Source organism: Pongo abelii, chromosome 1 (genome assembly GCF_028885655.2).
Source record: "Pongo abelii isolate AG06213 chromosome 1, NHGRI_mPonAbe1-v2.0_pri, whole genome shotgun sequence".
Taxonomy (NCBI): Eukaryota; Metazoa; Chordata; class Mammalia; order Primates; family Hominidae; genus Pongo; species Pongo abelii.
Window position 1 is genome coordinate 109,435,585 of NC_071985.2, and position 144,179 is coordinate 109,579,763.

Sequence of the window (144,179 nt, forward strand, 5' to 3'; positions counted from 1 at the left end):
AATGACTACTGGGTACATAAAGAAATTAAGGCAGAAATAAAGATGCTCTTTGAAACCAATGAGAACAAAGACACAACATACCAGAATCTCTGGGACACATTCAAAGCAGTATTTAGAGGGAAATTTGTAACACTAAATGCCCACAAGAGAAAGCAGGAAAGATCTAAAATTGACACCCTAACATCACAATTAAAAGAACTAGAGAAGCAAGAGCAAACACATTCAAAAGCTAGCAGAAGGCAAGAAATAACTAAGATCAGAGCAGAACTGAAGGAAATACACACACAAAAAAAACCCTCAAAAAACCAATGAATCCAGGAGCAGTTTTTTTGAAAAGATCAACAAAATTGATAGACCGCTAGCAAGATGAATAAAGAAGAAAAAAGAGGTGAATCAAATAGATGCAATAAAAAATGATAAAGGGGATATCATCACCAATTCCACAGAAATACAAACTACCATCAGAGAATACTGTAAACACCTCTATGCAATAAACTAGAAAATGTAGAAGAAATGGATAAATTCCTTGACACATACACCCGCCCAAGACTAAACCAGGAAGAAGTTGAATCTCTGAATAGACCAATAACAGGCTCTGCAATTGAGGCAATAATTAATAGCTTACCAACCAAAAAAAGTCCAGGACAAGACGGATTCACAGCTGAATTCTACCAGAGCTACAAGGAGGAGATGGTACCATTCCTTCTGAAACTATTCCAATCAACAGAAAAAGAGGGAATCCTCCCTAACTTATTTTATGAGGCCAGCATCATCCTGATACGAAAGCTGGGCGAGGCACAACAAAAAAAAGAGAATTTTAGACCAATATCCCCCATGAACATCGATGCAAAAATCCTCAATAAAATACTGGCAAACTGAATCTGGCAGCACATCAAAAAGCTTATCCACCATGATCAAGTGGGCTTCATCCCTGGGATGCAAGGCAGGTTCAACACATGAAAATCAATAAACATAATCCAGCATATAAACAGAACCAATGACAAAAACCATATGATTATCTCAATAGATGCAGAAAAGGCCTTTGACAAAATTCAAAAACTCTTCATGCTAAAAACTCTCAATACATTAGGTATTGATGGGATGTATCTCAAAATAATAAGAGCTATCTATGACAAACCCACCACCAATATCATACTGCAATAGCAAAAACTGGAAGCATTCCCTTTGAAAACTGGCACAAGACAGGGATGCCCTCTCTCACCACTCCTATTCAACATAGTGTTGGAAGTTCTGGCCAGGGCAATCAGGCGGGAGAAGGAAATAAAGGGTATTCAATTAGGAAAAGAGGAAGTCAAATTGTCCCTGTTTGCAGATGACATGATTGTATATTTAGAAGACCCCATCATCTCAGCCCAAAATCTCCTTAAGCTGATAAGCAACTTCAGCAAAGTCTCAGGATACAAAATCAATGTGGAAAAACCACAAGCATTCTTATACACCAATAACAGACAAACAGAGAGCCAAATCATGAGTGAACTCCCATTCACAATTGCTTCAAAGATAATAAAATACATAGGAATCCAACTTACAAGGGACGTGAAGGACCTCTTCAAGGAGAACTACAAACCACTGCTCAATTAAATAAAAGAGGATACAAACAAATGGAAGAACATTCCATGCTCTTGGGTACGAAGAATCAATATCGTGAAAATGGCCCTCCTGCCCAAGGTAATTTATAGATTCAATGCCATCCCCATCAAGTTACCAATGACTTTCTTTACAGAATTGGAGAAAACTACTTTAAAGTTCACATGGAACCAAAAAAGAGCCCGCATTACCAAGTCAATCCTAAGTCAAAAGAACAAAGCAGGATGCATCACGCTACCTGACTTCAAACTATACTACAAGGCTGCAATAACCAAAACAGCATGGTACTGGTACCAAAACAGAGATATAGACCAATGGAACAGAACAGAGCCCTCAGAAATAATGCCGCATATCTACAACTATCTGATCTTTGAAAAACCTGACAAAAACAAGAAATTGGGAATTGATTCCCTATTTAACAAATGGTGCTGGGAAAACTGGCTAACCATATGTAGAAAGCTGAAACTGGATCCCTTCCTTCCACCTTATACAAAAATTAATTCAAGATGGATTAAAGACTTAAATGTTAGACCTAAAACCATAAAAACCCTAGAAGAAAACCTTGGCAATACCATTCAGGACATAGGCATGGCAAGGACTTCATGTCTAAAACACTAAAAGCAATGGCAACAAAAGACAAAATTGACAAATGGGATCTAATTAAACTAAAGAGCTTCTGCACTGCAAAAGAAACTACCATCAGAGTGAACAGGCAACCTACAAAATGGGAGAAAATTTTTGCAATCTACTCATCTGACAAAGGGCTAATATCCAGAATCTACAAAGAACTCAAACAAATTTTCAAGAAAAAAACAAACAACCCCATCAAAAAGTGGGTGGAGGATATGAACAGACACTTCTCGAAAGAAGACATTTATGCAGCCAAAAGACACATGAAAAAATGCTCATCATCACTGGCCATCAGAGAAATGCAAATCAAAACCACAATGCGATACCTTCTCACAGCAGTTAGAATGGCGATCATTAAAAAGTCAGGAAACAACAGGTGCTGGAGATGATGTGGAGAAATAGGAACACTTTTACACTGTCAGTGGGACTGCAAACTAGTTCAACCATCGTGGAAGTCAGTGTGGTGATTCCTCAGGGATCTAGAACTAGAAATACCATTTGACCTGGCAATCTCATTACTGGGTATATACCCAAAGGATTATAAATCATGTTGCTATAAAGACACATGCACACATATGTTTATTGTGGCACTATTCACAATAGCAAAGACTTGGAACCAAGCAAATGTCCAACAATGATAGACTGGATTAAGAATATGTGGCACATATACACCATGGATATTATGCAGCCCTAAAAAATGATGAGTTCATGTCTTTGTAGGGACATGGATGAAGCTGGAAACCATCATTCTCAGCAAACTATTGCAAGGACATAAAACCAAACAGGACTTGTTCTCATTCATAGGTGGGAACTGAACAATGAGAACAGATGGACACAGGAAGGGGAACATCACACACTGGGGCCTGTTGTGGGTTGGGGGGAGGGGGGAGGGATAGCATTAGGAGATATACCTATTGTTAAATGACGAGTTAATGGGTGCAGCACACCAACATGTCACATGTATACATATGCAACTAACATGCACGTTGTGCACATGTACTCTAAAACTTAAAGTATAATAAAAAAATGGAAAAATATTTTCATTTAAATAATAATAAGAAAGCATAATATATTAAAATTTATAGGATTCCACTAAAACATTCCTTAGAGGGAAATTTATGACATTAAATGAATATGTGTTCTTGATGAGTATTGATGCAAAAATCCTCCACAAAATGTTGGTGAACCAAATCCAGCAGCACATAATAAAGCTGATACACCACAACCAACTCAGCTTTATCCCTAGGATGCAAGGCTGGTTCAACATACCCCAATCAATAAATGTGATTCATGACATAGAGATAACTAAAGACAGAAATCACATTTTAATCCCAATAGATGCAGAAAAGGCTTTCAATAAAATTCAACACCTCTTCAAAAAAAAAGAGAAAGAATTAGTGAACTCAAAGTTAAGAAAACAACAGACTTGAACAATGCTACAGGCCAAATTTACCTCACAGATGTGTAATAAACATTCCTCTCACTAGTAGCAGAATATGCATTCTTCTCAAGTAAACCGGGAATATTCTACAGGATATGTCACATATTAGGTCACAAAGCAAGTTTTAACAAACTTAAGAAGGTTGAAATTAAACCAAGTATCTTTTCTGAGCACCATGAAATTCAACTACATACTATAAATGGTAATAAAATAAATGGGACACACACAAAAATGAAGTTATCCAATGCTCTTGAGTTGGAAGAATTAATAGTGTTAACTTGTCCATACTACCCAAAATGTTCAACAGATTCAATGCAATCCCCATCAAAATTCCAGCTGAATTAATTATATTTCTTTACTGAAGTTAAAACAGAAATATAGATCGATGGAACAGAATAGACAGCCCAGAAATAAAATCATGCATCTACAACCAACCGATCTTCAAAAACGGTGCCAAGAATACACAATGGGGTAAAACAGTCTCTTCCACAAATAGTGTTAGGAAAACCAGATGCTCACATGCAGAAGAATAAATTGGACTCTCATCTCACACCATATATAAAAATCACCTCAAAATAAAGACTTAAATGTAAGACCCCAGACTGTAAAACTCTTAGTACACATAGGGGGAAAACTTCTGGATGTTGGTCTTGACAATGATTTCCTGTATATGACAAAAGCCCAGGCAATAACAACAAAAATGAACAAGTGAAACTCCTTTAGACTAAATACCTTCTGTATAGCAAAAGAACCAATCAACAGAGTGAAAAGGCAGCCTATAGAATGGGTTAAAATATTTTCAAACCACATATCCAATAATGGATTAATCTCCAAATATATAAGGAACTTCTACAACTCATTATCAAAAAATAATTTTTAATGGGCAAAGGATTTGAATAGACATTTCTCCAAAGATGACATACAAATGGCCAAAAAATATATAAAAAAGCATTCAAACTGAGCTCAGTGGCTCACACCAATAATCCAACACTTTGGAAAGCGGAGGTGAGAGGATCACTTGAGCCCACGAGTTCGAGACCAGTCTGGGCAACACAGTGAGACCCTATCTCCACAAAACACTTAAAAATTAGCCAAGCATGGTGGTACATGCCTGTAGTCCCAGTTACCCAGGAGGCTGAGGCAGGAGTATCACTCGAGTCCAGGAGATTGAGGCTGCAGCAAGCTGTGTTTGTACCACTATACTCCAGCTGGGTGGCACAGTGAGACCCTGTCTCAAAAAAAAAAAAAAAAAAAATTCAACATCACTAGTCATCAGAGAAATGTCAATCACCTCACACCTTTAGGATGACTCTTAAAAAACAAGTGCTGTTGAGGATGTGGAAAAGCTTGAACTCTTATACACTGTTGATGGGAATAGTTGAGGCAGCCACTATGGAAAGCAATATGGAGGTTCCTCACAAGAGTAAAAATAGAACAACTATGTGATCCAGCAATCCCACCTCTGGGTATATATCCAATAGAATTAAAATCAGGAACTCAAAGGAATTTCTGCATTCTTATGTTCACTGCAGCATTATTAGCAACACCCAAGATTTCAAAACAATCTAAATGTCCCTCAATAGATGAATGGATAAAGAAAATGTGATATATACATACAATGAAATATTATTTATCTCTTAAAAAAATTCTACCATACGTAAGAACATGGATAAACCTGAAAGATATTGTGCTAAGTGAGTTAGCCAGAACAAATGCTGTATGATGCCACTTATCTGAGCTATCTAACATTAAGTCAATCTCATAGAAAGTAAAATGGTTGTCACTAGGAGCTGGGGGAAGGGTAAATGGGAGGTTGTTGACCAAAGGGTATAAAGTTTCACTTATGTAAGACAAATAAGGTGAGACTCGGTCTCTACAAAATATTGTAAAAATTAGCCAGATGTGGTGGCATGCACCTGTGCTCCAAACTACTCAGGAGGCTGAAGTGGGAGGATTGCTTAAGCCTGGGAGATTGAGCCTGCAGTGAGTTGTGTTCACTCCACTGCACTCCAGCCTGGGCAACAGAGCAAGACCCTGTCTCAAAAAAAAAAAAAAAAGAGAGATCTGGTGTACAACATTGTGCCTATACATTTGTTAAGAAGGTAAATCTCAAGTTCAGGGTTTCTGCCACAATAAAAAAAATTACTAAAAATTAAAAATAAACTTTGGTTTCTCTTTAGATAAACATACTTATGTTTATGTTTTAAATTACCATATTTTATATTTAAGCTAAAGGTTGTTTGCCCCAATTCAGGAGACTTCAGAACATAAAGCAGAATTAGAGTATCATTTGATAATTGTTTTCAGAATCTCAAAAGTTTTAGAAGCATAACATTTTTTCACTGCACAGAATTTTAATGCTTTCAGCACTACATGCCTCAGCAAAGCACACAGGCTGGCTCATGGTACTATCAGACAGGTGTCTGTCTCACTCATAAACATGTGCTGCTGAATGTTATCTCTAGCCACAAACTGTCTCTTGCCACTGCAAATCATTGTGAACCTTGATTAAACACTCTTATCTCCTGCACCACATTTTAGCTACTATAATGGCTCCAGATCACCTATTTACAGAAAGAAATATGTGAGTAAATGTAGTTATTATAGGGAGGTGACATGAATATGAATATTTACTCTGGTGTTTTGTGTGTACAGATATTTTTTAGTAAGTGTGAAAGGTTTTGATTCATACTTGAAAATGTACTTATTTCCAAAATAAAATAACCTTTTTTTCCCACTATAAAGCGGCTATTGTAGCTATGGCTAGATATAATGAGAGATTTAATATATATAATTTCTTTCTCTTATGTAGCTACAGTAACACAAAACAAAGATTCTTCTCAAATGACCTTTATCAAGTTTATACATAAATATTGTCAATCATTCAATGATGAAAGGACATTTTAAAACCTGTACTGTCATTTAAATAGAAATAAGAAAGACTTTTTTTTTTTTTTTCTTGCAAGGACTATCTGGTAAGACATCTGAGCACATGGGCTTGTAACTGACTCTGTACTTTGCTTTTATGCCAATAGTTTGAGCTGATAGTTTAGGTTGATTTTCTACCTAAAGCAAGAATAAAAAAGTTAAAAAAAGTCCACATTCTTTTCTAATACTAATCATTTAATGCTTAGACTAATGAATTGATTCAAACATTTTAAAATATTTTGTTTTGAAAAAATTACAGATTCATAGAAAGTTGCAAAGATATTACAGAGAGGTCTCATTTTCACCTAATTCAGTTTCTCCCCATACTTATATCTTAAGTAATTATAGTACAATATCAAAAGAAGGAAATTGACATTGGTTATAATGTATATGTATTAGTTCTATGTCTTTTATCACATTTGCAGACTCACACAACCACCAAGATACAAAACTAACCCATTCCCACAAAGATCTCCCTATTATTACCTCTTTATAGTCACATCTACTCCCACTTCCCTGCTCCCCCAGCATTCCTAACCCATGGTAACCACTAATTTGTTTTCCATCTCAGTAATTTTGTCCTTTCAAGGACATCGCATCGATGTACTCAGATCTTTTGACATGGGCTTTTTCTTCACTTGGCATAACGTCCTTGAAATCCATCCAAATTGTTGCATGTATCAACAATTCATTCCTCTTTATTATGGAGCAATATTCCATGATATGGATGTACCACAGTTTGTTTAAATATCCTCCTACTTTAAGAAATTTTGTTTACTTATAGCTTTAAGCTTTTATAACTAAAGCCATTATGAACAACCATGTACAATTCTTTGTGTGGACCTAAGTTTTCATTCCTCTGAGATAAATGCCCAGGAATGAGATTTATTGGCCATATAAGTATATGTTTATTCCTTTAAGAAACTGCTGCGGCTGGGTGCAGTGGCTTACGCCTGTAATCTCAGTACTTTGGGAGGCCGAGGTGGGTGGATCACCTGAGAGCAGGAGTTCGAGACCAGCCTGGCCAACATGGTGAACTCCATCTCTACTAAAAATACAAAAATTAGTCAGGCATGGTGGCAGGTGCCTGTAATCCCCGCTACTAGGGAGGCTGAGGTAGCAGAATCACCTGAACCAGGGAGGCAGAGGTTGCAATGAGCCGAGATTGCACCACTGCACTTCAGCCTGGTTGAAAAAGCAAGACTCTGACTCAAAAATAAATTAAGAAAAAAAAAGAAAAAGAAAAAGAAACTGCTGCACTACTTTTCAGAGTGTCTGTACATTTCTTCAAGCGATGTATGAGAGAGATAATTCCTGTGTATGCTTACCAACATTTGGTATTGTCAGTAGTTTTAAGCTATTCTCATATGTATGTAGTGATACTGATTGTGGTCTTCATTTGCAGTTTTTAATCACTAGTGATGAACATTTTTGCATGTGCTTATTTGTCATCTATATATCCTCTTTGGCCTGCTCATGTCTCTTGCTCATTTTCTAGCTAGAATTTTTGTTTTGTTGTTATTGTTGAGTTTTGAGACTTCTTTAAATATTCTAAATGAATCATCTGTAAGATATACGGTTCCCAAATATTTTCTCCCAGTGTGTAGATTGTCTTTTCATCCTCTTAACAAGGTCCTTCAGAGTAAGTTTTAAATTTTGATGAAGTGTCGTTTACCAATTCTGTTTTTATGGCTTTTTTGAAGTCAAGCACTCTTTATCAAGCCCTAGAGCTTAAAGATTTTATTTTTCTTCTGAAAGATTTATAGGACTTTTTATCCTACCACTTTTTAAATCATAATTTTAAAAACCATAAAATTTGCCATGGTTAAGATGAACTGTTTTCAAGTGTACTGTTTAGTAATGTTAAGTATATTTGCATTGTTGTGAAACAGATCTCCAGAACATTTTCTTGCAGAACTTAAACTCTATACCCATTAACCAATTACTCTTCTTCCCTCCCCCATCCCCTAGTTACCATTATTCTACTTTATATTTCTATAAATTTGATGACTTTAGATATTTCATATAAGTGGAACCATACAGATTTTTTTGTGACTCGCTTATTTCACCAAGCATAGTGTCCTGCAGGTTCATCCATGTTGTAGCATGTGACAGGATTCCCTCCACTTTAAAGACTGAATAATGTTCCATTGTATGAATATACCACATTTTGCTTATCCACTCATCTGTCAATGACATTTGGACATTTGCATTGCTTCCACCTCTTGGCTTTGTGAGAAGTGCTTCTATAAACATGGGTGGAACAGGTTTATAGTTTGCTTTATAATTAAATCTATAATCCAGTTTGAGATGATTTTTGGCTAACGTGTGAGATTTAAGGTGAGGGTCATCTTTCTGGATATACAATTTTTCCAGCAACATTTGTTGAAAAGACTCTTTGGCCATACTTGCGTGGAACTATTTCTGGTTTCTTTTTCTATTTCATTGATCTGTTTTTCTATCCTTCAGCTAGTACCACACAGTCTTGATTAAGGTAGTTACATAATAACTCTTAAAATAAGATGAAGTGATTTCTCCAACTTCATTTCTATTTTTCAAAAATTGTTTCAGCTCTTCTATTTCCTTTTCCTTTCCCAATAAATTTTAAAATAACTTTAGTTTTGTCTTTAAAAATTCTTGCTAAGATTTTTATAATAATTGCATAAAATATGTGTATTACCTTGGGAAGAAATGACATTTTTACTCTGTTGAGTGTTCCAATCCATGAACACTGGATGTCTATTTATTTAAACCTTCTTTCTTTCATGACTGTTTTGTAGTTTACATCATAGCAGTCCTGTACATATTTTGTTAGATTTCCACCTAAGTACTTCAGTTTTTTAAAAAGATTATAAGTAGTATTGTATTCTTAATTTTAGTTTCCACAGGGCCATTGCTTTCATGTAGGAATACAATTAATTTTGTATGTTTTACTTGGAACTTTTGGTGTCGCTGAACTCATCCGTTCTGGGAGTATTTTTATAGGTCCCTTATTTTTTTTGTAGACCATTGTGGCATCTGCAAGTAGGGACAGCTTTATATTTTCCTTTCTAATTGATATCTTTTATTTCCTTTTCTTACCCTATTGAGCTTCCTAGAACTTCCTGTAATATGTTGACTAGCAGTGGGACTGGGAAACACCACTGCAGTGTTCTCATCTTAAGAGGAAAGCATTCTACTTTCACCACTAAGTAAGATATTAGCTATAAGATTTTTGTAAATTTTCTTCATCAAGTTGAGGGTGTTTCTTTTCCTTATTTTCTGGGCTTTTTATCATAAATGAGTGTCAAATTTTGTCAAATGCTTATTTTGCCTCAATTGATATGACAGTGTGATTTATCTCCTTTACATTGGTAATATGGTGAATTACAATAATTGTTTTGAAATATTGGACCAATTTTACATCTCTAGGATGAACTCCAAATGGGCATTATGTATAACTGTTTATGTATTGCTGAATGCTATTTTCTAATAATTCATAAATGATTTTTGCCGTATATTCATGAGAGATATTAGTTAATAGTTTTCTTCATTTTGTACTTTTATTTGGGTATAAAAGTAATATTGGTTTCATAAAATGATTTGCAAAATGTTTCCCCCTTTCATTTTCTGGAAGAAATTGTGCAGATCTTGTGTTATTTCTTTTTTAAATGTTTAATGGTATTCTCCTGTGAACCGATCTGGACTCAGATATTTCTTTTTTAGTAGTTTTTAAATGATGAATTTAATTTCCTTAATAGTTGTAGAGATATGCAATTATCTTTTGCATACTGAATGATCCTTGGTAGTTTATGTGGTAATTGTATAGCCCATTTCATCTAAATTGTCAAATTTATGTGTGTAGAGTTGTTCATACCATTTCTTTATTATCCTTTTGATATCTATAGGGTCTATAATTATATTGCCTATTTCATTTCTGATATTGGTAATTTGTCTCTCTCTGTCTCTTTTTTTGCTCTGTCAGTTTTGTTGGAGCTTTGCCAATTTTATTGTTATTTCTAAAGAACCATCTTTTTGTTTCATTGATTTTCCCTGCTGTTTGTGTATTTAATTTCATTGACTTCTGCTCTTATATTCATAATTCTCTTCCTCTAGCTTGCTTTGGATTTTTGTTCTTCATTTGCTAGTTTTTTGGTGTGGGAGCTTAGGTGGATTTGAGGCTCTTTCTCTTTTTTAACATAAGAATTTAACACTATAAATGTCAGCACTGCTTTAGCTGCATGCCCAAATTTTTGATGTGTTAAATTTTCATTTTCTTTCTGTCCCATTTACTTTTAAAATTTCCCCTAAGACTTCATCCTTGACTCAAGAGTTATTTACAGGTGTTTCTTTTAACACCCAAGTGTGGATATATTTCTGTTATCTCTATTACTAATGTATAGTTTGATTCCATTTTTGTCAGACAACATACTCTATGATTTCAATTCTTTTATATTTTTTGGTGTTAAAGTCCAGGATATAGTCTAGCTTGGTAAATGTTCTATATATATGTGTGTATTCTGCTGTTTTTAGTATTCTAAACATATAAATTGGATGATGTTCATTGATGGTGTTGTTTTATATACTTGCTCTGTTCCTGTCTAGTTGTTCTAACAGTTGTTGGAAGAGGCTTGTTGATGTCTCCAAACATAATTGTAAATTTGTCTATTATTTCAGTTCTATCAGTTTTTGCTGATAGTCTACCACATATTTTGTAACTCTATTGTTTAGTCTATATTTTCTTGGTGGGTTCTTTTATTATTATGTAATGTCCCTTTTTGTTCCTGGTAATTTTCTTTGCTCTGACATCCATTTTATCAGATATCAATATAGTCACTCTTGCTTGCTTTTGATTAATGCTTATATGGCAAATACATTTCCATCCTTTTACATTCAACCTACCTATATTGTTCCATTTGAACTGAGTTTCTTGTAGGCAGCATACAGTAGGGTTCTTTTTCATCCACTCTAACAATCTCTGTCTTATTGGTATAAGAAGCCTATTTAGATTTAGTGTAATTATTAATTTATTAGAACCTAAGTCTACCATTACTTTTATTTTCCATTTCTTCTGTTTTTCCTGTTTTCCCTTCATTCCTGTGAGTTGCTAGAACTATTTTTAGAATTCCATTTTGATTTATCCATAGTAATTTCATTATATTTCTTTTATAGCTTTCTTAGTGGTTGTTCTGGGTATTATATAACTGATTATGTAACTTTAAATATAGTTTGTTACAATTTATTGATATTAAAATTTTACCAATTTGAGTGAAGCTTAAAAACCTTACCTACTTTTATGTCCCTTTATCTTGCTCCTTTATAAGTATCTTCAATACATCCTTTACATTTACATTACATTGAGAACCAGATCAGTGTTGTAACTTCTGCTTTAATAGTTAAAAATTATAGAGAAAAATCAAGGAAAGAATGTCTACTATATTTGATGCTTCTACTCCCTCAAGAAAATGTTATTTCTCCCTTCCTGATGTTCCCCAAATCCTTCTTTTATGATTCCCTGCCTCTTTGAAGAACCTTCTTTAACCATTCTTTTAAGGTAGGTCTGCCAGTTTCTTAGTTGTTTTCATTAAGGATATCCTGATTTCTATTTCATTATACAGAGATTCTTTCATCAGATATAGAACTTTGGACTGCCTACTCTACTTTTCTAGGAGCATTTGGAAAATGTGATACTTCTTTTGTCTTCCATAGTTTCTGATGTGAAATCCACTGTCATTCATTTGGTTTTCCCCAGTAGGTGAGGTGTTGTTTCTCTATCTCCGCTTTTAAGGTTCTCTGTCTTTAGTTTTCACAATTTTGATTATGATGTGTTTTGACCTGGATTTCATTCAGTTTATTCTGTTTGGGGTTTGCTCAGTTTCTTCAATGTGTAGGTTAATGGCATTTGTTAAAGTTGGGGAAATTTTCAGTCATTATTACTTTGAATATCTTTTCAGCCCAACATTTTAACCTCTCCTTCTGCAATACCAATCATACAAATGGTATATATCATTTGTTACAAGTCTCACAGGGCCTGAGGCTCTGTGCATTTTGCATTTTTTTTCCAGTCTATATTACCTCTGTTATTCAGAATGGATAATCTTTATTTTCTTTATTTCTTACATCATCTATTTGTTTTCTGTCACTTTCTATTTGCTGAGGTTATTTTTCATTTGTTCCTAGCTGCTCATGATGCATTTTGATGATGGCTGCTTTAAATAATTGTTAGATAATTCTAACATTTGATTCATTTTGGTTTTGGCATCTATTGGTTTTTTTCTTAATCAAGTTGAGAATTTCATGACTCTTGGTATGTTTTTTATTGAAACCTAATATTTTAGATATTATGAGATTCTAGATCTTATCTAAATCAGTTTAGTAGACCTCCTCTGACACCACATTACTGGGGAAAGAGATACTCACTTCACCTTATTACTGTCAGGTAGAGTTAGAAATCTAAATTCCTCATTTTGCCTCCATTAAAAATCCAGGGTAAGAGGGGTACCTGGTTCCTCCACATCCAGAGTGGGAGTTCAGGCTTCTTAATAGGAATGAAAGGGGTTCCTTATCACCAGTTCAGGTGACAGTCTTGGCTCCCAGCTCCCTACTTGGGGAGCCTTTGCTGCTGGAGGTGGAGGTGGGGCCACAGTAGCTGTGTAAGTCAGAATCTTTTACTGTTTGTTTTATAAGACCTAATGTTGTTAGCTGTGCTTACCAGGAGGAGTGGGGGAAAGCATATCTACTCGATCTTTCCAGAAGTTGATCTCCCAATAATTGTTTTCTAATGCAGTCACCAAAAAAACACAATTACTCACTTCCTTTAAACTGGCCTCACATGCTTTAGAACACAAACACTTATTTACCAGTCATTAATCATTTTAGCATATAATTATTTCAAATAAGAGTCAAATAAAATACAAAGTGAAATATTGTATATTCCCCCTAATATTTTTTCCCCTTAACTGTTAGAAACATTAAAATGCCCTACTTGGAATATTGATTCTCTTTTGTAGTAGTAGACATGTTCATAGAATATAAATTTTGAAATATTTTGCAAGCATTTGTGCTGAATCAACCTAAACTAACATGGTAAAATTATTTAAAAAAAAAATTACCCAGAACAGCGGGAGTCTGGCAATATGGCCAAATAGGAAGAGCTTTGGTCTGCAGCTCCCAACGAGATTGATGCAGAAGGTGGGTGATTTCTGCATTTCCAACTGAGTAACATGGTTCATCTCATTGGGACTGGTTGGACTGTGTTTGTATCCCAAGAAGGGCGAGGTGAAGCAGCGTGGGGCATCACCTCACCTGGGAAGTGCAAGGTGTCGAGGAACCCCCTCTCCTAGCCAAGGGAAGCCATTAAGGACTGTACTGAGCACTCTGGCCCAGATACTGCACTATTACCACAGTCTTCGCAACCCGCAGACCAGGAGATTACCTCCGGTGCCTACACCACCAGGGCCCCTGGGTTTCCAACACAAAACTGGGTGGCTGTTTGGGCAGACACCGAGCTAGCCGCAGGAGTTTATTTCTCATACCCCAGTGGCACCTGGAAAGCCAGCAAGACAGAACCGTCCACTCCACTGGCAAGGGAGCTGAAGCCAGGGAGCCAAGTCCTCTGGCTCGGCGAGTCCCACTCCCACGGAGCCCAGCAAGCTAAGATCCACTGGCTTGAAAGTCTCGCGGGCAGCACAACACAAGAGTCTGAGCTCGACCTGGGACACTGGAGCTTGGTGGGGGGAGGGGCATCCACCATTGCTGAGGCTTGAGTAGGCAGTTTTCCCTCACAGTGTAAACAAAGCCACCAGGAAATTCAAACTGGGTGGAGCCCACCGCAGCTCAGCAAGTCCTCTGAGGCCAGACTGCATCCTCTACATTCCCTCTCTGAAAAAAAGGCAGCAGCCCCAGTCAGCGTCTTATAGATAAAACCCCCACCTCCCTGGGACAGAGCAACTCTGGGAAGGGGCAGTTGCAGGCGCAGCTTCAGCTGACTTAAACGTCCCTGCCTGCTAGCTCTGAAGAGAGCAGCAGATCTACCAACAAAGTGTTCAACCTCTGATAAGGGACAGACTGCCTCCTGATTGGGAGACACTTCCCGGTAGGGGCCGACAGACACCTCATACAGGAGAGCTCTGGCTGGTATCTGGTGGGTGCCCCTCTGGGACGAAGCTTCCAAAGGAAGGAACAGTTAGCAATCTTTGCTTTTCTGCAGCCTCCAACGGTGATACCCAGGCAAACAGTGTCTGGAGTGGACCTTGAGCAAACTCCAGCAGACCTGCCGCAGAGGGGCCTGACTGTTAGAAGGAAAACTAACAAACAGAAAGGAATAGTATTAACATCAACAAAAAGGACGTCCACTCAGAGACACCATCCGAAGGTCACCGACTTCAAAGACCAAAGGTAGATAAAATCCGGGAAGGACAAAAAGGCTGAATATTCCAAAAATCTGAATGCCTCTTCTCCTTCAAAGGATAATAACTCCTCACCAGCAAAGGAACAAAACTGGATGAAGACTGAGTTTGACGAATTAGTAGAAGTAGGTTTCAGAAGGTGAGTAATAACAAACTCCTCCGAGCTAAAGGAGCATGTTCTAACCCAATGCAAGGAAGCTAAGAACCTTGAAAAAAGGCTAGATGAATTGTTAACTAAAATAAACAGTTTAGAGAAGAACATAAATGACCTGAAGGAGATGAAAAACACAGCATGAGAACTTCGTGGAGCATACACAAGTATCAGTAGCCAAATCAATCAAGTGGAAGAAAGGATAACAGAAATTGAAGATCAATTCAATGAAATAAAGTGAGAAGACAAGATTAAACACACTGAAAAGAACAAAGCCTCCAAGAAATATGGGACTATGTGAAAAGACCAAATCTACGTTTGATTGTTGTACCTGAAAGTGATGGGGAGAATGGAACCAAGTTAGAAAATACTCTTCAGGATATTATCCAGGAGAACTTCCCCAACCTAGAAAGACAGGTCAACATTAAAATTCAGGAAATACACAGAACACCACAAAGATAATCCTCGAGAAGAGCAACTCCAAGACCCATACTCATCAGATTTACCAAGGTTGAAATGAAGGAAAAAATATTAAGGCCAGCAGAGAGAAAGGTTGGGCTACCCACAAAGGGAAGCCCATCACACTAACAGCAGATCTCTCAGCAGAAACCCTACAAGCCAGAAGAGAGTGGGGGCCAATATTCAACATTCTTAAAGAAAAGAATTTTCGACCCAGAATTTCATATCCAGCCAAACTAAGCTTCATAAGTGAAGGAGAAATAAAATCATTTACAGACAAGCAAATGCTGAGAGATTTTGTCACCACCAGGCCTGCCTTACAAGAGCTCCTGAAGGAAGCACTAAACATGGAAAGGAACACCTGATACCAGCCACTGGAAAAACATACCAAATTGTAAAGACCACCGATGCTATGAAGAAACTGCATCAACTAACAGGCAAAATAACCAGCTAGCATCATAATGGCAGGATCAAATTGACACATAACAATATTAACCTTCAATGTAAATGGGCTAAATGCCCCAATTAAAAGACACAGACTGACAAACTGGATAAAGAGTCAAGACTCATTGGTGTGCTGTATTCAGGAGAGTTATCTCACATGCAGAGACACACATAGGCTCAAAATCAAGGGATGGAGGAATATTTACCATGCAAATGGAAAGCAAAAAAAAAAAAAAAAGCAGGGGTTGCAATCCTAGTCTCGATAAAACAGACTTTAAACCAACAAAGATCAAAAGAGGCAAAGAAGGGCACTACATAATGGTAAAGGGATCAATGCAACAAGAAAAGCTAACTATCCTAAATATATATCCTAAATATATATGCACCCAATACAGGGGAATTCAGATTCATAAACCAAGTTCTTAGAGACCTACAAAGAGACTTAGACTCCCACACAATAATAGTGGGAGACTTTAACACCCTACTGTCAATATCAGACAGATCAATGAGACAGAAAATTAACAAGGATATCCAGGACTTGAACCAAGCTCTGGACCAAGCTGACCTAATAGATATCTACAAAACTCTCCACTCAAATCAACAGAGTATACATTCTTCTCAGCACTACATTGCAATTATTCTAAAACTGACCACGTAATTGGAAGTTAAACATTCCTCAGCCAATACCTAAGAACGGAAATCATAACAGTCTCTCAGACCACAGTGCAATCAAACTAGAACTCAGGATTTAGAAACTCACTCAAAACTCCACAATTACATGGACACTGTACAACCTACTCCTGAATGAGTACTGGGTAAATAACAAAATGAAGGCAGAAATAAATATGTTCTTTGAAACCAGTGAGAACAAAGACACAACGTACCAGAATCTCTGGGACACATTTAAAGCAGTGTGGAGAGGGAAATTTATAGCACTAAATGCCCACGAGAGAAAGCAGGAAAGATCTGAAATCAACACCCTAACATCACAATGAAAAGAACTAGAGAACCAAGAGCAAACAAATTCAAAAGCTAGAAGAAGATGAGAAATAACCAAGATCAGAGCAGAACTGAAGGAGAGACATGAAAAACCCTTCAAAAAAATCAATGAATTCAGGAGCTGGTTTTTTGAAAAGGTCAACAAAATTGATAGACCGCTAGCAAGACTAATAAAGAAGAAGAGAGAAGAATCAAATAGATGCAATAGAAAATGATAAAGGGGAAACCACCACCAATCCCAAAGAAATACAAGCTACCATCAGAGCATATTATACACACCTCTATGCAAATAAAGCAGAAAATCTAGAAGAAATGGATAAATTCCGGGACACATACGCCCTCCCAAGACTAAATCAGGAAGAAGTTGAATCCCCGAATAGACCAGTGACAAGTTCTGAAATTGAGGCAGCAATTAATAGCCTACCAACCAAAAAAAGCCCAGGACCAAACAGATTCACAGCCAAATTCTACCAGAGGTACAAAGAGGAACTGATACCATTCCTTCTGAAACTATTCCAAACAATAGAAAAGAAGGAATCCTCCCTAACTCATTTTATGAGACCAGCACAATCCTGATACCAAAACCTGGCAAAGACAAAACAAAAAAGAGAATTTCAGGCCAATATCCCCGATGAACATCTATGCGAAAATCCTTGATAAAATACTGACAAACCGAATCCAGCAGCACATCAAAAAGCTTATCCACCATCAAGTCAGCTTTATCCCTGGGATGCAAGGCTGGTTCAACATATGAAAATCAATAAACAAAATCCATCACATAAACAGAATCAATGACAAAAACCACATGATTATCTCAATAGATGCAGAAAAGGTCTTCAACAAAATTCAACACTGCTTCATGCTAAAAACTCTCAATAAACTAGGTACTGATGGAACATATCTCCAAATAATAAGAGCTATTTATGATAAACCCACAGCCAAGATCATACTGAATAGGCAAAAACTGGAAGCATTCCCTTTGAAAACTGGCACAAGAAAAGAATGCCCTCTCATCACTCCTATTCAAAACAGTATTGGAAGATCTGGCCAGGGCAATCAGGCAAGAGAAAGAAAAAAAGGGTATTCAATTAGGAAAAGAGGAAGTCAAATTGTCTCTGTTTGCAGATTACATGATTGTATATTTAGAAAGCCCCATTGTCTCAGCCCAAAATCTCCTTAAGCTGATAAGCAACTTCAGCAAAGGCTGAGGATACAAAGTCAATGTGCAAAAATCACAAGCATTCCTATACACTAATAACAGACAAACAGAGAGCCAAATCATGAGTGAACTCCCATTCACAGTTGCTACAAAGGGAATGAAATACCTAGGAATCCAACTTACAAGGGATGTGAAGGACCTCTTCAAGGAGAACTACAAACCACTGCTCAAGGAAATAAGGAGGACACAAACAAATGGAAAAATATTCCACGCTCATGGATAGGAAGAATCAATATTGTGAAAATGGCCATACTGCCCAAAGTAATTTATAGATTCAATGCTGTCCCCATCAAGCTACCATTGACTTTCTCACAGAATTGGAAAAAAACTACTTTAAATTTCATATGGAATCAAAAAAGAGCCCACATAGCCAAGCCAGTCCTAAGCAAAAAGAACAAAGCTGGAGGCATCATGCTACTTGACTTCAAACTATACTACAAGGCTACAGTAACCAAAACAGCATGGTACTGGTACCAAAACAGAGATATAGACCAATGGAACAGAACAGAGGCCTCAGAAATAATGCCACGTATCTACAGTCATCAGATCTTTGACAAACCTGACAAAAACAAGAAATGGGGAAAGGATTCCCTATTTTATAAATGGTGTTGGGAAAACTGTCTAGCCATAAGCAGAAAGCTGAAACTGGATCCCTTCCTTACACCTCACACAAAAATTAATTCAAGATGGATTAAAGACTTAAATGTTAGACCTAAAGCCATCAAAGCCCTAGAAGAAAACCTAGGCAATACCATTCAGGACATAGGCATAGGCAAAGATTTCATGACTAAAACACCAAAAGCAATGGCAACAAAAGCCAAAATTGACAAATGGGATCTAATTAAACTAAAGAGCTTCTGCACAGCAAAAGAAACTATCATCAGAGTGAACAGGCAACCTACAGCACGGGAGAAAATTTTTGCAATCTATCTATCTGGCAAAGGGCTAATATCCAGAATCCACAAAGAATTTCAACAAATTTACAAGAAAAAAAACAACCCCATCAAAAAGTGGGCAAAGGATATGAACAGACACTTCTGAAAAGAAGACATTTATGCAGCCAAAAGACACATGAAAAAATGCGGATCATCACTGGCCATCAGAGAAATGCAAATCAAAACCACAATGAGATACCACCTCACGCCAGTTAGAATGGCAATCATTAAAAAGTCAGAAAACAACAGGTGCTGGAGAGGATGTGGAGAAATAGGAACACTTTTACACTGTTGGTGGGACTGCAAACTAGTTCAACCATCGTGGAAGTCAGTGTGGCGATTCCTCAGGGATCTAGAACTAGAAATACCATTTGACCCGGCAATCTCATTACTGGGTATATACCCAAAGGATTATAAATCATTCTACTATAAAGACACATGCACATGTATGTTTATTGTGACACTGTTCAGAATAACAAAGACTTGGAACCAACCCAAATGCCCAATGATAGACTGGATAAAGAAAATGTGGCACATACACACCATAGAATACTATACAGCCATAAAAATGGATGAGTTTATATCTTTGCAGGGGCATGGATGACACTGGAAACCATCATTCTCAGCAAACTATCACAAGAACAGAAAACCAAACACCGGCATGTTTTCACCCACAAGTGGGAACTGAACAATGAGAACATACAGACACAGGGAGGGGAATATCACACACCAGGGCCTGTTGCAGGGTGGGAGCTAGGGGACGGATAGCATTAGGAGAAATACCCAACGTATATGATAGGTTGATGGGTGCAGCAAACCACCATGGCACCTATGCCATGTGTATACATGCCATGTATACATGCATAGGTATACACCTATGCCATGTGTATACCTATGCAACAAACCTGCACGTTTTGCACATGTACCCCAGAACTTAAAATATAATGAAAAAAATTTAACCAGAACAACAAGAAAATTTGTTCTCTGCATCATTTTGACTTAAAATATCTATTTTTATGAAGTTCATTACTGCCTTTTAAATTGTTCAAATATATTTTGAGACACTGAAAATTCCTTTCTGAAAGACTTCTGGTTTGATGTGTTAAACTAGAGTCCCAGCTCTAGGTGCACTTTTTCACTGGGCTTGAGAAGGGCATATTGTTCAACATGATTTAAATTACTTGTGAGTACACACAAAGAAAAAAAAAAAAACTAGTGTTTTCTGTTTAGTGCCTTTATATTCTCTTTTAAACCACTATTAAAAATAAAAAGCATGACAATGTTTTCCAATACTTAATTTTTTAATTCACAAAGTACTATTTTATTCAATTTAATTGCATATTAGATGTATCTTTTGAGTTACATGCAACAGAAAATGTTTTTTAAACATTCCTATATAGACATTTTCTGTGCTATTTACACAGTACAGAAAGCCCTCAATGAGAATTTAGGCACATATGCTTACAAAGGAAAGCATTATAATTATTAGAAAGTATGTCAAAATAAATCCATGATCCTTGATTTAAATAAAACTAAAGATTATGATCATATTTCTTTAATCGTACAAAGACAGTTAATAAAATGCTACAGTTATAAACATTATGTGCTATGATTGTGCAGCATTAAATAGTATTAAGTTACATATGTAATAAATCTAACATTGTGCTACATTATTTTCTAAATTAAAAATTAAATAGCAAAATCAGTTTTTATAAACAAAGTTTTTGAACATAATAAGCCAACACATAAAAATAATATACATAGTTGTTGCAGGTTAGTCATGTGATTAAAAGTAATTTTGACAATGTTATTCATGAATTATTTTCACTGACTTCACAAGCAAATTTTATTGCAAAAGCAAAATCACGCATTCATGAGTCACTGAGAATCACACAGACATTATTATTATGACACATGAATCAGAAGATATGCAAGTCCAAAGAATTCTCCAGTGCATTCCATAGGCCAGCAAAAACATGACTTTCTTTGCCAGCTTCTCTTACAATTTGTGAATCATACTTTTGAATGCCAATAAATCTCAACCTATTAGATGCTTTTGGAAATTAATAAAACTTTAAGCTTACTAAACTGTCTCATTATAGGCAGTTTATAGTGAGACTCACCTGACATTTACTTAAAATGGCTATTTCCCTATGTTTACTAAAAATGGCTATTTCCCTGAAAGTTGATTTTTTTAAATTTTATTATTATTAGACTTTAAGTTTTAAGGTACATGTGCACAATGTGCAGGTTAGTTACATATGTATACATATTTATCATTTACTTGTTGCAGATGCTACTGCTGTGTCTATGGCAGAGTATCCATAATGTACTTAAATTCTCTCTGCAGGCTAAATGTACGACCAGAGAGTATTTTCTGCCTGTTGTCCTGGGGAAATCATAAATAGCACCTTCTTTCACTTTCAGTGGTTGGATGATGAATTTTATGGCCACCCTCCCAATTTATAAGTAAAATTACAAAAAAAAAAAACAAAAAAAAAGAAAGAGTGCTAAGGCAAATAAATGTGTCTTGATTCCCCAGCACCACTATAGGGATACAAGAGTGGCAAAGCATGGGTTCCATAAAAATTCCATGGAATTGATGATATAACTGACCAGTTGAAAGGAATAAAATTGATATTAAAAAATACAGATTATAGATAATAGCCTCATTTTCTAAGAAGCATGTAATTTGCAGGCCAAAGCTGTTCAACATAGTGGTTAATCCTAGGTTCTTCAGGAGGACTTCACGAATGTGAATCTCAGCTCTAAACACTTATAGGCAGGGTGACTTTAGGCAGCTTACCTAATCTCTCTAAGCTGGAGTTTCCTCATCTATAAAAAAGTAGATATTAACTGTTTTTATAGCATAGGACCATTGTGTAGATTAAACGAACAAAAGATGTCAAAGCATTTTGCACAGTGCCCATCATATGCCACGCACTCAATGTCAGTTATTATTATCCTTAGTGAAGCAGAATTCAGTTGGTAAACAGGGCATGTAACTGACCTTCTGGATACAGTGCAGATACATTCCTAAGTATCATTCGAAAGAAAGGCCCATAGTTCCATTTTCTTTTTCTCAATACTAGAGTAGGATAAATTCATGGTTAATTAATAAAAATCGAAATAGACATTACATAAATCTGTATAACTTAAGATTCTAAAATAATTGAGTCATTCTTCCATTTTTCATTCATTCATTCAGTATTTATTCAGAATATAGTACAAGTAGGTCACTTTGCCTTTAATTAATACTGCAACACATACTTGAACTTATTTCCACCTACAGATGAACAACACTAATGAGGAATAAGTCACCAATTCTTTGCATAAATTTGTTCGATTAGACAAAATGAAAGAAATGCTTTCAGTGATCAAAACTAAACTATGAAACTGTGAAAATAATTATACCTTTTAAGATTAAATTTTGAATTGGATCTGAGATATTCTGAAGTATGCTGGCAGGGGAAAGTGGAATGAGGTTAGTGGAGTGAACACAAACATCAACTCTCTACCATATGATGTAAAGGAATACAATCGCTAAATTTTGGGGGGAACAGATACAGGGTCTTCCTCTGTCTCCCGGCCTGAAGTGCAGTGGCAATCATAGCTCAGTGCAGCATCAAACTCCTGGGCTCAAGTAATCCTCCCGCCTCAGCCACCCAAGTAGCTGGAGCTACAGGCAAGTACCACGCCTGGCTAATTTCTTTTTTATTTTTTGTAGAGACAGAGTCTTACTATGTTGAGACCAGCCCAGGCTGGTCTCAAGTTCCTATCCTCATGTGATCCATCCTCCTTGGCCTCCCAAAGTTCTGAGATTATAGGTGTGAGCCACCATGCCTGGCCTAAAATTCTTTACATTTAAAAATCAATGCATTTTCTTATTAGAATAAAGGATAAAAATAAGGTTTGCATTTGTACTGTCCATGAAACACGAAGAACAAGGGAAATTTAAATAAGTTGAAAGCAACATAATCTGTGTAATAGTTTAGTAATAGTCTAGGAATTAGAACTCGTTTTGCTCACAAGACGCTAATTCATTATTACAGAAAATATGACTGGACCTTTATACTATTCTATGTGTTTTTCAAAGTAAAACAAGCAAATACTGAAGTTATAAAAGCTTATTTTTCTTTATTAGAATATTTTTTTTCAATTCTGATTTGTCACAATTTAGATTGTTTTTCTAAGAATAAGTAGAAATTTACAAAATTTAATTTTTATTTATACATTCATCCATTCAATACACATTTCAAGACATCTGTATTGCACCCTTTCAGTGGTAGTTACAGGACAAAGAAAATAATCCAAGAGAGAGACCAACAAATGTATATTTATAACACAGAATAATAAACACAAATAAATGTGGAGTTACTTAAGCATGTAAGATGGTACCTGCTCTACTAGGTATGGGGGCTTCTCTAAGACACAAGATCAGATTAAAGTCTTGAAAGATAATCTGGGGTTAGTCAAGCAGGTAGAAGTGTGAAGAGCACTTTCTGAGCGGAATCTCCATGTACCAAGTCTAGTTCAAGAGACTGGATAGAGATTAGCAATTTGGAGAATGCAATATTAAGAAATGGCAAAGGTAAGCCTACAGAGATTCCAAAGTTGCATAGTGAGGTTTGTGTTTGAGAAAGTGGACTCAGGCAGCCATGCAAAAGAGGGATTAATAGAAAAGGAGACTGAGGTAGGAAAATCAAGGCATTAGCTGTTGCAGCTGGTGTGGGCAGAGTTGGGGAGGCAATGGGGTGGATTCATGAGCTATTAAAAAGGTCAAAGGAGCAGGGATTCATGACCCATAAGTATTAATTAATACAGAAGAAGAAAATATCAGAATGAGTTCTAGACCGGGGCCTGAGCAGCTAGATGTTGGGATAATAGCAAAAAGACTGCAAAAGGAGAAGATTTACACTTTGGCAAAAAATGTGTATGAAAGTATCTGGGAATTTTATGCCATCATTAAATCTACTTATTATGCTGAAAATCCTTGTTAGCTGGAAAGACTAAGAGAATTCCCCAAGGTGCCTAATATATAAACTTGGAGTAGTTTTCCTACTTCAGCTTTTATGTGGCTTATTATTTGCAGTCAATTTATAGTTGGTCAGTATTAGTTAATCCATTTATCATCTCTATAAGATTGGTTAATGGAAGCAGATTAAAATCCAACAGTGGTAATTTTCTAGAAGTCCTCTAGAGAGACTACAAAAAGCCAAAAATCAACTTTAATTTTTGAGCACTTTTCCTATTTGAGGTTACTGAAATAAATTGTCTTTGCTAGAAAAAAATAAACAGTATTGCCAATTAAAAATTCAATTTACTATAGAAATATTTCTGATTATTTTACCTTTGGGAAGCAATGCTTCTTGCTTGAAAATTGTATCAGCCTCAATGGTTAGTGGTGGTAAAATGGAAGAATGCATACTGCACATGGGCTACACATTTGTTTCCTTGTGTTCTATATTCCCAGTCACAAATATATTGCTTTGAATTGTATTTAATCAAACAGCAGATTTGACTAATATTTCCCTGAATTCAAATAGTTTAGATTAATTAAGCTAACTGATTGGTTATCTACCATTATATAGATATTACCCAAGTAATGTTGTCAAAATAATAATTAATTAAACTAAAATAAATGTATGGCCCTGAGACCAGAATAAAATGAAAACCAAGAATAAAATAAAGTTTGCCATTACTGGGATGTATTCAAGTTCAGCAAACTTATATGTGTAGTTAAGATGCTTTACAACAAAATATTGCATTTTGTTATAGCAACAAAGTATTGAGCAGCTTCCAAGTCACTACCTTATGTGTATTATTCATACTAGTAATACTGGTAAACATTAGCAATATAATTTTCACTACCAAAATTTTATTATATTTTTCTTAGCCAATACATGGAGCACATTTTTATAAAGTATTTCTTTTCAAATAATTGAATTCCTCTTCCCCAACCTTTAAATCCCCTAGTCGCCAAGAATCTTGGGTTCCACACCACCACTTTTTCCTTCTGTTCTTAAACTTGTTGCCCTATGAGCAGTGGGACACTGCACCCACCAGCTCCAAGGACACATCATGGTCATTTACGTTATCTAGTATCCTGTGGCATGATTTTAGTATTTCATTCAAGCACTGACAACTTTTCATGTCGATTCAGATTTTATAAGATTTGATTACAGTGAGTTTATAAAATATTTCAGTTATATATGCAATAGAAACGAAGTATCCTATTTTTGAAGGTAAGCCTAAGGCATTCACAGCAATAAAAAAGAAGTACTTTAGTACTTCTGGACTTCAGTCAAGGGAATTATTATTGTAAAGCACTAATAATGCAGGTTTAGATATTTAACCAGCCATGGATACCAGGAAGCCAGGTGTTAAATCAAAGACAACAGGAAACCATGAGCCACAAAAGCATCAGTATAGCAGTGTTTTAAGTATTACAACTATACAGACCTGCACCCCAAAACATAAACAATGGTGTACCTTATGAAGTTCAAAACCCTACTTAAAGACTAAGAAGCACTTTAGCCTGGTGGGGAAAGCAGTGGTTATGAGTGGAATAAAGACTGGAAAATTTGCTTTTGTAGTGCAGAGCTTTAGAGCAAGCACAGTTTTATTTATCTGCCTTAAACCAATATTTCCGGATAAAAGGTATGTTTTTACTAGTGGAGATTGTAGAATAACTATCATTAGCAAAGGCAGAAAGTATTCATTTCAACTTAGTAAAGACGTATTTTTTCACTATCACAGAAAGATGACCTTTACATAAAAATTGTTACATATACTTCCATAGATACTAATAGTAAGCATGATTTTTTTAAAAAATAACTTTCTAAGACAAATGACAAAGGCTTTTTCATGAATTCTTTGGTTATAAACAGGTTTTGAGTGATTTTTGTTCTATGAAATATTAAGTGATTCTGCTGGTATCTGTTCTGTGTGTCCTTTGAAGACCAGAATATAATTAATTTTATTCTGGTCTAACATATTTATTCTGATTTACATTGCTTTTATGTAACATAATTACAGAAAGAAAATATACCTTTAGATCTGAGATAGCATACATCGTTGATGAAGCTCCTGCTGAGCATGTTGCATAAGCTTTTCATCCTTCTAAAACTAAAAACTCAGAGGCTCTTAACAGGAAGGATAAACAAAGCTGAAATATGAACTCTGTATATCTTCCAATGATTCTTGACATGATGTTTTGTATTCACTGGCCCAGAGACTCCTGAGTTAAATAAAGCATAATCAAATATAATTAGTATGTTCTGGTTATTTTACAGTAACTTACTATCACTTTAGCAAAGCAAAAAATACTGGGAAGCGAGGGATCCAATCTACTGCCAAAACAAAGAGCTCCTACTGTAATGTTGATGAACTAAAAATTTTGAATCTAATCAGCAAAGAAAGTTAGCTTATATGCATAAGTTTACACCCCCAAATATATGGGAGTATATGAAACTAAAATAACAGAAAATCCAGAAAATTTGAGAGGAAAACAAATAAAACTACATGAAAAACTGTAAAAGAAACTAGTCCATGGTGATAAAATAAAATATGTAGTCCATGGTGATAAAATAAAATAAGATAAAATAAAATCTTTTGCACAAAAGATTTACTTCTAGATTGGTTGCTATGTGTCCTCTGGTGGAAAAGGAAAGTATTTATTTTTGTATAACTATACTGTATATTTTCCCCTATAATAGTGTAAACAAGCATATTTGAGCACATCATAAATGACCAGATCTTCTATGGAACTAAAAAAAAGTAACTGATTAATAGATAGCCTATGTATATTGAATTTTACCTTTTATTTGGAATATCATTCAGAAGTAACTTACATTTTTTCTATGCCTGGGGACATTATTTTCTATACCATTGCTATCATCTGATTTCCTGTATAGAAAACAAAAAAGAAAATTACTAAATGCTTATATTATATAAAATTAAATCAGAACATCACTGATATGGCTATCAGGTTAAAATGTAAAATGTCAATACAGACAGAATTCTTTCTTCCTAAAAATGTTTTACTTATAATGTTGAATTTATTTTTATGGCATTGCTTGAAGAGGAGCTGTTACCACAAATGATAGTGACAAAGGCTTGTTGATTTTATGCACAGGGAGAATTGCTTCTCCCCAAGCATAAGTGAGGACTTGGGTGTAAAGACCATAACTTATGTGTGGTTTTGGAAACATGCAAGCTAATAGCCAATTAGGAGGTCAGCCAACATGTGTGATATTGGTGCTATACATTTGTATGCTTATTACACTGAAATAGAGGTTAACAATGGTTCTTTTTCCACCCAAAGTTTATCAGAGCAGGACTACAAATGTGGGCCTCAGATTCTAAAGATTGACGAAAACTAAAATAACCAGTATGCATAATGAATACCTTGCCCTTCAAGGTCTTGGGGGCAGGCTTCAATTATCACATCATAATGCATATCATAAGACAGTGTTACTTATAATTAACTGATAATATTTTCTAAAAAAAAGAAATCCCACCTGAGTGCTTTTTTCTTTTGTGTGTACTCTTCAAAAGCAGAATAATGGTCACTAAGAAAACACCTCAGCAACTATTGCAAGAAATGGTTTGAGGGGCACCAAAAAGCTCATTGTTCTGAATGAGTTCAAGTGCCCTTGATATTTGTATACAATCTAAAGATAGTGAAATAACCTAAAGAAAAACTAAACACCTTCAGTGATCCTTATGGTGCTGTACAAGATGAGCAAAATGATGTACATTAACCTAATTTTCAGAAAAATAATTCATCTTTTACACTATAGATTGAATCCATTTTACACTGTTCAGAAGTAATGGTCCATTCCACACTGTTCTGGCACCATCCGTTCAGAGTGTGTTTTAAATCAGAATGCAACTTCCAAATGTGAGCTCAGAGGAATGGTTAGAGACAGTGGGAGGCAGAGCTCGGAGAATAGAGGAATCCGAGCAAGGTTCTGTTTTCAAATATGTCAATGACTGTCACGTTTGTTATATGATGCTAAGAACAAGAAAAAGGCCAATACATGGAAATAGGAAAGATTAGAAGTTCAAATCAACATAAATAAGACGTCTACATTCTCCAGAAAGAGAAGGGATTCCCTTGGGAGAGATACAATTCCCTTCCAACTATGGGAGTCTGTGATTCTAAGACAACACTGCTTTTCTCTATCTGGTGTTATAGGATTTCTGATGTAGTTATTTTGTGCCCTTAACTTGGAAGCTCATATCATATTGTTTTATTTTACCAGCCTATGTGAACAGAGTGAACATGATTATTTGAATAATGTCTACAAACATCTAAATGACAACTGTCTGCTCCACTCCCGCTATCCGTGCCTATAACACTCACTCCATAGAGCTCCTGTTGGCTGATAAACTCTAAGTGCCATTTTGTGTTAGTTATACTTGCTCAGGCCTTCCACTTCTCAGGTTTCTTGCAGCAACTTTAATCTAGCCTCGTTTTCCTGGCCCCCAGCCCTTGGCTCTATTGCTCAGGCTTTAATCCCAGTCTTAGACACCTCTGTCACTAGCCTCCATACTCAGTTCTCTGGCTTGGAGGAATTCGGAACTCGCATCTTTGCCAAACTAAATTACATCCCTGGTGATTTTATTTCCAGACCTCCTCATGCTTAACTCTAAACAAAGGCTGTGTAAGAGAACCTGTGACACAATTTGTGTTCTCTGAATAATAACTAATAGAATTCTAGGCCAGTGATTTTCAACAGACAGAGGATCAAAACCATTTGTAGATGTTTTCAAGAAATACAGATGCCACAGACCCAACCCAAGAGGTTCTGATCCAGGAGATTCAGCAAGGTCTGAGCAACTGTATTTTTAAAGAGACACTTAAGTGATCAAAAATTGCCAGGCTTGATAACTACTGCTTTAAAAAAATAATATTAAATACTTCCTGATGGTTACTGCACACCTTCTGTGCACCATAACCTATGCTATGCATTTACACATATATAATATTCATTCCATCCAACAACCTCATATGGTGAGTGCTATTATTAAATCCATTTTGTAGAGAAGAAAGCTGAAGTACAGAGAAGTGCAGGTAGTAAGTGATGAAGAAGAATTCTCACGCAGGCAGGCAGACTTGGAATGCCACTTTCCACCGCCACGTGGACATATACAGAAAATACTCCTCTGCCTTTTTTCCCCCAACTGCAAACATTTCATTCAATTTTATATTTCCCCGTATTTCACTCAAGTGAAAATTAATCTGTAAAAAATAATACTTACAGCTGTTCAATCTGCTCAAATTCTTTCCCCTCATCTGTGTAACAAAGGAAGAATTTGACTATGAAGTTGGTTTGTCATTTTTATGGAACATATATGCTCAATTAAACCTCCTTCCTAAGTAAGAAAGTACTATGCTGTTTCTCTTGTTTGGAATGAAGGAGAGACATGCTACCTTAAACACCTACACCTCCTTTATCTGCACTACAGACCTTATCTGCATTTCTGATCAAACATAGTTTAGTGGCCTGATATTTTCAAAAACATGACTGCTTAGTTTGTCATTATTTAAATAATTAAAAATTTAGTATAAAATCAGGAAAGAATACAGGATGTAAGGTCAATTTTCTCAAGGATTACTGCTTTATCAACCTGTAACCCATCAGGCACAGGCTGCAAAAATAGGAAATGACAGGATGGTCTCTCTTTAATGAGAACTCTGGAATGGTTAATAAAATTTTTTTTAAATGATAATCTAAGTGAAAGAAAAATTATTTCTTTGAGACTTTTTATATTAAGCTATCATAGATTTTCCTAATATTCCAGTGCCAGAATACCTACCACCTAATTGGTACTTAGGTACCAGTAGCACCAAAAAAAAAGGTGGGGGCTTGGGGGGGGTGGGGAAGAGAAAGAAAAAAGGCATTTTTAATACTAAGTTTTTTCAGGAATTGAAACAGGAAGACCATTGGTATGTTTCCAGCTCACTGTCACCATTGTTGTAAACCTAAATACTGTTCCAAATAAGAAAATGAAGATTTTCCCCAAAAATCCTAAAGTCATTGCAATGTATCAAATCATAATCCATATCATAAGTAAATTATACTTATAATTAACTGATAATACTTTCTAAAAAAAAAAAAACAACAAAAAAAAGAAATCCCACCTGAGTGCTTCTTTTTCTTTTGTGTGTACTTTTCACAAAGCAGAATGGTGGCCACTACAAGAACCACCTCAGCCACTATTGCAAGAAATGGTTTCAGGGGCACCAAATAGCTCAGCACCACAAGCTCAATGTGTTCTTCACTCTCGCCTAATTGGAATAGTGCATGGCACCAGTAAGATCCTCCATCTTCCTCCAAAAGTTGTGTTATCTTCAGCTTTGTTTCATTAGCATATGTTCCATTGATCACATATTTATTCATTTGAACACCAACAGGAACCTAATATGAGGAGATATTAAAATCCATTCCAATCATAGTACATAAAAGATACATGATATAGTTTTTCAGTGAAAGCTATTAGATAATGCCAACAACATTGCTTACTAGAGAAAGGCATATTAAAATTTGTGAGAGGTTATCTATAACAGACTTAAGTCTTATCAGAGTTTGATCTCCCAGGGAGCAAACAAAGAAAAAAATGTATACATTGCTATAAGGACTTAGCACTGAATGTTTAAAACTACAAAGAAGCAAATAGGTCATCATGGCTAAGTATTATAGAAGAATTAAAAACAGAAAAATCCCAGTCATCTGAGTCTCACATTCCTATCCTTGCCTAGTGCTTTAGTCAAAGTACTTTTTCCTTCACAAGCACAGGCACATATTCAAACAACTACCACCCTGGAAGCTACTATTTCTGATCATTTCTATAAAGGAAAATCGCTCACTCAGACAACGTGATTTCCCCAGGCTAGAAATGAAGATGAAACTTTCAGGCCTTTGGAGCTGATGTAGATAGAATGGAGGGCACCCTCTGTGAGCCTCGGATCCGAAGTGAACTGCACACCTTCCGTCTTTTCATATCTGAATTTCTTTCTCTCAGATAAGCTGGCTTCTAAGATTTGCAGGGTTTTCCACAGCCTCACAAGGTGCCATACTAAGCTATTTGGGGCTGTTTTATTTAATCTATTTAAATTAAATTTTATTCCCAAGCCATTTGATGCTTTCCCTGCTCCATCACTCAACCGCACTATTCAATAAATGCTAATCTGCATACAAATATTCTCAGAGCTTATCCAAGGAAGAACTATCTGTGAGTATATTATTTGTGCAAAAAAAAAATTACAGCAACCTGGCACCATGTGCACAACACTGCCTGGAATGTTTGGTACCGATTGGTCAGAGCTAATCAATCAATTTTAATAAGTACCCAGCTGATTCTGATGCACATGGTTGGTCTACATTTTGAAAAGGCATTTCTGCTCAAGTTTTGACCTGCGCCCTGTTCCCCAAACTTTTCTCACACCCTAATACAACTCATGCTTAGAGTCCAATTAAGAGGCTAATGACTAGTATAGCAATGGACAAAAGCACCAGTACGTCTAAAATGACATTTTCAACATCTGATATAATTAGATGAAGTCTAATGTTTTTCACGTATTGTTGTACCACATACACATCAATAAATAAAGCTGTGTATTTCAAATACCACAGTTGACATTTGTTTTTACAAAATTATACTTTTTAAAAAAAAATTACATATACACAATGATTGCCTTTCCTCATCATCCATCAGAAGACAAGCAGGAGTAGGAATGGCTTCAGTCTGCATCTATGGGATTTGGTTGGAACTATTTCATTGAAAAACTAACCTGTTAGCACAGAGTAAGTCACATTCCCTTCTGAGTCATCTGTCATCCTTCAATAGTCTATAATAACGCCAATTTTGTCTAAGAAGGAATTTAATATTTCATTGTAACATCTACACTGTCTCATATGTTCCTTCTACAATTATAGCTTGCCTTTAACAGGACTTTAATTGTAATGCTTATTAGTGCCAGGGCAAAGGAAAGGTGTCTCCTAAAGGACAATATCCTAAATTTTCCTGCCATTAGAGGCTATTTGGGGAAAAGAAAGGAAATCAGGAATTATTTATAAAATACTCATGTTTTTCTTAATATCAGCTATTTGAATAGCGATTTCTCTTAGTAAAAAAGCAATTAAAAGTATTGGCTTCTCTCAGGTAGCTTGAAAAAGCCAATGACACTTACTGATAGAACCTAAGAGGTAAGATTAAGTTACAAAGTTTTCATTATTTTCTCAAATAGTGCCATTATTTTGCATTCTATCACAGATGTTTCAGGAGACAGAAGCCCAAAAAGGTGTCTAGCATTTTTTCTATTACTTTCATGGAATGATTTTTAAAAAGAGTATTTTCTAATGGGGTTATTTCTAAACTAGGAAACTATACACAAAATGTAATTTCTTTTCAAAGAATGTAATTAAATTGTTAAACCTAAAAAACAAAGTACCAGCTAATGAAACGTTAAGAGTATCTTCATATGTATAATGTAAACATGCCAAAAACCATCAAATGACAACTCCGTTTGTCACTGCTCTTTCTTTTTTTTTTTTCATTTGAATTAGTGTTATTTAATGAAATTCTTCTTGGTTTTATTTAATTTTGATATATCATTTATTCATTTGGTTATTCAGCAAATTTTGTTGAGCATATACTATATGCTAGGCACCTTTCTGTGCATGGGGATTGCAATTTTAAACAAAACAAAAATTTTTCACTGCCCTCATAAACATTCTAGTAGTTGATGTGGGAAGGTAGATAATCAATTAGACACAGTAAATGAAATTTAAAAGTATACTTATCAAGTAACAATTCCTTGGAGAAACGAAAAATGCAGAGCATAGTAATGGTCTTGAGGTATGTGGCTGGAACAAGGTTGCTCTTTAAATGGTGTTGTCAAAGTCAGACTTTACAAAAGGGTGAGATTTGAGCAAAGACTTGAAGCAGTGGGAGTGTATGGAGGGGACAAAGGGGCCAGGTGGCTTTCTGCACTGCTCTTTCTTTATGAACATAAGCTAAACAACAAGATAACAAAAGTATAAATCATCTTAGGAATGCTGAGTCTGTTACAATCTTGTTATTTATTAAATAAATGTTTTTTGTTGTTGTTTTCTTCAAATCAAGGAACTATCTTACCTTTACACTCCCATTACTTCTGTACCAGGTCCAATTTAAAGGAAAACAATTTTGACATTTACATGTCAAGACAGTAGAATCCCCTACGTAAGAGATCAATGGCTTGTTTTTCCCATGAAGTTCAGGGACTGAGAATAAAATAGAGAAATGTATGTTACTGAAAGAATTTAGGTAAAGGAAATGTATTAAATGTGCAGATATTGTCTCCTTTCATTTTTTCATTACTTTACATACTTTCAGTTATATATAAATGAAGCTAATTTATAGTAGTTAGGGTGTAGTTAGTAGTAATAATAATAGTAGATAGATTCAATATAATTGTCTCCAATGTATAGAAATGGAAGGTCTTCTATTATTGAGCCAAACAACAAAAGTATTGTTCCTTTTTGGATAAGTTACATGTTTTGGGTAAGAAAGAGCCTTCATGTTTTCAAACCCCTGTTCTTTCTTCCCGTCTACTAAGCTACCTTAGAGTAATTATTTTCTTCAAAGTTTTGACCTCAGGTAGCATTTGAGTGAGAAGATAAAATTTCCAGGATAGGAAATCTTTAGTTGATACTAATTTATGAAAAGCCAGCAAAGAGTTAGAGAAAGTGGGAACAAGGAACAAAGGAAAATTAACAGAAAGAGAACAGCGTAAGAAAGAAAATAAGATTTAAAAATGCTTTTATGCGGTTTTGTAAAAAATATATATATACTAATATCCATTATGATAAATTTCCTAGTCAAGGAAGTTTGAAGTAGATTCCATTAGAAACAGAATACAAATAGGCACTGAATTTCGAAAAAAAAAAATAAGTTTTAAGGATGTAAATAACTTGGTAAAGAATATTAAAAGATAAGAGCATAAACAGTACAATGAAAAGCCTACATGGTGCAATCAGTTCCTTCTGATTGACCTTGAAGGATGTATTATAGAAGGTACACTTACACTGAACATGTAGACTCATCAACTAAGATTATTTTGTTAATTTTTTTCTTTTACTTTTTTGAATTTTAGCAGGTTTTTTGCTTCTTTTGGTTTTATGTGTCTGTGTGTGTGCACATGCATGTATTTGTATGTTTACTTTTTTCATTTATATGTTTAGTTTGCCAGTAGGGAAAGAATGGATGAAATCATGTCAACTAAAGACCTGCAGATAAGCAGAGATCGGAGCTTGGCTAAAATAGGGAATCTTTGCTGAAGCCACAAGGTTTCCTACAACCTGAGAGGAAGAGCAGCCACACTTCCTGAGTTCCATCTGAAGAGGCACAAGATGCATTAGCGCATTACTAGGGCAATGACCTCTACAGCCCTGTTAGGCTCACCTTAAAACAAACGCTGCTTTGGAGTGCAGGCTTTGCATTAGACACTAAGTAGTTAAGGACACAGTTTCCGCTTTCCCAGGTTGTTTATCTCTCAGAGATCCCATTTCTCAATCTCTACACGTTTCTTTCTGGCAATTGAGTCATGCTTTAGCAGGAAAATATGTGTTGAAATAGGTTCAAAATACCAAAATTTACCCACAGGCTAAGAATAAAATGTGGAAGAAAGGTAATTCTTGGGGAAAAACCTGGCAGAATATACACTGCTTTTCAGTATTCCTCGAAGAGCCCCCTGCTTGGGAAGCATACTGGAAGCTGCAAGGGGCTTTTCAAGAAAGTTGAGTATTCTATGAGATTTGATGAGGAACACATGACTATGTTATTGAACCATCCCAACTAAATATTAAGATCAGGCTGTAAATTGCAGGTAGCTGACAATGACTGAGTGATAACATGGAAAAGCTGAAACCAAAATTCTGTTTTCTTGCCGTCTCTTCAGTTTTCTTGATTATCCCCTAGACTAACGACTAAAATACCACAAACCATGCTTTTGTTCTGCTATATGTGGCTAATAACAGCAGTGTGGATTTAAATTTCAAAATGCACTATGTTCAGGGAACATGACATTTGTTTGAACTATTCTGGGGTTTGGGGCCACAGCTTATATTTGGAAATATTTATTAATATAAGGACAGTGCGACAGTATTCTAATGTGCCCTGTTGACCTTTTAAAGACTTTGCATAAAGTAGGATGCATAAGAGTGCTAGGGTTGGAATAAACCAGGTTTGGAGGTGGTGAAATTGCTGATTCAGGCTAGTTTCTAGGAAGATGGGGTTTGGATATACCCAGTGAACGTAACAGCTCTCTGCAGTTGTAAAATTGGAGACTATATTTGTATATTCATGAACTAGAACAAATTGGCCTGAATGTCATACTGGTTCAAAGACTTTTAGGTATCACCAAATTAGGAAAAAAGATTACGCCATGTAGTAAAAGAATGCTAACTATACTTCAACACTGGGATCCAGGGCTGAAGTCCCAGCTGATTCTATTATGCTACCTTTCCATACTTTGAATTTTTAGATACTTCCAGGGGAAGACAGATATTTGAGCTATGACAGGCTTCACTACATTTGGTAGTATCAAAATCTCATCATGACTTCCAAAAAGTTCTTGTTCTTTACCAATTAAATTTCTTCATACTTTCTACTAAGAGATTTTAACATTGATAAATATTATGGAAGCTTTCAGCAACCACTCAGAATATTTGATCCACTACTGAGAAACACTATAGACCATCACTCTTCTTTCTCTTTCTCGGGTGGCAAGTTATCAGCAATGCATTAGCAGTCACAAACTTCCAGTGTACACTTTTGCTGTCTCCTCTGTCCTGGCATCAACAGTGAAACACATAAAGTCATCAGGTTTTTGTGCATTGAACTGATCAGTAATCTTGAGGGCCTTTTACAACCTTGTAGTAGTAAATCAACCAGCACCCATAAAGACAGCAGCAGGGACTTTGCTGATGAATTGTTCTGAAGACTCAGGCTCATGCACTATAGGTGGCTCATGTAGTAAATGGCAGAAAAACTTATCTTTGGCTCAATTTAAAATAGAGAATAAAACAGGCTTTTCATCTACATGCAGTTGTAAGTATTCTAAGAAAAGATAATTATTATTCTTAGGAAAAACCATTAAGTAAACCATATGGAGAAATAATATAATAGGACATTTATAAAAACATACACCATTTTATAAGCCTTTCAGACCTATTAAATAACTATAATATGAATAATGTACAGATGTCTTTAAATACTACTCAAGTAAAATTATTTCTCTAAGCAATATTCAATTTAGATGAATTATAGAGAATTTTTATTTTACCAAGGAAGATTTGAAAGGACCCAACTTATTAATTTTATAAATATCTTCAAGATATAATACATACTTAAAAGTTACGTTAATGTTAAATGGGCATTAAAAACAAATTAGCTAACCTAAACTGCTTCAAGTCAACTAGAAAAGAAAAAAAAGGAAGTATTCAGTGATTCTTTGCTTTCCTTAAAGCCCTGATTTAAATCCTAGGCCTTGGGTCAATGCTGCTGACACCAGCCAAAATCAGCTTAGTTATCTCAAAACAGCTGGAGAATCAAGAGGCCTTCCGTGTAAATACTTGCTATTCAGTGTATCGGTATATTGAAAAGTAAAATGCTCATTAATCTTCACATTAGACACAAGAATGATCACTTCCACATAATGATGTAAGTAATTATCAAAACTAATGAGAAAAAATGTGTTATCTTCAATACTGAAAGCAGGTATTACTAGTATGTATTGTCAGAGCACAATGTCTTAGGAAAAAAAAAAAAAAAGAAAACAGTGTTTAAAGTTGAATATCTTGGGAGCATTTTAAGTCACAAGATTCTGTGAGCATTTCCTCAGAATTTGTAGGCCTTCTTTACATATTTTTTAAAAACTCAATAAAACATGTTCACTGAAATTTTGTGTGTTTAATATTTTTTGCTCATTGGGAAGAAAAAGAAAGAGAAAGGGAGGAAAAAAGGAAGAAAGAGGAAGGAAGGGAAGGAAGGAAATGAACTCAAAAGGTGGGAGGGAAGAAAGGACAGAAAAAAGGAAAGGAAAAGAGAGATTAAGGAAAGAGGAGGGGAAAGGCAGATGGGGCAGGGGAGGGAAAAATGAAATGCGGAAGGAAAAGGAAACTGAAAGGAAATGTATATGGTGTTATCTAGTCCTTCACTAAGTTAAAGTCAAATGGAGGGAAAAAAGAAAGAATATACATGACTAAAATAATCAAAGAATTATACTAGTTTCTGCTTTTGGAGAGACGAAGATATATAAATACAAGAACTTATTATATTCACCACACTGGAACAATTACAAAGCCATAAAAATAAAATGACTGTGAGTGCAGAAGGGATGCAATGAGGGACAAAGGAGTGAACCATTAGATCATGGCAATGGTGAAGCAAGCCGTTCTGCTATTGATGGAGCCTTGAGAATAGCATCCACATTCTGTCACAGCAGACAGTCGGGCTTTAGGAATTTTAGGAAAAGTTACAATTTTCATGTTTCCTAGGAAATTAGTGCAAAGCAGAGTCCAACATAGTTAATATGGCAACAGATTGCATTTCCCAAATACCAGGATGATATTACGGTTCACTAATCACCACAAAATACTGGGTTTTTCATAATGATAATTATCTAACTCTAACAACTAGTCTTTATTATGAGATTGAAACCTCTTGAGTTTTGGTTTAATGATGGTAACAGTAAAATATTTTAATTCGTTGGTTTCCAAGGAAAAGAAATGTGGATGATATTCTGGAGCTTGTATATATTTTTAAACCTCCTTTCTTTGTGAGATAAAAAGTAGGCAACCCTTTGTGCATCTCCATATTATTTTTAAGTTTTATGGATCCTAAAATCCCATGTCCTGGAGCTATGGATATAGAACATCAACCCACACTCTCAGAGGCTGGGACCACAATAACTTAGAAATGTGAAGGACTATTATAAAAGCTATGAATTTAGAGGGATAAATAAAGAAATTCAGGCAACTGATATAATTCACTAATAATGTGGTAGGCTGGCCTTTTGAACTAAAACCTGTGCTTTAAATTGAGGAATAGAAGCAGGAAGGAAGTGGACTTGGGGGATACAAGACCATTTTCAAGGCTGCCTCTTGTGGCTCTGGAAAGCATATGACTTTCTTTCAGCTATATTATGTTTATTACTGTAAAAATAATTTAAAAATTACAGGATTGAGAAATCTAAGAACATAATGCTGAAGTTATTAACTATTCCTCAAGTTATTAATACTGACCTTTGAAATTAAATGTTCCCCTTCGTTCTTTTTCCTCTCGAAAGAAACAAGAATAACTTCCCATTTGTTTGCTATTAATGATGGTGAACCTAAAGATAATTCAAGTTATTAATATAGGCTTAGTTCTCAAAACCTTCTTAATGAAAATGAAAAGAGTCATTAATCAAAATTTAAAAAGAGAAATAATTCTGTAAATATGCAAATTAGAATATTAGCATAACATTCAAGTGGCTGCAGAGCAAACAATGCTCAGTCAGCAAAAGTATTTAGAATTAAGCTACTTTTGGTGAGCAAGGTAGGTTAAAATTTGTATACTCACCTGTATTGGGTATACAAGGTGCTTCCTGTTGCACTGACAAGATAATTATTCTCAAGTTGTTCACCAACTTTTTTCCAAGTCACATTTACGGCATTCAAATCCCCAGATGTTGTGAACTGGCATGTGAGATTTACATCAGAAGGCCTTTCTAAAGTGATATTTTTTTCTATTGGCATACTAGAATGTTCTATTAGCACAAAAGAGGACAAAATGTGAAAGTTATATTCAGAGGAATCTAATATATAAAACCTTTTAAATTATTAACAGTAGTGTTTTATTGACAATTTCTTAATGTAACATTCATTTGAAGAATTATTCCTCTATCAACATAGATGGTTCCCTTTCTTATTCCCTTTTATATGCACACCTAAAGAAAAGTTTTGATCCAACATTAACACAATTAAAAAAAAACTTAAAGCTGTGATAGTTATCTCCTTAAGCTCTGTACTGAGCAGAATATAGGGTAGAGAGTACCCTATAACATGTGCCGTATGCTCTGACAGTGTAAAAACAGCACAACTGTAAATACACACACTCATGGGTGAGAATGGAATGCCTGTTTCAATAATTTTGAGTAATCATGTTGTTGGCAGTTATTATGAGAATGTTTTGTGTGTAACATGGATTTGAGTGATATATTCTAACCATTCCTAGTCTTCTTCAGAACCTGTAGGGACCGGATGTAGACATAGGTACAGGACAGAGAATTTAAATAAGCATCCAGTAGTTCTGAATTTTAACTGAATTTCAGTATCAGTATGAATTCATGAGGTGTTTATCTTTTTTTTTTGACTTTCAAAATAGATATTTATTTTGGATTGATTGATTACCATAAGAACACTTAACATTAGACCTTCCCTCTTAGCAAATTTTTTAAACTTGTACCTAAAAAGTAGTCTGAAAGGTTCTCAATTTCTCTTCCCATCTACAGATGGGAAGAGAAGGAGCTAACCCTTAGAGAAGCTTTAGGGAAGTTGAGGTGTTTATCTTGAAAACAATACACACACACACACCACACACACACACACACACACACACACACACTGAAGGGGTCCAGAATATGCCAGGATAGCATACAAATTATTTTGAGCAGAAGGCATTTGAGTTCCTAAAATAGCTACTCTAAAAGCAGAGCCTTTCAAAGGAACTCCAAAAAACCTCCACTGTCATAAATCCCCTCCCTAGGAGCAATAGGGAGAATGGACTCTTATCACTGAAGATGAGAAATCTTCACACCATACCTAAACAGACACTGTCACAAAACTATCATATCTTCCACCTGTTACCTAAAGGGCTCATTTATCTTTCCTAAAACTCATTTTGTTTTTCCATAAGCAGCCTTTCTCCTCCTCTCCTTACCCTACTAAGATGGTATATAAGCCCCCACTTTTAACTGCCCCTTTGAGCTACATGTTTTTCTAACTTTTGTCCATACATGATTAAATAGGCTTTTTGTTTTGCTAATTCATCTCTTGTCAGTTTAATTCACTGAGCCTGAAATTGTCGAGAATTGTAGAGAAAAGGTTCCTCCCTGACAGTCTGGCAAGGAATATGGAATGGTTAGGACTCCCCACCCTTCCACTCCAACCCCACTTTCAAAGCCTGAGATTTCAGGACCTCTGACCCAGAAGGTAGGTATGAGCTTTTTTTGCTTGCAGTCTGAAAAGTTTTGCCTATTTTATTTCATTAATGTCTTGGTATTTTATGGCATAATTAACATGTTAGTATTATTTTTAAAAGCTACATATCTTTTTATCTCTGTTCTTTTTAAAAAACAGATTTTCTTTCTTGGACTTTCATTCTTTCACATGCACTTCTTTTTTTTATTATACTTTAAGTTTTAGGGTACATGTGCACAACGTGCCGGTTTGTGCAAGGGTGCACTAGAGCAAGAGCAGTAAGAGCCTCTACTTGTCTTTTCTTTCTTCAGTTTAACCCTCAGTTTCCCAACCACTAACTCTCTAACAATACACACACACACACACACACACACACACACACATACTTAAGGAAAACACAAAAAAGTTAACTTTAATTTTGAACAGTGGCAAATAAAGAAAAAATATTAAGCATGTACCTTGTTTGTCCTACACTAACTGTATCACTGGCTAACCAAACAGTAGAGAAAGTAAACGTTCTCTTTATAGAAAAATTCCAGCAAATGAATAAAAAAGAAATCATACAAATATACCATAATGATGCTGCAACCCCTAGTAAATCACGGATCTAGGCATTTTGCATCAACTGCTGCAATAATTTCAAAAACAGAATTATGTCTCTCTTGAGGAAGAATACCCCACTACCTAGGATATAGTCTTGTCAAAAAAGGTGCTGGAGGAGGTTCTTGAAACTGGTTAAGTCTCTGGATCCAATTCCCAGTTTACAGGAAATACAGATTATGGAAGAACACATTAACCTACATTTCATGAAAATAATCAACAAAATCCAGATTCTGGGAAAATTCTACAAAATAAATGATCTGTTTTTTTGTTTTTCTTTCTTTTTTTTTTTTTTTTTTTTTTTGAGATGGAGTTTCATTCTTGTTGCCCAGGCTGGAGTGCAATGGTGCTGTCTCAGCTCAGCTCACTGCAACCTCTACCTCCCGGATTCAAGAGATTCTCCTGTCTCAGCCTCCCAAGTAGCTGGGATTACAGGCGCCTGCCACCATGCCTGGCTAATTTTTTTGTATTTTTAGCAGAGATGGGGTTTCACCATGTTGGCCAGGCTAGTCTCAAACTCCTGACCTCAGGTAATCTGCCTGCCTCAGCCTCCCAAAGTGCTGAGATTACAGGCATGAGCCACCGCACCTGGCCTGGTTTTTTCAATAGATAAATTTTAAGAGGGAGAGAGATGTCTTTGTATTGGACGTCAGTTGCTATGTTTGGGGCACCTGAAGATTATAAGATACTCAAAAAATACCATTAAAAGAAAAGCAAAACTGAACTGTAATATTTAGGGATGCATATCTGGGTAATAAAACAATATAGAAAAGCCAGAAAGTGACTGCATAAAAATCAGAATAGTGGTAATTACTCTTAAGGGGAAGAGAAGGAGTTGTGTTTGGAAGATGGCAGTGCATCATATAAACAAATTTCTCAAGCTCTTCTCATTCTCAATAATGGTATAGTACGATTAAATGTAGAATGCAGAGCCAAAATGTAGAAAGAAAAATAATATAACTCAAATAAAATGGTCAGGTGCATTGGTTCATGCCTGTAATCCCAGTAATTTGGGAGGCTGAGGTGTGTGGGATTGCTTGAGCACAGGTGTTCTAGACCAGCCTGGGCAACATGGTGAGACCTTGTCTCTACAAAAAAAAAAAAAAAAAAATGAAAAAATTAGCCAGGCTTGGTAGTGCATGCCTGTGGTCCCATCTAGTCGTAGGCAGAGATGGGAGGATCTCTTGAGCCCGAGAGTTGAGGCTGCAGTGAGCTAAGGTGGCACCACTGCACTCCAGGCAGGGTGATAAAGCAGGGCCCAGTCTCAGGAAAAAAAAAAAATTCTATCACTTTTAATTACATTTGAAACTTTACAAAATGCTTCCATAAGCAAGGACCAGATGCAAGGTTTGCAGATAGTGAAGTACAGCTCGTGCAAAGTGCTTTGTGAGCACATGCTTGAAATAACTGCTGGTATAATTGCAAAATTGCTGAATTGAATTTAATGCTCAAAAAGAAAAATAACATTTGATGCCTCTAGAATACATATATTGCCAGAGACTACAGTTCCCTTTACTGTGCTCTATTTCACTATCCTAGCATATTTTAAACATTTTGCTAGCCACACCAAATTATTCCAACTACCTTTTAAATGTTGGTGCCCATCAGGATTTTGCTCTCTGGTCTCTTTACTTCTCAATTTGGCACACCTTTGTTGGATTCAACTATTAACTCTAATGCTCTTTACTGCAAAATTAGAACCTCCACTGAAGTCTTTTTTTTTTATTTTACAGCTCCAGGTGTCTACGGAACATCTAAATCTGGATATCCCATGGAAACTTCAAACTCAAAATATCCAAGAGAGATCCATTAATATTCCCTTGCGCTGACCTGTAACACTGAATCACATGCAGTAGTATTTAGCTGATTCTACCGCTAAAATGTCAAAAAAAAATTGCCCAGTTTTATCCAACCCTCCTATTATTGGCCTTCATTATCTTTCACCAAGACCAGGCAAATTACCTAATTTCTCTTGGCCAGCTTCTCTTGCTCCAACCAAAGCAAAACTCAAATTGTTTAACTGCCTTGATTCTATACCTTGCATTTGCAAATCAAAGTATCTTTGTATTAGACATCAGTTTCCTTATTTGTAAGGTGGGACAATAATATTTCATGAGATTGTAAAAAGTTCTATCATAAGAAACGCTAACAGTAATATAATATAGCAATTAATAAATGCCCACTTATTCTCACCATTATCTCACTGGGGAATATCATAAAAACTATCATATATGGTGCTAAGGGTTATATGTTGATTAAATCATTTAATTTTCACAACAGCTTTATGAAGTAAGTATCGGTGTTACAATTCCAACTTTAGAGATGAGGCAAAGAGAGGCTATCTTGTCTAAGATCACACATCAAGACAAAGGCAGCACTGAATCTCAGATTAGGTATGCCTGAGTCCAGATTGTGATAACCAACAGAATATACCAACTCTGAAACATATTAAATTCTCATTACAATGGAATTAACTTCATCACCTTCAAACTGTTGAACCAAGATTTTAAATAAAAGAAAATATTAATAGAAGATTAAACAAATGTACAGTGTAGCTATATACCAATGTGAATGTAATGATTAATGAACAGTGCAATCAAAATATTTTAAAAATACACATTTTCAACTAAACATAGTTTTACATAACTTGAAATGCAACACAGTTTTTCTTAATGGTAGGCCATCCTCCAAGCCCTAATGGTTGTCTCACTGTTTCCTATAATATTATGCAGGTGCTTCTGCAGTTTGCTGCGCTTCTGCAGTTTGCTTTCCTTCCTGTCAAGAAATCACAGCATCAAAAACATGCAAAAAGCTCTACCTTTTTACATATTTTGTGGTTAGCCAACAAACTAATGTGAGCTCAGTCAACAATGTTTCAACCTCCTTAATACTGCACAACTGCAATGCATTTTTGCCGCCTTAGAGGGCTGCAAAAACATACATGACATCTGCATTTCTAAAACGAAAACAATTTGTTGTTTCTGAAACATATATTTAAGACTGTTCTTAAAACCATATAGTAATTTATACCTGTCTAAATAATTTCTTATTTTCATAGACAACATTTTTAAAGTATATGGGCCTTTCAGCAATTTGCAGTCTTCAGAGAAATGACATTTAGATTTTCTTGGGTCTACTCAGGACCCAATCTTGTAAACCATTTCACTAGAAATAAAAGTCTGTTTTGTTCTTTATTAAGAAAAAGAAAATATGGAAGAAGTCAATTAAAATTTATTGCATAGGATAGTGTTTCCAAACATGCTTTAAAGACAGAAAGTCTTACTAAAAACAGTTAAGTGAACTGTGACATATATGACGGATTAGGTGGGACAACTCTGATAGAAGCCAAGATAGAAAATACAGAGCCCTATCAGCCTGACTTTTCATTATTCATAATGAGATAGGAGGTGGAATGTGACTCTGGACCAGATTGAAAACTGACAGAAACAAGGAAGAGGCAACCAAAGCTCCTCTCCATAAGACACACCCACCAGCACCATGACAGTTTACCATTGCCATGGCTACACCCAGAAGTTACCATCCCTTTCCATGGCAATGATCCAGAAGTTGCCTTCTGTTTTCTAAAAATTTCTGAATAGCCTGCCCTTAATTTGCACATAATTAAAAGTAGTATAAACATGGCTGCAGAATTGCCCCTGAGCTGCTACTCTTGACACACTGCCCAGGGGGTACCCCTGCTCTGAAGGAGAAGTCACAGAGCTGTAACACCCCTGCCTCAATAAAGCTGATTTTTCTACCACCAGCTCGCTCTTGAATTCTTTCCTGAGCCAACCTTCTCAGGCTAAACCCCACTGTTGGGATTCAACTGCCCTGTAACAATTTCACCATAAAGGTCAATAAAGCTTCATGATGCAACCCAAAATGTCTATTAAACATCCAGAATCCTTACAGAAACAGAAGGCCACACTAACATGAGGCCAACACCCCTATGTAAAAATGATACAATGGATCTTATTTTTATCATTAATGTTATGCGTCTTAAATATATGGGGTTAACTTATGAATAAGAATTCTCAAAGTTTATATCCAAAATTTATAAAACATAATACTATTCCCTTGATTTACTTCTCTCCCAAATAAGTCTCACATTGATTGAAGAATCATGATAGTTTATTAAGTGATCCTATCAACAAGTTATTTACATGCCATCTGATTAGTGCCACACCAATGTGATACAGCCTAAAACACATGTGCTTCCTGAATCCCATAAACTTAAAATGTGAAATCACCAATGTGCACAGAGAAACCTGAAATTATATAAACCCAACTTGAGTAAAATGTAGTACATATACACTTTGATACACTTTTTTATATGTATATAAAATCTCCAAGTAATCCCTGGAGACTCCCTCAAGACCTATGAACTATGTTATATGAGCTGAGCCTATTTTCAAACTTTTAGAATTTTTTTTTTTACACAGACAACCTCAAAAGAGAGAGAAATACTAGAAAACATGAATGGCTTCTACACAAATGAAGCCAGGTTTTCCAAAATAATTCATCAAAGATTTGGCAATATTTTGGAAAACGTGTTAAAATTATTTAAGAGGAGATGCTAGTTGAATTTCACTAAACAAAGCTTCTATCAGTCACTGTTTTCCTCCACTTCAATTAGTAACAGAAATTAAGGCATGTAATGGTTATTTCTCTACTTTCTAAATTGATTTAACATCATTTCAAAGAAAAAAACAATTCTATTTGAATTCCAGAATTGCATGTCTCTTGTTTCAATAATGTAGTATTTAATTTGAGACAATAACATTGGGTAACAATCCAATAATTAAATATATTTTTCTACAGCATAGAGAACAACACTGCAACTATTGTTTACATCAGTTACAGGAAAACTATAGTAAATGGTTACATTGTTTTAGTAACCAAATACATTTGTTGCCATTGTTTCCAAATAATTAACATGAAGTTAATCCAACACTATAGTGGGGACCACTGATCATATTTTTGGACAACCAGAATCCGAATACCCTTCCCATCCGTGTAAGGTTTGGTGATAGGCAAAGTACTCACTCACTGCGGAAACCTAAGAACAGATATTTCTTCTCTCCACCCAGCTGAGCACTAGGGTTTGGCCATTGTAATTATAACCTTCTACTCATGGCTTTAAAGTTAGTGGGAGGGAGTTAGGGACCTAGGCAGAACTGAAAATTAATCACAACAGCAATGGCAAGTGTCTAGCAGTGACTGTGACTCATTATTCTTTCACTCACTCATTTAACACTTATTTATGGAACACCTACCACATGCTTTTCATTTATCCACTCGTTCAACAATTTTACTAAAAATATATTACGTGCCTTTATTCTAGGCCCTAGTATCAAGAGTCCAGTGCCCACAGAAATATCTTAAGCAGACTCTTCCAGTAATCCTTGCTGTCTGTCATCCTGAGGTCCTTGGCATTGCCAGAACTTGATTTCCAGTTTTCTTATCAATTCTGCTAGCAAAAATCCTTTATTCAACAAATTATTTCCTGCTTAACTGGCTATAGACTGTTTCTGGGCTTGAGATCATTAACCTAATCCATATACACCTATCAAGATTTACACTAGATACTTCATCCATGCACTCCTTCCATTTGATTAAAATTACATAGCACTGATGTCACTTGGCAGCTCACAAATATCTAGAACATATGATAATATTTGGTCCCCAGAATAAATTCTGCAAAGTGGTAATCACAGTACCAGTTCAGTACATCTGAACGACAATACCTGAGGTTACACAGAGGACAAGATCCAGGCTGAGGTAGCAGTCCAGGACTCAGATCAGCCAGTCCCTGGCCCTGTATGCTCCCCTCCATGGCAAGTCCTGCCCTTTTGTTCTTGTAGCTATAAATCACACTTTAGTATTTTTTCCATCTCTTCTACATTTACAAATCAAAATCATCTCAAGCCATAACAACTTGCCTCCGATCTTTATATCTAATTTCTGCCTTCCTTACCCCGACAAAAAGCTTTCATTTATTTTGAACCATTTTGCACATATCCACTTCAATATAATGGAAGAAAGGAACAGCAAATGACAATGTCATATCATTTGATTCCCCAGTACAAGAACCATTTAAATTTTGAAATGGATTATTCTAATGGATTTCAAAATTATTTTAGTAGCAGAATTGTTTCAGAAATAAATCAGAGGAAAACTTAAGCAGAATCCCCACCTACACCACCTACACACACACACACACACACACACACACACACACACACAGAGATAACTGTATAAAACTGATAAAAAAAATGTTGCTACAATTAGTGAAGACTGGAGAGGGTGTGGAAAGCATTCAAGATTGGCCTCTTCATCTCTTCATCTTCTTTCCCCATCATGGTTACATCGCATGGAACAAAGGATTTAAAAGTGACACATGCACACGTATGTTCATTGCAGCACTATTCACAACAGCAAAGACATAGAATTAACCCAAATGCCCATCAATGATAGACTGGATAAAGAAAATGTGGTGCATATACACCATGGAATACCATGCAGCCACAAAAAGGAACAAGATCATGTCCTTTGCAAGGACATGGACAAAGCTGGAAGCCATTATCCTCAGCAAACTAACACAGGAACAGAAAACCAAATACCGCATGTTCCCACTTATAAGTGGGAGCTGAACAATAAGAACACATGGACACAGGGAGCGGAACAACACACATTGGGGCCTGTTGAGGGAGGGCAGGGGGTGCAGAGCATTAGGGAAAAGAGCTCATGCATGCTGGGCTTACTGCCTAAGTGATGGTTTGATAGGTGCAGCAAACCACCATGGCACACGTTTACCTATGTAACAAACCTGCACATCCTGCACATGTACCCCAGAATTTAAAAAATAAAATACAATAAAAGTAACTGGATTTCATCAAAGGAGAGGTAAACATCAGCCTCAGTACACACCAGATCAAGATAAGGGCTCAGAAATACCTAATGTAAACTGAAAAGCACGGCCTGCTACCTTGGTAATGAATTTCTCTAAACTGCAGGTGTCTACACCCTGATGCCAGTCCTTGATATTTAGTCTTACAATGGTTTATGTCTCATGGTATCAACTTCTAAGGTGCTAGCCATGCAGACACTCAGGGACGCAGTACATACATTTTGTATACACCCCAAGTGACTGACTGTCTCAGGTCGCATGCCTCCTTTGCAGAAAGGGCTCCTCTAACCTTACAACACTGCTAACAACAGACTCTCTCTATCACACTTCCTTTATATACTTCCTAGCATTTGGCACTGTCCAGTTTCGCCTTTCATATTAATTTGTTTACTTACTTATTCATTGCCTTTCCCACTGAAACATATACTGTATGACATGGGGGAAGGAGGGCAGAAAGGGAAGTCTGCCACATTCACCACTGTAAACCAGGCTTTCAATAAATTTTTGTTGAAGTGGTTGTAGCTCCTGGAATATAGTACTTAAAACACGAATCACTTCTTTAGACAGATAAGGCACCTTATCTGACTGCCTTAGACTGAAAATTGAAGCATATTAAAATTCTGCCTCATGATTTATATGAGGAATTCTAGGCAGAAAGTACTTTACGGAATATGCAAGAAATGCATAAGAAGTTCTTGTCTCACACAGTTGACTCATCAATTGGCCAAAACAAATTTGTTTAGTACTTTTATATGCTATATGTGATACAGAGGGGATTTAAAAATTACTAATCTAGCAGGGGACATAAAACTCAAACATAAATAACTACAATTAACTACAACAGATACTCTAAATCAAATGAGATCTAAATCACAGATGGAAATACAATAGTATAAAAACATTAGTTTTCCCCAAAATAAATCTACAGAGTCCGTGAAGAATCAGTCAAATTCCAAAAGTACTTTTTATAGAACCCAATTTTAAGAAGTGCAGCCATCAAAAAGTGGGCGAAGGATATGAACAGACACTTCTCAAAAGAAGACATTTATGCAGCCAAAAGACACATGAAAAAATGCTCATCATCACTGGCCATCAGAGAAATGCAAATCAAAACCACAATGAGATACCATCTCACATCAGTTAGAATGGCGATCATTAAAAAGTCAGGAAACAACAGGTGCTGGAGAAGATGTGGAGAAATAGGAACACTTTTCCACTGTTGGTGGGACTGCAAACTAGTTCAACCATTGTGGAAGACAGTGTGGCGATTTCTCAGGGATCTAGAACTAGAAATACCATTTGACCCAGCCATCCCATTACTGGGTATATACCCAAAAGACTATAAATCATGCTGCTATAATGACACATGCACACATATGTTTATTGTGGCACTATTCACAATAGCAAAGACTTGGAACCAACCCAAATGTCTATCAGTGATAGACTGGATTAAGAAAATGTGGCACATATACACCATGGAATACTATGCAGCCATAAAAAAGGATGAGTTCACATCCTTTGTAGGGACATGGATGAAGCTGGAAACCATCATTCTCAGCAAACTATCGCAAGGACAAAAAACCAAACACCGCATATTCTCACTCATAGGTGGGAATTGAACAATGAGAACACATGGACACAGGAAGGGGAACATCACACACCAGGGACTGTTGTGGGCGGGGAGACGGGGGAGGGATAGCATTGGGAGATACACCTAATGTTAAATGACGAGTTAATGGGTGCAGCACACCAACATGGCACATGTATACATATGTAACAAACTTGCACGTTGTGCACATGTACCCTAAAACTTACAGTATAATAAAAAAAAAAAAGAAGTGCATGTGAAAGAATGAAAGTCCAAGAAAGAAAATCTGTTTTTCTAAAAAGAACAGAGATAAAAAGATATGTTTTTAAAAATAATACTAACGTGTTAATTATGCCATAAAATACCAAGAAATTAATGAAATAAAATAGGCAGAACTTTTCAGACTGCAAGCAAAAATCTATTAGTGGATCAGGAAATCAATTTAATAGTTATCACCAGATTTGTTTTTTAATAGATTGGAGTAAAAGAGAAATTATCAGAGTATAACAAGCCTATTAGGTTTAGGTGTAGGTGTTATCCGATGAATATTTTGTTTCATATGTGTGTAAACATGCAGTTGGTACATCAAGTTACAAAGTAAAATGTACTTTTTACTTTGGGAAGTACTTTAATAACTTGGTAAAACAACGTAACAGTAGAGAAACAGAACAGAGTATGGGAAATGAAATATGATTAGAGTGCTATTTCAAAGCTATCAGGAAAAGGAGAATGATTCAGTTAAGAGCATTGAGACGCTGGCTAACAGTACAAAATAATAACCATAAAATTAGTTCCTTCTCACATACAAAACATAAAACTATATCATAAATGGGTTAAAAAGTGAAAGGTGGTAAAGTATGCAAATAATAGGAGGAAACATATAATGAAACTTCTTCACAATTAAAAAACACCACATAAAAGTTTAAAGTGGGAAAAAATATTCGCAACTTCTATAAAAAGTAAAAATTCAGTATCCAAAGTTTCTGCCTACCTCATTTAAATTAATTCAAAAAATAAAATATAAGCCTAGTATGTGGGTCAGGGGAAGGGGCCAACTGTCAAGATGTTTTGAAGGCCAATCTGGAAGTATATATTAAAATAAAGATGTGCATAATTTCTAACTGAGCAATTCTACTTTGTGGTATTTATCACAGAGAAACATTCACAATTATGCCCAGAGAGATATATGTAGGGTGTCCCTTGCTACATGGTTTATAAAAAAAATATATTAGCCAACTAGGGTACATTAGGAAAAAAATGTCTAAGTAAGCTGGTGTATTTATACTGTGCATATAAGTTAAAAAAAAAAAGCTACATTCATATGCAATATGACTAGATCTCCAAAAGCTAATGTTGAATGACAAAAAACTAATTTTCAGAACAATACATATGGACTAATACCACTAAAACTAAAGAATACAAACAATACTACATAGTTTTTTATGGATGCACACATACACACACACACACACACACACACACACACACAGAGCATGGGAAAAAACACATTGAACAGAGTATACCACTGGAAAAGAGGAGAGAGAAGAGAGATAGAAATGGTGGGTAATTCAATGAGACTTGAACCTCATCAGTCAAGTTTTTTATTTCACCTCCTGAAGTTCTATTTGGATATTTTTTGAACCTGCTTTGTCTTTTTAAAAAATAGTATAATACTCATTCTCATGTTTTTAATATTTCTTTTATTTCTCTACCTAGTATTTCTCTGGAATGTCTAATCCTACTGCTCCTTAGCTCTGTTAGGGACTGTGTGTTTGTTTTTTATATTTTTGTTTTGTGACATGTTGAGACATGTAACAGCAGGGATTATGTCACCAGGATGGACAATGCATTCTTCCACAGAGGGTTTTTCATTGTTTTCCTGTGGAAGTACTACCTGCCACGGTCATTTTTGTGTTATTTCTCAGCTTGGAGGCTCCTGTACAGTATAATGCAGGTAATGTAAATTTGCAATTTAAACTGTGTTGAGGACAGGCCCACGTCTTTAAATAATAAGGGAAATATTTGGGGGTTTGGAGGTTTTCTTTAAAAAAATTATTTTTATTCATATTATTTTTAATTGGCAGATAACACTGGGAATCTTTTGGTTTAAATGCCTAACAAAACTTTAAAAGAAAGAAGCCAACTTGTCATCTTGTGCTGTCGGCTGATTTTCTTCCCTAAATCAAACCTTTCCCTACATTTACAGCCTAGGAAGGATAGTTTTCTGCAGGTTTTCAGTTCCAACTCTCCTCCTTGCATGAACTCAAGGCCTTCTTTTTTATATTTTTGTAGCTCTTAAAACTCAAATATCTTGGCAACAAACACAGGAAACCTAACACAATATCAGTTAACGGGTTTCATGCCCTGATCACCAATTTTGATCAGTAGAAACCTCTTCACTTTTGTGTACATAGCTATATATTTAAAAGAACGTTTACTGTATTTTAGATATTCGTAGGTGTGGCAGGAGGGTTTTCAGATTTTCTAATTTACTCTAATGCTGAAAATAATGTTTTAATATTTTCAAAACGGAAATCATTTTTACTTACAGAATTAAAAATTAACAAAAATACAGTAAATACATATGAGAGAAGCAGGAACATATGTGCTTCTCTGATACGTGCTTTATTGAAGATGGGATCTTGGCTCCATTCTTAAAGAGAGGAAGGATTTGAACACCAGTAGGAGGGAGGGAAGAGACAGGTCCCACTTACAGAGTGTGAGGTCCTGTTCCTGTGATTCAGCACCATCACCTAACTTTATGGTGAGATTCTTTACTAAATGTTAATCACAAGTTTATTAAATCATGTGTATTCCCACGATATGGGGATGGGAAACATGTGCAGGACTCTCATTTTTAATGTATAGAACAGTGGGGATAATTTTCAAATGGGGAAAATTTTGCCTCCGAGGGAATGTTTAGACAATATCTGGAGACATAGCCAGCTGTCATAACTTAGCAAGTGTTACTCACATCTAGTGGGTAATGGCTAGGAATGCTGTTAAACAACCTACAATTCTGTAGACAACCTTCTACAACCAAGAATCATCCAGCCCCAAACATCAATATCTCTGTTAATAAACACAAAAACAAAAACAAAAAAAACTGATATAGAACAAAAGTTGATCACAGCCACTGCCACTTGTGGTGCTATGGGTAGATCCCTCTTCAATCTTCGCTTTCTCTGACTCTCTACGAATGTTAGGTCTCAATTTTTTTCTCTGTACATCAACAGTCTACATACCAAGTTTGATGAGTGCCTCTGAAAAATATCATAACATTTGCAGCATTGGAGTCATGCTAGAATCTTTTCTGCAATAAAGTATTTTCACTTCTTTTCTTCTTCTCAATCTTCTCAATCACCTGCCCCTAGAATCTGAGTGGTCCTAACCTACACCTCTTGCTGGCCGAGATTTAGACAATGTGGTTGTTTTTCCTTATCTTGACTAATCTTCCCGAATCTTACATTGTGCCTTAATTTGCACATCTGCACCTCTAATGTCTGCTTATATTATCTCCTTGGCTCACAAGGACCTTGCGGGACAGCTGCTCACATCTCAACATGTAAATAAAATGTGCCATTGGGTCAACACAGGAGAGCTGATTCCAATGTTAACAAGTTGGTCAAGGAAACTGTCAGCTGTTTACTTTTATTTCAGTCTCTTCCATTAAACTATAACACACCGATTGAGAACTAAACGCTAATATGCAGAGACGAAAAAACAAAAATAAAAATATATTGTGGTAATACAAACAATACAATGAATTCCAAATACTATGGACATTGGAAAATTAAGTATAGTGATATAAAAATAATCCATTATCAAAAGATCTGTTTTAAAACCCCTGAGAACAGAAAAAATACTTTTAGTTTCAGTCAATTACTTTCACAAATTATGATTAAGCAAGTGCAATTTCTTTTTTTCTGTGGGGCAGGGGAGATGGACTCTTGCTCTGTCACCCAGGCTGGAGTGTGATGGCACAATCTCGGCTCACTGCAACCTCCACCTTCCCGGTTCAAGCGATTCTCCTGCCTCAGCCTCCCAGGTAGAAGGGAATACAGGTGCCCGCCACCACACTTGGCTAATTTTTGTATTTTTGGTAGAGACGGGGTTTCACTATGTTGGCCAGGTTGGTCTCGAACTCCTGGCTTCAGGTGATCCACCTGCCTCGGCCTCCCAAAGTGCTGGGATTGCAGGCAGCAAATGCAACTTCTAAAACAATAGCTTTATTACTAAATAAACCTAGAAATAGCAATAAACCTAGAAAACAGTTTTATTTGCATAGTTTAGTACATCATTTCAAAACTAATGTCATTCTTCTTAAAATAAATATAATTGATTTAGTAATGCTGTTAAAAGAAACAAGTAACTGGGCATTATGCCCAGAAAGAAAGGCTGCAAAGCACAATGGTTAATAGCACAGACTGGGCACCAAGCTGCCTGCATTTAAAACCATAAGCTCCAACTCAGGAACTGTGATCCTGGTCAGTTCACTTCATCTCTTTGTGCCTCTCTTTCCTCACCTGCAAATTACAAATAGTAACAGTACCCACCTCACTGAGCTGTTATAAGAATTAAGTTATTCAGAAATACAAACATGGTACATAGTCAACATCGAGTTTGTTAAGTAAATAATTAGCAATATTTTAAAAATATTAAATAAGTAAGCTTTTATGAATCAAAGGCCATGTTTTCATTCTCCTAGGCACAAGAATCCATATGTTTTCCAGTCTCAAGAATCTTTGGATAAGTACGTATGTCAAGAGCCAGACCAAAATCTTTCTGGTCCAAAATTTACAATTAACGTATTGTATTTGAATCTCTCTACAAGACACATTTTATCCTAACAGACAGATTAACTTCGACAATGGCCAGAGGGAAAGAGAAAATAATAAGTAACAACATAGAAATGTTATAAGTATTGTTTATAGACAGCAATGAATAATGATAAAATCAATATTGATACATATCAATGTTATGAAAATATGAAAACACTCCATTTACAAATAGTAGGTTAAAAATCTTAACAGCAGTAAGAAGAAAGTCTATGGTTCATAAGGTAAAAATTGATAATCAGGAATTGGAGTTATCTTGTCATATTCAACTAAATTAGAGTCCAGAGACCCAGTAAAAAAGAAAAAAAAAAAAACTTGGGACACAAAGCACCTGCCTGGGGCTAATACTGCAAGCTAGCTGCTGAAATGACCTGGTATAACTTTAAGACCAGTTTTACCTAGCAGCTTCTGAAACAAACTGCCATGACTCTAAGACTAATTTACCCACCACCATCACTCATCAGTCAGAGCTTGTCAGCTCCCAAAAACTTTGCTAGTGCTAATGAGTTTTCTTCCAAAACAATATATAACATTTCTCTCTAATAAAACCTCTAAGCTTCTCGTTTTTCAGTCATACTGAAGACCATTCCACTCTCTGTGTATGCCCTGAACTCCAATTCTGTTCTACCAAATAAAACATTTTGTTTAGAGATTCATCTCGATATTTTTATTTTACATTGCCACTAAAAATTATAAATATATCTTCAAATTTAAATTCTGTAGTTCAGTAAAGGTAGTTTCTAAGACCAAACTTTTCGATGGGAAGGAACTAGAGCAACAACCTATATGGAAATCTAACCATTCAGTGCCCAACTCTGAGATCTAATGTTTCTAAATTAATGTCAAATCTTTTCTTTTGTCAAAAACAAATCCAAAGTTAAATGAAGACACTATTATTATTATTATTTGACAGAGTCTCACTCTGTCCCCCAGGCTGGAGTGCAGTGGCTCACTGAAACCTCCAACTCCCGGGTTCAAGCGACTCTCCTGCCTCAGCCTCCCAAGTAGCTGGGACTACAGGTGTCCACCACCACGCCCAGCTAATTTTTGTATTTGTAGTAGAGACAGAGTTTTGCCATGTTGGCCAGGCTGGTCTTGAACTCCTGACCTCAAGTGATCCACCCACCTTGGCCTCTCAAAGTGCTGGGATTACAGATGTGAGCCACCCTGCCCAGACTGAAGACATTATTTTTAAAAAGACTATTGCAATAGAGAAAAAGCTCCAAACTTAAGATCTGCAAGCATCCCAAAAGTAAACAGAAAAGGCTATTTTTTAATATGAAGAGGGATAAGCAGTAAAGCAGGAACTTTTTTAGGGAAACTGGGCAAATGACAGAGTATACACAGACAGCACGATCAGGCTGCAGTCAGCCAATTCTCAAGATGTTCATTTTAATGCTTGCTCAGACTTAGGGTAAGCCACGTTTCAGGGGTCTGTAAGGAAGAAAAAAGACAGACTAAAGTTTAATCAAGCCAAGGCAGAGGTAAGTAATGGATAATTGCAAACAATTAGTCTCTTTATAACAGTGGGAATATGGCTTTAAATAGCACTATTTAGAATGAAAGAATAGGAGTTAAATGCTCCAAAGAGGTTAAGTAAATAACCAGCCTGATAACAATTAAAAAGTCCATTTTTTGCTCCTGCCCTGAGCATTGACTGTTTCATTTCCAGGCCCCAGCTGTACTGGTTGAGTAAGCGGTGCCCTGCTGCCAACATTGCCAGGCTGGTTAAAGAATGTGCAAATTGCTTTCTCACATGAGTCTCTTAAAGAAACATTTCATCTTAACAGAGGCAACCAACAACTAGAACTTGCAAAAAGTAAAAGAACATAGGAAAGTTATAATAATTATTTTTTAAAAGAATGAACTCCATACATTGGAATGGGGACATTTGGGAACAAACAAAAGCTGCACAAAGTCACAAAAATGCTCCCCCAAAAAGCTCAATGCAAACATTCCATTGTTATCAGATTGGGAAACACACAGCTGCGTGCGCACACACACACACACACACACACACCTTCTATTTATATTAAACAGAAATAGAGAAACAGTTCATAAGACTAGAGGACAGTTAAACACTAGATGTGTATTTGGAAAAACCTAACTATTGATTTAATAATAGGTTGTGATGTTTTGAATTCTAATTATACAATTTTAATATTGTTCCTAAAACAGATTAATGACTCTTAGGAATTTAAAAGACTAAGATTACTTTGGAAACATGGAATCCAAAACTGTGAAAGAAAAAGCAGAGAAAGCAGGGCTGGGTTTAATTTTGGAGTTCCTTGCTTGCTTCTCCTTAGCACAGTGACTCATTTGATATCATCTTTAATTTCTCTGGCTAAAGGTTTTCCAACAGATATACAAATTCTCTTCTCGACCTAGAGTTATGTAATGGATGTACCAGCAGGAACTAATGAAAACATAAGAGTATCTGTAAATCAAAATTGATTCTCCCTTTTCTCAGGTATCCGTTTTCTGGGGAGCCATTCTTAGCCTTAGCATGTCTGGAATATTTTCCTCCTTTGTGTGCCCCCAGTTAAACGTCCTCACCACATTAGATTCCCAGCACACTACTAGTATGTTTTCCCACCGGGCCAGGAACAGGGATTACCACTTCACAAAGCAAAGAGCAGTAGCTTTGTTTAAGAAAAATTGCTTAAACCCTTTTTTTGGAATTGCATTATTTGAAACATGATACATTTACCAGTCAGTGATATGTTATGACTCTCCAAGGAAAAGTTATTTGCCATCATTTCTTCTCTGAGAGGTGGACTTGTAAAAGGCGAATCTATAAGAGAAAGAACACGTGATTACACATTCTTACCAAGAGTAAATGACTATGTAAAAATTACTTTGAAACAGCTAAAACCCTGTTGTGAACTATTAATAAAAAACTGCTTTCAGGAAGCTCAAAGTCTTATATACTTCAAAGACATTTAGAGATATATTAGGCTATTAAATGTGAAAAATATTCGGATTTTTTTTCTTTTTTAACCTAAAAATCCCTACTGACTTACATCAGATGGCTTTTTTTAAATAACGCCTTCCATTTTTATTCTACTATTATAGTTTCTTTACAAAACATAAATAAACTGAAGATGCCAAGGAATTAGATGAGAGAGCCAGAAAATGGAAAGACATGAAGGGGCAGAGAGAGAAGATCAAAGAAGAGCAACAGGCAGACCTTAATAAAGGGAATTAAAAAAACAAAATAGATCGCATTGGGCACCAGGGAACAGAGAAGATAAAATGGCTGACGGGCCACTTTGGGTTGCTATTTGTTTTCTAGCTACGGTTACCAAGAGGCATGCCCTATATCACCTGACTTTCAGCTTCCTCTGCCTCTGTCACTTCTCTCTCCTTTTGAAAACTTTCATTAAAGAAACAAGGTTTCTATTTCCACCTCTCTCACTCTCCTCGAAGTTACTTTGTTTATTTTATTTATTTATTTATTTATTTTTGAGACGGAATCTCACTCTGTTGCCCAGGCTGGAGTGCAGTAGCATGGTCTCGGATCTCTGCAACCTCCGCCTCCCCAGTTCAAGCGATTCTCCTGCCTCAGCCTCCCGAGTAGCTGGGACTACAGGCGCCCGCCACCACGCCCAGCTAATTTTTGTATTTTTAGTAGAGATGGGGTTTCACCATATTGGCCAGGATGGTCTCCATCTCTTAACCTTGTGATCTGCCCGCCTAGGCCTCCCAAAGTACTGGGATTACAGGCGTAAGCCACCGCGCCCAGCCGACGACATGGCCTACTGTTCCTTTTATTTTAGAGTACCAGACCTTAACTTCCAGGAAACTACTCAAATATATCAAAAAAGTCAGAGAAGGGGGAAAAAAGGCTTATTATTGTAAACTTGGCTGCACTATTTAAATTAAATCCCATTCAATTTAAATGAAACCTGAGCCATTTTTATTACGCTTTTTAAAAATAATCTGCTTAGAAAGTTATTTCTAGTACAAGATTAGATTTCCAGTTTTTTCATTTTCTTATATGTATGAAAAATGTTATCAAAGTTAGTGATCACTTTTGTTACTTTAGCTTTAGAACATTGCTTTTACAATATTGCCTAATAAAATAACGTACCTAGCAAAACCTAACTCTCCAATAGGCTGTGTTCCTAAGGTTTAATCACTTCTAAAACAGCTTTGGAAGTTTAATGCACTTTTTAAACCACCAGGGCACACGTATACCTATGTAACAAACCTGCACATTCTGTATATGTATCTCAGAACTTATAATAATTTTTAAAAAAAGAAAAAAAGTGGCCAGGCGCGGTGGCTCACGCTTGTAATCCCAGCACTTTGGGAGGCCGAGGTGGGTGGGTCATCAGGTGAGGAGATCGAGACCACGGTGAAACCCCGTCTCTACTAAAAATACAAAAAAAAATTAGCTGGGCGCGATGGCGGGCGCCTGTAGTCCCAGCTACTCAGGAGGCTGAGGCAGGAGAATGGCGTGAAGCCGGGAGGCGGAGCTTGCAGTGAGCCAAGATGGCGCCACTGCACTCCAGCCTGGACCACACAGCACGACTCCGTCTCAAAAAAAAAAAAAAAGTCCCTAAATAACATATTAAATCAGACTACCCTCTCACAATGATTATATAGGAAAAGATGTCCTGAGTTTCTCACCTGGCTATCAAGTATACAAAACCTTTCCTCCAGTCACATCTAGTATTCATTCATTTATTCACTCATTTATTCATATTCATACCCATATTCTCCCATTCTCCCTCTCCTCCCATCACCCTCCTTCTCTGTCTTCTCCCCCTTTTCTCTCTTCCTCTTCCCTCCCACCCTCCCCAACTCTCTCTTTCTCTGTCTCTCTCTCTCACACACACACACACACACACACAAACACACATATACACACTGCTTAAAAGAAAGGCTCCCATAAATGTTATTTTCCTAATGAAAATTCCTTGTTTCTATTCTTGGGGCTAGCATACTTAGAGGCTAAAGACAAAATATTTCAGGAAGATCAAGGTAGATGCTATTCACTTATGGACAGGAAGCCAGGCGGGGGTGGATGAGAAGGAAACAGCTATTCTACTATATCATCTGTTCTGTGAAGCCTGCAAAACGTAAGCTTTGATATCTTTGCTTTCCTCCCCAGGGATACCCCTCTGTACAGCAGAATACAATCTTAAGGGTTCTTATTATACTCTTTATCCCTGAAACAAGCCCATAACCTTTTTGAGATTTCCAGCATCATTTATTATTATGGTTCACAGTATCAGTAACAATAAGAGTGACATAAACTAAAGAAAAAATGCTTTCTGTCATTCTTATTCCTATTCCACTTAAGTAAGTGAATATACACAGTATCTGATGCACACTTGGTACTGATGGGGAATATGAAGCTGGGCAAACTTGGTCCTTAAGGGGTTATATGGATCATAATAGTAGGGGTTTGGGCCCACAATTTGAAATTGAGAGTCATTAAAATTCGAGCAGCACCCATTAATGCATAGTATTGATTATAACTAGCCAGTATATTTTATACAAATTGGCACATGAGATAGAGTGTGAAGCCTGAGCCTGGAGGTGGAAGGACGGTGAAGATAATTCCAGGAAGATGAGCTCCAATGCTGGGGCTATTCTCCCTTACCGATCACTAGGATTTGTCTTGGATGAGCTCAACAGGGACCTGTGTCAGAACAAGGAGAGAAAATGAGTCTAAGTTTGGCTTTGGCAGAATCTAAGCTGATGACAGTCGAAGGATAGGAAAGGAAGGAAACACCAAGTTTCCAGAGGTAGGGAAGGCTGGGTATTTCCAGAATATACTAGCTGTTGAGGCCATTTCCAATTGCTGGCTCACATATTAAAAATACAATCAGACATCCATAAACCAAACACCACCAGTACCTTAACTTCATATTCCCTTTAAGGCATTAATCTTGATCAAGCTTCAGGTTCCACTGAAAAAGCCCCAAGTGCAAAAGAACACATATAACTGCTGTGTGGCTTTTGCCTTGGGAAAAGTCCCTTAAAGAGGCAATATACAGAAATGCCTTAAGTGGAAAAGCAGGACAGCCTACAAAAGGTATTAGGACAGTAAAAGAAGTTCTTTGTTTAGGCAAGATATTTTTTAACCAAAAAAAGTGAATGTAAACCTTATTGCTTTTAGTTGGAGGACAGCTGGCAGGAGGCTGATTCAGCTAACATTGGAGTTTAAAGGAAATTGGCAGGAGACTCAGGCAGATGTGGTTTGAATACTTCCCTAAAAGGATTAGGCTGAGTCACAAAAAGAAGTATAAAATGAAGAGGAAGGAATTTGGGGTCTTAATCCAAATTCTGTCACTAACTGTTACTTAGGGTTTCCAAACGCCATATGCCCAGCTCAGTGCTTTGAAAATATGTCTCCACTGTAAACCTCATCTGATAGGGAAAAAAATGAGGATAAGAAAAGTTGTATAAATATGAGTGATGATGCCAAAATCATAACATGCATTTCTCAAGTTATCAAACTCACCCTTTCTTAATCATTGCTGGAAAATTTCCATATAGCATTCTATATGCTATATGGAAGAGACAAAAATATCAACATGAAAGAGTAACATCAAATAGTTGCTCAAGAGATTAAAAGACTTTTTTCTCTCTTTGCAGGGCAGATGAGGCATGAGACTACTGCATCAAAGAATTGAGTAACATCTTAATTTTCACCTGTTATAATTTTCTGTGAAATAGCAAAATGGCCTCTACTTAAATGTTTTTCACATATTATATTTTAAAATATGTGTTGCTAGAAGGGCTTATAATTTATTCTATTAACACTTTCAAGTGAAATAAACATGCTATAATTCTACTTAAAGGTATTAAGGTAACATTTTCACATATTTCATTTTGAGGGCTTCATTTAATTGAAGTACGTTGGGAAGAAAAATAAGTAACACTAGAAAACTGCATTGGGTCTTAAGATTTGCTTCTTTAAATCAGGAAATAAATGCAACTACATCTCTGATTAAGAATAAACATTCTCTCTAAAGCCCCCAAAATCCCTTTATTATATGTTAAAATCTTGGAAGGGTCTGAACTTCATTAAGAAAAAAGTGTAAGAAGCAACTACTATTAAAATAAATATTATTCTTTTATCTTTCTCATCTCTATACTGATTGCTATCAACATGCAGTACTTAATAAATCTTGATTTTAACATTCTGATATACAGCATTATAAATGTGCAACCCAATTACAGAAACACTGATATGAATGAATATTATATATTATTCATAAAATAGAGATTTGGAAATAAGAATATATTTCTTCATGGAAGCAATATTATATATAACCATGTGATCCCATGCCAAATTGTAAAGGCCACTTAAGCCATGATAATGGTTAAACCTTATCTTTAAAATACCTAATTACTAAGTAAAATACTGATTATACACAACACATGGAGAATTATGGGTTTTAGGAACGGAGTAGCCTTATCCCCCGTCCATAAATGCAGCAGAAGGAGGAAAATGGAAATAAGGCATCTCTGAGTCCTGGAAATTATACTCCAGAGAGATTCATCCAAAAAAGAAGAAAAACAAGGGGGAAAAAAAAAAAAAAAAGCTTGTCAAAAAATTCTAGTTATCGGGGCCAGGCGTGGTGGCTCACGCTTCTAATGTCAGCACTTTGGGAGGCTGAGGCGGGCAGATCATGAGGTCAGGAGCTCGAGACCAGCCTGGCCAGCATGGTGAAACCCCATCTCTACTAAAAATACAAAAAAATTAGCCAGGCATGGTGGCATGTGCATGTGGTCCCAGCTACTTGGGAGGCTGAGACAGGAGAATTGCTTGAACCCAGCAGTCGGAGGTTGCAGTGAGCTGAGATCACATCACTGCACTCCAGCCTGGATGACAGAGTGAGACTCCATCTCAAAAAAAAAAAAAAAAAAAAAAAAAACTATAGTAATCCTGATGTGAACATTTATAAGTCAGACTTTCTAAGTCACGGACAGATAATACTCCACATAGAGAACTCTTGAGCTCTTGATATTTTCTGCATAGTATGGAAGCTATTGGACAAGAAGCCTTTACAGACAAGGTTTTTTTTTAAGGCTTACTGACAAGCACAATGTACACTTTTACCAGTCTTGCAAAACTATTTTAAAAACCAGATGGTATAGGAATGGAAATAAATCGATCTTTTTAAAAAAATATAATTTTGGCAATAATATACATTTCAAAGGGCAACATAAAAATTCTGTTTCAAATCACCTCTACATGGGTCACTAAGATAATTTAACAGTAACTTATGCCAAATAAAAACTTATTAAAAAATAAAACCCCAAAAGTTAATAACTAAGATTTCTATTCTTTCTAAAGGCTATAGATGTGTTAAATGTTTCAATTGTTAGTCTATTCGATAAGAGTTGGGATTTTGTTCAGTGGCTCTCAACTGAGGGTAGTTTTGCCTCACAGGAGACATTTGGCAATGTCTGAAAGCATTTTGCTTGTCACAATTGGGGGATGATTACTACATTTATTTAGTAGGTTATATAAGTTTCCATAACAAATTACCACAAATTAGGTGTCATAACAAATGACTACAAATTTGGTGGCAAAAACAACAGAAGTGTATTCTTTCACAGTTCTGGAGGCCAGGAGTCTGAAATCAAGGTGTTGGCAGGGCCTTCCTCCTCTGAACTCTCGAGTGAAGAATCCTTCCTTGCCTCTGCCTAGCATCTGGGAGTTGCTGGCAACCTTGGCATTCCTTGGCTGGTGGTAGCTGCATTAGTCCAACACCTGCCTCTGTCTTCACATGATCATCTTCCCTCTGTATATGTCTCTGTCTCTATGTTCAAACCTGCCTCCCTTTTTTTTTTTTTTTTTTATAAAGACCACAGTCATTAGGTTTAGGGCTTACTCTAATTTAGTATGACCTTATTTTTTAGTTCATTACATCTGCAAAGACCCTACTCCCAAATAAGGTCACTTTAACAGGTACCAGAGATCAGGGATTAAACATATCTTTTTGGGGTGTACAATTCACCCACCACATATGTAGAGGCCAGGGATACTGCTAAACATTTTAGGATAACAGCTTGCCACGAAAAAGAATTATCCAGTGGAAAATGCCAATAGTACCAAAGCTGAAAACCTTGATTTTGAACAGATACATTGGCAACCCTGATTCTTCAATGTGATGATTCTTAATAATCTTCCAATGGCCCTGTGGCCCTAAATTCCTGTTCTGCATAGTTTAGGTGCAGACATTTTTAAAGTGTGAACATTTTTTTCCACCCTTCCCTCCCAAGAACACCCTCCTGCCAGGTGCCTATTTTGAGGACTTTTTATGAAGAAAAACCACATGCTGGATGGACGCTGAAATGCAAACCAGGAAAACAGTTATAGCTATTAGCTATCTCATTGCTTTTGGCTAAGTTACAAAAGCACTTTGGGCTTCAAGATCAATCAAACGAGGTATCTAAATTCCCTTTCAGGTTCTCAGAAGTATATAATTGTAAGGCTATTAAAAGTTTCTGGTTTGGGATTAGGGACACATTAGTACAATAACCTCAATAACTTCAAAAATGCCAGGAAAAATGTTATTTTCAAAGAAAAGAATAACAACTCTTTAAAGGTAACATTCATTATTTCTATTCTAACATTATTTGAGATATTCTATGTTTAAATAGCGGCAATTTTTATTAGGAGTAGAGCTTATTTTTAGCAAAGTGTTGTGAGGTTTGTTCTCCTACATCAGCATGTATGTGATAAGTTGTTAATTTCTAACGTTCACCTTATATTGTGCAATATGCGAGACCAGCTGTACAAAGTTAACGTCAAAAGATTACACTTTAGAACGAATAGCCTCAACACATGTGATTTGTTTCTGTTGGAGGGCATATACACCTTTGGAAAATGATACCTAAGAACCTTAATAGATTTCTCAACTATTGTTTTAGTTTAATGCCTATGTAAACTGAAGCTTTCTCAGGTAAACTAATTCTTTTTGTTTCTTTTCAAACAATCTCAAAGTAGCAGAAACATTTCAAGAACAGAACATTTTCTCCTCTGAACCATGTGAGAGTAAGTTTCTGACCTGATGTTTCATGCCCCACTAAAACATTACTATCTATTTCCTACAAAGGACATTCCCCATACCATCCCAGTACAGCCATTAAAATAAAGAAATGAATATATACAAAGCACCATCTCATCCCCATACCCCATCTAAGTTTCAAAAAAAAGTCCCTATAACGCACTTGGTAGCAAAATGTTCCAGCTCAGAATCACCCATTGCCATTGGCTGTCACTTCTCTCTAATGTGGCTTCACTCTGGAACTGTGACAGTCTCTTCTGACTTTTCCATAACCTTGACACGTTTTAAAATTCCAAGACAGTTCTGCTGTAATATGATTATATTTGAGGTAGGCACCTTTGGCAGGAACATCACAGAAGTGATGCTGTGCTCTTCTCACCAGATCGCCTCAGATGGCACACCATTTTTTGGTCTTTGATCATTTGATCAAAGTGCTGCCTGCCAAGCTTCTCCACTATAAAGTTACTCTTTTCCCCTTGATATTAATAAGCATATTCTGAAGAGTTACTTTGAATCTTTAGTACTTTGTACCCCATCAAAGTTTTCATTGATTCATTTTTTAATTTGCATCAGTTAGTACTCATGAATCCTCATATTATTAAATGGATTACAATCCACTAATATTATTATTTATTTTGATGCTCAGTTTTGTCCCAGATTTGTCCAGTGGGAACCCCTTCAGGTTGGTTCCTGTATCTTTTTGACATGACTCATTATCCTTTGAGCACTCCATTGCTTTCTGGCACAAGATGTTCTAGGCTTATCTGCTACTTTCCCACACTAGCCCTGAAATCAGCCATTTCTCCAAGAAGCCTTGGTTACTATTAGTAAAGAATGGTATTTAGAATCCAAGATCTGGGTGCTAAGTATACTCATCACTACTGGAAATCACTGCTAAGAATACATGTGCACATATTCGTATACACATACAACTTATAATGTATATCATATATATTTATGTATATGATACGCATATGTATTCATCATACATATATTTACACATATACTTGTTTAAATCTATATACCTATATAGACATAGGTAAAGAAATAGGGATTTAATGTCATGGATTCCCATGGATGCTGCCAACTGCAATCCAACACCACAGGGTTCATTCTACTTTTTCTCTATTTTTATTTCATTCTTCTCTAGTGAAAAACCTAGATCCTATTATCTTTCCTAGATTTAATTATTTGATCAGTCACCCTGTATATTGCTAAACTCTCATTGCCACTGCCACATCTGTCCCCACAGAGATGTCTCCTTACCCACTCAGGCTCCAACCTCCATCGCTGGTCTGACCTTCCTACATGCTTTCCTCCACATCTTGTTTGGGATCAAACATCACCCATCTGCTGCTCCTGTACAAAAGCCTTGTTAACTTGCTCAACTCTGGGACCCTGTGTCAAGCTGCCCGCTGCAGGAGCACCCATTCAATGTGCTCAGGCCCTAACACTCCACACCAGGCTGCCCTCTTGCCTGGATGCCATCCTTACCAGGGTCAGCCTCAGATATCCTGATCTGGGCCCCTTGGGCTCCACCCACTTAGTGAGGATGTCTCCTTGCTCTTCCCCACCAAATAACTATAGGATCTATGGAGGGAAAGATGAGAGGGAGGAGGGAAGGGAATGAGGGTGACAGAAGATGAGGAAGAGTCAGTTGCCCTAATTCTTAACAAATGTTCTAAACATATAATTTTTTGTGATGATAAATTTAGAGTAAACATGTTCATGCATCACAAACATCAATATCAAAGGCAGGCTTAGGCTGGGCACAGTAGCTCTTGCCTATAATCCCAACACTTTGGAAGGCCGAGGCAGGAAGATCGCTTGAGCCTAGGAGCTCAAGGCCAGCCTAGGCAACGTAATGAAACCATATCTCTACAAAAAATACAAAAATTGGAACTGTACGGGGAGGAGCCAGATGGCTGAATAGGAACAGCTCCGGTCTACAGCTCCCAGCGTGAGTGACGGAGAAGACGGGTGATTTCTGCATTTCCAGCTGAGGTACCGGGTTCATCTCACTAGGGAGTGCCAGACAGTGGGCGTAGGACAGTAGGTGCAGCGCATCCTGTGCTAGCCGAAGCAGGGCAAGGCATTGCCTCACTCGGGAACTGCAAGGGGTCAGGGAGTTCTCTTTCCTGGTCAAGGAGAGCGGTGACAGACGGCACCTGGAAAATCGGGCCACTCCCACCCAAATACTGCGCTTTTCCGATGGGCTTAGGAAACCGCACACCAGGAGATTATAGCCCGCACCTGGCTCGGAGGGTCCTACGCCCACAGAGTCTCGCTGATTGCTAGCACAGCAGTCTGAGATCAAACTGCAAGGTGGCAGCGAGGCTGGGGGAGGGGCGCCCGCCATTGCCCAGGCTTGCTTAGGTAAACAAAGCAGCCTGGAAGCTCGAACTGGGTGGAGCCCACCACAACTCATGGAGACCTGCCTGCCTCTGAAGGCTCCACTTCTGGGGGCAGGGCACAGACAAACAAAAAGACAGCAGTAACCTCTGCAGACTTAAATGTCCCTGTCTGACAGGTTTGAGGAGAGCAGTGGTTCTCCCAGCACGCAGCTGGAGATCTGAGAACAGGCAGACTGCCTCCTCAAGTGGGTCCCTGACCTCTGACCCCTGAGCAGCCTAACTGGGAGGCACCCCCCAGTAGGGGCAGACTGACACCTCACACGGCCGGGTACTCCTCTGAGACAAAACTTCCAGAGGAACAATCAGACAGCAGCATTCGCGGATCACGAAAATCCATGGTTCTGCAGACACTACTGCTGATACCCAGGCAAACAGGGTCTGGAGTGGACCTCTAGCAAACTCCAACAGACCTGCAGCTGAGGGTCCTGTCTGTTAGAAGGAAAACTAACAAACACAAAGGACATCCACACCAAAAACCCATCTGTACATCACCATCATCAAAGACCAAAAGTAGATAAAACCACAAAGATGGGGAAAAAACAGAGCAGAAAAACTGGAAACTCTAAAAAGCAGAGCACCTCTCCTCCTCCAAAGGAACGCAGCTCCTCACCAGCAACGGAACAAAGCTGGACGGAGAATGACTTTGACGAGTTGAGAGAAGAAGGCTTCAGACGATCAAACTACTCGAAGCTACAGGAGGAAATTCAAACCAAAGGCAAAGAAGTTGAAAACTTTGAAAAAAATTTAGACAAAAGTATAACTAGAATAACCAATACAGAGAAGTGCTTAAAGGAGCTGATGGAGCTGAAAGCCAAGGCTCAAGAACTACATGAAGAATTCAGAAGCCTCAGGAGCCGATGCAATCAACTGGAAGAAAGGGTATCAATGATGGAAGATTAAATGAATGAAATGAAGTGAGAAGGGAAGTTTAGAGAAAAAAGAATAAAAAGAAACGAACAAGGCCTCCAAGAAATATGGGACTATGTGGAAACACCAAATCTACGTCTGATTGGTGTACCTGAAAATGACGGGGAGAATGGAACCAAGTTGGAAAACACTCTGCAGGATATTATCCAGGAGAACTTCCCCAATCTAGCAAGGCAAGCCAATGTTCAGATTCAGGAAATACAGAGAACACCACAAAGATACTCCTCGAGAAGAGCAACTCCAAGACACATAATTGTCAGATTCTCACCAAAGTTGAAATGAAGGAAAAAATGTTAAGGGCAACCAGAGAGAAAGGTCAGGTTAACCACAAAGGGACGCCCATCAGACTAACAGGGGATCTCTCAGCAGAAACCCTACAAGACAGAAGAGAGTGGGGGCCAATATTCAACATTCTTAAAGAAAAGAATTTTCAACCCAGAATTTAATATCCAGACAAACTAAGCTTCATAAGTGAAGGAGAAATAAAATACTTTACAGACAAGCAAATGCTGAGAGATTTTGTCACCACCAGGCCTGCCCTAAAAGAGCTCCTGAAGGAAGCGCTAAACATGGAAAGGCACAACCGGTACCAGCTGCTGCAAAATCATGTCAAAATGTAAAGACCATTGAGACTAGGAAGAAACTGCATCAACTAACGAGCAAAATAACCAGCTAACATCATAATGACAGGATCAAATTCACACATAACAATATTAACTTTAAATGTAAATGGACTAAATGCTCCAATTAAAAGACACAGACTGGCAAATTGGATAGAGTCAAGACCCATCAGTGTGCTGTATTCAGGAAACCCATCTCACGTGCAGAGACACACATAGGCTCAAAATAAAAAGATGGAGGAAGATCTACCAAGCAAATGGAAAGCAAAAAAAGGCAGGGGTTGCAATCCTAGTCTCTGATAAAATAGACTTTAAACCAACAAAGTTCAAAAGAGACAAAGAAGGCCATTACATGATGGTAAAGGGATCAATTCAACAAGAAGAGCTAACTATCCTAAATATATATGCACCCAATACAGGAGCACCCAGATTCATAAAGTCCTGAGTGACCTACAAAGAGACTTAGACTCCCACAGAATAATAATGGGAGACTTTCACACCCCACTGTCAACATTAGATCAACGAAACAGAAAGTTAACAAGGATACCCAGGAATTGAACTATGCTCTGCAACAAGTGGACCTAATAGACATCTACAGAACTCTCCACCCCAAATCAACAGATTATACATTTTTTTCAGCACCACACCACACCTATTCCAAAATTGAACACATAGTTGGAAGTAAAGCTCTCCTCAATAAATGTAAAAGAACAGAAATTATAACAAACTGTCTCTCAGACCACAGTGCAATCAAACTAGAACTCAGGATTAAGAAACTCACTCAAAACTGCTCAACTACATAGAAACTGAACAACTTGCTCCTGAATGACTACTGGGTACATAACGAAATGAAGGCAGAAATAAAGATGTTCTTTGAAACCAACGAGAACCAAGACACAACATACCAGAATCTCTGGGACACATTCAAAGCAGTGTGTAGAGGGAAATTTATAGCACTAAATGCCCACAAGAGAAAGCAGGAAAGATCCAAAATTGACACCCTAACATCACAATTAAAAGAAATAGAAAAGCAAGAGCAAACACATTCAAAAGCTAGCAGAAGGCAAGAAATAACTAAGATCAGAGCAGAATTGAAGGAAATAGAGACAAAAAAAACCCTTCAAAAAATTAATGAATCCAGGAGCTGGTTTTTTGAAAGGATCAACAAAATTGATAGACCGCTAGCAAGACTAATAAAGAAAAAAAGAGAGAAGAATCAAATAGATGCAATACAAAATGATAAAGGGGATATCACCACCGATCCCACAGAAATACAAACTACCATCAGAGAATATTACAAATACCTCTATGCAAATAAACTAGAAAATCTAGAAGAAATGGATAAATTCCTGGACATACACTCCCCCAAGACTAAACCAGGAAGAAGTTGAATCTCTGAATAGACCAATAACAGGAGCTGAAATTGTGGCAATAATCAATAGCTTACCAACCAAAAAGAGTCCAGGACCAGATAGATTCACAGCCGAATTCTACCAGAGGTACAAGGAGGAACTGCTACCATTCCTTCTGAAACTATTCCAATCAATAGAAAAAGAAGGAATCCTCCCTAACTCATTTTATGAGGCCAGCATCATCCTGATAACAAAGCCTGGGAGAGACACAACTAAAAAAGAGAATTTTAGACCAATATCCTTGATGAACATTGATGCAAAAATCCTCAATAAAATACTGGCAAACCGAATCCAGCAGCACATCAAAAAGCTTGTCCACTATGATCAAGTGGGCTTCATCCTTGGGATGCAAGGCTGGTTCAATATACGCAAATCAATAAATGTAATCCAGCATATAAACAGAACCAAAGACAAAAACCACATGATTATCTCAATAGATGCAGAAAAGGCCTTTAACAAAATTCAACATCCCTTCATGCTAAAAACTCTCAATAAATTAGGTATTGATGGGAAGTATCTCAAAATAATGAGAGCTATTTATGACAAACCCACAGCCAATATCATATTGAATGGGCAAAAACGGAAGCATTCCCTTTGAAAACTGGCACAAGACAGGGATGCCCTCTCTCACCACTCCTATTCAACATAGTGTTGGAAGTTCTGGCCAGGGCAATTAGGCAGGAGAAGGAAATAAAGGGCATTCAATTAGGAAAAGAGGAAGTCAAATTGTCCCTATTTGCAGACGACATGATTGTATATCTGGAAAACCCCATTGTCTCAGCCCAAAATCTCCTTAAGCTGATAAGCAACTTCAGTAAAGTCTCAGGATACAAAATCAATGTACAAAAATCACAAGCATTCTTATACACCAATAACAGACAAAGAGCCAAATCATGATGAACTCCCATTCACAATTGCTTCAAAGAAAATAAAATACTTCAGAATCCAACTTACAAGGGACGTGAAGGACTTCTTCAAGGAGAACTACAAACCACTGCTCAATGAAATAAAAGAGGATACAAACAAATGGAAGAACATTCCATGCTCACGTGTAGGAAGAATCAATATCGTGAAAATGGCCATACTGCCCAAGGTAATTTATAGATTCAATGCCATCCCCATCAAGCTACCAATGACTTTCTTCACAGAATTGGAAAAAACTACTTTAAAGTTCATATGGAACCAAAAAAGAGCCCGCATCGCCAAGTCAATCCTAAGCCAAAAGAACAAAGCTGGAGGCATCACACTACCTGACTTCAAACTATACTACAAGGCTACAGTAACCAAAACAGCATGGTACTGGTACCAAAACAGAGATATTGACCAATGGAACAGAACAGAGCCCTCAGAAATAACACCACATATCTACAACTATCTGATGTTTGACAAACCTGAGAAAAACAAGAAATGGGGAAAGGATTCCCTATTTAATAAATGGTGCTGGGAAAACTGGCTAGTCATATGTCGAAAGCTGAAACTGGATCCCTTCCTTACACCTTTTACAAAAATTAATTCAAGATGGATTAAAGACTTAAACGTTAGACCTAAAACCATAAAAACCCTAGAAGAAAACCTAGGCATTACCATTCAGGACATAGGCATGGGCAAGGACTTCATGTCTAAAACACCAAAAGCAATGGCAACAAAAGCCAAAATTGACAAATGGGATCTAATTAAACTAAAGAGCTTCTGCACTGCAAAAGAAACTACCATCAGAGTGAACAGGCAACCTACAAAATGGGAGAAAATTTTCGCAACCTACTCATCTGACAAAGAGCTAATATCCGGAATCTAGAAAGAACTCAAACAAATTTACAAGAAAAAAACAAACAACCCCATCAAAAAGTGGGCAAAGGATATGAACAGACACTTCTCAAAAGAAGACATTTATGCAGCCAAAAGACACATGAAAAAATGCTCACCATCACTGGCCATCAGAGAAATGCAAATCAAAACCACAATGAGATGCCATCTCACACCAGTTAGAATGGTGATCATTAAAACGTCAGGAAACAACAGGTGCTGGAGAGGATGTGGAGAAACAGGAACACTTTTCCACTGTTGGTGGGACTGTAAACTAGTTCAACCACTGTGGAAGTCAGTGTGGCGATTCCTCAGGGATCTAGAACTAGAAATACCATTTGACCCAGCCATCCCATTACTGGGTATATACCCAAAGGACTATAAATCATGCTGCTATAAAGACACATGCACATGTATGTTTATTGTGGCACTATTCACAATAGGAAAGACTTGGAACCAACCCAAATGTCCAACAATGATAGACTGGATTAAGAAAATGTGGCACATATACACCATGGAATACTATGCGGCCATAAAAAATGATGAGCTCATGTCCTTTGTTGGGACATGGATGAAATTGGAAATCATCATTCTCAGTAAACTATCGCAAGGACAAAAAACGAAACACCGCATGTTCTCACTCATAGATGGGAATTGAACAATGAGAACACATGGACACAGGAAGGGGAACATCACACTCTGGGGACTGTTGTGGGGTGGGGGGAGGGGAGAGGGATAGCATTAGGAGATATACCTAATGCTAAATGGTGAGTTAATGGGTGCAGCACACCAGCATGGCACATGTATACGTATGTAACTAACATGCACATTGTGCACATGTACCCTAAAACTTAAAGTATAATAATAAAAAAAAAACGTGGAAATTAAAAAAAAAAAAGAAAAAAATACAAAAATTAGCAGTGTGTGGTGGCATATGCCTGTAGTCCCAGCCATGTAGGAGGCTGAAGTGGGAGGATCCTTTGAGTCCAGAAGGTCAAGGCTGTAGTGAGCCATGAGTGTGCCTTGGTACTCCAGCCTGAATGACAGAGTGAGACCCTGTCTCAAAAATTAAATGAATGAATGAATGAATGAATAAATGAATAAATAAAGGTAGGCTTATGGTTAATCTGTTCCCTTTAAACAGATTTTGGTCTTTGATCATTTGATCAAAGTGCTGTCTGCCAAGCTTCTCCACCATAAAGTTACTCTTTTTCCCTTGATATTAATAAGCACATTCTGAAGAGTTACTTTGAATCTTTAATACTTTGTATCCCATCAAACTTTTCATTGACTCCTTTTTTAATTTACATCAGTTGGTACTCATGAATTCCCATATTATTAAATGAGTTGCAATCCACTAATATTATTATCTATTTGATGCTCAATTTGTCCCAGATTTGTCCAGTGGGAACCCCTTTAAATGTCCTTAAAGGTAAAAACTGCTAGCATGTTCTACTGAGATATGGGCTAACAATGTCAGACATATGTGGGTGCTTGAATAATATTTGCTTCAAAAATATTTATTACTAGAAAGCTGCTGTGTTTGGGGTGAGGGGTTAGTAGGGAAGGGGGTTCATAAGCAAAAGCCACATCCTCTGGAACTTAAAAGGATCATTTAAAATGATTCTATTGCAAACATTTTTCAAAAGATAAACATGACCCATTTCTCCAATTTGCACCATGTAATAGTAACAATATTTAAATATTCCCACTGATGTATCCTTTACAAAGATATATTACATGTCTTATTTAATCAAAAAACCTTAGAAAAGTCCCTGTACCTAATTTTATTCCAGGACTCAAACTGTGTCAGCATGTCATTCAGTGCAAATCAGACATTTAGATGCATAGGCTATGCTGTCAGTAGTTCTGAACTTTCACAGACATTTCCAATTAGCTCGGAGGACAACTGGATACTGTGTTTAAGAAAACAGGTACTGGATGGACCAATGCCAAATTTCCTGCTCTGCTGCTTAAGTATGTGTACTTGGGCAATTACTTAACCTAAGCCCCTATTTCTTCATCTTGAGCCCAGAAAGTCAAGGCTGCAGTGAGCCGTGAACGTGCCTCTGCCCTCCAGCCTGAGCGAAAGAGTGAGAATCCCCCAGGAGTACAGAGATCCTCAGAACTGCAATAATCTGAGATGAATTTTGAAAGGTGAATCAGGGATAGAAGAATTGGGGATACCCAGAACGGAGAAAAATGTCCTGGACAATTCTATTTTTTTTCAGCTGGAACTAAAAAAAAATGCTAACTCATAGGGCTATACATTTATAACTATTCTTATTATTAAAATTTGACTCAAAGTCTTAGGTTAACAGAAAACCTATGTCCAAGTGTGTAGGTCTATACATCTAGGTAAACAATATCCAGTAAACCTCACAATATCCTTTTGCAAAGAGAAAACTGAATTTTGCAGAGATCAATACCAAATCTAGAAAACAAGCTGAGAGTGCCTGACAATTTTTAATTCTGGCTTAAATTCGATGCTAACTTCATAACTTTTGTCTTGTACATTGTTCCACAATTTTAGCTTAAGTGGAGCTAAAAGGACAGAACTTATACCATATACATAGAGGGACATCGCCTCCCCCATTCATCTTATTGATTTACACCTTCATTTATTCTACTTTCATTTGTTTTCTCTTTTTTTTCTCTCTCTTTAGAGATCTTCTCTGCATATCAACTTAACCCTGATGCCTATGGAATAAGTATTTACCTAACAGTGCACTCTCTAGGCCATATCATTTTAAAGCTGTGGTTTTTAACCAGCTCAAAATCACATTTAAAGCTACATGGGGAGCTGATAAAACTTCTTAATGCCCACACTGAATCCCAAGCCAAATGAACCAGAGTTTTGTAGGGAAAGATCCAGGTATCAGGATTTTTCAAGCTCTCTGGTGATTCTGACATACAGTCAAGTAAAGAATCAAAGTTCTACAATGAATCCAGAATGCACCAGTTCTCAGAACTGCAATACTCTGAGGTGAACCAGGGATAGAAGAATTGGAGATACCCAGAAGGGGGAAAAATGAACTGGGCAATTCTGTTTCTTTTTCTTTTTTTTTTTTTTTTTTTTTTTGAGACAGTTTTGCGCTGTCACCCAGGCTGGAGCTTACTGGCACCATCACCATCATAGCTCACTGCAGCCTCAAACTTTGGGCTGAAGCAATCTTTCTGCCTTGGCATCCCAAGCACCTGGGACTACAGGTGTACATCACCACAACCACACTTTTAAAATTTTTTTTTTAATAAAGAAGGGACCTTGCTGTGTTGCCCAGGGTGGTCTTGAACTCCTGGATTCCAGCCATCCTCCCACCTCAGCATCCCAAAGTGCTGGGATTACAGGCCTGGACAATTCTTTATAAGTGGTATTATGGAAAAGAGATGTGGCACAAGGAAATTTAGAACTGAAGCAACCCAAGATGTTCTGTCCAAGTTGTTAACAACTAGACCTTTTAAAAGGCATTTATAAAAATTAATAGTCTTACCTTTTGATTATCCTTTTTTCTCTATGGTGTGTTACAAAAATTCCACATATTACAAGCCCATGAAAATAAATTCCCATGAAAGTTTGAAAACTTTTTGCAGAATAATATCCCAATTTTAGTTACTGGTGGCCAATATTTACCAGCTTGAGAGGTGGTGTTTTATTACCCTTACTGGCTGCTAACATTTATGACACAGAAACTTGCAATAGGTTGGATGGAATCCTTTCAATATGAAAAGTAATTATAAACAGGTGAAGGTAAAATAGCAACTTTCGTGTTGGCTTTGGTAATGTTTTGCATGTAATCCCTCTGTCAAAGTGTCTTAAACAATAAAACAACAAGCAAAAATCACACACACACACACACACACACGCACACACACATTTTGTTTTCAAAGACCACGGTGTAAAATGAAGATACACACACGTTATCCTTTAAGTTGTGGATCTTTGGTTGGCTAGTTGGTTATGATGATTTTTCCCCCACTCAGCTCTAAGAAAACATCCTCGGCAAAGTGAGGTGGCTCACGCCTGTAATCCCAGCACTTTGCGAGGCCGAAGCGGGCGGATCACCTGAGGTTGGCAGTTCAAGACCGGACTGACCAATGTGGAGAAACCCCGTCTCTACTAAAAATATAAAATTAGCCGGGCATGGTGGCGCATGCTTGTAATCCCAGCTACTCTGGAGGCTGAGAGAGAAGAATCGCTTGAACCCGGGAGGAGGACGTTGCAGTGAGCCGAGATCACGCCATTGCACTCCAGCCTGGGCAACAAGAGCAAACTCCGTCTCAAAAAGAAAAAAGAAAAAAAAAAATTCCTCAAAGCCAACCCACCTGCCAAGAGGAGGGAAGGAGCTGATACTCGAGCCTCACTCTCGAATCAAGAAAAGGGAGTAGGCCTTGGGGAAATGTGGCTTTCAAAATTCATGCCACATTTGCACAAGCCAAATCGCTATCTGGTCCCTGCATCCACCCACACACCCCACTGCCGTCTTCCTAGGAAAAACCAGACTCTGCCCTGTTACCTACGCGCCCGACTCGCGGGGCGCTGTTTGTTCAAGACTCGCCCCAAAGAGCTCAAGAGCGCGAGCCGCACCAGTTCCAGGGTTCAGCTTAGGTGACACAAACGTAGCCAATGGGAGGCCGCCGCCGACTCTCACCACCCGCCCTCACCAGCATCCCCGCGCCTCTCCCCGCCACCCCTGCCCGGCGCGCCGGCGATGCCCTCTGCCCGCGGGGACCCAAGCCTCGCGCGCCCTCCGCCCTCCCTACCCTGGCCCCTGTACCCATCACACCTGGGGCACTGCCGTCAGCCGAGCTTGGGCGCGCGGCGGCGACAAGGCACCAGACGAGGAGGAGCAGCCGGGGCGTAGGCGCCCTCGCCCCCAGCAGGCCGGGGAGGGCGCGCATGGCGCCAGAGGGTCCGCCTCGGTCCTCGTGGAGACTGCTCCCTCAGCTCGCCGCCGCGGGTGTCCGGAGTCCCTGCGCACACTCGCAGATGGCCCGGCACCCGCAGCCAGTGCCGCGGGCAGGACGCTGAAGAAAAGGCGGAATGGGAGGGGCCCGGCCGCCTTGCCCTACTCCCCCGAGACGCTCTTACCGCGCCCGGCCTTCCATCAATTATGCAGCACTCAGCCGGCTGCTGGCCTTCCCGGATGTGCGGTGCTGCTCCTGGCTGCAGCCTCTCCGGCCTCCGCCCTCTCGGCTCTAGCAGGTCGGGAGAGAGCTTGGGCAGGTGATGTCTAGCCCATCTCGTGGGGAGAGGTTGAAACTCTCCCTGCAGACTGGCCTTTGCACTTCATCTGAGGCAGGTTTCACTAATTTGCGTTGATGGGACAGATGAGAGACACTTTCCTCCTCCCCGACCCCGGACAGCTTTGGGCTGTCTTATGAGGGAGGCTTATTTTTGCACAGGTGTAAGGTTTTATCTAGCTGCCAGACAACTTGTACTAATCTTTCTTTGCTTTGCCTGCCAATCACACACACCCTCTCTTCTAGCCTCTGAAGGCTTAACTGATTTTCTACGGAGGAAGGTTTCAGAGTCCCAAGGCCCCATACCGTATCTGATTTTACTTTATTTTTGTTTGTTAAGCCTAACAGCTTCTGAGGAGCCACGTAGAGTTCAAGAAGCAAAAGCTACTGAGAGTAGATGCTACGTAAACTGCACAAGACGTTGACCTTTGTTAAATCCGATCACTGTTTAAGATAATGCTATCTCTTACCCACAAGGCTGTAGCTTGGAATATTCAGTGCTCTGAACCAAATTAAATAAATTAGTGCTTTATCCGGGAGGGGAGGAGAAATCTATGTTGTAACATTGAAACACATTGATTTGATTTCTCTCCAAGATGTTATAACGCATTAAAAGATATTTTAAATATTTTTCACGAGCTTTGTTTCCTCTCCCTTTATTTTTTGAAGTTCAGCTTTCACATTCGTAAATTCAAAATATATCAGCGTTAAAAAAAAAAAAAGATTGGAAATAACATGAGACAAATTTTGAAAATTGAACTATTTCACAAAATCTATGCTTATTCCAGGCAGGAATGGTTAATTTGTAATTGGTACGTATTACTAAAACATGTCCGTTTTTGTTTTAGTATTATATGCGCAAAACTTTGGAAACAGAATGTAGATTCTTCAAATTGGCAGTGAGAGAATATGAATAATACAATTCATTCAACAATATTATCTACCAGGTGCCAGTCATTGTGTTCAAAAGAGGCTAGATAGGCACACATGCACAAATGCATGCATGCACACATATACACACACACACACAAATTAGACAACTGTTTATCTGTGAATAACAAATCTCAGAAAAGCCTCTTCTCAGAAAATTATGGTCATAATGATTAAAATCTTTTGAATGAAACTTTAAAAGATGCCTTCAAGGACTAAATTTTATGCACTGTTGACCCTCTGAGGGCATTGACTGGGCTTGCTAAACCCAAATTGCCTAATCAATGGCTGCTACATCACGCCTCTTTCTTTCTACCCTGCATCTGGACTCAGGACTAACTGCACACATTTCCCTATAATTAGGTAGAGTGTCAACAGTAAGCACTTCTCACATCAAACTAAACTCTCATTGACTTTTCCCAGTTAGTCTCATAAAATCCTTAGACACAGTATTCACCCTTCTTCAAATGAGCTGAACTTACTTAAAGAAACATTTTTATCAGTTGAATCAGCCTATTTATGACCAGAAAAACTTACTTGCCCAAGTTGATGCTGATCCCCACTGTTGCTTTTGCTGTTAGAACAAAAAAGTTGAGAAAGAAATATAATTCTCATTTTGCTAAGAATTTTGAAAGTCTTTTCATCATTGTTCCTGTTCTGTATTTAGATATTTGATATTTCCAGCCTTATGCACATCCCACTTTTTCAAATGCTCCATATCCTTTAAAACCAGCTTATCAACTGCCTTCCCTATATAACTTTTTCTGACCTTTCTGGTCCAAATTGACCTTTTCCTCCTTGGTGAAATAAATATTGCAACAAGCACTTTGATACTCACATCATCGTGAAGTGTATAAAGGGGGAATAAGGGTCCTTTGTTTTCTCCGCTTGAGTTGGGTGGGCTCTGTGACTCCCCTAACCTACTGAATATTGCTGAAGAGATATTGTGTGGGCTGGCCAGGCGTGGTGGCTCGCACCTGTAATTCCGGCACTTTGGGAGGCTGAGGCAGGCAGATGACAAGGTCAGGAGCTCGAGACCAGCCTGGCCAATATGGTGAAACCCCACCTCTACTAAAAATGCAAAAAAAAAAAAAAAAATTAACTGGGCGTGGTGGCACATGCCTGTAATCCCAGCTACTTGGGAAGCTAAGGCAGGAGAATTGCTTGAACCCAGGAGGCAGAGCTTGTGGTAAGCCAAGATCGCGCCACTGCATTCCAGCCAGGGCAACAGAGCAAGACTCTGTCTCAAAAAAAAAAAAAAAAAAAAAAAAAAAAAACAGAGAGAGAGAGAGATTGTGTGGGCTTTCTGTTCCAGACCACAAGAGCTTCCACTTCCTTTCTCTTGGAGACCTTGCTCATAGAAGACAGCTGCCTGGTGAAAAGTACTACAGTATTATCCTGAGACTGCTACACTATGAGAAACCCAAACACCATGGAGGACCCCGTAAAAATAAAGTCAGGTCAAGTAAAAAAGGAATATGCAGGTTATCATACATACAAAAGAACAGTTCACAAACCGGAAGACTTCAAATCAAAAGTAGTAAGAAACTTGACATGTAAGTTACAGTGCAGCTTATAAAGCATCAGTGAGGAAGTGCATTGACCTCTATTGTGACTGGCTATTAAAAACTTATATTCCTTTTTGGGCAAGTAGAGCTGTATAAGCTTATTTGTCTGTAACAAATTGGTTCAATTTCATCATACTAGCAAGAAAGGGAAGCTTAACTTTTGTTAATGGTTAGAAATTGCATTTCAGGGAAATCAGGATAGCTTAAATTTTGGTTATGTGGCTATGAGTGGTTAACCTAAGGATATACTGTGGCCTCCATTTTGATTATACTTTAACAAATCCCCCATACAGGACCTTAAATCATTGTTGAATGTTTCCTTTGCTGTGCAGAAGCTTTTTAGCCTGATTCAATCCCATTTGTCTATTCTTTCTTGGTTGCCTGTGCTTTAGAGGTCTTACACAAAATATTATTGCTCAGACTAATGTCCTGGAACACTTCCCCAAAGTTTTCATCTAATTGTTTTATAGTCATAGTTCCAGGTCTTAGATTTAAACCTTTAATCCATTTTAATTTTATTTTTGTGTATGGTGAGATATAGGGGTCTAGTTTCATCCTTCTACATGTAATTACCCAGTTATCCCAGCACCATTTATTAAACAGACACTCCTTTTCCTGTTGTATGCTCTTGGTGCTGTTGTTGAAGATGAGTTGGCTGTCAATGCATCAGTTTATGTCTGGGTTCTCTATTCTGTTTCATTGGTCTATGTGTCTGTTTTCTTGCCAGTTCTAGGCTAATTTGGTTACTATACCCTTTTTTTAAATGTTTAATTTTTGTTTGAAGTTCCAGGGTACATGTGCAGAATATGCAGGTTTCTTTCATAGGTAAATATGTGCCATGGTGGTTTGCTTCACAGATCATCCCATCATCTAGGTATTAAGCCCAGCATGCATTAGCTATTCTTCCTGATGCTCTCCTTCCTGCAACACCCCACCCCCAACAGGCCCAGTATGTGTCCATGTGGTCTCATCATTCAGCTCATTCAGATGAGAATATGTGGTGTTTGGTTTTCTGTCCCTGCATTGGTTTGCTGAGGGTAACAGCTTCCAGCTCCGTCTATGTCCCTACAAAGGATATGATCTTTTTCCTTTTTATGGCTGCGTAGTATTCCATGGTGTATATGTACAACATTTTCTTTATCCAGGCTACCATTGGTGGGCATTTGGATAGATTCCATGTCTTTACTATTGTGAATAGTTGGTTATTATATCTTTGCAGTAAATTTTGAAGCCAGGTAATGTGATGCCTCCAGCTTTTTTTTTTTCTTTTTTTGCTCAGAATTGCTTTGGGTCTTCAGGGTCTTTGTGGTTTCATATAAATTTTAGCATTTGTCCTATTTCTGTGAAGAATGGCATTGGTCTTTTAATAAGGATTGCATTAAATCTGTAAATTGCTTTGGATAGTATTGTTATTTTAGCAATATTAATTCTTCCAATCCATGACATAGAATATCCTTATTTAAATGATTTGTTCAATTACTTTAATCAGTTTTTTATACTTATATTTGTATAGACCTATCAGTGTTGGTGCATAGATGTATATAATGGTTACATTTTCTTGCTGAATTGACCTTTTAATCATTATGTAGTAAACTTCTTTAACCCTTTTTACAATCTTTGATTTGTAGTCTATTTCCTCTAATATAAGTATAGTTACTCCCCACTCTTTTTTAGTTTCCAGTTGCATGCAATATCTTTTTTCACCCCTTCACTTTCAGTCTATCTATATGTTTAGAGGTGAAGTGGGTTTCTTATAGGCAGCATGTAGTTAGGTATTGTTTCTTTATCCATTCAGCCACCCTGTGCCTTTTAATTGGAGAATTGAGTCCATGTAAATCCAGTGTTATTACTGATAAGTAGGGAATTGCTACTGCCATTATGTTGCTTGTTTTCTGGTATTTTGAAACTCCTCCCTTCCTTTCTTCTTTTCTGACTCTCTTCTTTTGTGGTTAAGTGATTTTCTGTGGTAGTATGTTTTGATTTGCTGCTTTTTAATTTTTGTGAATCTATTATAGGTTTTTGCATTATGGTTACTATGAGGTTTACAAAAAACATCTTGTAGATATAACAAGTTATTTTAAAGAGATGACAATTTATCTTAGACCACAAAGAATAGAAACAAATAAAGAAAAAACAAAACTTCCACATTTTAACTTCATTTCTCTCTCATTTTGAATTTTAATTGACTTTACATATTTTTATATTACCTATCTCTTAACAGGTTTCTATAGCTATGATTGTTTTTTATAGATTTGCTTTTTGAGGCTTCATATTAGATTTATAAATGGTTTGCACACTACAATTATAGTATCAGAGTATTCTGAGTTTGTGTCCAGAATTTATTCCTTCTGGTGGGCTCTTGGTCTCACTGACTTCAAGAATGAAGCTGCAGACCTCGTGGTGAGGGTTACAGCCCTTAAAGGTGGCACATACGGAGTTTGTTCCTTCTGGTGGGTTCATGGTCTCACTGACTTCAGGAATGAAGCCACAGACCCTCGTGGTGTTACAGCTCATAAAGGTAGTGTGGACCCAAAGAGTGAGCAGCAGCAAGATTTATTATGAAGAATGAAAGAATAAAGCTTCCACAGCGTGGAAGGAGACCCAAGCAGGTTGCCACTACTGGCTCTAGTGGCCAGCTTTTATTCCCTTATTTGGCCCCACCCATGTCCTGCTGATTGGCCCATTTTACAGAGTGCTGATTGGTCCATTTTACAGAGTGCTAATTGGTCCATTTTACAGAGTGCTGATTGGTCCATTTTTACAGAATGCTGACTGGTGCATTTACATTCCTCTAGCTAGACACAGAGCACTGATTGGTGCATTTACAATCCTCTACCTAGACAGAAAAGTTCTCCAAGTCTCCACCTGACCCAGAAGCCCAGCTGGCTTCACCTGTCAATCCCCCCTCCAAATAGGACACCCCAACTGCTGTGGGAATTGGGCGATGACCACCTTAGCTACTTCCTGCTGGATAGGGGCAAAGAAGGGGCCTTGCAGTGGTAGTGTCCTCCAGAGGGGAACTCTCTAGGCCAGACAAAGGGCCAGTGAGTTGATCCAGGGTCCTCAGTAGAAGTTGTTAGTTGACCTCATTTAGGGTTCCATTTGTAAGACCTCTATAGCTTGATGGCATCCATCCTGGAGGAAACAAATTTGACAAGGAGGTTAAAAACCCAGGGCCCGAAGGTAAGTAATAGCAAGATGGCTGAAACAGGACCTAGAAATGGGAGAAGCCATGTTGCCCAACTCCAGAGGTTGGTATAAGAGTTTGAAAGGCGTTGTCTGATTTCAGAAGCCTTTTCCTGTAAATGCCAGGCAGCATCTTCTACTATCTCTGACTGATTAGTGTAAAAACAACAGTCTTCCCCTAAGAAAGTGCAGAGTCTTCCTTTCTCAGCAGTGAGGAGGTCTAGGCCTTGGCGGTTTTGGAGAGTCACTGCTACCAGAGTCTGTTTGGGATTGTAGAGTAAGGATAGATTTTGTTATTTTTTCTGAACTGTCTGAGAAATCCTTTGAGACTGTGTGGTAGTAGGATAATACATGTTACACTGTTAACTTTTAGCAAACTTTACTATTGTTGAAAACCTTGTAAGTTTGGGATTTCAATTATCCTTTGCCATTAATAAGACCTCGTTCAGTCCATATTAATTTAGAATTTGTATAGATGGCTCCTTCCTGATTCTGTAAGTACTTTAAGGTTTGGCTGAGTGCAAACAACTGGCATGTTTGAGCAGACCAGTTATTAGGCAATTTTCCTAAATCTGCTTCTACAAGGTTTTCCTTATCACTTACTGAATACCCATTGTGTCTTTTTCCCTTAATCACCTGGGAGGAACCATCTGTCATCCAGTCCTGAAGGGAGTACTTCCTAGGTCTGATCGGACCTTTGTACCATAATTAAGATTTAGATCCCCTGTTAGGAAACCTGCTGGGTTAAGGATTTTTGATAGGAAGGCTACAGTTTTGATAGGAAGGCTATAGGTTTTCAGTGACCTCAGTGTTTTTGGGCTACACCCTTGTTTACACTGACAACAAGGTGGTTAGGAGTGTTATAGGGTTATGGAGAAGACCTTCAATTATCAATTGTAGGTTTAAAATTTACCGTGGCTTTTAAAGGAATAGGATACACTGTTTTTTCTTTACTACTTCCATCTCTCTTTCTCTTTGACTTCTTTGTCTCTCTCTTTCTCTCTTTCTGACTCCCTCTTTGTCTCTTCCTCTCTCTCTTTGGCTTTCTATCTCTCTTTCTCTCTCTCTCTCTCTCTCCCTCTTTGTCTCTGTCTCCTCCTCTCTCTCCCTCTCTCTCTGACTTTCTGTCTCTTTCTCTTATTTCTGCTGGTCTTTGCCTGCCTCTGCCAGCTGCTTATGCTGCTGCTCTCCCCTCTCCTTCCCCTTTTTGATGGCTTCAGCAGTGTAAGACTGCCACATCCTTGGGTTTTTGCACTGAGTGCAATAACTCCATGATTTCCTAGTGGTATTTAATAGGGCTTCCCCAGAGGTTAGGAACTCCCTTTCTTTCCATATTGCAGCATGGGCATGTAGGATTAGATAAGCATACTTACCATCTATAGCAAAGTCTCCCAATTAGAACTGAGGAGGTGGGAGAAATACCTGGTTACTGGCTGTCCCAGGATTCCTCGGATGGTAACGGACCTTGAGGACAGCTGTCTGGGACAGGAGATTAACACTGAGAAAGATGCACCAGTGTCCAGGAGGAAGTCTATTTCCTGGCCCTCAATAGTTAAATGTACCCGGGGCTCAGTGACGGTGATGACATGAGCTGGCGCTTGCCCTGGGCACCCTCAGTCCTGTTGTTGGATCATCTGATTGGGGATTTCTGACACAGAGAATCTTTGTTCTCTGACGCAATGAGCCTTCCAGTGATTGCCTCAGCATAATGGACACGGGTGAGGGGGCGGCTTGTTTCTCATTGGACAATCTTTTTTAAATTGTCCTTGCAAACCATACTGATAACAAGCCCTACCACGTGATTGGCCTGCTCCATTTTCTGTCCTGTCTGAACCACCAAGGTTTGTTTGTCTGAGGGCCATGACTAAGGCTGTGGCCTTTCTCTGATCTCACTTTTCCTTTTCAGCCTGTTCCTCTGGTCCTGATTATGGAACACTAAGGTTGCCAGGTTTAATAATGCCTCCAGATTTTGTTCAGGGCTCAGGGCTCGCTTTTGGGCTTTCCCCTGATATCTGTGGCTGACTGGATAATAAATGTATCTTTTAGGATCAATTGACCCTCGAGGGAGCCAGGTGACAGGGGAGTATATTTTCTTAGGGTCTCCTGTAGCCTCTCGAGTAAGGCAGGATTTTCTTCCTTTCCCTGAGTTATGGTGAACATCATTGAATAATTCATGGGCTTTTTCATAATTCTCCTTAGTCCTTCTAGAACACAGATCAACAGATGTTTGTGACTCCAGTCCCCATGATCTGAGTCTAGGTCCCAGTGAGGATCCATACTGGGGATGGCTTGCTGACTGGTAGGGAATTTGTCCCTTTCTTCAGCTGTCATTCTATCATTTTCTTGACTAAGATTCCAGGTATCTCCAAACTCTCGGGCTGCAGCTAAAGCCACATTCTTTTTATTAAAGGCCAGGGTTTGATCTAATAGCATGACATTTCTCCAAGTGAGATCAAAGGTTTGCCCTAGACCCTGTAGGACATCTATATACCTATCAGGATCATCTGAAAACTTCCCCAGGTCTGCCTTGATCTGCTTTAAATCAGAGGGAGAAGGGGACATGTACCCAGGTTGGGCCAAATTCCCCTCCCCCTATAGCTTAAAGTGGACATAACCCATAGCCCGGGGGGTTTTGCAGTCCCTTGGAGATTTCTTTTCTTATTTCCTTCTATGCAGGGATATTAGAGGAGTCTTATCACTAATAGGAAGGGGAGTTATAGGAGGCTAGGATATGGGGGTAAGCTGAGAGGTCCTCTTGTGGGATATAAATTGGAAGCTTTGCATAGTTGTGGATTCTCCTTCAATGAAAAGAAAGCTTGGACATAAGGTATTTCACTCCATTTGCCTTCCCTCTTACAGAAAAGGTCAAGCTGTAGGATAGTATTGTAATTTATACTTTCTTCAGGTGGCCATTTTTCCCCATCAGAGAGATAATATTGGGGCCAGGCCATAGTGCTGAAAAAAATGAACCACCTCTTTTTCAGGGTTTGCAGGTCAAATTGGTCCCAATGGCTTAAGATGCATTTCAAGGGTGAGCCTGTTGGTGCCTGAGTGTTTCCCATCACTCGGTGAAAGTCCCATGTGGGTCAGCAAGATGTGTCCTGAATTTATTCCGTCTAGTGGGTTCTTGGTCTCGCTGACTTCAAGAATGAAGCTGCAGGCCTCACAGTGAGTGTTACAGCTCATAAAGGTGGTGCATCTGGAGTTTGTTCCTTCCAGTGGGCTCGTGGTCACGCTGACTTCAGGAATGAAGCCACAGACACTCGCAGTGAGTGTTGCAGCTCATAAATGTAGTGCAAACACAAAGAATGAGCAGCAGCAAGATTTATTATGAAGAGCAAAAGAACAAAGCTTGCACAGCATGGAAGGGAACCTGAGTGGGTTTCCACTGCTGGCTTCGGTGACTAACTTTTATTCCCTTATCTGGCCCCACCCATGTCCTACTGATTGGTCCATTTTACAGAGTGCTGATTGGTCCATTTTTACAGAATGCTGATTGGTGCATTTACAATCCTCTAGCTAGACAGAAAAGTTCTCCAAGTCCCCACCTGACCCAGAAGCCCAGCTGGCTTCACCTCTCAAGTTTATTCATGAACATAATTTTACCAACATGCTTTATACCTTAATTTTTTTGCACATTAATGATTTTTTCTTTCAGAATGAAGAACTCCCTTTAGCATTTCTTGTAAGATGAGTCAGGTAGTGGTGAATTCTCTCAGGTTTCCTTTGCCTGGAAAACATTTTATATCATCTTCACAATAAGTTTGCTAGATACACTATTCTTGAATGACAGTTTTGTTTTTTAACTTTTATTTTAGGCTTGAGGATACATGTGAAATTCTTGTCATAGGATTTGTTGTACAGATTATTTCATCACTCAGGTATGAAGCCTAGTACCCAGTAGTTATTTTTTCTGCCCCTTTCCCTCCTCTCACACTCCACACTCCAATAGGCCTCAGTGTCTGTTGTGATCTTCTTTGTGTTCATGAGTTCTCATAATTTAGCTCCCACTTATGAGTGAGAACATGCAGTATTTTGTTTTCTGTTCCTGTGTTAGTTTGCTAAGGATAATAGCTTCCAGCTCCATCCATGTTCCCACAAAAGACATGATCTCATTGTTTTTTATGGCTGTATAGTATCCCATGGTATATATGTAGCACAATTTCTTTATTCAGTCTGTCATTGATGGGCATTTAGGTTGATTTCATGTCTTTGCTATCATGAATAATGTTGCTGTGAACATTTGTGTACATATATCTTTATGGTAGAACTATTTATATTCCCCTGGGTATGTACCCAGTAATGCAATTGCTAGGTCTAATTGTAGTTCTGCTTTTAGCTCTTCAAGGAATCACCATACTGCTTTTCACAATGGTTGAACTAATTTATGCTCCCACGACTGTGTATAAGTGTTCCCTTTGCTCTGCAACCTCACCAGCATCTGTTATTTTTGACTTTTTAGTAATAGCCATTCTGACTGGTATGAGATGGTATCTTATTGTGATTTTGATTTGCATTTTTCTAATGATCAGTGATATTGAGCTTTTTTACATATGCTTCTTGGCCACATGTATGCCTCCTTTTGAGAAGTGTTTGTTCATGCTCTTGGCCCACTTTTAAATGGGATTGTTTTTCTCTTGTAAGTTTGTTTAACTTTGCTATAGATGCTGGATATTAGAACTTTGTCAGATATATTATAGTTTGCAAAATTTTTCTCCCATTCTGTAGGTTGTCTGTTTACTCTGTTGATAGTTTCTTCAGCTATGCAGAAGCTCTTTAGTTTAATTTGATCCCATTTGTCAATTTTTGCTGTTGTTGCAATTGCTTTCAGTGTCTTCATCATGAAATCTTGACCCATTCCTATGTCCAGGATGATATGGTCTAAGTTATCTTCCAGGATATTTACAGTTTTGGGTTTTATATTTAAGTCTTTAATCCATCTTGAATTTATATTTGTATATGGTATAAGGAAGGGATCTTCTCATATGACTAGTGAGTTATCCCAGCACCATTGATTGAATAGGGAGTCTTTTTCCCATTTTTTTTATTATTTTGAACTTTATTGGTTTTATGCATTTCTTATGGAATTAATTGTTAGACTCACATAACATTACGTTTTTTTTCCTCTGTGCATATTGCTTTTTCCTAACCTTTATTTTAAGTTCAAGGGTACGTGCACAGAATATGCAGGTTTGTTACACAGGTAAACATGTCATGGGGGTTTATTACACAGATTATTTGATCACCTTAGGTATTAAGTCTAGTATCCATTAGTTATTTTCCCAGATCCTCTTTCTCCTGCCGCTTTCTACCCTCCAATAGACCCCAGTGTGTGTTTTTCTCCTCTGTGTGTCATGTGTTCTCATCATTTAGTTACACTTATAAGTGAGACCATGCCGTATTTGGTTTTCTGTTCCTGCTTTAGTTTGATAAGGATAATGGCCTCCAGCTCCATCCATGTTCCCACAAAAGGCATGATCTCATCCCTTTTTATGGATGAACAGTATTCCATGGTGTGTATGTACCACATTTTACTTATCCAGTCTGTAGTTGATGGTCTTTGCTATTGTGAATGTCTTTGCTACTGTGAATACTGCTGCAATGAACATACACATGCATGTGTCTTTAAAATAGAATGATTTCTATTTCTATGGGTATATACCCAGTAATGAGATTGCCAGGTCAAATGGTATTTCTATCTTTAGGTCTTTAAGGAATTGCCACACTGTCTTCCACAATGGTTAAACTAATTTACACTCTCACCAAAACTGTGAAAGTGTTCCTTTTTCTCCATAATCTCACCAGCATCTGTTATTTTTTGACTTGTTAATAATGGCCACTTTAACTGGTGTGAGATGATATCTCACTGTGGTTTGATTTGCATTTCTCTAATAATCAGTGATGTTAAGCTTTTTTTCATACGTTTGTTGTCCACATAAATGTCTTATTTTGAAGTGCCTGTTCATGTCCTTTGCTCACTTTTTAGTGGGGTTTTTGTTTTTCTTGTAAATTTGTTTAAGTTTCTTATAGATGCTGGATATTAGACCTTTGTCAGATGCATAATTTCAAAAATTTTCTTCCATTCTGTAGGCTTTCTGTTTATTCTGTTGATAGTTTATTTTGCTGTGCAGGAGATAGTTAGTTTAATTAGGTCTCATTTGTCAATTTTTGTTTTTGTTGCAATTGCTTTTGGTGCCTTCTTCATGACATCTTTTCCTGTGCCTATGTCCTGAATGTTATTGCCTAGGTTGTTTTCCAAGGTTTTTATAGATTTGGTTTTTACATTTAAGTATTTACTCCATCTTGAGTTAATTTTTGTATATGGTGTAAAGAAGGGGCCCAGTTTTAATTTTCTGCATATGGCTAGCCAGTTACTGAATAGGGAATCCTTTCCCCATTGCTTGTTTTCATCAGGTTTGTCAAAGATCAGATAGTTGTAGGTGTGCAGCATTATTTCCGAGTTCACTGTTCTGTTCCACTAGTCTGTGTGCCTGTTCTTATACCAGTACCATGCTATTTTGGTTACTGTGTCCCTGTAGTATAAAGTCAGGTAGTGTGATGCCTCCTGCTTTGTTTTTTTTGTTGTTCATTTGTTGTTTGTTTTTTGTTTTCTTAGAATTGTCTTGGTTATTCAGGCTCCTTTTTGTTACTTGTGAATTTTAAAATAGTTTTCCTAATTCTGTGAAGAATGTCAATGGTAGTTTAATGGGAATAGTAGATTCTTCATGATATTGATTCTTCCTATCCATGAACATAGAATGTTTTTCCATTTGTTCATGTCACCTCAGATCTATATGAACAGTGGTTTGTGATTCTCCTTGTAGAAATCTTTCACCTGCCTTATTAGCTGTATTCCTAGGTATTTTATTCTTTTTGTGGCAATTGTGAATGGAATTTCATTCATGATTTGGCTCTTGCCTTGACTGTTTTTGGTGTATAGGAATGCTAGTGATTTTTTGCACATTGATTTTGGATCCTGTGACTTTGCTGAAGGTGTTTACCACCTTAAGAAGCTTTTGGGTTGAGATAATGGAGTTTTCAAGATATAGGATTATGTCATCCACAATGAGAGATAGTTTGACTTCCTCTCTTCCTATTTGAATGCCCTTTATTTCTTTCTCTTGACTAAATGCCCTGGCCAGAAATTCCAATGCTATGTTGAATAGGAGTGGTGAGAGAGGGTATCCTTGTTTTATGCCAGTTTTCAAGGGGAATGCTTCCAGCTTTTTCCAATTCAGCATGATGCCTGTTGTAGATTTGTCATAGATGGCTCTCATTATTTTGAGGTGTGTTCCTTCAATACCTAGTTTATTGGAGGTTCTTTACATGAAGGAATGTTGAATTTTATCAAGTCTTTTCTGCATCTATTGCAACAATCATGTGGTTGTTTGTCTTTTGTTCTGTTTATGTGATTAATCACACTTACTGATTTGCATATGTTGAACCAACCTAGCATCCCAGGGTCTACTTGATTGTGGTGGATAAGCTTTTTGATGTGCTGCTGCTGGATTTGGTTTTCAAGTATTTTGTTGAGGATTTGCATCAATGTATATCAAGAATATTGGCCTGAAGTTTTCTTTGTTGTTGTATCTCTGCCAGATTTTGATATCAGGATGATGCTGGCCTCATAAAATGAGTTAAGGAGGAGTCCCTTCATTTCAATTTTTTGGAAGAGTTTCAGGAGGCCCATTGCTTGTTTTTGTCAGCTTTTTCAAAGATCAGATGGTCATAGGTTTGCTGCCTTTTTTCTGGGCTCTATATTCTGTTCCATTGGTCTATGTGACTGTTTTTATACCAGTACCATGCTGAAGAAGTTTTCTGGCTGAGACTATGGGTTTTCTAGATTTAGAATCATGTCATCTACAAACAGAGATATTTAGACTTTCTCTCTTTCCATTTGGATGCCCTTTATTTCTTTCTCTTGCCTGACTGATCTGGCCAGGAGTTCCAATGATATGTTGAATAGGAGTGGTAAGAGAGCGCATTCTTGTCTTGTGCCAATATTCAAAAGGAACGCTTCCATCTTTTGACCATTCAGTATGATGTTGGCTGTGGATTTGTCACAGATGGCTCATTATTTTGAAGTATGTTCCTTGCACACTTAGTTTATTGAGTTTTTACATGAAGGGGTGTTGAATTTTATTGAAAGCCTCTTCTGCCTCTATTGAGATGAGCATGTGGCTTTTGTCTTTAGTTTTGTTTATGTGATTAATCATATTTATTGATTTGCAAACGTTGAACCAACCTTGCATCCCAGGTATGAAGCCTATTTGAACATGATGAAATAGTTTTTTGTTGTGCTGCTGGATTTGGTTTGCAAGTGTTTTTGTTTTTTGTTTTTTGGGGATTTTTGCATAGATACTCATCAAGGATATTATTGGCCTGAGGTTTTCTTTTTTTGTTGTGTCTGTGCCTGGTTTGGGTGTCAGGATGATGCTCCATAGGATGAGTTGGGGAGGAGTCCTTCCTCCTTAATTTTTGGAATAGTTTCAGTAGAAATGGTACCAGTTCTTCTTTGTACATCCGGTAGAATTCAGCTGTGAATTCATTTGGTGCTGGGCTTTTTTTGGTTGGTAGGCTATTTATTACTGATCCAATTTTGGACCTTGTTATTGGTCTGTTCAGGAATATTGTCTATTCCTGGTTCTGTCTTGGGAGAGTGTATGTGTCCAGGAATTCATTCTTTTCTAGGTTTCCTAGTTTGTGTACACAGTGGTGTTTTTTGTAGTTTCTGTTATCTATTTTTATTTCTGTGGGATCAGTGGTAACATCCCCATCATCATTTCTAATTGTGTTTATTTGGATCTTCTCTCTTTTCTTCTTTATCAATCTAGCTAGTGGCCAGTCTGTCATAACTTTTTCAAAAAAACAACTCCTGGATTCATTGATCTTTTGAATGGTCTTTCATGTCTCTATTTCCTTCAATTCAGCGCTGATTTTGGTTATTTCTTGTTTTCTGCTGAATTTGGGGTTGATTTGTTTTTGCTTCTTTGGTTCTTTCAGTTGTGATGTTAGATTATTAATTTAAGATCTTTTCTGCCTTTTTGATGTGGACACCTGGTGCTATGAAATTCCCTTTTAACACTGCCTTAGCTGTGTCCCAGGGATACTGGTATGTTGTATCTTTGTTCTCATTTGTTTAGAAGGACTTCTTGATTTCTGCTTTAATTTAATTATTTACCCAAAAGTGATTCAGGATCATGTTGTTTAATTTCCATGTAATTGCTTGGTTTTGAGCAATTTTCTTAGTCTTAACTTCTATTTTTATTGCACTGTCGTCCAAGAGTGCGTTTGGGATGGTTTTGGTTCTTTTTCATTTGCGGAAGGTTGTTTTACGTCCAATTATGTGGTCAATTTCAGAGTATTAACTATTTGGTGATGAAAAGAATGTACATTCTGTTGTTTTGGGGTAGAAAGTTCTGTAGAGGTCTGTCAGGTCCATTTGGTCCAATGTTGAGTTCAGGTCCTGAATATCTTTGTTAATTTTCTGCCTCAATGATCTATCTAATACTCTCAGTGGGGTGGTGAAGACTTCCACTATTATTATGTGGGAATCTGCACCTCTTTGTAGGTCTCTAAGAACTTGCCTTATGAATCTGGTTGCTCCTGTGTTGGGTGCATATATATTTAGGGTATTTAGGTCTTCTTGCTGAATTGAATTATTTACTATTATGTAATGCCCTTCTTTGTCTTTTTTTTTTTTTAGTTATTTGCATTTTTAATGTAATTTTAAAATCCTGGATCCCAGAAAGTCTTGGCTTGAATTTGCTTTTCTGTGTAACAAACAATTTTATTTCCCACCCTAAATTCTATATTTTCTTCATCTATATTGATACCACAATCCATTCCAGTTTTGATAATTGAAACGTCATCTTTATGGTGTTTCAGTGAGGTTAATGATCCCTTCCAAATTACATGTCCATTACGGGCTAATTTAATTTTTTTTTTCTAACTGCCCCTTTTGGACTCTGCAGCAATCCACAGGAACTTTTTTCTTCCCTTCTGTTATAAAGAAGGTAGCTAGTATAGACTCTTCACCTACTGGGTGCTCTTCCACAGCACAGGGTAATCTGCTGCTCACTTCCTCTTGCAAATCTCCAACAAGACGGTAAATTATTTTGTGAAGTTTAATTTTTACTCCTTTTTTGCAGTTGACTGTTGGATAACGTTGCCTGTATTCACATTAAAGCCATATATAACACCATCAAATCTTTCAGCAAGGTTAACATCATTTGCACTTACATCACCCACTCCAAAATGTACCAATTCTAGTTCACACTCGTGTGATGCATCATAGGTATCTATAATGTTCAAAATGGCCTCAACAGATCATCAACATCACTTTTAATAATCACTGGGAAGTACATTTGAATCTCTTTCCATTTTCTCTTTTGGCTTTAAGGATGTTTGTTCTTTTCTTTCTAAATACTTTAGAAATTATCTCTCCTTCCACTGCACATTGCCATACTTCTCGTGGGCTTTCCAATGTGCTTCTTGGTGTTCCTTTGACTTTTCTTCTATTATTTTCAGATCCTCTTCACTTTTCTCCTGTTCTTGTTCATACTTCCTCCAGTCAAAACTTCACGTGCCCTTAGCTCAGATTCTACTTCAAGAACTTTATCTCCTGCAGAAGGAAGGTCTCTCCAGCCTATAATTCCCTCTGCCATGCTGGGATGGGGCTTACCGATTGTTTTTCCATTTTCATCAAACATTAAGTGTACTTTTGCCCAACTTTTTCCAGCAACCAGAACAGAGTCTTCTCTTAAATTCCCTCTTTGAATTATAGCTGTAGTAACAGGACCTCTTCCTTTGCGACTCTATTACTGTTCCTTACACTGGACCAGTGGGGCTCTGCTTTCAATTCTAACATTTCTGCAGTTGTTCTTCTGCCAAAGCCATCAGATTATCACCTGCAAGTGCAGAGACAAGCAGTGTTTGAACATCACCTCCATAATCTTCACACACCACATGATAAGCCAATAGCTTTTTTTCCCACTTTCTCAGGATCAGCCTCAGCTTTGTCACATTTATTTATGTCAAGGACAATAGGAACTTGAGCATCCTTGGCATGCTGAATAGATTCTACACCCCATTATCTGCAGCTACAACCAAGATGACAATGTCAGTGACTTGAGCCCCTCTGCTCTCATTGCTGAGAAAGTAGCATGTCCTGGAGTATCAAGAAAAGTTATCTTTTCCCCCGAAGGCAGAGACACAAGAAAGGCACCAATGTGCTGAGTGGTACCTCCAGCTTCCATTGCTGCCACTTGAGTTTTTCTTTTTTCTTTTTTTTATTATACTTTAAGTTCTAGGGTACATGTACACAATGTGCAGGTTTGTTAGATACGTATACATGTGCCGTGTCGGTTTGCTGCACCCATTAACTCATCATTTACATTAGGTATTTCTCCTAATGTTATCCCTCCCCTATCCCTCCACCCCACGACAGGCCCCAGTGTGTGATATTTCCTGCCCTGTGTCCAAGTGTTCTCATTGTTCAATTCCCACCTATGAGTGAGAACATGCGGTTTTTGGTTTTCTGTCCTTACAATGGTTTGCTCAGAATTATGGTTTTCTGCTTCATCCATGACCCTAAAAAGGACATGAACTCATCTTTTTGTGGCTGTATAGTATTCCATGGTGTATATGTGCCACAGTTACTCAATCCAGTCTATTATTGATTGACATTTGGGTTGGTTCCAAGTCTTTGCTATTGTGAATAGTGCTGCAATAAACATACGTGTGCATGTGTCTTTATAGTCGCATGATTTATAATCTTTTGGGTACATACCCAGTAATGGGATGGCTGGGTCAAATGGTATTTCTAGTTGTAGATCCTTGAGGAATCACCACATTGTCTTCCACAATGGTTGAACTAGTTTACACTCCCACCAACAGTGTAAAAGCATTCGTGTTTCTCCACATCCTCTCCAGCACCTGCTCTTTCCTAACTTTTTAATGATTGCCATTCTAAATGGTGTGAAATGCTGTCTCATTGTGATTTTGATTTGGATTTCTCTATGACCAGTTATGATGAGCATTTTTTCAGGTGTCTGTTGGTTGCATAAATGTCTTCTTTTGAAAAGTGTCTGTTCATATTCTTTGCCCACTTTTTGATGGGCTTGTTTGATTTTTTTCTTGTAAATTTATTTAAGTTCTTTGTAGATTCTGGATGTTAGCCCTTTGTCAGATGAGGAGATTGCAAAAATTTTCTCCTATTCTGTAGGTTGCCTGTTCACTCTGATAGTAGTTTCTTTTGCTGTGCAGAAGCTCTTTAGTTTAATTAGATCCCATTTGTCAATTTTGGCTTTTGTTGCCATTGCTTTTGGTGGTTTAGTCATGAAGTCCTTGCCCATGCCTAGGTCCTGAACGGTATTGCCTAGGTTTTCTTCTAGGGCTTTTATGGTTTTAGGTCTAACATTTAAGTCTTTAATCCATCTTGAATTAATTTTTGTATAAGGTGTAAGGAAGGGATCCAGTTTCAGCTTTCTACATATGGTTAGCCAGTTTTCCCAGCACCATTTATTAAATAGGGAATCCTTTCCCCATTTCTTGTTTTTGTCAGGTTTGTCAAAGATCAGATGGTTGTAGATGTGTGGTGTTATTTCTGAGGTCTCTGTTCTGTTCCATTGGTCTATATCTCCGTTTTGGTACAGTACCATGCTGTTTTGGTTACTGTAGCCTTGTAGTATAGTTTGAAATCAGGTAGCATGATGCCTCCAGCTTTGTTCTTTTGGTTTAGGATTGACTTCACAATGTGGCTCTATTTTGGTTTCATATGAACTTTAAAGTTTTTTCTATTCTGTGAAGAAAGTCATTGGTAGCTTGATGGGGATGGCATTGAATCTATAAATTACCTTGGGCAGTATGGCCATTTTCATAATATTGATTCTTCCTACCCATGAGCATGGAATGTTCTTCAATGTGTTTGTGTTCTCTTTTATTTCATTAAACAGCAGTTTGTAGTTTTCCTTGAAGAAGACCTTCATATCCCTTGTAAGTTGGATTCCTATGTATTTTATTCTCTTTGTAGCAATTGTGAATGGGAGTTCACTCATGATTTGGCTCTCTGTTTGTGTGTTATTGGTGTATAAGAATGCTTGTGATTTTTGTACATTGATTTTGTATCCTGAGACTTTGCTGAAGTTGCTTATCAGCTTAAGGAGATTTTGGGCTGAGACCATGGGGTTTTCTAAATATACAATCATGTCATTTGCAAACGGGGACAATTTGACTTCCTCTTTTCCTAATTGAATGCCCTTTATTTCTTTCTCTTGCCTGATTGCCCCAGCCAGAACTCCCAACACTATGTTGAATAGGAGTGGTGAGAGAGGGCATCCCTGTCTTGTGCCAGTTTTCAAAGGGAATGCTTCCTGTTTTTGCCCATTCAGTATGATATTGGCTGTGGGTTTGTCATAAATAGCTCTTTTTATTTTGACAGATACTTCCCACCAATACCTAGTTTATTGAGAGTTTTTAGTATGAAGGACTGTTGAATTTTGTCGAAGGCCTTTTCTGCATCCATTGAGCTAATCACGTGGTTTTTGTCTTTGGTTCTATGTATGTAGTGGATTACATTTATTGATTTGTGTATGTTGAACTAGCCTTGCATCTCAGGGATGAAGCCAACTTGATCTTGGTGGATAAGCTTTTTGATGTGTTGCTGGATTTGGTTTGCCAGTATTTTATTGAGGATTTTTGCATCAATGTTCACCAGGGATATTGATCTAAAATTCTCTTTTTTGTTGTTGTGTCTCTGCCAGGCTTTGGTATCAGGATGATGCTGGGCCTCATAAAATGAGTTAGGGAGGATTCCCTCTTTTTCTATTGATTGGAAGTTACTGGTTCCTTGTTTTGTTCACTTGAGGAGAACATGGTTTCCTGATTGCTATTGTTTTTTGTGGATGTATGTCTGTGTCTTTGCATTGAAGGATTGGTTATGTATTCCAGTCTTCCTTGTCTGACTTGTTTAGGTTTTTACTGGATATATTTGCTTAGAGGTTCTTTATTGCCAGGTCATTGCCTCCTTTTCAGTTCTAGATGGCACCTTAATCCCAGGTTCACCTCAGCTCTAATAAATAATCAGAGTGCTGCCCTTTGCTAATGGGAGAGGTCCAAAAGGGGATGTCCCAGCAATGTAGGAAGGCTAGTCAGGGGATCCTGCCCAGGGGACATGTGGGACAAATTTCTGACAGTGTTGTGCTGCTGAATAGCCAATCTGATTTGGCATCTCCTTTGGCTGAGTGACACAGCAGAATTTCCAGGGCTGGAGATGGTAGACATTGCTAAGCTCCTTTAGAAAAGTCTGCCCACCAATACTTCACCAGGGCTTGAATCATTTTATCAACTCCATGGTAAGTAAAAGAATGAAAAGCTCAGAAGAATGGCAACTTTAGGGATCCAGAAAGTACTAAACAGCTACCTGGGTGCCCCCAGAACCTCTCAAGGATTTCACATCCTGTATTAATCCAATCTTTTTTTTCTGTTTCTAAGATATTTTTACCATTCTTGTAAGTTCTGAATTTTTTTTTATGTCCTTTGGGTGGATTTCACTCAAGGTGCATAGTTTATTAGTTGAGACAGTTTTGAAGGTTTTTTTTGTTTTTTGTTTGTTTGTTTTTTTGGTGGCAGCTTTAGCATGAAAATCAGCCATGGAATTTCTCTGATATTCAGGGTCTCTTTTATAAGTAGGAGTTTTAATTTTTATGATAGCTACTTATGCTGGCAGCAATAATGCAGAGATTAGCAACCTCAGACCCATTTTTATAGGCATATCATTTGACGTTAAGGATTCCCCTCTATTTCTACAACATACTAAAATCACGGACTACCGCAAAAGTATACCTGACATCAGTCTAGATATTTACAATCTTATCTTTTGCTCTTTTACAATCTCAAGTGAGGGCAAATAATTCTGCAGATTAGGCTGAATTAAAATGGGGAGATCTCCTTTTTATCATAGTTCATGTTGAATTGTAACAGCATGCCCAGCTTAGTATTTTCCTTCAAAATTTTTGGCATAGGAACCATCAGCATAGAGCAACAGTTCTGGATTGGTGAATAGAATTTCTTGCAAATCCAATCTCGGAGTCAAATTTTGGGAAATCAGTTTAACACAATTATACGTCTCACTTTTGTTGGGTAAAGGTAAGATGGTAGCAGAGTTTAAAGAAAGAATTGCAGCAAAGAATATGCAGATCTGAAGGCGATAGGAGCAGAATCACATAAAATATTATCCTGCTGGCTGAGAAATGCTGGGTACATTCAGGATTTAGCAAGCTTTCCACAGCATGTGAAAGGTATAGGCATAAGTTATTGCTTTGAAAAAGTTCTGGGAAAGATTGTATAATTTGGCATCTGCAACTACTGCCTTTAAACAATTTGGATATGCTGTAGCAACCAGACAAACTGTACACTATACTAGTCTATGGGCCTATTTTTTCCTTCAAGTTTTTGAGTGAGGACCCCTAGAGTCTGGTTGTTTCATTCATGAATAAACAATGTGAGTGGTTTAGAATAATTGGAGAGTCATAACACAGGAAGATTTTGCAAAACCTGTTTTAGTTTGGTAAGGGCCTTCTACTATTTTGCTTTCCAAAGAAAAGGGTCCTGATTGCTATTTTTGGTTAGTTCATGGAGTGGAGAGGTCAGTGTTGTGACCTGGTCTATCACGAAAGTCTGAGGAATCCTCTGAGTTGCCTTTTAGTCACAGGTCTAGAATAATTTTGAATAATATTTATTTTTTCTGGAGACAGAAAGATTACTTTTGCAGAGAAGTCATGACCAAGATAATGTGCCACTTCTTGTGAGAATTGAAGCTTATCTCAAGAGGTCTTATGGCCCTTATAAGCTGGTTGTTATATATATTTGGTCAATTTGTACTTCCTCTTTAGATGAAGAACAAAGAAGCAAATTACCTACATATTGAATCAACGTAGAATGTCTGGGAAACTGCAGTATTCAAATCTTGATATAAAATTTGTGAGAAATATGAAGGTGGCTTTAATCCTTAAGGTGTTACTGTCAAAGTACATTGTTGATTTTTCCAAGTGAAAACAAACAAATACTAACACTTTGTCTACTGGAATGCTATAATACATATACAAAGTATAAGTCTACTACTGTGAAACACTCAGATTCAGTTGATTCCTTTGACAACAAAGTGTTTGGATTTGGTATCACAGGGAATCTTTTTTTTTTTTTTTTTTTTTTGAGACAGAGTCTCACTCTGTTGCCCAGGCTGGAGTGCAGTGGCACCATCTCGGCTCACTGTAAGCTCTGCCTCCTGGGTTCATGCCATTCTCCTGCCTCAGCCTCCCGAGTAGCTAGGGACTACAGGCACCCACCACCATGCCCGGCTAATTGTCTTTTTGTATTTTTAGTAGAGACGGGGTTTCACTGTGTTAGCCAGGATGATCTCGATCTCCTGACCTCATGATCCACCTGCCTCAGCCTCCCAAAGTGCTGGGATTACAAGCGTGAGCCACAGTGCCTGGCCGGGAATCTTGATATATAATTTTACTTGTAGCTCTAAAGCCCTGTACAAATCTCCATCCCTGTCCATGGAATTTCTTGATAGGTAAGATAAGAAGGTCACAAGGACTAGTACACAAAATAATTACTCCTTGATTTATTAGGTCCTCTACTCTTAAAGTGAGTCCCTGTGTTGCTTCAGGTTTCCGAAGGTATTAGGGTAACTTACAAAGCAGTTTAGGCTGGGCACGGTGGCTCACGCCTGTAATCTCAGCACTTTGGGAGGCCACTGTGGGAAGGAGTTTAAGATCAGCATGGCCAGCATGGTGAAACCCCATCTCTACTAAAAACACAAAAATTAGCCGGGCATGGTGGTGCATACCTGTAATCCCAGCTACCCAGGAGGCTGAGGCAGGAAAATCACTTGAACTCAGGAGGCAGAGGTTGCAGTGAGCCGAGATCACACCACTGCACTCCAGCCTGGGCAACAGAGTGAGATTTCATCTCAAAAAGGAAAAAAAGAAAAAGAAAATAAAGCAATTTAAAAGGGTCAATCACAATTTTAATGGATCTGATGTGTTTGATCTTTCCCACATCTGTAGAGTAGAAGTCCATAGAGTATCAGGAATTTCAGAAAGATGTATGTCTATACATTTATGGAACTTAATAGTTTCCTTAGGACAGTCAATTTGGTGTTTTATTGTCTGATAAATCTTAGATTTCTAGGGTCATTTCTCCAGAGAATAATTTTATTGAACCTCCTATTTAGGAAAACAGATCTTTATCTAGGAGATTCAGAGGAGCAATATCACATAAAAGGAAGGCATGATTCTCAGAAAAAGGGCCAAGGGTGACAGCTGAGAATTCTGTTAAAGGAACCTTTTGAACTTGATTTGAAACTCCTGCCGTTGAGATAAATTTTATTATCCTGAGAAAGTTCTTGATATATCATGGTGGACTCTAAAGTAGAAAGAGTTGTTCTGGTGTCACAATACAAATGTCTTCATTTAAGTTTGGTTTCTCCTCATTGATTTAAAGGAATTATTGGAAGTAGCTTACTGGGCAATTCCTTGGAACCCTATCAACATTAAGAGTTGTTAAAAGGATGTGGGGGTTGTTCCAATTTCCCCTTATTTAGCAATGGGCAGTCTTTTTGCCAATGCCCCTTCTGCTTCCAGTAACCCTAAGCATCTTTATCAATGGAAGCAAAATTGGGAATAAGATTTTTTAAAGATAGGCCAAATTCCCTGCAGCTGTTGTAATTGTAGAGTCATTGGTTTGTTTACCTGATGGCTTCTTTTTTTTTAATCTAATATCCCTTCAACATGCTCTACTAGATGTTGCAGTTCTGTGAGAATTACCTCTCATTTTAGTTTAGATTTCTTCAGTGAGTCACTTATTTCTGTATGCAATCCAGGAACAAAATGGGCTGGTATAGCCACTTTATCGTCCTGGCCTTTAAAGCCAGTATTATGTGAAAACTGTCTACAGATGGGCATGATAGTCTGCAGCAGATTCATTTTTTTATAAGGTTAGATTATGGTCCAGCCTATTCTCATTGGAAGTGCTTCAGGAATAGCATCTAACAGTTGTTGGCCCATTTTTCTGTCCATATGCATTTCTTATTTAAAAGCATGCTTAGCAGGATCCTCAGTATATCCAGATGGATTATCCCAATGTGTTTTTTCTAGCCATTTTCAGTTACTTCCTGTGCATACTATCACATGGACAAATTGGTACAAATTAAAAGCATGGATTATAGACCCCCTAAAAAAATTTTAAATCCTTCTATAAATTTGGTTTGTATTTTTTTAATATCACAAAATCTTTTATAATGGCTCAGAGTTCTGTGTAAGACCAAAGTTTAAATTCAGCTGTGACAGATACTCCTGGCTCATTTGAGTGTCTAATTTTTTAAAGGAAGCTGGTGTGAAGAGGTTTAGGTGGAAAAGCCAAGACATTAAAGGGGTTAGTAGTTTCAGAAAAATCAATTACTGGAGGATGAAATGAAGCAGAGGGATTCACAGAAGGGTCTATAGAGTCAGGCTGAGTTTTAGCTTTTAAATTATTATTTGCACACTGGTAGACATTATTTTGGAGAGGTTATTGTGAGTCATTCTTTCTATTAAAAGCCTCTACCTACCAGTCCAAGATTGCATTCCATTGTCTTTGAGAGGTTCTGGGTTATTTCTTTTCAAGAGTGCTTTCAGAATGAACTATTTTGTCTAAGTTGAAGGTCACCCAAAGCAGCCACTGCAGCCTCACATTGTCCTTTATAAAGTTCGCCAATTTTTCACACACACAAAAAAGACACAAGATCCTGATCCATAGCTGTTATAAATATAGGAAGCAGGGGGTTCAGACAGATGTAGGGAAGGGATTATGGACCAGGTGTAAAGTATCTTTGCCTTGTATTTCCTCAAATAAATGTATCTGTAGGGAAACTTGTACTTGTACTGCTGTCCAGAAACCCAATGGAATGGCAGGTTGTCTCCTGTTACAGACACAGGGAATAATGGGTTTGCTCCTCCTGCAGATGTAAGGATGACTTATCAAGAAGCTTTCACACAGCACAGGTATGCACAACAAAGTTGAAGAGCTTGAAATGCAGAGAGTACATCCTGGATCTGAGAGTAACCTTGAGCTCCATGTTCAGCAAGAAAGCAGTGAGCGCCATGGGCTCTGTGGTACTGGCATCAGGTTACTCACCTGTCTTGGAGCTTATCAACGATCTACTTTACATCTCATATTTGATACCGGAAACTGCTAAAAATAAAATCAGATCAAGTAAAACAGGAATAAAGGGGTTTATTGTGCCTACGGCATTAGGTTACTCACCTGCTTTGGAGCTTATCAAGGATCTAGTGTACATCTCATATTTGACACCAGAAACTGTTAAAAATTTAAAAATAAATAAATAAATAAATAAATAAAAATAAAAAATAAAAAAATAAAATCAGATCAAGTAAAACAGGAATATAGGAGTTTATTGTGCCTACCAAAGAACAATTCAAAAGCCAGGAGATTTCAAACTGAACGTGTTAAGAAGCTCATCTCACAAGTGTTACAGCACAGCTTATAGCTTTATAGCATCAGTGAGAAAGACATTGAACTCTATTGTAATTGGCTACTATAAATTTGTATCCCTTTTAGGGCACATAGAGCTGAAGGAGCTTATTTTTCTGTAGCTGATTGATGCAACTTTATCATACTGACATGAAGAAAGGCTTTATGGTTTATTTATGGTTAGAGCTTGCATTTCAGAGAGATCAACATAGCTTGCATTTTGTTATGGCTAATGGTTGGTTGTTCTGAGTGTATATCCAAACTGTGGCCTTCGTTTTCAATATTTTTTAACATCCCTTAACAATGAGATGCCATGCAGAGAGAGAAAGAGAGAGGCCAAGGAGCAGTGAGGTGCCAGATTTGTGAGGGACCCTTCTTGGAGCTTTCAGGCAAGGCAAGCCTCCAGCTGAGTACCACACAGGGATCCAGTTGATGCCACTTGGAGCAGAAAAACTGCCCAGCTAATGTTTGCCCAAACTTCTGGCCCACTTAACTGTGAGGTATAATAAAATTGCTGTTGCTGTAAGCCGCTAAGTTTTGGGGTAGCTTATGTCACCACAATAAGTAATCCAAACATTCTCCTCTAAACTTAGATTGTCTATAGGATTAATGTGACAAGTAATAACTTATGGCCTTGTGACTTGACCTCCACTGTTGGCTTAAATTTCAATTTAAATATTTTATTGTTATTCAGTTTGTCATTTGAGTACATATTCTGTCCCAGTGAGATTACAATTCTTTTTTATTACCTACAAATAGTCTTATATATAGTATTTTTGGTGAACTCTGCTTTTATTCTTTAGAAAATTAATATAGGAAAAACTCACCTTTTTTTAACTGAAATTTGTGTTGTGTTTGTATAATGCTACAAACATCTTTATTTGTTTTTCCTTTCAGTATATGAGCCATCATTGAATAAAAGTGAGTGACAAGGTGCTGGGAAAATGTGGAAATGAGAGTGGGAATGTGATGTAGGTTATCTCTTATTAAAAATAATATTTGATTAAAAATCGCTAGAGAAAAACATATGTCAGCCACTGAGTGGTATATACAGTAATAAAATAAAGGTGAGAATTTACAAATGATCCATTAGTAGAAAACAAACAATAAAAAAAAACAAAAATACAAACACAAGTCCTGGGATAGTATAGCCAAAATTCTGTGATGACCCCCAAGATTACTGACTTATATAATGTATATCATATATTATAATATATATCGTAACTTATGTAATTCATTCCCCTTGAGCATGGAAAGGCCTGTGAATATATTGTGGTAGTCACTCCTTGATTAGGTTATATTTGATAAGATTCCATTTTAGCCAACTGGATGGAGAAATTCCTAGTGAGAGAGATGCCCTCATGCTTGTCTGGAAGAAGTAAATAGCCACATTGTGAAATGCCTATGAAAAGGGGTAACCTTCAAAAGCTGAGCACCTTAGTCCTACAACCCCAAGGAACTGAATTCTGCCAATGACTAATGAACTTAGAAGAGGCCCCCAAAGTCTCAGATGAGATCACAGCCTGAGCTAACACCTTGATTGCAGTCTGTTGAGACTCGAGCATAACACCCAGTAACCGTGCCTGAACTCTTTACTCATAAAATCTGTCAGATCATAAATTTTTGTTGTCTTAAGCCACTAAGTTAGTGATAATTTGTTACACAGCAATAGAAAACTAATACAGTATGATTCTACTCATACTGTAAAAAACTAAAAAATGGTTCTATACTTGAACAAGGTCAAGAATGAGTGTGGAAGGAAAAGAAGAAACCAGGTTCCTTGATGACATTATTGAACTGAGCAGCCAGCCCTGAGATGCTTACTTGCAGACCTTCTGTAAAACAATAATAATAATACCAGTAACTGTTAGTTACAGCATTGTTATTTGGATTTTTGAGTAATGGACAACTGAATGCATTCCTATTTGCTCTAGGACTTTCTGTGGCCTGCTTTAATTTAAATAAATATAAAGCCTTGTGCTATGCCTTAGAATTGCCATTTGAAGTCCCCACACAGGATTATCTTTCTACCTTCTAGCTTTAATGGCTCATCCTTGCTATAAGAATAATATCCAGTATCTAAGGTCTTTCATTATGTGGGCCTTAAATAACTCTTTAACTTACCTTTCAACATCTTCCTGCACCCAAACTCGAATTATCAAGAGATACTTGAAGTTTCTCCAAAGTTGGCTGTCTTATGTACCTCATTGATTTTACCTCTAATTATTTTATTTTTCGTCTTCTTTTTTGCACGTTGGCATAGCTTTGCCTGAAGCTCTGATGACTAGTTCTCAGTTCAATTCCTGTGCACCCTTCCCTTTGGAAACCTTTTCTGATTGTCCTTCTTCAAGAGCTTCTTCTCTGGCTTCCCCAGCATCTTGCGTACATCTTTATCCCAGCTCTTAACCCATTAGGCTATAGTCATTTTTATCTCTATCGATTAATCCCCAAATGCTGAGGCAGTGTCTGGGTTACCTTTGTGTCCTATGTGCCATGGTATCCAGCACACAGCTGTCATTCCATAGTTATTTCTTACACAGAAGGAAATGATGAAATTCAAAAGCCACAAACAGGTATACTTTGAAAAGCAACCATCTCCTGGAGTATCTTTCATTGAGCTTCCCTCCCAGAGATAACAGTCATCAGTTGCACCTTCTTCCAGAGATCTTCCAAATCTATGCATACAGTTCTGTTTTTCTTTCCCTTCTCCACAGATGGCAGCATTCTGTGATTGCTGCCCCACACCCGGCTTTTCTACTTTAACAGTATGTCTACTGATTCACATATACAGCATTCCTCTTTATACAGCTAAATATTACTCCATTCTGTGGATGTTCAACTGTGTATTAATCTGTTCTCAATTGACTACATTAACATTAAAACTCCCCATTTACAAATAATTCAAAAATTATTATTGTATATTTCTTTACTGGTTCCTATGAATGCATATGTAGAATATAATTGTAGCAATATTTCTTTGTCAAAAGATATTTGTGCTATACTTTTTTTTTTTTTTTTTGAGACAGAGTCTTGCTCTGTCACCCAGGCTGGAGCGCAGTGGTGCGATCTCGACTCACTGCAAGCTCCGCCTCCTGGGTTCATGCCACTCTCCTGCCTCAGCCTCCCGAGTAGCTGGGAGTACAGGCGCCTGCCACCACGCCCGGCTAATTTTTTGTATTTTTAGTAGAGACGGGGTTTCACCGTGTTAGCCAGGATGGTCTCAATCTCCTGACCTCGTGATTTGCCCGCCTCGGCCTCCCAAAGTGCTGGGATTACAGGCGTGAGCCACCGCACCCGGCCTGTGCTATACATTTTCATAGATATTGCCATATCATTTTCCTTCAACACTGTAATTCGTTTGCATTCTCACCAATGAGAGGGTTTGTTTCCCTATACCAATTACTACAGATCAAATTTTTAATCTTTATCAATCTGACAGATGAAAAATGGCATGAATTTACAGTTTACTTTGTATTTGTGTTGTTATAAGCCAGGGTGAGCACTTTTTGTGTATTAAAATGTGATGTAAAATCTTGCTGCAATCAACAAATCCAGTCTGGCTAGTTCAGCCAGAAATATAATACTTTTGGGAACACAAAAAACCATGCAATAAATGGCCTGACATGGATACCACTGGGGCCTCTTTCATCACACATGAAATGCCAGGTCTTAGTGCTCCTACATTCACTATTGCACCATCACTGACACTACCTGTGATCAGGTACTTGCCCTTGCAATTCCTGCTGCCACCTACACTAGCAAAATGGGAACACTGTTTTGCTCATCTCTAAATCAGTCTCATAGGGGTGTGTCTGTTGGTGGAAGTCTAGGTCACCTGCCTATGTGCTAGTTGCAACAGAGGCTGGGTATTTGAGTTCTGGTTTTGATGGGAAAGACAGGACTCATGATGTTAACATTTCCCTCAATATGCAAATGTTTTTCAAAATATGAAAAGAAGCCCTGAACATGTCAAATATCCACTCCGGAACTCCAAACCATTCTTCATACTCAGTCTTTGAAACAAAAGCAGATATTTCCCCAACATAGTACACCTTCCACTCATTTCCAATGCAAACATTCCCATTCCCAGCATCCCCCAGAAAAGGTTGTGTCTCATGTCTCTAACTTGTACAGGTGCATTCTAAGATCCTGGGAGAGAAGTTAGTAATATGTTTATTTTCCATATGCTTTTGTAAAATTTGCTGAAATAAACTACTTTAACTGAAATTGTTTAATACTACTATTTATTTCTACTTCAAACTTTTCATTGCACTTAGTCACGTGTCAGATGGTGTGCTAAGAAGAAGTTAAGGGTACATTTGTTAGGGATTTTTTATAATATAGTTTGTGTTTTGCAGTCACTTCTGTGTAGAGACAGGTTATTGCTAACCACCACAGTGTAGAAATGGCTTCAAGGCATACAGAGCTTCGCTCTGTAACTCACCCAGCACTGGGATTAGTATTCCAATATGAAAGTACAGTGTCACAAACCAGGTCCTGATATCCTGGTGTCACTTGCCACCAGAAGTAAGTACAGAGTGCAGAAGATACCAGGTTACAAATGTATGGAGCCAGGAGCTGGTTTGTCAAAAATTCTTCCAATCATCAGACTAGTTAAATTTAAGGGAAAGTTTCAATTCTCATCCACATTTAGACAGAACTGAAGTTTGTCCTATCAGGGATATATTTCACAATACAACATATACAATTACAAATGGACCATAAGTTATTTTTTCTTTTATGATGGTAATTGTGTGAAATAGAATGCTTCAGAAATGGAAGGTTAGTGGGAAGAACTAGCGCACCTGCCACACTGCAGCTGGTCTTGGCAGCATACTCGACACTTACAGTCTTCCTTTTATTCTGTTGGGGCTCAGAAACCAGTACCCTAGAATATGGCACTTTGACATGCTGAACTGAAAAAGAAACCTCCCGAGCTCTCTCTGGCCTTCCTTTGCTTTCCTGTCTCTCAATCCTCCTTCCCAAAGCACAGGAAAAATTTATTCTCTGAAGATCCCTTATCTGCCTAAAGTTTGAACCTGCCAAAAACAAAGAAATAAAACCAATTACTTTTGGTTTCTTCCCTGAGTTTTCATTAGCTAAATTCACATCACAGAAAGAAAGACTAAACTCTTTAAACACATCTGGACAGACTTTTGTCACAAAGCATTTTCTGCTCTGTGGGCCCAATAGACTTTGTCCCAGGCCATTATATGTTCTTTACGCCCATTAAATTCCCCTCAAAATTATTTTCTACCTCTTTAAAATCATCCACGCTTCTCCATCTCACTCTCCTCTTAAAAAAAAAAAAAAGATATAGAAACTTCTAAACCCCATTGAAATATTGATCAATCACTCTATAATTCTTCCCTGTACATGCTAATAAATTATATGCCATTTTCCTAGTAATCTAGGAAATGGCTTTTATAAATTAATTTTTTAGCAAAAATTCAAAGGGCAAAGGGAAAGTTTTCCCTTCACTTCTACACAACTATCCAACCTGCTAGAACCTATCTGGCTTCAGTTTCTTACTTGGATGCATAACATGGACCCTCATTCCAGAGGAGCCACAGCTCCTGGCCACTGTGCCCTTCTCAGTCTTTTTACTGTGTGTGGGTCATTCGAGTGCCAACCTTACCAACATGCTGACTCCTTTTCTTTTTTCCATTCCTTGGTGATGATGAGGACAAAGTACTCAAGTGGCAGTGATGCCTCAATGTCAATGAGACTCTTTCTGTTTTCTCTAGTGGAAGTATTTTCTCCTTGAGAACCAGGAACTTTAATTCCACAGAAGCCTGAGTTGCAAGGATAAGAAACACGAATTCTCTAATTTCCACTGCTTAGTTCCTGGGTTTACATAAATTTGTTGTTTTCAATTATGCACTATATTGCAAGATAGCATTCTATCTTCTCAAAGTCCTGTTTCTGAATTGTCACTTCAGCCATGTCTTCATAGGCAGCTCTGTACCTCCATCAAACTGACAACTTCTGGATGATGAAAATGTGATGTGACCGGTGGACCCCGTGGTCATGTGCCTGCTCTTACACTTCCTTTGCTAGAAAATGAATTCCCTGGTCTGTCACAATGTTGTGTGGGACTCTAAGTCAATGCATCAAGCATGTAGTAAGCCATGGGTGAGATGTGCAGGCTGAGATTCTGCAACCTGGAAAGACAAACCTTCACCAAAAATACATGTCTATTTCTGTTAAAATGAATTACTGTCTTTCCCAAGGGTTGAAGGGGTCAAAGTGATCAAGCTAGTTAGCTCCATCAGAAATGCAGCACTGGCCTCTGCTATTGACAATTTGGAAATTCAGCATCAGCCAAAACTAGACCATCCTTGGTGTTGTAGGTTGAACTGTGTCTTGCCAAAATTGATAGGTTGAAGTCCTAACCTCAGGAACTCGAATATGGTCTTATTTAAAAATAGGATTGTTGCAGATGTAGCTAAGATGAGGTTATACTGGAGTAAGGTGGGCTCCTAATTGAATATGACTGTTGTACTTATAAAAAAAAGAATGCTATATGAATGAAAAGACAGAGAAACAAACAGAGCGACGATGATGTGAAGCCTTCAGAACTGGGAGACAATACATTTCTGTTGTGAGAGCCACCCAGTTTGTAGCACTTTGTTGTTGCAAACTAAGGAAACTAATATACTTGGCAAGTAGAAACTCATGCTGTTAACATCATTCTTAGCTTCCATCTCTTCCACCATGTTTATTCATTTCAAATGAGCATTGTCCCAAAACTGAGCCCAGCCACCTGATGTCAACTGGCTGAGTGGGCATTAACATGAAGTACAAAGACTTCACTCTGTGTGCCCATTCAGAAACATTCATCCTCAGGCATTTTCCTGAGACCTCCTTTTTCTCAAATATTCAGTGTTTTCTATTCCAGGTTCCTGACAAATTGACCAAGCTATTTTCCACTGTCTGTGAGTCTGTTCATATGCTAATCTTGGGTTCCTTCTTTCTCCTGAAATTTGGATGATCAAGTGAACCTTCTGAGGCTCTGCCCATTGGGAGTATTTCGCCTCACCACTGACTTACGAGTTCATCTCTGAGTGGGCCTGAGTGCAGCTTCCATCCAGGAAGCAAGCTCAGATTTATCCCTCCTCCATCAGCTAGTTATCTGGGCTTCTCAATATAACTATGATGAGTGCTGAGAGAGGTACTGGTGCAAATGTGGTGGGTGCCATGAGACCCAGTCTATCTTCTCATTCAGCTTATTGGGTTCTCTGACTCTGTTCATGCACCATCCTAGATACATCACTTCCATCCTCATTGCTGCTGGTTCTGCTCAACCTTAACACTTTTGTGAGTCTTACAGTACTAATGGACTACTCTGGCCTCATGGTCTCTTACTGCCCACCATCCAGAACTCCAGTGGAAACAAAAGAAGCCCTTTTTTGAAAAGTATGTAATCCTTTGGTACAGATAACATGGCATTGCTCCAGTTCCCAAAATGTCAGCTATGTTTTTCCTATTTGGGCTTGCCAGAAACCCCATATAGCAACTTTTCCTAACAATAATACCTCTAATATCATAGGTTCTGCTCAGTTTTGTGGCCCAAGCAGCATGGCAGCCCATGAGTCTGCCTGGATATGTTGTAGAGACCTTCCCTGTTCTGGACAGTATTTCATGTCAACTACTATATGGGTCAGAGAAGTATTCTCAGCTATGGAAAATGCTGCACCAAACCTGAAAGGAACTACCAGACCTGTGCTTACTTCTGCATAGTGGACAACAAAGAATAAATGTTTCTTTCATTTCAGAAGGGTAATTCTAACAGGCCATAGATACTGGAGACTGAAAAATCAGACTGAAGTGATGAGCCCCTGAATCTCCATAGGATTTATTTCTCACCCTCTGGAGTTTAAATGTCTTACCACGGACCTTAATATACTAGCTGGTTCTTGCACATCCAATCTGATTAGCATGGTGTCATTGAAATAGACATTGATATAGACCCATGTGATAGTCATGGTGTCATTGAAATAGACATTGATATAGACCCATGTGATATTCTGCAGGAGTTTGAACTAGTCTGGGTATCTTCAGAATATATTATGACAGAAGGGAGAGAAGACAAACCTAGACTCAAGGTAAGATAGGAAAAGTACTGTTGTCTATTCCAAGTAAATATAAACTATTTCTGATTTTTTTATTGATAAGGAGGGAAAAAAGATGCATTAGCCAGTTCCTGGAATTCATATGTCGAAGCTTAATCCCAGTACCTTTCAATATGGCCGTATTTGGAGATAGGGCCTTTAAAAGGTAACTAAGGTTAAATGAAGCCATAAGGTTAAATGAAGCCATAATGACACAAAATACACATCTATTATGCCCTCATAAAAACAGGAAGAGACACCAAGGATGTGCATATACAGAGAAAAGTCCATGTGAGAACACAAAAAGAAGGTGGTCATCCACAGACCAAGGAGAAACCAAACCTGCCGAAATCTTGATCTTGGATTTCCAGCCTCCAGAAATGTAAAATAGATAAATTTTTGTGTTCTTTAAGCCACTCCATCTGTGATATTTTGTTATGGCAGCTCCAGCAGACTAACACAAATGTCTATATTCCTGAGGCTGTGTTAATCTACTCTAGCAAGGGTACCACATCTGGCATAGCAGCTGCAACTAGGACTACTGCTTAGTTAAGTTTGCAATACTGCACTGTCATAGCACAGGAATTATATATATATTTGGGGGTGGAAAGGGTGGGCAGACTGATGAGTTAAATGGGATATGTTAGAGATCACCACTTCTCCATGCTTTAGGTGTTTAATAATGGCAGTAATTTCTGCATGACCTTGAGACATAATATTAGTTTTGATTAACTATCTTGGTTGGGATTAGGGGAATTTTCAGAAGTTTCCACTTAGCCTTCTCTATTATAATAACTCTTGTTCTGGAGTCTAAGAATCTAACATATATATTATGCCAAAACCAAATATTTTTTTTTAATTATGCAATCAGAGACTAGATGAGTGATTGCCAAATAGGTCTCCAGACCCAGGGAACCCCAGTGAGGCAAATTTGAACCAAGATTTTATTTACTACACAATCCTAAGTAATAATTCCTAGACAAAGGGCCTTGAGTTTTATTGGGGTAATTTCCTTTAGCCTCCTGGTTATCCATCCTTGCTTTCTTTTTATTGTACAGTTGAATACCCTTGTTGACTGCCTATTTATTTTGTTCTAATGGTGTTATGTTCTAACTGTTTCCATAGACCTCTGTGGGTCAAGACCCTTGGCTGTCCCTCTAAGCTTTCCATTCATTACAGTAATTGCGTCCATTTAGCTTCTTTTGGTTAAGTGCCATAACCCATCTAGCCTCTATTATTTCTAATCACCACTGTTATTATCAATGAGCCTAGTTCTGTAACAACCTCTCTTACTTTGTTAGGGAGGAGAGTCACCACTGAACACTTTACTGATGCTGTTTCTCCTCTCCCCAGGACATTTTAATTGCTGCGATAAATAGTATCCTCAGAGCCCTCCCAAGGAACAATTGGAAAATTGTGGGTTTTTCTGGCCCTCACTAATATTTGACTCTAGCACACCTAAACCTCTGAAACTTTTTTTTTCCACTACTAGATATGATAATTTATGCATGGGGCATAATTCATATTTCTAGGGACAATCCTGTTAGTGAATTTGTGCCATCTCCTTGAGTCCTGGACATTACATTAGTCCTTTGTCCCAGAAGAGTGCTTTCCCAACCTAAACTCTCCTTTCACAGCCTTGTGTTCTCCCACTCGACATCCCTAATCAAGAATTCTCAGAATCCACCCTCGTGTGTGCTTCTGCAGCCATATGCTGGAAATGTGAGTCATTTGCTGATGCGATACACTTGCATCTTGCTTGAGAGCTCATGCTTGATAATGTTTATTTTATCTCCAATTCATGAAAGCATGCTGCTGAACATGCATGATTTTATGACTTGATAGTTCAGATGATACTGTGTTCATGATGGGCTCAGCCTCACTCAAACCTGGTATTTACTGAATACCTATATGTGTATGTGTTGTCACACAAGTGAAAAGATGTGCAATGATTTTTATGTTTGTATCTTAGTGAAAAGCAATGGCATTGTGGCATGTTTTCTTCATTTTGGTGAAGAAAGTCCAACATACCCCAGACTATGGTTGGCATGAAGCTCCTAAAGTTTGACTGAGGTGAAGCCACTTGTATTTAGGGAAGAGGTTATTTATCTTCTATCCTCTGGTGTGAATACTTTTACCACAGCATTTGATTACCTGCTACTTTCAGCTCACCAGATTCTATCAGCATAATGTAATTAGTATAGTAAACTAGTGCAATGTCCTATTACAGTGATACAAATTGTTACGCCTTCAGAGACCATTCCCACAGATATTCCCAGGCAGTTACTGTATTAAAAAATCACATTCTTGCAATTTGGTAGGGGACATGCTGGGATTCAACTGTGGTCATAGGTACAATATGGGTGAGGATTAAAGAGGATTAAGTTCTTTTTGTAAGGTTCAGTGCCTCACATAACTTTGTAACCAGATCTTTTTGCAAGTAAGAATCTGCTTTTTCACGAGGAGAAATAGGAGCTACTTCTGCTAGTAAAGGATATTTCATTAAATTGGAGGATTTTAGAAACCCTCAGTCATCTGAATCTTCTCATATGTCCCCATTCTTTTTTATTGTAATGCATGAACTTCCCTCTCCCCCTCCCCTCTCATTTTTTCTTTTTTTATTATACTTTAAGTTCTAGGGTACATGTACACAACGTGCAGGTTTGTTACATATGTATACATGTGCCATGTTGGTGTGCTGCACCCATTAACTGGTCATTTACATTAGGTATATCTCCTAATGCTTTCCCTCCCCCTTCACCCCACCCCATGACAGGCCCTGGTGTGTGATGTTCCCCTTCCTGTGTCCAAGTGTTCTCATTGATCAATTCCCACCTATGAGTGAGAACATGTGGGGTTGGGATTTTTGTTCTTGCAATGATTTGCTGAGAATGATGGTTCCCAGCTTCATCCATGTCCCTACAAAGGACATGAACTCATCCTTTTATATGGCTGCATAGTATTTCATGGTGTATAAGTGCCACATTTTTTTAATCCAGTCTATCATTGATGGACATTTGGGTTGGATCCAAGTCTTTGCTGTTGTGAATAGTGCTGCAATAAACATACGTCTGCATGTGCCTTTATAGCAGCATGATTTATAACCCCTTGGGTATATACCCAGTAATGGGATGGCTAGGTCAAATGGTATTTCTAGTTCTAGATCCTTGAGGAATCACCACATTGTCTTCTACAATGGTTAAACTAGTTTACAGTCCCACCAACAGTGTAAAAGCATTCATATTTCTCCACATCCTCTCTAACACCTGTTGTTTCCTGGCTTTTTAATGATTGCCATTCTAACTGGTGTGAGATGGTATCTCATTGTGGTTTTGATTTGCATTCCTCTGATGGCCGGTGATGATGAGAATTTTATCATGTGTCTTTTGGCTGCATAAATGTCTTCTTTTGAGAAGTATCTGTTCATATACTTCACCCACTTTTTGATGGGGTTGTTTGTTTTTTATTGTAAATTTGTTTGAGTTCTTTCTAGATTCTGGATATTAGCCCTTTGTCAGATGAGGAGATTGCAAAAATTTTCTCCTATTCTGTAGGTTGCCTGTTCACTCTGATGGCAGTTTCTTTTGCTGTGCAGAAGCTCTTTAGTTTAATTAGATCCCATTTGTCAATTTTGGCTTTTGTTGCCATTGCTTTTGGTGTTTTAGACATGAAGTCCTTGCCCATGCCTAGGTCCTGAGTGGTATTGCCTAGGTTTTCTTCTAGGGCTTTTATGGTTTTAGGTCTAACATTTAAGTCTTTAATCCATCTTGAATTAATTTTTGTATAAGGTGGAAGGAAGGGATCCAGCTTCAGTTTTCTACATATGGCTAGCCAGTTTTGCCAGCACCATTTATTAAATAGGGAATCCTTTCCCCATTTCTTGTTTTTGTCAGGTTTGTCAAAGATCAGATAGTTGTAGATGTGCGGCATTATTTCTGAGGGCTCTGTTCTATTCCATTGGTCTATATCTCTGTTTTGGTACCAGTACCATGCTGTTTTGGTTATTGCAGCCTTGTAGTATAGTTTGAAGTCAGGTAGCGTGATGCATCCACCTTTGCTCTTTTGACTTAGGATTGACTTGGCAATGCGGGCTCTTTTTTGGTTCCATATGAACTTCAAAGTAGTTTTTTCCAATTCTGTGAAGAAAGTCATTGGTAGCTTGATGGGGATGGCATTGAATCTATAAATTACCTTGGGCAGTATGGCCATTTTCACGATATTGATTCTTCCTACCCATGAGCATGGAATGTTCTTCCATTTGTCTGTAACCTCTTTTATTTCATTGAGCAGTGGTTTGTATTTCTCCCTGACGAGGTCCTTCACATCCCTTGTAAGGTGGATTCCTATGTATTTTATTCTTTTTGTAGCAATTGTGAATGGAAGTTCACTCATGATTTGGCTGTTTGTCTGTTATTGGTGTATAAGAATGCTTGTGATTTTTGTACATTGATTTTGTATCCTGAGACTTTGCTGAAGTTGATTATCAGCTTAAGGAGATTTTGGGCTGAGATGATGAGGTTTTATAATATACAATCATGTCATCTGCAAACAGGGACAACTTGACTTCCTCTTTTCCTAATTGAATACCATTTATTTCCTTCTCCTGCCTGATTGCCCTGGCCAGAACTTCCAACACTATGTTGAATAGGAGTGGTGAGAGAGGGCATCCCTGTCTTGTACCAGTTTTCAAAGGGAATGCTTCCAGTTTTTGCCCGTTCAGTATGATATTGGCTGTGGGTTTGTCATGGATAGCTCTTATTATTTTGATATATGTCCCATCAATACCTAATTTATTGTGAGTTTTTAGCATGAAGAGTTGTTGAATTTTGTCAAAGGCCTTTTCTGCATCTATTGAGATAATCATACGGTTTTTGTCATTGGTTCTGTTTATATGCTGGATTATGTTTATTGATTTTCATATGTTGAGCCAGCCTCGCATCCCAAGGATGGAGCCCACTTGATCACGGTGGATAAGCTTTTTGATGTGCTGCTGGATTGGGTTTGCCAGTATTTTATTGAGGATTTTCGCATCGATGTTCATCAGGGTATTGGTCTAAAATTCTCTTTTTTTGTTGTGTCTCTGCCAGGCTTTGGTATCAGGATGATGCTGGCCTCATAAAATGAGTTAGGGGGGATTCCCTCTTTTTCTATTGATTGGAATAGTTTCAGAAGGAATGTTACCAGCTCCTCCTTGTAGCTCTGGTAGAATTCAGCTGTGAATCCATCTTGTTCTGGACTTTTTTTGGTTGGTAAGCTATTAATTATTACCTCAATTGCCGAGCCTGTTATTGGTCTATTCAGAGATTCAACTTCTTCCTGGTTTAGTCTTGGGAGGGTGTATGTGTCAAGGAATTTATCCATTTCTTCTACATTTTCTAGTTTATTTGCATAGAGCTGTTTACAGTATTCTCTGATGGTAGTTTGTATTTCTGTGGGATTGATGGTGATATCCCATTTATCATTTTTTATTGTGTCTGTTTGGTTCTTCTCTCTTTTCTTCTTCATTAGTCTTGCTAGCAGTCTATCAATTTTGTTGATCTTTTCAAAAAACCAGCTCCTGGATTCATTGATTTTTGAAGGGTTTTTTGTGTCTCAATCTCCTTCAGTTCTTCTCTGATCTTAGTTATTTCTTGCCTTCTGCTAGCTTTTGAATGTGTTTGCTCTTGCTTCTCTAGTTCTTTTAATTGTGATGTTAGGGCATCAAATTTAGATCTTTCCTGCTTTCTCTTGTGGACATTTAGTGCCATAAATTTCCCTCTACACACTACTTTAAATGTGTCCCAGAGATTCTAGTATGTTGTGTCTTTGTTCTCATCGGTTTCAAAGAACATCTTTATTTCTGCCTTCATTTAGTTATGTATCCAGTAGTCATTCAGGAGCAGGTTGTTCAGTTTCCATGTAGTTGAGCAGTTTTGAGTGAGTTTCTTAATCCTGAGTTCTAGTTTGATTGCACTGTGGCCTGAGAGACAGTTTGTTATAATTTCTTTTCTTTCACATTTGCTGAGGAGTCCTTTATTTCCAACTATGTGGTCAATTTTGGAATAAGTGTGATGTGGTGCTGAGAAGAATGTATATTCTCTTGATTTGGGGTGGAGAGTTCTATAGATGTCTATTAGGTCTGCTTGGTGCAGAGCTGAGTTCAATTCCTGGATATCCTTGTTAACATTCTGTTTTGTGGATCTATCTAATGTTGACAGTGGGGTGTTATTGTCTCCCATTATCATTTTTTGGGAGTCTAAGTCTCTTTGTAGGTCTCTAAGGCCTTGCTTTATGAATCTGGCTGCTCCTGTATTGGTTGCATATATATTTAAGATAGTTAGATCTTCTTGTTGAATTGATCCCTTTGCCATTATGTAATGGCCTTCTTTGTCTCTTTTGATCCTTGTTGGTTTAAAGTCTGTTTTATCAGAGACTAGGATTGCAACCCCTGCCTTTTTTTGTTTTCCATTTGCTTGGTAGATCTTCCTCCATCCTTTTATTTTGAGCCTATGTGTGTCTCTGCATGTGAGATGGGTTTCCTGAATACAGCACACTGATGGGTCTTGACTCTTTATCCAATTTGCCAGTCTGTGTCTTTTAACTGGAACATTTAGCCCATTTATGTTGAAGGTTAATATTGTTATGTGTGAATTTGATCCTGTCATTATGATGTTAGCTGGTTATTTTGCTCATTAGTTGATGCAGTTTCTTCCTAGTCTCGAAGGTCTTTATAATTTCTCAGGTTTTTGCAGTGGCTGGTACCAGTTGTTCCTTTCCATGTTTAGTGCTTCCTTCAGGATGTAGGGCAGGCCTGGTGGTGACAAAATCTCTCAGCATTTGCTTGTCTGTAAAGTGTTTTATTTCTCCTTCACTTATGAAGCTTAGTTTGTCTGGATATGAAATTCTGGGTTGAAAATTCTTTTCTTTAAGAATATTGAATGTTGGTCTCCACTCTCTTCTGACTTGTAGAGTTTCTGCTGAGACATCCACTGTTAGTCTGATGGGCTTCCCTTTGTGTGTAACCCGACCTTTCTCTCTGGCTGCCCTTACCATTTTTTCCTTCATTTCAACTTTGGTGAATCTGACAATTAAGTGTCTTGGAGTTACTCTTCTCGAGGAGTATCTTTGTGGCATTCTCTGTATTTCCTGAATTTGAATGTTGGCCTGGCTTGCTAGATTGGGGAAGTTCTCCTGGATAATATCCTGCAGAGTGTTTTCCAACTTGTTTCCATTCTCCCCATCATTTTCAGGTACACCAATCAGACGAAGATTTGGTCTTTTCACATAGTCCCATATTTCTTGGAGGTTTTGTTTGCTTCTTTTTACTCTTTTTTCTCTAAACTTCTCTTCTCACTTCATTTCATTCATTTGGTCTTCAATCACTGATACCCTTTCTTCCAGTTCATCGAATCGACTACTGAAGCTTGTGTATTCATCATGTCGTTCTCATGCCATGATTTTCAGCTCCATCAGGTCATTTAAGGACTTCTCTACACTGGTTATTCTAGTTAGCCCTTCGTCTAATCTTTTTTAAAGTTTTTAGCTTCTTTGCGTTGGGTTTGAACTTCCTCCTTTAGCTCAGAGAAGTTTGATTATCTCTAGCCTTCTTCTCTTAGTCTCTGTCCAGCTTTGTTCCATTGCTGGAGAGGAACAGCATTCCTTTGGAGGGGGAGAGGTGCTCTGATTTTTAGAATTTTCAGCTTTTCTGCTCTGTTTTTTCTCCATCTTTGTGGTTTTATCTACCTTTGGTCTCTGATGATGGTGACGTACAGATGGAGTGTTGGTGCAGATGTCCTTTCGGTTTGTTAGTTTTCCTTCTAACAGTCAGGACCCTCAGCTGCAGTTCTGTTGGAATTTGCTGGAGGTCCACTCCAGACCCTGTTTGCCTGGGTATCAGCAGTGGAGGCTGCAGAACAGTGAATATTCCTGAACAGCAAATGTTGCTGCCTGATCGTTCCTCTGGAAGCTTCGTTTCAGTGGGGTACCCAGCGGTATGAGGTGTCAGTCTGCCCCTACTGGGGGTGGCTCCCAGTTAGGCTACTCAGGGGTCAGGGACCCACTTGAGGAGGCAGTCTGTCCATTCTCAGATCTCAAACTCTGTGCTGGGAGAACCACTACTCTCTTCAAAGCTATCAGACAGGGATATTTAAGTCTGCAGAGGTTTCTGCTGCCTTTTGTTCAGCTATGCCCTGCCCCCAGAGTTGAAGTCTACAGAGGCAGGCAGGCCTCCTTGAGCTGCAGTGGGCTCCACCCAGTTCAAGCTTCCTGGCTGGTTTATTTACCTACTCAAGCATCAGCAATGGCGGGCACCCCTCCCCCAGCATCGCTGCCACTTTGCAGTTCGATCTCAGACTGCTGTGCTAGCAATGAGTGAGGCACCATGGGCATGGAACCCTTTGAGCCAGGTGTGGGATATAATCTCCTGGTGTGCCATTTGCTAAGACCATTGGAAAAGCACAGTGTTAACTTGGGAGTGACCCGATTTTCCAGGTGCCGTCTGTCACCTCCTCCCTTGGCTAGGAAAGGGAATTCTCTGACCGCTTGCACTTCCCAGATGAGGCAATGCCTCATCCTGCTTTGGCTCACACTCGATGGGCTGCACCCACTGTCCTGCCCCCACTGTTGAATGAGCCCCAGTGAGATGAACCCAGTACCTCAGTTTGAAATGCAGAAATCACCTGTCTTCTGCATTGTTCAAGCTGGGGGCTGTAGACTAGAGCTGTTCCTATTCGGACATCTTGGAACCACCTCCCATATGTCCCCATTCTGATTTTCACAGCCCAGCTCTCTCTCAGTAAATACATTTCCTTTCACATAAGAAAACTACAGAGTATTCAAATTCAACTCTCTATAATGCAAAAACTCCAAGGTTAAACATTTTAGTTTGATTTTTAGTTACTTTAAGTTTTGAAGCTGCTAATGATGAAGTATTATTTTGCATTAAATAGAAACTTTTGTTTTTCTAACACTGACTTCAGCCAAGATTTCAGAACTTTACATGATCATTCTCTTTCTTTAGGCTCTCCAGCACAGTTGGAAATAAGCAGACAATCTCACAGTCCTTGAATTCTCAAGTTTAGCAAGTTCCACACTTAGCAGCACTTGATATCTAAGGCCTTCCCAACAATGACACTTCATTCCAAATGATATTTGAATCAGTTGCCTGGTCATTACATGCTTTCAAATGCCATTTGCTGTATCATCCCAGCCTTTCTCTTTGATGAAGAAATTCTACTACGCCCCTAGAATAATCCCACTTTTTAATTTTTTGGATGTCCTTTTTCTTTGAGTACCTACATATTACCGTGTCACTTGTGACTGTTAATAGCAAGGAAGAGAATCCATTCTGGCAAGTTTAGCCAGATGAGAAAACAAATCATCATATGGGCTAGAGAAGAAAACAACTCAGTGCAGCCAAGATCAACATTGTAAAACTACATTTAAAAAAACAAACAAACAAACAAACAAAAAACTGACCTAAAGAGTATATTGCCACTGTAGCCATTGCCTCCACCAAGCATAAGATGCCAGGAATCCAAAATATTAAAATTATCAGCTGGGTGCATTGGCTCATGCCTGTAATCCCAGCACTTTAGGAGGCCAAGGCAGGAGGATCACGAGGTCAAGAGATTGATACCATCCTGGTCAACATGGTGAAACCACATCTCTACTAAAAATACAAAAATTAGCTGGGCATGGTGGCACATGCCTGTAGTCCCAGCTACTCTGGAGGCTGAGGCAGGAGAATTGTTTGAACCCAGGAGGCAGAAGTTGTAGTGAGCTGAGATCATGCTACTGCACTCCATCCTGGCAACAGAGTGAGACTCCATCACAAAAAAAAAATAAAAATAATAAAAAGTATCCTACAGCAAGCACCAATGCCTTTTTGTATCAGGAAGTGAACCTTGAAATCACTGCAACTCACAAAAATCAGAGGCCTTTATTATTACCTATATTAGAAAAACTGGAAAATCCTCAGAACCCATTTTCTCTTCGTGTTAACTGATGAATCAGGGTGTTAAATGGGTGCTTGTGTGACTGTCAGAGGCTAGCTTACATAGTTGTGTTATACTTGGGTGGGAAGACATAACACATAATTCAGTTAATTTTCCAAATATAAAAATAGGACAAATGCACATAATAGCATATGTATTTCTTTTTTAATGAACTAACTGTTCAGGTCATTGATTTCCATTGTCTATTTAGTGTTCCATAGTAACATTTCCCAATTTGCCTTTTGTCTTGTGACATTGTTTATAACCAAAAATTATTTTGATTTTTAGATTAACCAGTCTTAAAAAAAATCTTATGCTTTTGTTTAAAAAATATAAAAAATAAAGATATCTTATGTTTTCTTCTAGTATTTTTTGCTTTGTCTTCTTATGTTTGAATCTTTCATGCATTTGCAAACTTAATCTGATAATTATGACTCACTTTCCTTTCAAATTTAGCCATCCTTTATTTCAGAATTTCACATTGCTTCCACATTTTTGTCAATAAAGTAATCCAGTCATTTAAATGAATTACTCATGTATTATTTTTAAATATTCTGTACTGTTTCTCTTATTTCAAACTGCCTCTAAGAAGTGACAATGTCTAATTAAAGCTATGTGGAAGGGTGGCTAACCAAACAGACAAACAGAAAAGGAAAATTAAGTAATCTGAATATTTAGCCTGATGGAAGTAAAGATTTCATAACTGAACTGAATCTAATGAGAATCAGTTTGTGTTTGCATTTTAGAGACAAAGCAATTTATAGAAGGTGAAATCAGAGATATAAAAGTCCTTATACATGAAATTTTATCTCAAGCTTTACAAGGTGGGAGTGGGGAAGGGATGAGGAAGGACATTTTTCACAATAATGATGTAAAAGTCTTAATTTGTATTCAAGTGTTTGAATTTATGCAGTTTTATCTCCAAATAGAGTCAATATATTATTTTACATGGCATTTTAACTGTTTTGTTTAAATATTTAAAGGAAAAATTTTAAAAGTTATATAAAACTTGGCCAGTTGTGGTGGCTCACACCTATAATCCCAGCACTTTGGAAGGCTGAGGCAGGTGGGTCACCTGAGGTCAGGAGTTTGAGACCAGCCTGGCCAACATGGTGAAACCCTGTCTCTACTAAAAATACAAAAATTAGCTGGGTGTGGCAGTGCATGCCTGTAGTCCCAGCTACTAGGGAGGTTGAGACATGAGAATCATTTGAACCTGGGAGGTGGGGGTTTCAGTGAGCACCACTGCACACCAGCCTGCATGACAGATTAAGACTCTGACTCAAAAAAAAAAGTTATATAAAAGTAACTAGTCTCTATGATATTGTTTGGCTGTGTCCCCACCCATATCTCATCTTGAATTGTAGTTCCCATAATTCCCACATGTCATGGGAGGGACCTAGTGGGAGGAATTTAATCATGGGGGTGGGTCTTTCCCATGCTGTTCTCATGATAATGAATAAGTCTCATGAAATCTGATGGTTTTATAAAAGGAAATTCCCCAGCACACACTCTGTTGCCCACTGCCATGTAAGACATCCGTTTGCTCTTTCTTTCTTCATTTTCTGCCATGATTGTGAGACCTCTCCAGCTATGTGGAACTGCGAATCCATTAAAATTCTTTCCTTTATAAATCACCCAGTCTTAGGTATCTTTATCAGAAGCATGAGAACAGACTAATACAATAAATTGGTACTAGTAGAGTGGGATGCTGTTGTAAAGATACCAAAAAATGTGGAAGTACCTTTGGAACTGAGTAACAGGAAAAGGTTGGAACAGTTTGGAGGGCTCAGAAGAAGACAGGAAAACATGGCAAAGTTTGGAACTTCCTAGAGACTTGCAGGACTCAGAAGACAGGAAAATGTGGGAAAGTTTGGAATTTCCCAGAGATTTGTTCAATGGCTTTGATCAAAATGCTAATAGTGATATGAACAATAACGTCCAGGCTAAGGTGGTCTCAGATGGAGATGAGGAATTTGTTAGGAACTGGAGTACAGGTGACTCTTGCTGTACTTTAGCAAAGAGACTGGCAACATTTTACCCCTTCCCTAGATATTTGTGGGCCTTTGAACTTAAAAAAGATGATTTAGGGGATCTCACAGAAGAAATTTCTAAGCAGCAAAGCATTCAAGAGGTGACTTGGATGTTATTAAAAGCATTCAGCTTTATGTATTCACAAAGATATGGTTTGGAATTGAAACATGTTTAAAAGGGAAACAGAATATAAAAGTTTGGAAAATTTGCAACCTGATGATGCAGTAGAAAAACAAACAAACAAACAAAAACATTTTCTGAGAAGAATTTCAAGCCAGCTGCAAAAACTTGCATAAGTAATGGGATGCCAAATGTTAATCACCAAGACAATGGACAAAATGTCTCCAGAGCATGTCAGAGACCATCCCAGCAGCCCCTCCCATCACAGGACTGGAGGCCAAGGTAGAAAAAATGGTTTCATGGGCTGAGCCAAGGGCCCCCTGCTCTGTGCAGCCTAGGAACTTGGTGTCCTGCATCCCAGCTGCTCCAGCCATGTCTAAAACAGGCCAAGGTACAGCTTGGACTATGGCTTCAGAGGGTGCAAGCCCTAAGCCTTGGCAACTTGCATGTGGTGTTGAGCCTGCAGGTGCACAGAGTCAAGAACTGAGGTTTGGGAACCTCTGCCTAGATACCAGAGGATGTATGGGAATGCCTACGTTTACAGGCAGAAGTTTGTGGCAGGTAGGACCCCTCATGGAGAACCTCTGCTAGGGCAGTGTGGAAGGAAAATGTGGGGTTGAAGCCCCCACAGAGTCCCTGCTTGGACATTGCCTGGTGGAGCTGTGAGAAGAAGGCCAGCATCCTCCAGACCCCAGAATGGTAGATCCACTGACAGCTTGCACCATGTTTCTGGAAAAGCCACAGACACTCAACACCAGCCCGTGAAAGCAGCCAGGAGTGGGACTATACCTTGCAAAGTGACAGGGCAGAGCTGCCCAAGACCATGGGAACCCACCTCTTGCATCAGTGTGATCTGGATGTAAGACATGGAGTCAAAGGAGATCATTTCAGACCTTTAAGATTTGACTGCACTGCTGGAATTTTGTCTTGCATGGGGCCTGTAGCCTCTTCATTTTGGCCAATTTCTCCCATTTGGAACAGGTGTATTTACCCAATGCCTACACCCCCACTGTATCTAGGAAGTAACTAACTCCCTTTTGATTTTACAGGCTCATAGGTGGAAGGGACTTGCCTTATCTCAGATGAGACTTTGAACTGTGGACTTTCAAGTTAATGCTGAAATGAGTTAAAACTGGGGGACTGTTGGGAAGACATGATCGGTTTTGAAATGTGAGGGCATGAGGTTTGAGAGGGGCCAAGGACGGAATGATATGGTTTGGCTGTGTCCCCACCCAAATCTCATTTTGAATTGTAGCTCTCATAATTTTCACGTGTCATGTAAGGGACCCCCTGGGAGGTAACTGAATCATGGGGGCGAGTCTTTCCCATGCTGTTCTTGTGATAGTAAATAAGTCTCATGAAACCTGATGGTTTTATAAAGGGGAGTTCCCTGCACATGCTCTCTTGCCTGCCTCCATGTAAGCCTTCCCTTTGCTCTTCCTTCGTATTCCAGCATGATTGTGATGCCTCCAGCCATGTGGAACTGTGAGTCCATTAAACTTCTTTCCTTTATAAATTACCCAGTCTCGAGTGTGTCTCTATTAGCAGCCTGAGAACAGAGTAACATACTCTAAAATTAGATATTTATCCATTTATAGTGTTACTAATATCCTCATTTCTGTTTCATTAACTGTTGCAGAGAAAAAATACTTTAGTTTTACCAGCATGGCAGGTGCTCTATATGTCTTCTTGAAGATGTGGCAAAATAAAGAAATAAATAGCAACATTGTTCTAGGTTCTGATACAAAGCAGCTTTGTTTTTATTCTGGACAATTAATGGTTGCTAAACAAAGTGGTTAAGTAATAAACCTAGGCATTGTTATTTATGGAAACTGATAACCGAAAGGGAAAGGCAGATAGATTAGCTTCCCTCAATGAAGAAAATTAGCAAAAGTAAAGAGGTCATGAAAAACAAAAACAGAAAAACTTCTGCCTGGAGATGAGAAAGCTTTGCATATTCACACTGGTAAGAGGATGTTTGGAGGCAGCAGTTTTGAGACTCAACACTATCACTTACTCTTTTGTGAAACTGAGAATAATCTCTTAACCATTTACTTACTTTACAGGAGTTTCCTTTCCTGTAAAGTAGGTAAATAATAACAGTCTGCCAGTGTTGTACAGTTCAAAAGAAAAGTTTTGGCAGTGCTACAAACTATAAAATAAAATATGTGAATATTTGTTGTAATGATTATTGTTGGTGTTGTTACTATTGTTATATATTATATGAAAGTAATATTTTTTCCTTGCCTAAAATGTGCAAAATGAATCCATTTGGAGCTGTGTCTTATTGTAAAGTGCAGCTCAGTAAGGACATTACCAAGTCACTCTAATGGGTTAATGAACAGATTTTAATGGCAAAACTTACAAGGTATGTGTTCACAAAAAAGAAAAGCATGTGTTTCCCAATGCCTCCTTTGATTACACAAAGAGGAATGGAAGGTCAAGGTGCTCTATTAGACACAGAGTGTGGGATCACCACTCAAGGACCCCATCCCACTGTTGATAGAGATGAACATTTTTCACAGGAGAATCAAAGATGGCTTACCAGCAAGCAGTCTGGATTTCAGCCACCAGCCACATTTTGGAGTGGTAGAGAAAACTACCCAGGTTGTGACCTTGGTATCCAAGGAAAGCTAGATTTAGGCACAGCTGCCTTATTGGAAAGGGGAGGAAAGAAGAGTGAAATTCAGTGCTAGAATAAGGAAAATTGTGTGAAGTTCAAATTACAAACAGTGGAGTCCCTACCTTCATTTTATGCTGTTGGACAAATGTCCCTCTCCCACCCTCGGAGAAAACTGGAGAGGGTAAAACCAAGAGTCTTTAGTCTTAGAACTTCAGACTTGATGATACGGGTACCCAGAACTGGGTACATAATTTGTGGAACCCAGTGCAAAATTAAAATGTGAGTCCATCATTCAAAAATTACTAACAATTTCAAGATGTCAGTAGCAGATAATTAAATTAAGCATGAGGCCCTTCCAAGCATAGGGCCCAGTGTGACATCATGGGGAGGTTGACCATATAGGAAATGTACTGAAAATAAAAAGACTAGTGCTTACACACACAATGAATGCTGAGTACTGAAGCCTTTATTAAATGACCATTACCTTTACTCTTGAGAGAGGACATTGAAGGAATATTTTCAAGTGCATATGAGCAGCCCAAGGGTCGTCAAAAGCATGTTACTTAAGATAACCTTCAAGTGAAGTTCAAAGTCAAAAAGTCCCACACACTTGCTCAGAATGATTAAAATAAACTTCTAATCTCCTTAATCATAAACAAAATAAACAACTAAAGATTGCCAAAAACCCCAAACAATTATTTAATACGGAAAGAGAAATGAAAACAGAAGAGACATGATTTGTTAGTAATAAATATACAGAGAGAAGAAATTTTACAAGAAATTATTATAAAAATCCTGACAGTAAAAGATTGCATTGCAACTATGAAAAAAACTTGACAAGGACATCCAGGGGAAAAAAAGGAGATCAGATTTTAAAACATCATAAGATAAATGAAATAGACATTTCAGAAAATAAAGTTGAGGAAGTCTCACCAAAATTAGAACAGAAAGGCAAAGAGATGGCTATGAGAACAGAAAAAAGGCAGTATCAATGGGTTAGTCCAGGAGGCCCAACATCCAAATAACAGAAATTCCAGAAAGATAAAGAAAATGGAGGGACAAAAATCAACAATGAATAACTCAAAAATTCACTAAACTGAAGGCAATTCAAAGTGAGGCCTTCTGCAAGGTTCTCAGCAGATAAAAATTGACCTATGGCAAAGCACGTCACTGTGAAATTTCAGGACTCTGTGGAGAAGGAGAAAGTCACATAGGTTTTATAGAAGGGGGAAGGAATATGGAATGATCAGAAATTAAAATGGCTTCAACTTCCTTAATGGAAAAGAAACACCTCCAACATTCTGAAAGAAAATGTTTCCAACCTAGGCCCTATTGAAATGTCAGTTAAATATGAGGATAGAATAAAAACATATTAAAATATAAACTGTCTCAAAAAAAAAAATTCCCATACATCTTTTTTCTCAGCAAGCTCCTGGGGAATGTACTCCCCAAACCTGAGAGAGTAAATCAAATTAAAGAGAAGGCTATGGGAACAGGAATCATCTTATGTTGAAGAGAGATGCCAGGATGATAAATAGGCTCCAGAAAATAGGGCACATTCAGCTCACATTGGAGCCATGTGACTTGCTGAGGGCTCCCCTGTGCATGCCTCTGCCTTTGTCCCTTGAACCTGACCTCATGATTCACTAGGACAAAATAAGGCAAAGCATCAGATAAGAGGATGGGGCCAGAAGCAACAGATCCAAGCCAGAAGAGAGGCAGAGGGAATTCAAAGCATAACAGAAAAGGAAAGTCCTAGAATGACAGCTCCATTTCTGGCCTAGAATGCAATCAGTCCAGACCCTCAGAAAGGGGTTTTCCAAGAGACTGTTTCCAAGAAAATAATTGAAATGTCTGTTTAGCTGATGTGATTGACCCTATTGAAAAGTGTACATAAAGGCTATTGAATGATTGGGAGTGTGCAGAAGAAATAGCAATAGAAGCACACAATAAGAAAAAGCATGAAGATAAATAAAAGGGGGGAACAAAAATATTCATAATACACTAAAATTATCAGCTGTGAAAAATAGTTCCATAGGCCAAATATTGTAAACATTGAATATTGACTTAACAATACAGCATAAGGTCAAGTGGAATATATTTTATAATACAAGGAAATAATTCAACATTAAGAAATACATTCATGCAATTTGCTATTTTATATTAATAGAGAAAATGTATAATTATCTCCATATATGCTGGAAATATATTTGATAAAAATTTAACCTCCACTTTTTATTAAGGTTACAACAAAAACTATTCAGTAAGCTAAAAATAAAAGGAAAGTTCTGTCATATTATAGTATCGATCAACAACAAAAACATATTTAAGGGTAAAATACAAGAGAAATTCCAATGAAAGTAAGAAACAAAATGAATCATACCATTACTATTCAATATATTTTAAAGGGTATGAAATATTTTTGTTAATTTTTTTTTTCTGCTCAACGTGTAAACCTTAATCCTATGATTTGGAAAATTTACCACAAATAGAAGAACTCTGAATTGTGGAAAAACACACTTTTCCCAATTTCCCTTGCCACTTTGGCATGTGCATATGACCTGGGCTTAGCCAGTCAGATATTCAAACACAACCTTGAATTGGAAATAGTGCAATGGAGCAAGGACAGAAGAGAAGCCACTATGGCTTCCCAAGGAACAAAAAGGCAGTATTATGGTGCTGGGAATGACAGCTGTTCAATAGCAATAGCAGTAATATGTTCACCAGATGGATTCATTTTGCATTTGGCTCTGACTGCTTAGTGTACTTGTTTTCCAAATGTGGTTCAATAGCTTTCCTTTGAACTACTTTTTATGTTTTGTCAAAATTAACCGGCGTCTGACTTATCCTATTGTTTAAAATCAAGTACTATGATCATTACATGGAAGTCCTGACAAATGAGAACTTAAATAAGATATTAGAGAGAAACAAAAATCTTCATTAATTGCAACTTATGTGATTTCCTACATAGAAAAGCCTGGAATATCAGTAGAAAAACTATTGGAATAAATGAAATAATTTAAGAAAGTAAGATGTAAGATATCTTAAGATGTAAGATAAATTTACATCTTTTTAATTTACAGAAATAAATGACAAATACTTATTTTAAAATTCCTCTAACAAAGACAAAATAAGGGTATACTTATGAATTTATTTAACTAAAGTTGTGAAGGAAAAGTTAAAATTTTCTAAGATCCAATAAAATGGAAAGATATTACAAGATGGAAAGTATTCAACATTACAAAGATGCCAAATCTCCCAAAGTAAATCTTTAAATTTAATACAATTTCTATTTAAATTCCAAAAGAATTTTATTATAAAAATTGATTTTAAAATATCTGTAAAATGTAAATCAAGACAATAACCAGGGAATTTTTGAAGAACACTGAAGGAGAATTTGTCCTACTAGATATCATAATACACTACATAGTTATAATAACTTCAACAGTGTGATATAAGTACAGGAAAAGGCAAATAGTCTAATGAAAGAGAATAGAGAGAAAAAGAAGGCACATATATGTGTAAGAATTTGGCATATAGCAAATATAATATTTCAAAACAGTTAAAAAGAGTTAGATTATCCATTAAGTGGCTGTTTATTTAAAAATCTATCTAGTTTGATAAATAAATTTAGATGTTTGTCTTATACATTTATCAGACAATAAATTCTAATTCATTAGAGTTCTAAGGATAAAACTACAACATTGTTCAAATGCTATAGAAGAATTTTAAAGTTATTTTTGGGATAGAAAAGGCTTCAGAGGCATAAAATTTAAGAATACAGAGGCCTGGCACAGTGGCTCACACCTGTAATCCCAGCACTTTGGGAGGCTGAGGCAGGCGGATCACCTGAGGTCAGGAGTTCAAGAACAGTCTGGCCAACATGGTGAAACCCTGTCTCTACTAAAAATACAAAAATATCTGGGCATGTTGGCGGGCACCTGTAATCCCAGCTGCTCGGGAGGCTGAGGCAAGAGAATTGCTTGAACCCAGGAGGCAGAGGTTGCAGTGAGTGGAGATCGCACCATTGCACTCTAGCCTGGGTGACAGAGTGAGACTCCGTCTCTAAATAAATAAATACAGAAAAAGACTAAACTTTTTCATTACACAAAATTTAAAAGAAAGTTTATACATGATGAAAGATGCCACAAAGTAACAACAAAATGCAGATTAGGAGAAAATATGTGCAATGTACCACTTATAAGGGGTTAATCAGCACAAAATATAAAACACCCACTTGAAAAAAAAATATGGGATGGGGTGCAGTTGGAACAATACATAAATGAATGAAGGTTAGTCTTAAAAATTTGGATAATTAAGTAGTCTATTGCAATTTCATAGCACTCTTTGCTAGGTTCCAAACACCACAAATCTAATTTTATAACTACCATAATGAGCTCCCATGTGAACCAGAAATAAAAGGACAAATAGACCCATCAGCAAAATCACTGGCACAAAGACACCCAAAAAGTGACCTGTAAGTTCATCTGGATGATCGGGACCATATAAGAGCCAGGTGCAGAGCAAATGCTGTGGGACTCAGTATCTTCCAGGTCTTTGAGGGGATGAATTGTATTTTCCATCTGTTTGTGGCTCGGCAGGACTCCGTAGCCAAGAAAAAAGAGTTCTATTATCCTGGTGATGCTTTGAAAAGCATTTTGGAAATGCTGAGTCCTTTCTTGGAGAAACAAGTCAACAGCATAAGTTTGGGGTAGGCCAGGGGAACGGTAATGAGGGTGAATGAGTTGGCCTCAAAAGCCCTGAGAGAATCTGGAGAAGTTTGTCACAATGAGGGAGTCAAGAAACATAGTCAAACAAAAACACCTGCAGCAACATCTAGAAATTGTCACCGAGCTCTCTGCCATTGAGGGGTGCTCTCCAGGACATCAATCAACTGGGCTGAGACGGCTCCATTATCTGCAGGACCCAGTGCAAAATGGAAACGTGGGGCCCCTTATTCAAAAAGCACAAAAAAATTCCACAAACGTACTAAACTATCAAGCTGTTACCTTTCTCCCACAGTCTCCACATTGTTTTTTTTTTTTTCTTTTCTTTTATTATTATTATTATTAATATTATTATGCTTTAGGTTTTATGGTACATGTGCGCAATGTGCAGGTAAGTTACATATGTATACATGTGCCATGCTGGTGCGCTGCACCCACCAACTCGTCATCTAGCATTAGGTATATCTCCCAATGCTATCCCTCCCCCCTCCCCCCACCCCACAACAGTCCCCAGAGTGTGATGTTCCCCTTCCTGTGTCCATGTGTTCTCATTGTTCAATTCCCACCTATGAGTGAGAATATGCGGTGTTTGGTTTTTTGTTCTTGCGATAGTTTACTGAGAATAATGATTTCCAATTTCATCCATGTCCCTACAAAGGACGTGAACTCATCATTTTTTATAGCTGCATAGCATTCCATGGTGTATATGTGCCACATTTTCTTAATCCAGTCTATCATTGTTGGACATTTGGGTTGGTTCCAAGTCTTTGCTATTGTGAATAATGCTGCAATAAACATACGTGTGCATGTGTCTTTATAGCAGCATGATTTATAGTCCTTTGGGTATATACCCAGTAATGGGATGGCTGGGTCGAATGGAATTTGTAGTTCTAGATCCCTGAGGAATCGCCACACTGACTTCCACAGTGGTTGAACTAGTTTACAGTCCCATCAACAGTGTAAAAGTGTTCCTATTTCTCCACATCCTCTGCAGCACCTGTTGTTTCCTGACCTTTTAATGATTGCCATTCTAACTGGTGTGAGATGGTATCTCATTGTGGTTTTGATTTGCATTTCTCTGATGGCCAGTGATGGTGAGCATTTTTTCATGTGTTTTTTGGCTGCATAAATGTCTTCTTTTGAGAAGTGTCTGTTCATGTCCTTCGCCCACTTTTTGATGGGGTTGTTTGTTTTTTTCTTGTAAATTTGTTGGAGTTCATTGTAGATTCTGGATATTAGCCCTTTGTCAGATGAGTAGGTTGCGAAAATTTTCTCCCATTTTGTAGGTTGCCTGTTCACTCTGATGGTAGTCTCTTTTGCTGTGCAGAAGCTCTTTAGTTTAATTAGATCCCATTTGTCAATTTTGGCTTTTGTTGCCATTGCTTTTGGTGTTTTAGACATGAAGTCCTTGCCCATGCCTATGTCCTGAATGGTAATGCCTAGGTTTTCTTCTAGCGTTTTTATGGTTTTAGGTCTAACATTTAAGTCTTTAATCCATCTTGAACTGATTTTTGTATAAGGTGTAAGGAAGGGATCCAGTTTCAGCTTTCTACATATGGCTAGCCAGTTTTCCCAGCACCATTTATTAAATAGGGAATCCTTTACCCATTTCTTGTTTTTGTCAGGTTTGTCAAAGATCAGATAGTTGTAGATATGTGGCATTATTTCTGATGGCTCTGTTCTGTTCCAATGATCTATATCTCTGTTTTGGTACCAGTACCATGCTGTTTTGGTTACTGTAGCCTTGTAGTATAGTTTGAAGTCAGGTAGTGTGAAGCCTCCAGCTTTGTTCTTTTGGCTTAGGATTGACTTGGCGATGCGGGCTCTTTTTTGGTTCCATATGAACTTTAAAGTAGTTTTTTCCAATTCTATGAAGAAAGTCACTGGTAGCTTGATGGGGATGGCATTGAATCTGTAAATTACCTTGGGAAGGATGGCCATTTTCATGATATTGATTCTTCCTACCCATGAGCATGGAATGTTCTTCCATTTGTTTGTATCCTCTTTTATTTCCTTGAGCAGTGGTTTGTAGTTCTCCTTGAAGAGGTCTTTCACATCCCTTGTAAGTTGGATTCCTAGGTATTTTATTCTCTTTGAAGCAATTGTGAATGGGAGTTCACTCATGATTTGGCTCTCTGTTTGTCTGTTATTGATGTATAAGAATGCTTGTGATTTTTGCACATTGATTTTGTATCCTGAGACTTTGCTGAAGTTGCTTATCAGCTTAAGGAGATTTTGGGCTGAGACAATGGGGTTTTCTAGATATACTATCATGTCATCTGCAAACAGGGACAATTTGACTTCCTCTTTTCCTAATTGAATACCCTTGATTTCCTTCTCCTGCCTAATTGCCCAGGCCAGAACTTCCAACACTATGTTGAATAGAAGTGGTGAGAGAGGGCATCCCTGTCTTGTGCCAGTTTTCAAAGGGAATGCTTCCAGTTTTTGCCCATTCAGTATGATATTGGCTGTGGGTTTGTCATAAATAGCTCTTATTATTTTGAGACACATCCCATCAATTCCTAATTTATTGAGAGTTTTTAGCATGAAGGGTTGTTGAATTTTGTCAAAGGCCTTTTCTGCATCTATTGAGATAATCATGTGGTTTTTGTCTTTGGTTCTGTTTATATGCTGGATTACGTTTATTGATTTGCATATATTGAACCAGCCTTGCATCCCAGGGATGAAGCCCACTTGATCATGGTGGATAAGCTTTTTGATGTGCTGCTGGATTCTGTTTGCCAGTATTTTATTGAGGATTTTTGCATCAATGTTCATCAAGGATATTGGTCTAAAATTCTCTTTTTTTGTTGTGTCTCTGCCAGGCTTTGGTATCAGGATGATGCTGGCCTCATAAAATGAGTTAGGGAGGATTCCCTCTTTTTCTATTGATTGGAATAGTTTCGGAAGGAATGGTACCAGCTCCTCCTTGTAACTCTGGTAGAATTCGGCTGTGAATCCATCTGGACCTGGACTTTTTTTGGTTGGTAAGCTATTGATTATTGCCACAATTTCAGCTCCTGTTATTGGTCTATTCAGAGATTCAACTTCTTCCTGGTTTAGTCTTGGGAGGGTGTATGTGTTGAGGAATTTATCCATTTCTTCTAGATTTTCTAGTTTATTTGCATAGAGGTGTTTGTAATATTCTCTGATGGTAGTTTGTTTTTCTGTGGGATCAGTGGTGATATCCCCTTTATCATTTTTTATTGCATCTATTTGATTCTTCTCTCTTTTTTTCTTTATTAATCTTGCTAGTGGTCTATCAATTTTGTTGATCCTTTCAAAAAACCAGCTCCTGGATTCATTGATTTTTTGAAGGGTTTTTTGTGTCTCTATTTCCTTCAGTTCTGCTCTGATTTTAGTTATTCCTTGCCTTCTGCTAGCTTTTGAATGTGTTTGCTCTTGCTTTTCTAGTTCTTTTAATTGTGATATTAGGGTGTCAATTTTGGATCTTTCCTGCTTTCTCTTGTGGGCATTTAGTGCTATAAATTTCCCTCTACACACTGCTTTGAATGCATCCCAGAGATTCTGGTATGTTGTGTCTTGGTTCTCGTTGGTTTCAAAGAACATCTTTATTTCTGCCTTCATTTCATTATGTACCCAGTAGTCATTCAGGAGCAGGTTGTTCAGTTTCCACGTAGTTGAGCGGTTTTGAGTGAGATTCTTAATCCTGAGTTCTAGCTTGATTGCACTGTGATCTGAGAGATAGTTTGTTACAATTTCTGTTCTTTTACATTTATTGAGGAGAGCTTTACTTCCAAGTATATGGTCAATTTTGGAATAGGTGTGGTGTGGTGCTGAAAAAAATGTCTATTCTGTTGATTTGGGGTGGAGAGTTCTGTAGATGTCTATTAGGTCCGCTTGGTGCAGAGCTGAGTTCAATTCCTGGGTATCCTTGTTGACTTTCTGTCTCGTTGATCTGTCTAATGTTGATAGTGGGGTGTTAAAGTCTCCCATTATTAATGTGTGGGAGTCTAAGTCTCTTTGTAGGTCACTCAGGACTTGCTTTATGAATCTGGGTGCTCCTGTATTGGGTGCATATATATTTAGGATAGTTAGGTCTTCTTGTTGAATTAATCCCTTTACCATTATGTAATGGCCTTCTTTGTCTCTTTTGATCTTTGTTGGTTTAAAGTCTGTTTTATCAGAGACTAGGATTGCAACCCCTGCCTTTTTTTGTTTTCCATTTGCTTGGTAGATCTTCCTCCATCCTTTTATTTTGAGCCTATGTGTGTCTCTGCACGTGAGATGGGTTTCCTGAATACAGCACACTGATGGGTCTTGAGTCTTTACCCAGTTTGCCAGTCTGTGTCTTTTAATTGGAGCATTTAGTCCATTTACATTTAAAGTTAATATTGTTATGTGTGAATCTGATCCTGTCATTATGATGTTAGCTGGATATTTTGCTCGTTAGTTGATGCAGTCTCTTCCTAGTCTCGATGGTCTTTACATTTTGGTATGATTTTGCAGTGGCTGGTACCGGTTGTGCCTTTCCATGTTTAGCGCTTCCTTCAGGAGCTCTTTTAGGGCAGGCCTGGTGGTGACAAAATCTCTCAGCATTTGCTTGTCTGTAAAGTATTTTATTTCTCCTTCACTTATGAAGCTTAGTTTGGCAGGATATGAAATTCTGGGTTGAAAATTCTTTTCTTTAAGAATGTTGAATATTGGCCCCCATTCTCTTCTGGCTTGTAGGGTTTCTGCCGAGAGATCCGCTGTTAGTCTGATGGGCTTCCCTTTGTTGGTAACCCGACCTTTCTCTCTGGCTGCCCTTAACATTTTTTCCTTCATTGCAACTTTGGTGAATCTGACAATTATGTGTCTTGGAGGTGCTCTTCTCAAGGAGTATCTTGGTGGCGTTCTCTGTATTTCCTGAATCTGAATGTTGGCCTGCCTTGCTAGATTGGGGAAGTTCTCCTGGATAATATCCTGCAGAGTGTTTTCCAACTTGTTTCCATTCTCCCCGTCACTTTCAGGTACACCAATCAGACGTAGATTTGGTCTTTTCACATAGTCCCACATTTCTTGGAGGCTTTGCTCATTTCTTTTTATTCTTTTTTCTCTAAACTTCCCTTCTCACTTCATTTCATTCATTTCATCTTCCAGGGCTGATACCCTTTCTTCCATTTGATCGCATCGGCTCCTGAGGCTTCTGCATTCTTCACGTAGTTCTCGAGCCTTGGTTTTCAGCTCCATCAGCTCCTTTAAGCACTTCTCTGTATTGGTTATTCTAGTTATACATTCTTCTAAATTTTTTTCAAAGTTTTCAACTTCTTTGCCTTTGGTTTGAATACCCTCCCGTAGCTCAGAGTAATTTGATCGTCTGAAGCCTTCTTCTCTCAGCTCATCAAAGTCATTCTCCATCCAGCTTTGTTCCGTTGCTGGTGAGGAACTGCATTCCTTTGGAGGAGGAGAGGTACTCTGGTTTTTAGAGTTTCTAGTTTTTCTGCTCTGTTTTTTCCCCATCTTTGTGGTTTTATCTACTTTTGGTCTTTGATGATGGTGATGTACAGATGGGTTTTTGGTGTGGATGTCCTTTCTGTTAGTTTTCCTTCTAACAGACAGAACCCTCAGCTGCAGGTCTGTTGGAGTACCTGGCTGGCCGTGTGAGGTGTCAGTCTGCCCCTGCTGGGGGGTGCCTCCCAGTTAGGCTGCTCGGGGGTCAGGGGTCAGTGACCCACTTGAGGAGGCAGTCAGCCCGTTCTCAGATCTCCAGCTGCATGCTGGGAGAACCACTGCTCTCCTCACAGCTGTCAGACAGGGACATTTAAGTCTGCAGAGGTTACTGCTGTCTTTTTGTTTGTCTGTGCCCTGCCCCCAGAGGTGGAGCCTACAGAGGCGGGCAGGCCTCCTTGAGCTGTGGTGGGTTCCACCCAGTTCAAGCTTCCAGGCTGCTTTGTTTACCTAAGCAAGCCTGGGCAATGGCAGGCGCCCCTCCCCCAGCCTCGCTGCCGACTTGCTTTTTGATCTCAGACTGCTGTGCTAGCAATCAGTGAGACTCCGTTGGCGTAGGACCCTCTGAGCCAGGTGCAGGCTATACTCTCCTGGGGCACCATTTCCTTAGCCTGTGGGAAAAGCACAGTATTTGGGTGGGAGTGGCCCGATTTTCCAGGTGCCGTCTGTCACCCCTGGAAGGGGAACTCCCTGACCCCTTGCACTTCCCGAGTGAGGCAATGCCTCGCCCCTGCTTCGGCTGGCGCACGGTGCGCTCACCCACTGACCTGCGCCCACTGTCTGGCACTCCCTAGTGAGATGAACACGGTACCTCAGATGGAAATGCAGAAATCCCCTGTCTTCTGCGTCGCTAGCGCTGGGAGCTGTAGACTGGAGCTGTTCCTATTCGGCCATCTTGGCTCCTCCCCCCCTCCACATTGTTTTGTCATGTCTCTTTTATTTGCTATTTAATGTCATTCTAAGTAAAAAAAAAATTTTTGATTATTACAAAGAATTTTACCATTGATCTTTGTATTGTGTAATACAAGATTTAGATGCTAATATAAGAGCATTTAATGTATATGTATATTACTGAAATTATACAATTTATATTTCATAGTTCATATATGCATGTGTATTTTGCTCTTACCAAATTAAGAAGAAATTTTGCACCAAAGCAGTGGAACAGTTTTTATTTTACTTCTCGATACACGCATATTCTACCAACACTCTCTACCTTTTGCTACAGGCAAGTAAGGAAAAACCGAAAGGAAAAGGAACTATGGGCTGTCCTGTTTTTCCCTTTCCTTCTGTGTCATCATTTTTTATGTAAGTGCTTGGCCAATATAAGAACGTAACTTAAGTAAGAAATGGTGTGATAGGCTTCTTTGGTTATTCAGATGTCATGAAAGTCCACTGCTTTCTTTCTGCATTTGAAGCAAGGTTGTGTTCAAAGGAATGCACTGGCTCTAAAAGCTGTCAGTGTCCTCTTCCATTGCCCTCCTCTTACTCAGCCCCATATATAAAATGCTTACCTTTTATTTACTTTAAGTCTTACTGAATTCCCAAGCCTAGTGGTGCATTGAAATTCTGTGCATATGGCGCATCGCAAAGGCAATCTGCAAGTGGAGTGTCAAGGAAGAGCGGTGTACATGTGCCCTGAATGTATCTCCTCTGCTCACGCACATGTTCCATTATCCCATTAAACTTCGCTTAGAAAGCACAGTTTAAAGAAAAAGTTGTTAAGAATGTTCAGATAATAACAGCAGAGTTAAACCAGACTCAGCATCTTTCTGAGCATAGGGCTCTGTGTAACTGCACTGGTCAAATGCTCATCAGGCCCACTCTGATTTGCAGGATGAAGTCTGAAGACTGAAATTTCTCCACACCCTGCATGTCAAAGTACCACTTGACTTATCAAAGCTGCAGCCCGGGTCCGAGAGAGCATGGCTCCTTTGTCACAGCAGCTTTTCCATATCTTAGAAGGCCTGGAGGAGCAGAGTGGTGACCACCTTCTTGATGTCTGAAATCTCTCACCTCCACTCCCCACCAGGCTGGTTCTCAAGCCACACATGAGGATAACATTTATTCCTGCCTTAGTTCTGTCTTTCGAGGGGCTTCTTGTGCCCACCTTGTTCTGATCTCAGAAATTAGTCCTTCCTTCTATTCCTAAGACTTCCATAAACAATACAAAGTTTTTAATAGGAAAAACCAAGAAAGAGAAAAGGAAAGCATAAAAACAGTAATCTCCTGGAAGAAAAATTAATATGGTTAATAAATAAAAAATAAATAAATGGATGGATAAATAGACGATAAGTGATGTGCATCACCAGTGATAAGGGATATATAAATTAAACATCATTTGTCACTGATTTGCTAAATGTTAAAAAGATTGACAATAAACCAGCCTTTAAATTAATGCATAATTTATGATATTTGGATTCCTACATTGAGGACATGAATGTTTTTTCCTTCACTATAAAGACATTCATTTTAGAATAACAAACTTTAAACCAAAAGTCCAAGCCTTTTAGTTAAAGTCTGGAAATATAATTGACCACATTTCCGTGGTCAAATTAAAATACATCTTATTACCCAAAAAAAAAAAAAAAAAAAGAATGCAAATTCAACCCCCTGGTATGTTTCCAAACTCTCACACAATGCCATGCTGTTGAAGCATTCACAGCTGATGCTTTGCAAAATTAAAATTGTGTATTTCATGAGTGAAATTCTTTTGTTTTTATTGCTTTCAATTTTGTTTTGTTTTTACTCTTAAGCATAAGCATGACTGGAAAGCACCAGTTACCATCTCAAGGAGTTTTCCAGGTACAGAAGTAGCAAAAGGGGATCAACCATTGAAGTCAAGTTGATATTTATTGGCTATAATTTTTTAAAAGACATATCTTACCACATTGAAGGCATGGTTTACTATAGCAAAAGCACTATCTAAAAAATATATGACAAACTAACAAAAAATAACAAAAGTCTGAAAGTTTGCTGAGTAGAACCAAGACATCATATGAAAGAATTTTAAAAATTGGGATCTTGGAGAAAATGGCAGACAATACTAATAAACTAAACTCATCTGCTCCATTGAGCATTAGTAGTAATGATTTTTTTTAATGAATAAAATCCTACATATTTGGTTTTTGACAAACCCTTTACAATTTAGATTCAAGTAACATGACAAGAGAACACTTTTTTCCAACTTATTAGAACGCATTTTTTCTGTATTTTTTAAAGGAAACCATTCCTATATAACCTTTAATTTTACTATCCACCAATTTTCAGAGACCTGATTTTAGGAACAAATGTATCTGACATTGGCAATAGTTCAGAGAAAGGAATGCCTTCATATTTCATATTCTTTTTTTTTTTTCAAGTTTCACCATGAAGGTTTCGAATTCCTGACCTCCAGTGATCCACCCACTTCAGCCTCCCAAAATGCTGGGATTACAGGCCTGAGCCACCACCACACCTGGCCAGGAATGCATTCACATTCTATTAGAGTAAGTTCACATTGTTTTCACTTTTGTTAGAGGGCAAAATGGAAAAAACTATCAAAATATAAAATATGCCAAATCTCCGACCCAGCAATCCACATCTATTGTTTAAAAATTGTTACAGTATATATTCATCCATTTTCATGCTGCTGATAAAGACATACCCGAGACTAGGAAGAACAAGAGGTTTAATGGACTTAACAGTTCTACATGAGTGGGAAGGTCTCACAATCATGGCAGAAGGCAAGAAAGAGCAAGTCAACATCTTACATGGGTGGTGGCAGGCAAAGAGAGAGCTTGTGCAGAGAAACTCCTGTTTTTAAAACCATCAGATCTCGTGAGACTCATTCACTATCACAAGAACAGTTCAGGAAAGACCCACCCCCATAATTCAATCACCTACCACCAGGTTCCTCCCATGACACGTGGGAATTGTAGGAGTTACGATTCAAGATGGGATTTGGGTAGGGACACAGCCAAACCATGTCACACTAGTTTACAAAGGTTTATACAATATTTATTGCAGTATCACATAACAGTTGACATCACAAACTCTGATGCCTGATTATCTTTGCATAATTCCAGTACCAGTTTAATAATTCTGTAATTTAGGACACATTATTTAAACTCTCTGCTTCAGTTTCCTCACTGGGAACATATGGGAATAACAACCATTCCTAACTCATGAACGTATTGAGATTAGATGAGATTAGACTATTGGAGCTGTGCCTGACCCATAGTAAGTTCTTAGTAAATATCATCTGGCTTGTTTTTAGAGAATTAGTTACATGATTGACTGTATTATAACTACAGACTTCTAGGCAGTCTTTAAAAAGATGAGTCCATTGCTATGTATGCTATAAAAGAATATCCATTATAACTTGCTGAATAAAGAAAAAACATGAAATGCGTATGAGTATTTTGCATATAAATTGTGTGTGTGTGTGTGTGTGTGTGTGTCTAGAAAAATTTCTAAGTAGCTAAAACCATATCTGTCAGTGCCACTTCCACAGTTGCACTGGAAATAGAGTAGGAAAGGCTGTCAATTTTATTATAAAGTACTGTATGGTTTGAATTTTTATAAAATTTAAATAAAGCCAATAAAATAAGATAAAAAATCTTTTCCAGCATACCCTGACCAATCCTGCCTGTCTTATCCTATGTAATACTAAAGCCTATCTGATATTCATTTGAAATCTCTTTCATTACCTCTCTTTCTTGACTGATGCTATACATGCAGGCATCAGCACTTTCAAATACTGTAAAATGGTACATCATATTATTACACAAGTATTGTTCTTGTCCCCACTTCTTGGTCTGAAATATTTCACTTAAACGATACTATGGTGTATCTGTTACTCTTAGTTTCAGCTGAATATAAATAAATAAAATGCTATACCTATTCCAGCCCAACCACCATAAACATTTCATGAAAAAACAAACAAACAAACAAAACTAACCAAATGGTCAGCCAAGAAACATGGATTTAATTCTGGTCCTGTAAATAGAAAAAAGCAATGCTTTCCATCCTGACGTAGCCAAGACACATGACAAACAATGGAGGCCACGGTGAAGAAAAATTGCAATTACAGATTTAAGTTTATTCTCACTCTGTCATGATACTTTGCTTATGATTATTGCTACATATTGTAAAAGTGCAAGTAGTGGTATAAGGAAATAACAATGACTACCTTTCAAATGTGCATACTACCTTTCAGATGATTGAAAAAATAAGGTAAAAAACAGATATCATATCTTCAGATGAAAATATTGACAGATTACATATATTTATTCTGTCATTTATTCAGCAAGTACTTATTGGGCACCAACGATATTCCAGGTACCATTCTAGGTTCAGGGGACAAAGTGATGCACTGAAGAAAGGTCCTACCCTGATGGAAGGGAGAGAGTGACAACAAATGGAAATATAATGTCTCTCAAGCTAATAAAAACTCATACACACATTTAATCTTCACATACTCATAAGTTTGGTGCTCTCATCATTGTCATTTTTCTGATTTTACAAGTGGAAAAAATAAGGAATAGAAAGGTTGTCACTTACTGGAGGGCATATAAGCAGTAATATAAATAGTTTGTGATAGAAATAATATTCAAACCCTAGAACTTGATGCCAGATCCTGAGGTCTTGATATTCCTGTTCAAAATCACATCACAAGGTTGTTCAGGGGACTAAATGAGATAATTTATGTTGAACCATTTTTTAAATTGTATTTTAAAAAAATATTGACATCATCATCACCATGAGCTATGGTATTTTTGTCTGGGCAAATTGCAAACTCCAAGGTTGGCATTGGAAAACAGCATCGGCTGTGCTAAATTTTTCTTAGGAATTTAGTGAAAGTCCTTTGACATAAAACAGCCAAGAAAGCCTGTGTGTGATTCAAAGGTCCAAAAAATTCACTATGTCATACAGAGGAGGTACACAGAGGCATAAGTGTTCAGGGGCTGCAATGAGGCCCAAAAACCTAGCACGAAGATTATTTGAGAGCACAGCAAGAATAATTCCACCTGATGCCATACCTTGTAGAAAGCTGCTTTTTAAAATGTTAATATAATAACAGTAAAACTAAATTTCTTCATACTTCTATAAAGATATGACCAAGAGAAATCTCTCTAAAAGAAAGAACTAGAAACTGAACTATAATCTAGCTATAAAATCACACCTCCCACATACAAATTATTTATTTCTCAGATACTGCAGCTTCTCTCACCATGGAGTCAAAGTGTAAATATCAATGAAGAATGGCCTTAACATTCAACATACATGTATTGTGAATCCTGAAGGAGAATTATTATGAAAGATGGTAATTATCAAATTAAGAATGGAAGATGGAAAAGATGCTAAACTGGGCCAACTGAGTTAATAATTAAAAGGTTATTTTTATACAGCAATGATATATTTACCACAGGAAAAACAAACAGTGGATGATAATTGTCTTAGTGAGGGTTTTATCAGAGAAGCAGATCCACTATAAGTGATATAGAGTAAGGGATTTATTTCAAATTTAGAACTTATGCAAGTGTGGCAGTGGTCAGACTGCCTATATAAGGCCTTACTTGGCCTGAAATTAGCAGAGTTAGTGGTTGAAAACATTTCCTCCAGGAACCTCTTTCTGAGGTCCAGAATGCATTTGGTCTCTATAAAATTAGGACTTGTGTTTGTCTGCTGATAAGAGAAAATGGAAATAATAATGGCTTTAAAAATTCAGGTTACTTCTCTTACATAAAGAGGTTCAGAGGTAGGAAGACCAACTTCCCATTGTCAATAGGATCCAAAACCCTCTTTCTACACCATCCTGGCACATGATTTTCATACTCAGATTTACCTCAGGTCACTATGTGGCTGCTAGAGATCTTGGCATCATGGTCATGCTAGAGGTCACAAAAAAATAGGATAGAGGAGAAAAATGGTGGTGGTGGTAGTGGGTTGTGATCTCTAATTTATGTCAGGTCTCATTAATCAGTTTTCATGGATGTCCCACACATCACATCTTCTTGCATCTCATAGATCAGAATATCATCACCTAGCTGCAAGGGAAGAAGGTAAATTTAGTCCTTATTCCAGGTAGCAATGTGCTCAATAATAATAATAATAATAATAATAATAATAATAATAATGATTTAAGAATCATTATTATGGATTGAAGTAATAAAGATGAAAAGTGAACATATTAAATATTAAATTAACTACTAAAGACTTACTTTGTATTTTTTAGATAAAAATACATCCAAGTGCAAATTCTGTTTTTTTTCTTGCACTCTAAACAACATTCTAGAACATCCCCTGAAATACATACAAATCACTTTGGAAGCCACTGACTTAGAGAATGGAAAAACGTTATTTGAAAGTGACAGATGATGACTAATAGTTCACATGTGTTGATTCCCAAGAGATGCATTCTTTCATCCAGCATTTATTAATATAGATTATTTGGAAAATTAATATTTAAAAGATTATAATGCATATATAATAAACATGCATCGAATTTCTATATTTATTAGATACGATTCAAAAGATTTCAAAGAAAGATATTAAAGTTACTCATGTATAGAGTTAAACATGTCGCTGGACGATTCATGTCATATATTTGAGAGTGAGCACTAAAACACACAGACACTTTGGGTATACACACTGGCACACATACAGAAGCATATGCATACATACATCCATTTACTTATTCAACTTTTTCTCTAAAACTGAAAATGAATGCATTTTGAAAGGCTAATTTAAATTTCTCTCAGGTTGGCAGAACTAAAATTTATCTTTTGCTTATGATTACTGTATATGCCATCTATAAGTTTTTTACAGAATATTTATTTTTAGTAAATAAAACATTCTTTAAAGAATGTTTAATGTGGAGGAGCCAAGATGGCCGAATAGGAACAGCTCCGGTCTACAGCTCCCAGTGCGAGCGACGCAGAAGACGGGTGATTTCTGCATTTCCATCTGAGGTACCGTGTTCATCTCACTAGGGAGTGCCAGACAGTGGGCGCAGGTCAGTGGGTGAGCGCACTGTGCACCAGCCGAAGCAGGGGCAAGGCATTGCCTCACTCGGGAAGTGCAAGGGGTCAGGGAGTTCCCTTTCCAGGGGCAACAGACAGCACCTGGAAAATCGGGCCACTCCCACTCGAATATTGTGCTTTTCCGACGGGCTAAGGAAACGGTGCCCCAGGAGAGTATAGCCCGCACCTGGCTCAGAGGGTCATACGCCCACCGAGTCTCCCTGATTGCTAGGACAGCAGCCTGAGATCAAACACCAAGTCGGCAGCGAGGCTGGGGGAGGGGCGCCCGCCATTGCCCAGGCTTGCTTAGGTAAACAAAGCAGCCTGGAAGCTTGAACTGGGTGGAGCCCACCACAGCTCAAGGAGGCCTGCCTGACTCTGTAGGCTCCACCTCTGGGGGCAGGGCACAGACAAACAAAAAGACAGCAGTAACCTCTGCAGACTTAAATGTCCCTGTCTGACAGCTGTGAGGAGAGCAGCTGTTCTCCCAGCACGCAGCTAGAGATCTGAGAATGGGCAGACTGCCTCCTCAAGTGGGTCCCTGACCCCTGACCCCTGTGCAGCCTAACTGGGAGGCACTCCCCAGCAGGGGCAGACTGACACCTCACATGGCTGGCCAGGTACTCCAACAGACCTGCAGCTGAGGGTCCTGACTGTTAGAAGGAAAACTAACAGAAAGGACATCCACACCAAAGACCCATCTGTACATCACCATCATCAAAGACCAAAAGTAGATAAAACCACAAAGATGGGGAAAAAACAGAGCAGAAAAACTGGAAACTCTAAAAACAAGAGTACCTCTCCTCCTCCAAAGGAACGCAGTTCCTCAACAGCAACGGAACAAAGCTGGACGGAGAATGACTTTGACGAGCTGAGAGAAGAAGGCTACAGACGATCAAATTACTCCGAGCTATGGGAGGATATTCAAACCAAAGGCAAAGAAGTTGAAAACTTTGAAAAAAATTTAGAAGAATGTATAACTAGAATAACCAATACAGAGAAGTGCTTAAAGGAGCTGATGGAGCTGAAAACCAAGGCTTGAGAACTACGTGAAGAATTCAGAAGCCTCAGGAGCCG

At 37.9% G+C, this 144,179-nt stretch overlaps 1 protein-coding gene and 1 pseudogene across 3 annotated transcripts; both read right to left on the reverse strand.

The window, feature by feature from the left end:
* Positions 1-23,313: 23,313 nt before the first annotated feature.
* LOC100452890 (embigin) lies at positions 23,314-76,904 on the reverse strand. Of its 3 annotated transcripts, XM_003775588.5 has the most exons (9): positions 76,374-76,904; positions 57,084-57,167; positions 38,819-39,005; positions 38,500-38,588; positions 33,350-33,477; positions 30,354-30,630; positions 29,471-29,504; positions 27,055-27,109; positions 23,314-26,441 (listed from the first exon to the last, which is right to left on the reverse strand). In XM_003775588.5, the coding sequence occupies exons 1-9, from the start codon at positions 76,486-76,488 to the stop codon at positions 26,424-26,426; spliced, it is 987 nt and encodes a 328-aa protein (XP_003775636.2). In that variant the 5' UTR covers positions 76,489-76,904; the 3' UTR covers positions 23,314-26,423. The 3 variants fall into 3 exon arrangements, with proteins under 3 accessions (XP_003775636.2, XP_054384603.1, XP_024095704.2); XM_054528628.1 differs by lacking the exon at positions 57,084-57,167 and having other exon boundaries at positions 76,374-76,723; XM_024239936.3 differs by lacking the exon at positions 29,471-29,504 and having other exon boundaries at positions 76,374-76,693.
* A 15,339-nt stretch (positions 76,905-92,243) lies between these two features.
* Positions 92,244-108,085, reverse strand: LOC100456186 (translation initiation factor IF-2, mitochondrial-like; annotated as a pseudogene).
* Positions 108,086-144,179: the final 36,094 nt, after the last annotated feature.

Coding starts and splice junctions, on each gene's coding strand:
- LOC100452890 (XM_003775588.5), bottom strand. CDS start 76,488: ATGCGCGCCCTCCCCGGCCTGCTGGGGGCGAGGGCGCCTACGCCCCGG. Junction 38,589..38,818: donor ACCTTGTATACCCAATACAG/GTGAGTATACAA, acceptor AATTATCTTTAG/GTTCACCATCATTAATAGCA. Junction 27,110..29,470: donor TTTGAGCAGATTGAACAGCT/GTAAGTATTATT, acceptor TTTTCTATACAG/GAAATCAGATGATAGCAATG.